The sequence below is a fragment of the Strongylocentrotus purpuratus genome, unplaced genomic scaffold (genome assembly GCF_000002235.5).
Source record: "Strongylocentrotus purpuratus isolate Spur 01 unplaced genomic scaffold, Spur_5.0 spur5_scaffold_3, whole genome shotgun sequence".
Classification (NCBI taxonomy): Eukaryota; Metazoa; Echinodermata; class Echinoidea; order Camarodonta; family Strongylocentrotidae; genus Strongylocentrotus; species Strongylocentrotus purpuratus.
Window position 1 is genome coordinate 11,109,090 of NW_022145609.1, and position 108,808 is coordinate 11,217,897.

Consider the following 108,808-nt stretch of genomic DNA (forward strand, 5'->3'; position numbering starts at 1 on the left):
CCAGCAAGATCATTGATCATAAAAAAAAAAAAGATTATTAAAAAAAAAGTTTTTTGATTTGCTTTCCTGGCAATGAAAGATTTTATTTACGTCAAGAAAAGTGAAATTAGAGCTTAGAATGAGACTGATAAATTGCTATGTCTGTCTGTTGTATGGAGCAGAGACAATGAAATATTGCACGTGGCATAGCTTATACAAAATATCGCTATAGGAATAGTTCAAGAAAAAAGAAAGGCGAAATAGTTTGTTCATATTAAAAGACAACAGAGTCTCTCGAAATATTTATTAGAAAGAAAATTGGAAGGTGCGAGAGGGAAGCTGAGAAGTTGAGAACCAACTGGGAGGCATTTGCATATCATGTTGGTGGTACTGTAAATGCAGACCTGCCAACCTCTGGAGTTCAAAAACTGTATTCTTTCATCCCAAAAGTTGTGTTTTACTGACAAAAGTTGTATTCTTAAAAATAAACACGGACTGTACGCGGATCAATGCCTCTTGCAGTTCCTACATATAGGAATAATTTTTTTATGGATAATTGGTTGAATATGCATGATTTCGCCACGACTGGTGTGTTCGATGAACCATTAAAAATCCCCAAATTGCCAATGTGAAATGCTTCAAGGATACTTTACAGGACAGAATGGGCATTTTGCCATTGAAAATGAATTAATTAATGAATAAATTTAAATTAAAAAAATTAATATAATATTTTTTTTTATCGTATTTTATTGAGGAAAATCGTACTGTCGTATTTGCTTCTAAAAATTGTACGAAATAAATGTGCCTGCAAGAAGAAGTTGTTCAGGCACATTTACAGTACCAGCAACATGATATGCCAAGCATACCTTACCCCATACCTTGTGAGTACAGTGACTTATCCACTAGACCACAACAAAAGACAACACAAATCTCTGAATCTTCAAGAAATACATGAAACAAAATTATCTAAGCATTCAGTGACAGACACAATATAAATGTCCTTTGAATGTGATCCCATTCCCACTCAGTTCATTCACATCTTTCGTTTACGGATGATTGTCAACGAAATGGTGTCAAGTCTTTTGTCAACTCTCGTTTGTTGCTACGGCAGGCACCCAGTGAAAAAAAATTCGTTTGATAAAATTATGGAAATGCAAGCACGGCTTTAAACAAACAGAACTTTGTCATTCCTAGTCATTTTTCCTGATCGAGGTGTCATATGAAAGGGCAGAACCTCAACTTTCTAGAAATGTAATTTTCTTTTGAAATTCAGATACCGTCTGCCAAATGACTTTTTGGTTTCCTCTCTTCAAATTCATTTTAATCACTCATGCGTGAAATATGCATCATATGAGTTTCATCAAAGAAAGAGGAGGATCTAAGCTTTCCAAATATGTGTCTTTTAGTAATTACAAATGTGACTAAGTTATGATAAAACATTGATAATTCTCGGTTTCGTTTTTTCTGGGACGCACTGTATAATCACAGGGATTCTCAATAAGGCCAAGGGTCTGTCACATCATCTGTTCTGAGCCAGAAGGGCATTAATTTGGTGTTAAAGAATATGAGTTACTGCCCTTCTGGCTCCCACCACATTTTAAGAAAACTAACATATTTCCTTAAGAACAACACTTTGAATGCAGTATTTCAAGTAGTGAATACCATTTAATATCTCCATTTACATTATATATTACAATATACAAACATTATAATGTGCACATACATGCATTTATATATCATCAACTGACTTACACACATCTAAGGCAGGAATATCATTTTAAAGCTTTTCTTTAACTATCAAAAAGAACACAAATGATTGAGGCATGAAATATCATGTTTTAAAATGAATAAAATCAAATGCATGACTGGACACATTTAAACTAAAATGGTGATAACGCATGTACAGTAGATACCTGTTTATGAATATAACACTTCACAAAACATCTCCTATGAAAAATCTGAATTAAAGATGAAATTTATATTATATAAATATCAGCACTATAATCAAACTTCAAGGCAAATTTCATTAAAAGTATAACTTACCATGCAACCTCTTTTACAATGAAACGAAAAGATAACAGAATCTACTTCTTCGTTAACAGCTTTTATCGGATTGAAAGGAATGTAAGACATTGGAATATCAAGACAGGAGAGAATAAAATCTTATTAGCTATTAATTTGCTATGAGCAAATTCATTTCATCACATTTTTCTCTGTGTGTTTGATGATCAAAGATACTCGCCTAAAAAATACTCCACCACAAACAGCATTTTATAATGAGATCATCATAACTAATTATCAACCTTCATTTGTTATACTTAAATTCTAAGTACAAGTATCAATAATGACAACTAAGAAACATTTATAAATAATTAACCGTTTTACTCAAGAAAATTACAGTAATTGAGAATGGGGTGAGCTTGCAGATACAGTGAAACCTGTTTATAAAGACCACTCAAGGTAGACAAGAAAGGTGGTCTTTATAGGCAGGTGGCATTCATGAACAGGTTCTTGTAGTACATATTTCAATGAGAAACCATCTTAGATAGAAACCAAAAGGTGGTTTTTATAGAGAGGTGGTTTTTCTATACAGGTGATCACTAAAGCAGGTTTGCCTCTATAAGTTCTAGCCCTTTATATAAAATCCCTGTATTCATCCTCTTCTATTAAAATAGTTGAAAATCTGCTTATTCTTAAAATGTTTAGCAATGTTTTGCCACTCATTTTAGAACACACCTTCACTATATCACCCATGCGATACTATCAAATGTATTCAACTTGCTGATCTCTATCAAAAGTGTGCCACTCATTTGTTTGTTTTTTATTGTTTCACAGAAAGGTTCTAAGGGAAACAAAGATGGTGATGAATGAATGCTCAGATCAGGACTGAAACAGAATAAATGACCCTCATTACCAAATGGATTTAACATGCTAATCTCTATCAAAAGTGTGCCACCCTTTGGAAAATTGTTTCTCATTGTTTCATAGAATAACTCTGACGGGAACAAAAATGGAGATAAATGAATGCTCATATCTTGACTGAAACAGGATAAATGAGCCTCGTTACCGTAACAAAACCAGATCAGTCAATATCTGAGAGCAATTTCCTCTCCAGCTTTCTGTCAATTCTGTCAAGAGATCCAAAGGCTGAGCATGATTTATCAAAAATACATTTATTATCGGCCCTTTGTCTTGCATTTAAAAAGAAATATTAGAGCTACCTTTGGGAACCATTATCATAAACACGCATATGGATTACCTCAGATTTCTTGGATATTTGTTTTCATCCACATTTCCTTGTTTTTTTTCCCTCATTTTTTTTGATGAGAGATTCAAAGCATGACAGGTACCTAAAGTACCCCAAAGCATTTTTATTTTCTAGCTGATGAGACCAAAATCTTTCTTCACACCCTAAAAGCTTGTTCAAATGTGATGCAGCAAAACCACAGCGGTTTTTAATCTTTAAAAAAAATGATGCTGTAAAGTGTGATTTGCTTCACATTTCAATAAATACGCGCAAGTCCTTTGTGTGCTCAGATGCGGCATTCATTTACATCAACAACAAAAAAACTTAATTTAATAATTCTGACCTTTTTCCTGTACAATAGGACTGAGACCCTCAAAGAATTTATAGGGAGAAATTAAAGCCCCACTGCACTAGTTTGGCAAGGAGGGATTAGACCCCCCCCCCCCCCTCCCCTGCATGGTCAATGACAGGTGGTTATCTCATCAAATAAGCTTTTAATTAACATAAGAAAAGGGGGATCATGGGGGACCAATGGTCACCGATTAGGCATTGTTTGCTATATAGAGGGTGCAAGTAGCTATAAGTAGTGCAGTGGGGTTTTAAGGGAAGGAAACCTAAAATGCAGACTAAGTTAACAATTTAGACCTCTGGAAGTGGCTCTTCTTCCTCCACGATGAGACCGAGATCTTCAAGGAACTTCTTCTCATCATCCTTGAAGTCCAGGAATTCAATCCTCTGTTTGTTTTCTACCTCCTCGGTGCTAGGCTCTTGAGGCGGCGCCATCTGTTTATGTAAACATACAAACAAATAAACAATCAATCAATCGATCAAACAAATAAATCAATACTGCATGTGAGAGCAAAAATTGCTTGAAATTAATATAGGGACCACATCCATAAACTGTCTTATAACGAAATCTACCTGTGTAAGTACATTGCTTAAACCTATATTGCCTTGGATTGCTCAAGAAAGATAATGATACGTTTAATGTATTGTATTGTTTTTAATCAATTGTTATTATTACTATTGTGAATCTTAACATATTTTTAAAACGTAAATAATACATAGTGATTGATTTTAAATAGCTACACATGAGTAATGTTAAGTATTACCAATGCTGTTTGAACGATTGTAACAAATGAAATATGATTTTATGTAATGGAGCTCATGTATATGTAAACATGTACAATTCAGCATTTTGGCTACAAGGGTTTTTAATAAAAGCATTATTGAATTTTTATTGAATTGAATTTATATTGAATGGCACATACAAACAGGCCAAGTTGGGTCACACGACCGATGAAGGTTATACTTAACTGAATATTTTAGAGCTAAATACTATTGCATTGATATCAAAAGTTTAACTCTCAAACAAACATATATATATATATATATATAGATATATGCTTTAAAGCCCCACTTTACTACTTGTAGCTACTTGCTCCCTCTATATAGAAAACAATGCCTAATCGGTGACCATTAGTCCCCCAAGAGCTGAGTTGATGAGATAGCCACCTGTCAGTGACCATCCTGGGTGGTCTAATCTCTTCTAGCAAAACTAGTACAGATGGCCTTTAATAGTTGAAGGCAAATCTGGAACTTACCTTCTTCTGAGCTTCCTCCTGATCCAATTTCCTCTTGTTGTCCACATGGAAGTTCGTCCTGCTTTCCTGGAACTCCAATCTCTGAACCTCTCTGTCCAGGTAGTAGGTGAAGCTCGACAGCTGAAATGAAAATAAAAGAATGTACAGTGTGGGCAAATGAGGCCATGCAATCCAGCAACCCCAAGGTGTATAAACACACATTGGTGATTTAGCGAAAGTCTCCATCTCATGTTTAAGTAGTCCTGGGGGAGCGTTTCACAAAGACTAAGATCAACTTTAAGTAGGACTTAACTATGGCAGACCGTTTTGCCACTGTTTGCTCTATATCAATATAATATTTTTCCTTCAATAATGAATTATCAAAAAATGTATATTCTGTAGAAAGTGCACATGAGCATGTAGATCAGAACACCACTTAACAGACTGGAGCTCTATCTAGGGTAAATTGTCATCCCTTCAATGAGAATACACAATGTCAATCATATAAGTTTGTGCAATGATCAGGTGCCTCGATCACCAGGCAAATCAAATCCTGATGCAGCAATGAAGTATTTACCTCATTAGGAGTTGGGTTTCTGAGGGTCCAGGGAACCTCCAGGATGTGCAGTGTCCCAATCTTATCAGTCACTGCAAGAAGCTGTTGCTTGCCTGTAATCAAACAACAAGAAGCGTATACAGGTGACGTTACTCATGAATTTCCATACATATCTTAACTACATTGAAACATCTTTTGTTACAGGAATTGGCAGGTATTTAGCCAAGGATTAACATTCTTTATAAACTGCAAAACAAACTTAACAATTTTCATTTATCATTTTATAAAATTATAACTTGACCAGCATTCAACACACCTAATATTTTGGAATGGTAATACTTGTTACACACAACTCTAAACGGAAAACAACAAAACAGAAATCATATGTCAAAATGTTGAGGTTTGGGTTAAGATTAGGTAAAGTGTTGGGTCTTAATTTCAAACTGATTTTTTTTTTTAAATAGTGTATGAAATTAATCACACAGCAATTGTTGCTAGGGCAACTATTACTAAGCATCTTAGAACTGACAGGATATATCCTAATATTTGACCAATCTTACCTGACACCACCCACGGGTAGATGTTGGTGATCCCCGCGGCCGAGATGTTCTGAGAGAGGGACGGTTCATGAGTCTTGTCCAGGAGATCCCAGACGTCCACATTGCCTTCTGCCGTGCCGATGTAGAAAACAGCAGGTCTGGTGGGTGACCAGTAAGCAGCGGTCAGGGGCTTGGCCGCGGCGCTGGAGGTCAGCAGAGGACCAAACTAAAATGGAAAAATAAATTACTATATCTTAAAGCTTAATTCAAGGCCATGGTAATAAATTTCTTTAAACAATATTTAAAAACTTCTTCTGATATGAAGGGGTATAAATCCTTATGGTTTTTTTAAATAAAAAAAATGATGTGTAACATACTTTATAATATATCTTAATCTTGTAACACAGAGTTTAGTGAATACAAGTAGGACCTTCGTTGCGTGAAGCTGCCATTCATGTAAAAAAATAAAAATGAAAAATAAATCTTATCACTTCATATCAAACTTCAAAGAACATTACATACCTCTTTGCCTTCCTTCCATAGTGAGAATGTCCAGCCTCCGACCAGGAGTAAAACATCCTTGAAGAAGGGTGATCTCTGGAGGGCTTCAATGCCCTTGTCGTGGACCTGGGTGGCAAACAGGGGTTTGGGAGCTTGGAGTCGTCCAGAGTCGGTGTCCTTCTCTAGCTTCCAATCAGCATACACCAATTCTCCTTCCTACGATGGTAATTAAGATTCACAATAAGAGGGGGTAGTTTTATAGATGGATACCTAGTTACAGGTACAGATAATTTTATTTGCCATCTTCCTCCCAGGGCCATCGTCATCACTGTCATTACTACTACCATCATCATCACTATCATTACCACTACCATCATCATTATAATGATTGTCTCCCACACCAACATAATCCTCATCATCATTATTATCCCTCCCACCACCTTAAAATACCTATTGAGATAACAATCAAAATGACAATCATCATCACAAAACCACAATCATGAATTCCCATCATTGCTATTACCAAAAACACCACTTTTTCACCATCATTTCCGAGGGCAAAATGCAAATCTAACATCTCTCTCCCTCTCTCCTTCTCTATCTCTCTCTGTCTGTCTGTCTGTCTCTCTCTCTCTCCCTCCCTCCCTCCATCCCTCCCTCCCTCCCTCCCTCTCTCTCTCCCTCTCTGGATCTCTGAGTATGCCTGTTATTTTTACCTGTGTACCAACATAGAATTTAGTTGTAGCTCCTTCCAGGGGTCTCTTTTCCTTGGCTGAACCCCCTCTCAAAGATATCCCTAGGCCACCCATACTACTATCCTTCTTCTCTAATTCACTCTTAGGCTGCTTCTCCACTGCAATCAAAGAGAATGGGATAAGGGTTACTTATTTACCAGTGACTATATATTTACTCTGGTTACAATTGCCCTGGGCATTGTGTGTTAACGTGCCCCTCCCCTTGTTTCATAGAGGCAGGCTATGTTAAGTGGAAAACACTCCATCCCTTGGATAGGATGTAAAATGGAGGCCCCATGTAGAGGAGAGTCACCACCTTTGCATGTTAAGAACCCACTGCGCTCTTTGAATAAGAGTAGGGGGAAACCATGGTGTAGTGGTCCACCTGCATACCCTTAGTATACACAGATGGACCTTGTGGAAGATTAGCCCTGTGCTAAACATAAAGTCTACTACTATTTAGGCTTTATTTTGCCAAATATTGGGTAAGGATTATGGATGCAAATGGTTTTAAGGTTGGGTTTAATAAGGATTAATATTATGTATACTGTTTGTTCTAGGGTTTGAGTTTAGAATTTGGTTAATGAACAAAATTGTCAAAGGGGTAACTTCAACCTTAGCATATTGTGCCCTAGAGTATGATATTCAGTATGATGAGAATTGAACTTTAAATTGAATTTCAATGAATACATGTGATCTGTATGCTTTCTCACATTTTGAAATGGCTGTTTGATTATGAGTACATTGATAATATATTTGATATTTTGGCTCTAATACTGTTATAATGTGATCCGTGGCAGAAGTATCAGAAAAACATGCAGGTTCTTAGAAAAAGTTCCTTGCCATATTACTAGTATTGGAATTGTTTTGAAAATCTGACACTTCAGCATCAAACCACACCACATGCATTTATTTTCCTTCACTGGAAGAATACACTTCTCTAGAAATATACTCCCTATATGAAAATATACAATTATTTGTGATACTTCATTCTCTACAACCATGCTGTGCAGTGTTTTCCTATCAAAAAAAATGTTCATATATATTAAACCAAATGCAAATTATATCTGTTACTCCCCTCCCCACCTTTCCTGTTGTGTACTATATGTTCTTGCATTAATAAATGTACATATCTTTTTCATTTTTTTAGAATCAGAAAATATTTATCATTACAAAATTCTCTTATTGGAATGACACTCATAAACGTTTCACTGACAAATGAAGAAATGTAGGTTAGAGTTAAATCGATGATATGACATCAGCTAATAAATTATGTTAAGTTGAATACACGTGAACCCTTTTCTTAATAGCCTTGATGATGTACAGAGCCTATGTGCTGAACATCTATTCTAACAGGAACCCGCAAAATGAAAACCAATCGTGATAAGTTTTTAAATGCATGGCAAAAAAAAAAATGTGTTATGAAATTTATATACATACTTTGTGCATATTTGCAATCATGGCATTAAACATACAGGTTAAAGTACTATTCTATGATAATCCATATGTGGGTGGTTTAAACACTGCTCATGTTATATATCAATCATATTTTTAGAAAAAGAATTGAAACATGTAGCATTTCTTGTGGTTAAAGGAATAATGAGTACTCTTTGTACCATGATTGATTTGGTTATCATATTCAGATAAATTGGTTTTGTTTTTCACTTTCACTTCATGCAGAGCAAGCAAACATATTCAGATATCAGTTAGGGAAGCATTCATGTACGAACAAAATCTTTGACAGGAGAATATACATGCAATCATCTTCATTGAATAATTTTGTATAAAAAATAATAGGTTTAAAAAAGAAAGAGAAAATATTAATCTATTTTTTTCTTGTGCGTTTTTAAAATTGTATATAACTTAACATTGTCTGCTTATAATTTCATTTGATGATTTACTTCATAAGAGATTTTGAGATTCCTTAAAGAGAACTGACAGTGAAAGAATCACCCTCCCCAGAGTCGTATTGTACTGATAGTTGTAGTGAAAAGAGCTTTTGAACAATTATGATGTTGTTGTTGTTGTGTTTTAGCTTATTGGCGATTAGTCAGTAATTTGACTATTGTCGCCAAAATACTTTACGTCACGTGTTATATCTCTCATTTTTGTATTATTATTATTATTATTTTTTTTTAAATAAATAAATATTTTCAATAGTATCGAAAAATAAAATTGTAAGCAAAACATTCATGGGCTTTCTTCACAGTACGTGCAAACTAAGATGGTATCCTTCATAGCAAAATGAAAAAATAAAAAGGAGAAGGAAATTAAGACCTAGTCCTTTTCATCAAAACAATAGACTAGCTTTGTTTGCCTCTTCCAAGATGGGATCTCATGAATGTTTAAAAAGGATGTCTTATGTTTATGCTATATTCCATTATTATGATTTTAAAAAATACATTTGTTCAGGTTCTGGAGAAAAAAACAACACTATCTGCATTTGGGCTGCAAATTTTGTTTGTTCCAATAAACCGTAATGATGCAATTTCATTCAATTCAGTTGTAAAAAATATAAAAAATCATAACAATTGCATAGTACGGAAGCAGAAGAGAGTTGCAAGACCTTGTTTAAGCACAAAAAGACATGTAACCTTGCAAAAAAATTAAACGATCTTGAAATTTGACAAGAAGCAGTTTTGAGTGGATATTGTTCTTTGGAAAATACACGATAGCCCCAGTTATAGATTGAAGTGGATAGTTTTTGTATCAGTTTAGAGGTTTCACAGCACAATACTTTTTTTCTGGCAGCACGAAACTTAACCCACACATCACATGTCTTGTGTGACAGTGTCATTGTCATCGCATCAAAATATTTCTTTGTCCACAAATTACATGGCTTGTGTCATTGTTATTGCATCAAAGTATTTCTTGGACCGCAAATTACATGGCTTGTGTCATTATCATTGCATCAAAATAGTTCTTTATCCAAGTAAGAGCAGATATATAAGCTCAATTAAAAAAAGAAACATTGACAAGCTGTACAATCATATTGTACTGTTTCTTAATGCCCTAACTGTTTCATTGTGTGGCTCTATATATTAATGTATGGGGTTTTAGGAACAATTCATTAAAGAGGCTTTCAAAAGCTCTTTTGAAGGTGTATACACAATTGATCACTCATAAAGTTTGCGACACATGACAATTTCTTGGCATGGGTTCATTCATATTTTTTCTATCAAATGTTATCCATATTTTGAGACAAAGTTCATGAGATTGGGCATACCCTAGTATTAAATAATAACATATTAAAAAATCAGTTAAAGACTAGTGCATAAATCGTACAGAATATATGTTTTTGTCTTTTATTTTTTATTTTTTCTTCATTTTATTCCATAAAAAAATAGAAGAAAAATTGTATAGTTTTCTAGGAAATACCATAAAAATTTGGAGAATATACCAAAATTACCCATTTTTTACATGTACAAAATAAGGAGGGTAATCACATATCCTATCACAACATTACATGAACCCAAAAACTCATAAAACATTTTATTTTGATGAAAATGAAAGCAACAGTTTGTATGAGAGGTCTTAAGAGTTCTTAAGGTTTACTAAAAACATTTTGCACAAAAAGTAATCCCCTAAAATGTCTGAATTTGTGTGCAAACGTGTGCCAAAGTTAATTATGATTGGGACTGAGATCAAGGGTGGGGGTAGGAAGCCTACTAGGTGGTAGCAAAAGTTTCTAAAAATCATCTTACATTTCAATGGCCTTCTTTTTTTAAAGGAAATGAAAGCTTTGAGGTCTATATATATTGTAGATTCAATAACGGATCATTGTGTTTTCACTTTCATATATATTCAGTTCTATATACTCACACACGCTTCTATCCCCTTGCCTCTCCTGTAGGCTCACTCTGGTCGGACAGTAGTCTCCGCTGCCTTCCATGCGGTTTATGGGTATCTGTAGAGGCAGACAAACAAAGAACACACCCTTGAAACGGAAAGCTCATATTTCATCCAGATGGTTTAATTGTTACCATGCTGACAATAATCTCATAAATCATTATTGGCCATTTCTAAAAGTGTGAAACTCAATCCTTTTGAGCTGTTAATATTACAAGTGCTGGTATTTCCCATTTTCACTTCAGAGTTATTAATGATTCTCATTTCTTAAAGGAACCTATCACCAAAATATTGAAAGACATAAAATCATTCACTAAAACTTTACAATGAATATAAAAAAGGGAGAGACAGAGAGAGAGATATTGGAGGAGGGGGAGGGACTGAGAGAAAGAGAGAGGCAGAGAGAGAGAGAGAGGAGGGGGGAGGAGAGACGATCCTGCCTGCTGTGAACAGACTAGGTGAGTGAAATCCCATCAGGTTCAGCAATTATAGACATTAAATTTGAGTTCACTGCTGTGAGCACTTAATTCTTCAGAATACATTTACTAGTCTACTTGAAAGTCCTTTTTTTTCTTTACCCTTTTTAAAATTTGAAGTGTATTTATGGGATTCAAACTTGCAATATATCTTTTGAGATATAATATCAAAGCTGTTATTATGAGGCAAAAAGAATTTGGTGATCAGTCTCATTGAACGAAAATACTTATTGTCCAGTAAATAGGAGCAAAAGGCATGTCAGACTGAAAACAAATGATGAATCAATCAACAAATTAAAAAGAAAATTCTAGGAACCCAACTTTTTAAAAGTAAAATTAGTAAAAGGAGCACAAAATGAAAGCCCAATATGATAAAGTGAAGTTCAGTGAAAGTTCAATTCTTTTTTTTTTAATGGCCAATTTGTATATCTTTTTAAATCACTGATCACAAGCACAACTGTACATGATAGTATAAGAAGAGAATTTAAAACAATACAGCTCTCATAAAAACTACCTGGATAATAAAGTACCTACGTGTACATCACCTTTAATTTTCCTTAAAAGGTAACACTAAAAAGTGTTACCTTTTAAGGAAAATTACTGAAACACAATTCAAGTTGTGATTGATGGTATTCTTCAAGTTGAGACCTGAATAATTTCTTGGAATCCTTGACGGGTATATTCCATTAATTAGAATTGGCATGATTGGAATGTCAACATCTAACCTACTTTTTCACTTTCCAAGTCTTTAGCAACTAAACCAGGCCGCTATTAAAGCCCTCTACATTACAAACTTCATCATGATGGTTCCAGAAAGCTAACGCTATATTGGAATGAATGGGTGTATACATATTGCCTGTTGATTAATTTTATTCAAATTTAATTCATGTTCATTTATTTCTTCATGTTTGTACAGGGTCCCTTCAAAGCACCTTTGCTTTCTTAGGGATCCTCCCAATGTACTTTGTGTATGTATTCATTATGTAACTATTGTGTTTTTAATGAAATATAAGATTAAATTGAATTAAATTGAATTGAATAATTTATAGTCAAAGAGACTGACAAGAAAGCTTAAGGGCTGTCAATCCCATGGGTTGTTCAGAGTTATTGATTGGGAGAGTTTGGTCAACTCGGTTGGAGTTGGGCAGAATACTGCTCTGTTGGGGAAGCACAAACAAAAGAATATACAATAACTGAAACCGAATTGACCAAACTCTGTCGAAAGATGGCTCTGGGACAGCTAGCCTTGTGAGTTGTGTAGCCAAAGGAAAACCAGTGAACTGTAAAATGGAGGTGATTTGGTAAATGGCAAACCAAATTTATTTGTCTGTCCTATATTCACCCCATTTTATGCCAAATGCCACACAGTACAAGGAAATTGCATTAAAATACTTGCATATTATTGGATGCACTATAGGAAAAAAAAGTAAAATAATCATTAATATATCCTCCATCAAAAATGTATTGGTTTTTGATTAGTTGAGAGCTTGTAACATGGCCAAAAATATTTCAACTATTTTAAGGTTGCTCTGAAAAATTACTATATGAGAGTACCCGGTTCTATTTGGGAGTTATTTGGGAGTTGAAAAAAAAATTATTTAAAGAAGAAAAAAAAGAAAAAAAAAAAATAGACATTTCTTTAAATTCTAAATTTCCTTTTTGTTCCCCAAAAATGGTAATTTTTTAATCTTTTTTTTTTCTTTAAATTTATTTTTGATGCAACGTTTAAAACAAAAATACCATGCCTTCTTTTTGAGGTACTGGTTAAAACTATGGGCCTCGGTGACTCCAAAAGTACCATTTGCTTTGGGGCTGTGCCCCTCAGCAAATAGTACCATTGGAGTCTCCTCTTGCGCATAGTTTTAACCAGAATTAACCTCTCAAGACAGTGTATATTTGTATACTATTATCATTATGTAATGAAATACTATAAACTGACCTTGATGACAGGTTTCCATGTAAGATCCAGATGTTTGAATGTCGTTGCTACACCCAGTGGGTTATCATGCTTGGCGTTATCAATGGTTGGGGTTTGACCCTTGGGAGGCCGGGTATCCCAAATAGCAACGTACCTGAATTATCAACAGAGTAAAAGAACAATATTAGTACATAATCTGAGCCAATGGGAGTGTTTTACAAACACTAAGATCAACTTTAAGTTGGACTTGACTATGGCAGGCCGTTTGTGCAACTATTTCCTCTCACCATTAACTGGCGTTGGTCTATAAGGAACATACAAATCATGGTCTCAAATCTACAGAATTTTTGTTGTTGTTAATAATGCATTATTGAAGGAAAAAATATTATCTAAAGATCATAATGTTGAGAGCGACCAGTGGCATGAATGGCCTGCCATAGCTAAGTCCAACTTAAAGTCGATCTTAGTCTTTGTGAAACACCCCCCGGTGCATAAAATCTTCATCAACATTTTCTACCATTTTTTTTCTACACTGTCAGGCTGGACGGTTCATTTTCTCAAAGGTCCGGCCCTCTCCAAGTCTTCTGGCCTTCAGCATCCACCTGAATGAGGTCAGATGCTCTCATATCTTCTTCTTGTGTCTCTTTAGTTTTGTAAGGGAAATTCATTGCTTTCTGTATCCAAGGCTAAATTTCCTCTATTCTTTTAAAATCTCATATTATGTTTCTTCCATCTCAATCTACCCATCCTTATCTTGTGGGAGAGATATTAGTCTGGAGATCCCCATGACCCCAAACAGCATTGCGGATTTTGCGAGAATATAATGTATCAAATTCGGTACCTACCCATCGGAAGAACCAGTTAAAATCTGGTGACATTGTTGCTGCTTATTTTCACAAACGACACCCATCCGAGTAATCTGAAGGAAAAAATAGGAATTTAAAAAAGCGTTAGAACTGAAACAGAAATATATTTACATCATCCATCAATGTTTTTAGGTGTCAGTTTAATAATAGGGAATAATTCATTTTTGAACACCTGGTAGAATTTACAGTAGGTTGCATGCAATTACATAAAATATGAAAATATAATAATGCAATGCAAATGCAATAAAAAAAAATGTGTACCATTCATTCTTCTCTATCTTTCACAGCTTACTCTCACTGATCCTGAATAATGTTAGTATTCATCTATTAATGCTCCTATCTCCTTTTCTCTTGCTTGCCATTATTATCACATTCCCCACTTTTAACATGATGGTTTAGCTTTGCGCTATCTTCTTTATCTTTATCTTTGATTTTACTTCTTCTTAATCATTTATTTATCATACTTTTCATTTTATGAACTTAAAAATAATCCATCTCTTCCTTTGATTTATTTTATCAAATTGTTTACGGTGAACTGTAACCCCATTCACCTTCCTGTTCCCCTACTATTTCTCTTGCTACCGGATTCTCCGCCGCATTCTTCTTAATCCTCATTCCTTCATCTCCTATGCCATCGCTCCTTCTCTCTCTTATCTTCTGATGTGATCCCAATGGATGCTTACCTCTATATAGTCCAGATTCTGTCTGTATTTTATATATTCATTGTTCTTCAATCATCTATGTTCTCTTCTCTTACCCACAGCCCACATCGATACAGCAACATACCCCCACCCCACAAAAAAATACACCCGTTTGCAAGGATACATAGAATAAAAGGCAAGGACTGTCTTTGTTTTAGCGTTGAGGGTGTGTTATATTTTCTTAACCGATTGGGCGAGGGACACGGAAACAGTCCAGGCATTGGGCTTAATTACCTCCATATGGTCTGGTACCCACTGAACATCAGAGATAGCTGACTTGTGGCTGTGCTCTATGGCAGACACGGCGCAGTATCTCACCACAGGAGTCTTATCCGCATTCTCATCTTCAAATCCAGGCTAGTGAAAAGAGAATGAGAAGAAACTGGTGATGATTCGTAAATCAATTAAAACTTCATGCAAAACGGTAGAGCCCAAGGGGTAAGCTAACCTTGATTGCTGGGAGACATTGTACATACCGGATCTTCAAGCATATGAAATTACAACTCGCTTGTGTTATTCATACAAAATTTCCTTTAATCCATGTTACGTTATCCAAACAATGATTGGCATTCTATCACCAAAACACACATGGATCACCATGGCATAAGGTTGGTAACTGTATTCTATACAGTAATATATGCAAGCTAGTATATCATACAAAGAAAATAAATAAAAGCATGCATGGTTTACACACATGCAATATAACTTTAAAATATAATATAACTATAAAATATGATATTTGTTAGCCAGTATCGATCCTCTTGGCTAAAAAAGCATCACATGATACTCAACAATTTTCAATCAACTCAACAAATGTTCACGAGCGTGCAATATAACAACGTTTTTGGTCTAATTTTTAAAACAAATATTTCATAAATTTGTTGTTCAATATAACATATATTCATATCAAAATTGAGAATTTTTCATTGTACCATTTAACTGCAGCCAGCCAACATTCAATCTTAGCCTGCAGCCTCAGTGATATATAGCATCACTCAGGTATCATTAATTTGTTTTTGAATATATTTTGTTCTACTGAATGCCAGAGCATGCAATATTTCTATAATATAATGCCCAAAGTCTAGGATAACAATCTCTTGACTAGCATCCACACAACTACAATCCCTATGAAAGCTACACCCTCTACTGCACTACAATCCTGTCCTATGAAGGGGCTATTGAAGTATTCCCATCGGGACACTACTTTCAGATAATTCCCACACCCCCCCACACACAAAAACAACAACAACAACATCAAAAACAATAAACTATTACATTAAACAAAAATAATAATAATAATTTGCATCGATATGAGGATCAAAATGTTTATGGAGAGAATAAATCAAATAAATATGAAGTGTAGTGACATCATCATATTGGACACAATTTTCAATATCCAGCTGAAAAACGTGAACCATTTTCATTCTATAAAAAAAAAACATTGATCAGTATGTACATCATGCGTATATATTTTGGGAACATGGTTACAAAAAATAAACAAGGGAGACCATATAATAATTTCACATCCAACCGATGACAGACAAATGAAGTTAATATCAAAATGAAGTTAAAACACATTACACCATAATAACAAGTAAAATTCTTTGTTTTTCCTTCTTGTAGGTACTAATTTATTATCAATTTTTATTTATTTGAATATTGCTTTTCTATTAAATAGGTCATTAAAATATGTCTACTTTGCTATATTTTCACTTTCCAGTTCATCTATTTCATAGCCCTTATCAGGATTTAAATGGTTCAATTTCTAATGTAAAGCATGTTTTAAATTAATAACACTGTGAAAAATAAGTGTAAAATGAAAACCAGTCTGTGTGTATTTATAACTCATAACTCAATTAATGCCACTAATCAAAAGTAAAAATCAATCAGTTTTAGGTGGGGCTAGTTTAGTGAAGGAGAAAAGGCTCTCTTAAAATTATTGCACAAACTAACGATAGTCCACTCACAGGAAATACATATCCATAGAGATTTGTACTTGGTGTAAACAAAATTCCTTCCACAAACCATCATCGTGATCCCAATCATTGGCACAGTAAACACTAACAACCAAAACCAGAACCAAACAAGAAATTACATCAATCAGCCAAATTAGATGTGTACCTTTAATATCAATTCCTAAACATATTAGGAAACATGTGTTTCGTATTACTGAGATTACGTGTGCACCTAAATCCCAGTGATGAACTCCAATAGGAGCAAAAACATATAGAGACAAATACAAACAAATAAAAACAAAAATACTTTTTTTCAAACCAAAAATTAGATTTTAGTGTATACAGGTGTAGAAAGAAAACAAAAAACAACATTAATGTGATAAAAAGAAATGTGCAAAACACTGATATTGGATTATCAATTTCATGCAGTTCCAGAATATACTTGTATCATAGCTGTTTTAGTCGAGTATGCATACATGTACAATCAGGTGTAACTTTTGTGACTGACAAGATCAAAAGCAAGGACAAAGAATCTCATCCACCTCAAGAGTATCAGTAATAAAATTGTGGTCTGAGAAAGGTTTCTCAACAACAGAAACTGATAAAGGTGTTGGTTAATTTAGAAACAACCTTTTGCATCATTCACTTTCGTTGGTATTGTATCACAGTTTGCCTTCTGTAATTCAGAGTGGAGATCCTGTTTTTGAGTGTGCAATTACAAACATATTGTCTCCTGAAAGCAGGGAGGATGTTAATGTAAGTAGGACTTAACATATTAGCGCCCTTCTTCCTCTTAGCAAACAACTGAATGACCCTGTTTTTGTATGCTAAAAAATGTAAGATTCTCTTCTGGCATCCAGAAGGGTGTTTATTCATTTAACCCTTTCAGGTCCCTTTCAGAAATTGCTGCCCTTTGTAGTCATGCATCTGGTATATTTTGTTATTGCTCTGAATCAAAAGTTATTATCAAACCACATGTGGAGTGATTGTCGCGAAAGGGTTATTTAACACATAATACTAACGCCACTTAGAAGCTAACACAATGTGCACAGAGCTACGAGACATAAGAGAAACTGTGCTCTATATTACACACAAAAATCTAGTAATTACAAGTTGCTCATATATCAACAAAGGCAGAATAACTTATACCTGGTTTAATTTACTACACTGATTTATGGAGAGCCAAGTGATAAGCTTTTTATTCTGTACAAATTACTGCAACTCTGTAACAAAATATGATAATCAGATTTAATCTAGTCCTGAAAAGACAATGAGAAAATAATATCATAAAGAAATAATCTTCATTATCTCTCAGTTACAGAACCACGTTATGTTGACATTTGGCATTCCATAAATCAATTAGATCGGGGTTAAAACCTGGATTAAAGTTAATATGGCTTTCAAGAATATATGGGCTAATAAGTAGTATTAGTGGTGGGTTAGTGAACAAATTTGAACAATATATCAGATTTAGAATGATCGTATGGCATGCTGTTTGTTACCTTGTCTCTCCCTCTACCATACCGCTAAAGCATGCAATGAAGAGAAGTATATGGGTAAGAAGAAATAGAAGCATTTCACACAAAAACAAACACGCACTACTGAAGTTAACCTTGAGAAAGAATCTGACTGGATTATTCTCAGAAAAGAAAAACAAAAGATATGATTCATTTTAATGTCAATATGATACATGCATGTAAAAGAAAGAGAAGATCTAAATTAATTTTTATTGCATCAAAGGGGTTTTAAAACAGGCAACACCGCAAATCTTTTTAATATTAAATTATGAGGTACATGTCCATGAAGCTTCTTTGTTTCATGTCAAGACTAGTCACACACTGCTTGGAGATCAAATTTCTTGATCGATCATAATTTTTAGGCAGTGGGATGAAATTACTGGTTGTTTTAAACTCAACAAGTCATATGTATACCAGCTTTATATCTCAGGGTATAGTTATTTTGAGACATATTTCCACCAGTGCACTTTTGGGTAATGCAATCCAGTTCTATATTTTTAACTATTTTAACTATATTATTTCATAAAGATGGCTACTGTTTCAAGTTAAGCTCACACCACACATATGAAGAGATGTTAATTCATGACTAGACTTTGTCTTACCAGATTCATCATACTGTTCTTCTTGGACTGTTTGCCTCGTTGGTTACTACGGAGACGATCAACATGTTTGCTGATGTCCCACATGACCACCTGACCGTTGATGCAGCCAGCCGTGATGATGTTGGGATCAGAAGGGTTAAACTTGAAGCAGAATATGTCATCTGGAGCTTCTAGTAGCACCTGGTAAAACAAAAACAAAAAAGAGAAAAAGATGGATCCCAATAACATAATTCCCCAATCTGAATAAATGCAATTAATAAACTTGAAACATCGGAGGGTTTATCTGGGTAATTACATATTTCACACACTGCGGAATTTTGTCAACTGAGCATCTATTGTAATTATTGAAACTTCAACCTAATTTATGTAACTGAGCAAGCAGTTTTGGTTCTACAAACTAAAGATTTCTTGAGATTTACTTTGATGAGCATAAGTAAAAAAGTTTCATTACATATTTCTTATACATGTGTGTCCATCCTTTTTGTATGTGAAAGTAAAAAGTCATGAAAGGAAAATTTTATATCTGCTGCGGTTTCGGAGTAGTCGCGAAATTTCTACAGGGGGGGGGGGTCAAATTGACCCCCCCCCCCCAGTTAACATAGGGATAAGACGCGCCTTAAAGTTGTCAACAGTATCACAGATGAGTAATTGGGTGGGGTGGGGGGGGGGGTATGGCTCCCTATGGCGATGCAAATACCTGTGGATGGATGGGGTCGGTGAAACTCCAGAGGAGTATGAGGGAGGGGTTCATGATGATCTTGGAGGAGTGTTCTACCCGGTCATCAAAGGTCATCCTCTCGGCACAGGACACAGCGATGACCCCTTTGATGGTCGGATGCCACTCCACGGCGGTCAGCACCTTGTCCTTGCTAAATTGAAGGTCGGTGAAAGACTGGTACTCCTGTGATTGACAAATGAAGATGTGAAGAGAGGTGATGGTAATTACACTGAGAGAGAATCATCTCACATTAACACAGGGCTACTGGATCTTTTATTGTCCTCCTGTTAACTCTAACCAGGGCCCGTTGCATAAAACTTACCATTGATGGTAACTTTGCGATCAATGGCAACTACCATGGTAACAGGGCTCGACAGCCAATCAAAATCAAGGTTTCCATGGTAGTTACCATTGATGGCAAAGTTACCATCAATGGTAAGTTTTGAGCAATGGGCCCTGGTAAACTGTACAATTTTACAAGCCACAGGTTGCAAAAACGTTTTTTCTTCAACAAAAAAATCTGCAATGTATACAATTTGATGAAGTATACATGGAGAGTCAGTGAGAACTTCGCAGAGAGAGAAATCTATGCTACAACCACCAGCAGAGCAAGCTACGGGACCATACTGCTACAGCTGACCTGTGCATCATGATGATACCAGGAGGGAGTTTGCGGTAGTGCTTCTAGTACAGTATGGCTTTAAGAAGCAGTTTAAACACTAAAATGCTCTCTTGAATTAGAGGAGCACTAACCTTGAGGTAATTGTCTGACTTGCTTCCAAATGTACTGTCCTCACTGGCTAATTCCTGCCAATCATCCAAGAACACGTCCATGATTTCATTCTGCTGCAGGGCCAGGTCAAATCTACAAACAAACCATATGAGATCAGTTAAATGCTGGAAGATACAAAATATGTATTCAGCATAAAAAATGTATATACATATTTCAGCAATTTTTTTGTTTAAATCACTTGAAATCAGGCTGAGAAGCTGCAAAACAACAGATTTGTGTACAATTTCACAATCTGTGTTCATTTAGGTATTCAAACTAGCTAATCAAGTAAGTTTAACATCTCAAGACTATACTCTTGGAGAAGCAAGTAAAGTTAAAGAGTATTATGAAACAAGTTATAAGGTGGGAAATGTATGTATTCATCAATTTTTGGTTTAAATCACAGGAAAAAAGGCTGAAAGGCTCAAAACACCAGATTATTTTACAAGTTTTTGCTGCATGTAGGGATTAAAACTTTCCCATCAAGTATTATCTCAAGGCTTCCTCAAGCAGAAAACGTAAGACTGTTTGGAGAAGAAGTCATTTTGGCCTTTGAATATTACTATAAGTAAAAGACAAAACAATTTGCAAGAGTATACTAGCCCAGATGGAAATGCTCTTAAAATCATACTGCATCTGCATTAAATTTGTCTTTTTTTGTTATATTTATAGAAAAACAGTTTTAAAATACAAATCCTGAAATTAATCACCTTGGCTCCACTTTCTCGACAAATTCCTGAAGTTCTTTGGAAGCTAGTATCTTGGCACATTCCTCTTCACTGAACACACGGGGGGCATACTGGGTTACGTTGTGACACGGATGCTTCCTGCAGAGAGAGAAAGAGAGGGGGGATGGAAAAAAATATTTAAAGCATATACTGAAGAAAAAAATTGACTTGAATATCTTAAAATGCTAATTTGAAATCCAGAAGTATTCAACATTATACACAACTATTTCTGTGTAAAATTCAAAAGTATACACTAAAATCACGAGTACCGTCTAGAAGCATACATGTACATATTACGAAAAAATTAGTCTTGCAAAATTGAATAGAATGGGATTCCTTCTTATATATATATGCCATAATCAAAAAAATGTTCATTAAATAACAAATGCAAAATAAAACTGAGAAATATTTCATCACAATAGGGTACCTAAATGAAATGTCATAACAGTTTAAGACTTGATTTCTGAAAGAAGTTATTGAAGGATGCATCTTTTACAGGCAGGTAGATATCATCAACACTATATTGTTCTCCTGACCTCCAGGGTTACAAATAAAGGCGAAAACATGAAAATAACAGTAATTTTAAAGCCTGTGTGCACTAGTTTGGCCAGGGGATTAGACCTCCCTGCAAGGTCACTGACAGGTGGTTATCTCATCAAATCAGCTCTCAATTAGCATAAGAAAAAGGGGATCGTGGGGGACCAACAGGCACCGATTAGGCATTGTTTGCTATAGAGGGCACAAGTAGCTATATTAGTAGTGCAGTGGGGCTTTAAGGTAACATGGGTAAAATAACAATAAGGTTTAGTGAAAGGGCACTTACCAGTCTGTTTGTGTACCGTTGTCAATGTAAGTCGGTATGGCTTGCACAGATATGTCTAGTTCCACCTTCTTCAGGTTGTAGCTCTTGTCTTCGAATGATGTGCACTCAATGTACCCATCCTTGACATCGTCAGGTCCACGATCAGAGAACTTTGTGGGGGCGCCAAAGTCGCGCCTTACACGCTGGACGGTGAAGGAGAGCTGCGTGGGAAAGAGAATCGACTTTAAAGGCTGTCTGTACTAGTTTGGCTAGGAGGGATTAGACCACCCAGGGAGGTCATGGACAGGTGGCTATCTCATCAACTCGGCTCTCAATTAACATAAGAAAACGAGGATCATGGGGGACCAATGGTCACTGATTAGGCATTGTTTTCTATATAGAGGGAACAAGTAGCTACAAGTAGTACAGTGTGGCTTATGAACTGTAGATGAAAGTATTATATGCTCCATTTGTACGCATTTAGAAACATTGGTATTCTGCAATTAGCCAAATGGAACTGAACTAAAGACAAATTAGCTTACTTCTTGGCCACATCATAAGACTTAATTATCATACATTCCATTCAAAATATTCACTTCAAACTATTTTCATTTTTGTACAATTATTTTCAACAAACATATGCTCAAGCCATTCAAGCTAATACTATTCAATAGGGTAGTAAACAAATCCATAATCTCTTGATTCCTGTGGCAGGAAAATTAGGTATTGGGCAAGGGTTACCGGTTGATATAGTGTTTGGTTCATAATTATTTAAAAATATATATATTTTTTGTTAAACGGTGCTTATAAAGCGCTTACCACCAAAGTTTCTAAGTGTTATGGATGCAAATAAGAATTGGTAAGTGTAAGATACAAACTGGGGGGCACATGTCGCTGGATCATTTGACATGTAAACTTTCTCTCACCTTATCTCTAGTCTCCACCACAGCCTCCTCTTCGATCTCCTTCTCACTGCCGAGAGAAATCCACTCCTTAGCCTCGGGAGGAATGTAGCGATAGACTGTCGTATCTTCTTCTTCTATTACTCCTCCTTCTCCACCTTCTCCTTCCTCCCCTCCTTCTTCTCCTTCCTCTACTGCTGCAGGCTATCAAATACAAATCATAAGATCTTATCTTATCTTAACATTGATCATGAAAGTATAGTATATACTAGTCTCTATCAAAAAATGAACACATAAAAACAAAAACAAAAACAATCAAACAAATGATGATAACACAAACACACATAAAACAAGAGATGATTTGCATTGTCTTTCAAAAAACAAACAAAAAACATTTTGGAACATTAAAGATGTTGCTTCTTTTTTAATATGTCTAAAACATGAAAGTAGGATTTAGATTTATGGACAAATATCTTCAAAATGATCTAAACTTACATTCACTTTTATTAGCAAATGTTTTATTTCAGATTATCATGTGCACACCAATGGCATTGCAATCTGATGTCATCATAGGATGAGCTTAGATAACACATGTTTATTAATGATGCCTATATGGCAACACCTTCAGTGGATGAGGCATAATAATTTTTCCATCGATTTAATTTAATTGTACATTTGAAGAAGAAAAAAATAATACATTTATAATTTAACAGGGTTTTGAATCATTCTTCATATTATTGTATTTCATTAAAGGAAAAGACTTGATTATACCAATCTAATTGACATAAATATAGGTATTAAATTGTATTAAAACATAATATATTATTATATTTGCCATGAATCCATCATACTTACATTGAACTTTCTGTTAAGTTTTTCCTTTGCTTCCTCTGTCAGCGCAATGATGAAGTTCTCACCATATTTGAATTCTGCATCGAACACTACCATAATCTCTTCTCCATCATAATTCTGTTAAACAGATCATATCAGGTCATAATCGAAGAGATAATAAACATTAACTTTCTACATATTATATGTACATGGATCATAGGTAATATCTCACACATTGATAGGTACACATTGATAGGTACACGTTGTATAATTTTATCGAATTTTGAAACTCCTGATTCCATAAGTTTTGTTGTACTTATTGGTTACAAACTACTTTGTACATTTTTTAAAATAACTTTTACTAACTGCATGCGCCTACATAACCCACTTTCTAGTGTAGTAGAAAAGTGTCCATAGGCATTTTTAAATAACTTTTACTAACTGCATGCGCCTACATAACCCACTTTCTAGTGTAGTAGAAAAGTGTCCATAGGCAACCTTAAAGAGATGTTTATCTTAATTTCTCTATTGTAAAAAATTAAATGTTTCAAACCATATATTCTAGGGTGCGAGAATATGATTCTCATGTTTTTGAAGAAACACATTTTTTGTCATGATTGACAATTAAGCCAAAACACCTGTGCGCAACATGTTGCCATTTAGCAGTCAATTATAGCTGTTATATTATACAAATGATGCACAGGTTTGTGTGCACATGGTACCTTTGAATGGTTTTAGACTGCAAACTATGAAAAATAATTAAAAGACAGTACAAAAAGCAAGGGATATCATGTATCCATTCCTGAATAGCATACTGTATATCGTGTTGATATCGCGTGCAGCCAGTAAAAAAATCTACATGGTATTTGACATGGTAATCAGATCGCAGGGATTCTTTTACCAATTTTATAAACCTTTCTTTCACATGCAACTATTAAATTGAGAGTGTAATCCCAGCTTAATATAGATAGGGCTGTTCAGCTGACATGAATAGAACCACTTTACACCTTTCCTCATCCAAAATGGGTGTATTGGGAACAAATAGAATTCTTTCTTTTGTCCATGGAAAATACAAAGAAACCGGGCCTAATTAACTTGCTTAAGCAGTTAAAGAAGTCAATTATATAATGATGCAAACTTTCCTTTTGCACCAAACTGAATGGGTAATTTGGGGTATTCTAAAGAAGCTACAAACCCATAAAGTAGAAATGGTAGGTGCATTGTTAGCTTGAATGGAAGCGTTTTACACCTCACATAATCCCAAACAGGTGCTCTTTACACAGAATCTACTGAATGCCATCATGATCCACAAAGCAGAGTAGACCCCTTTGTTCATATACACAATGATCGAGCCCCTCAACATCCTTGTGTGTAATTGAAAACTGATTGATCACACTAACATTTTTGTCTAAGTTGATGAAGAGTAAAAAGCAGTAGCATTGCTTGTTGTTGGGCATACAGGTTATAAATGCAAATATTACTTAAAAATAAATGATCCACAATGGAAACACAAGGTTTACCTGTATGCAATATATGTGTAGTCACAATTTGTGAAGTGCAGTATACCATGTCATAATATTTATTTCTTTGCATGTTGGCCGGGCATGCAAAGGCCAATCTAAATAATTTCTTAACAAATTGAAATTTATTTTAAAAAAGAGAGAAAGACAAGAGGGTGAAAGAGAGAAAGAAAATAGGGTGAAAGAGAGAAATAGAGAAACAGAGAGAGAGAGAGAGTGAGAGAGAGAAGGAGAGAAAGAGAGAGCAAGGAAGGATACTTATCTAACATTTTCAAGTACTTTAAACATGTCATTTTGCTATTAATAAAGAGAGAGAGAAACAGTCAATATTGAACATGAAATATTTTACCAAAATGGCTTGTTTCAATGGAGAGAAATCGGAGACAGCTGCCCTGGTCTTCATGTCTTGAATAATATCCTCCTTACTGATTAGCTTGATGGGGTTCTCATCTGTAACATCTTCACCGCAAACACACTTGAACAGTTCTTGGGTCTTGCCAGCCATGAACAAGGGCACCACCTTGGGTGGCAGTTCTGTTCCTAGAGGTTAATTAGGAAAATAATGTGCATAATTATTGTATCACATTCGTAACTTGACAATAAAAAGAAACTCACAATTTAATTGCATGTTAAAGATAGATAGATAGAATGCATGATTATTGAAAGCAAGAATTGGAGATTTTTTTGTACACATTGAAATCAATAAAAATACATAATTTGGATACATAGATAATGACATATACCCTTAGATATTTCTTTGACTGCTTTTGAGAAGACGATAATCAGAAAGGACTGACTCTATGTGGTATTGAACAAAATTAATGTTCCATAAAAAGATGTCTAATCTGTATGAAAGAGTTAAGATTTTAAACAAACCATCTCCACCGCCTTCGGGCTCTGGTGTTTTCTGTGCCTCTTCTGCCTTAGGTTTAGCTGCCCCTGTTTAAAAAAGACAGAAGGAAAATCAGGAAAAATTTAATTTTTGAAAGATTTAAGATTAGATAATTACAATTTAATTGGATACTACTTAAAACCTGGGAATAAAGTGAACTAATATCATATTTAAATACATGGGGTGCATACAGTCTTTGATATAGTAAAAAATATAATAATATTGTAAAACTAATATTGTAAAAAGCAATAAGAAGAGGAAATGAAAAAACGCTTTTCCTCACAAATTCGCATCAAATATCGATGAACAGGATTTTTCTACTTGATACTGTCACCTCAAAATATTGTTATGAGTGAATGAAACGAGGATAATAAATTCAAATGATGCTGTGTAACAATTATTTTTCTTTTTAAGACAAAATCAAGCAATTGATAGTCACAGCAAAAACTTTGACAAGTTTGAGCAAGCTCAAAAAAAATGTATGAACAAACAACCTTTTCCACCCTTCTTGGCTGGCTTGGATGATGAAGTCTTCTCCCTTTTCGCTTTGGCTGGAGTGCCTGACTTCTCAGGCGTCTTTGCAGCTTTATCTTCTGCTTTAGTATCAACCTCCTTCTCATCTGCTTTGGCATTCTCTGCTTCCTTTTGGGTCACATCAGCCTCTAGGTCGGCCATGTTGGTCTCTTAATTATGTATCGATCTGGTAATCAAAGGCCTAGATCTGGGCAAAACAAAATGAAATGTATGACTTTTCACATTATTTGATTCAAATCCAACCTGGAAAAGCATGGAGATCTATTATAAGCCTAGACCTCTAGATCTAGTAGTAGGGTCTAGACTAAAGTAAAATATGAAATGTTTCCTTGCTTTTGCATTGTCTGAAGCTCCAACATAGGCGCAATCCTCAGTACATGATACAAACATTAATCCTGCTGCAGAGGGGCATAAAAGTAATTATACTTGAAGCCCAATCAAGGTAAATCAAATCAAGGTCAATTTTAACTTCTTGCAAGTTGGCAAGTGGCAATACAGCATGTAGGGTAGCGCGCCCAGTATTCGGTCAATTCCCAGTATTCGGTCAGACAGCCGTTTCAACAGCTGTAACAATTAAAAAAATAATTTATGAGCCACGAACTTGCACAAATCAGGCAGCTGAACAATTGTTCTTAACTTTCAAAATTAAATCAGATTTAGGGCCCCGGAAAGATCTCCAACTTAGCTCGAAATTGGTCAGTGTCGCACAACTTTCCGCACTTCCGCGTTCTCTTAGCACATGCGTTTACATGCATAGCCATATGCATGTTACATTTAGTATGTGTGTGAAGAGAATCACAGCGAATTTGCAAATGACGCACTTGCCGATGTGCAAGAGGTATTTATACGATACCCTTGCCATGCGGTATCGCTCGGCCAGTATTCGGTCAACGCATTGACATTCAGTGCTTTATCGCGCAATTGTGTGAAAATAGTGCGCAAATACGCTACGCTCCTTTGCAACGGAGATACCACGCACAAATTGCGTGACCGAATTCTAATCGGCGCGACCGAATTCTGGGCAGAAAAATGCTCCGTCTTCTTTCGGAAGTATTTTGCTTATCATTATTCTATATTTTAAGTGACTATAAAATCCTGTTAGAGGAATAAATTTCTTTTCTTTTGATGGGTAGATTGCCAAACAAAAGAGGTAAGAATACAAAATATTAGTGATTTCCCCTTAGGGTCTAAGTGACCGAATACTGGGCACTCTACTTAGTGTCTGTCAAACGCCCAGAGGCCAAAGGAAACATGTGCAGAATAATATTGCACTTTTTTCAATAATAATATCAAATGGACCCTGTCACCCTGGGCACCCCAAAACACGAACAGTAAACATCAGTTTACATCAGTACTAGATCTAGAACTAGGATCTTTTCTTCTTCTAAGTTCGAGAGCTGAGCGGAGAGTCGAGTGAGACTGTCCGTTGCATTGGTGGGACGACTTCTTTCACTTCAGTCCCACATGAGGCATATTGTGTCTTCCTGAAACAAGAATTATTTTTTTGCCCACTAGCTAGGCTCAATAAAATAAACCAAATATTTGCTAATTCAAACTTCACAACCGATATAACCTTTCTGTATTTTCGTTATATGAGTGTACATAAACAAGTGGTACTTGAATATTTTATAAATTAAGGTTACTTTCAGACTCACCAAAAATTATTTGCACGGACTATAATCCGCTGTTGTCAAGCAACGCTCCTTGAACCTAGCATTCAAACAAAACGTATCATAGTGTCTTCAAGTAGACAAACGTAAAAAGGAAAAAAACGAGTATACATTTTTTCTTATAGTTATTTGGTCAAAAACAAAGGCACATGCAGAGGGGAGAAACATTAACTTGAGCTAAGGTCTAATTCACATACCGGTAGTTAATTTGGCAATATCTCATTAGTTTTGAACATTTTATTTACATATAGGTAGGCCTATAATTATAGACAAGCAATAGCTAGAAAATACCTCCAAAGCCCTTCAACTGAGGTGAATAGTTCAATATTCAAATGAAATGTGATTTTCAAGATGACCCTTTTCATTCTTAATATTTTTCAAGCTTGCCTTAACGAATTCTCAAAGAAACAATTTTGGCTGGCACATACTAGAATATAAACATTCGCTGTGTGCCTGCATGGAAATATGAATATACATGTAGGCCTATGGGGAGAGATTCTTCAAAGTAGGACTTATGCAAAGCATCTAAAAATCTATGTGATTCCAAAAAAGCACTATAGCACCATATATCCTCGGCGGATTCGACAGGCCTCTTATAGGCATAATGATCTATATCATTTGAAAATAATAATAACAATAATAATAGGAATGTACATGAATATATAGCGCTAAATACGAAATACCATCTCTATAAGCGGGCTATAAGCGCTTTACAGATATTTCCCTCGTCATCAGATTCATTCACGCACAATGTGCACCATCTCTACTCCCTATGTAGTATTCCTACTATATTATGGTCACCTTGAGAATATGACAATCACTAACAGAAAGGCTTCCGTCATCTTGGGTATGGAGTGGGTAATGCAGATTAATGCCAGTTAAGAGGATTAGTGCTGTGTCTGGGATCGAACCCACTACATTTGCATTTTATGTCAACTACACTCTGACGATGTCAATACACTAGGACATACAACCTGAACACCGTGTCCGTATTTTAAAGTGACTTAATTATCTTCAGTACTTTTTTTATCCTTTATAATTTCAAAACTTATAGAAAGATAATATAAATCATAACAAATATACAAACCAAATATAGTATGCAGCATTTGTTATCTCATTGGGTGACATATAGCTGTTCATCATACATTCAATTTTTGATAATCATCAGGGTTATCAGAAAGTTGTGAAGCTGAAGTTGTGAATTAAAGAGGGTATAATTTTTTACCAGGGACGTCACTTCTGATAATAGCGTATACAGCATTTACAATCGATCTATAGTCTATCACAGTGCTGGGAGTGGGAGTTTGAAAAGAAGGTATGCTGAGAACAAAGCAACGTCGGACCAATATAAGTCAACTTCCGGCTTAAGATAGGCCTATATGACATCATCCTGCAATCTCTATTAGACCATTTTCTTAAGCTGAACTGTATATAATAGATGAAAAAGACGAAAATGTTCATTCAGTCGTTAGCTTTCAAAGACTTGACATCACTAGCTCTTGACTGATAAATCCAGCAATCTTTTAGTTCATAACTGACGACTCTTTCTTGGATTTCACTTTATATACTCTTGTGCTATTTTACAAGTCGCTTCTTGCAGTGTTAAAAGTTATCTCTTTCCACCTTTGCTCTATTAAAGTGCCAACCTATACTAATCGTCATTTTCCCTATTACAGGAGTGTCTTGTTTCTATTTTCGTTTCGCAAAATTTGCAGGTGACGACCTATGGCTACCAGATGGGCACCGAGATCGAGAGGCGGGAAACGCAACAGTTCGTCAGCCTTTGGAGAGTGGGATTATGCAGGGCGTGGCACGGGAAAACGGTGTAAGGCTGAGTTTTGGAGCAAGGGAGTCAGCGGGAAGCAGAACAAGACTTTTGTCGATGGTTCCACTCGAGATCGTTCGGTAATATAATATTCGCCATTTTTACAGGGAAGGGTTTGAAGAAGAAAAAAAAACGAAAACATCATCGTTTATCTTGTAATGCTTGACTTAATTTTGCACACGTACGGTTATGTACCTCAGATATATATATTTTAGTAAAAATATGGCGATTGTAAATTATGAAATACGTCAACTTGTCACTAGTCAGTTACCAGAGTGTAAACTTCAAATTTATTATTCATTAACAAATTCAGTTTTTTTTTTTACATGTTCAAAAGATTTCAATAAGTTGAATAACCATACCCATGGTTGACATACGTTGACTTTCTTTATAATTATATTATTTATTTTGATATGGATGTAGAGTTTACTTGATTGATCATTTGTAATATGATATATACCTGAATGATTTGTAATGTTCTTTGTATTAATGATCTACATGTATTTATATTTATAATTTATCAATTTCTTTGTACTCAATTTAATAATGTTCATAATCATGTTGAAAATGTATGTATTATCAATCCAACCCTCTGGTTGCTCTGAATAAATAAACGAATAAAAAATAACTTAAACCAGAATTTCTCGAAATAAATCAGGCTCAATTTAATGATTTAAATGTCTTATTGATGATAACCCTTTTTTCTTCTTCTTCGAAATCCAGGTCGCCTACATCTTCGCAGACAGTCAGCTGAGACCTGTGGTGCAAGGCGATGTAGAGCTGCCGCAAGGCCCGATCCAAATGATCATCAACAGCACACCAGGGGGCACTTGCCATCATGTTGAGAAGGAGCTCCTGGACTTCAGTTGGAGGCGGAAACCTGACATCGTGGTGGTTGCCGCAGGGACCAACAATATCGGCTTTGGCTTGGAATCCCTTGACGTTGCTTGCAAGCAGATCCGAAGTCTTCTAAGATCCGCTCTTTGTATGACACCACAGGTATATAATTCACCGCTATGCTATTGATAACATTAACATTTTAATATTATTTTTGTTATAATTGACGGTATATTTCACCTTGCTGCATGCACTATTCATAAATAGCAGTTTTTTTAACACAATGTCAGAAGGGCGGGGGGGGGGGCGAAATGTTTGACATTATGAATCAACATTATATCGATCCGATGATTTTTTTTTATTTTATTTTTTATTTTTTTTTTATCTCTTAGGCAAATTATGTGTCTAAAGATATTTTTATTGGTCACCTTGCCGACAATGTCATCCATAATGTATATTGGCTTATGAAATAATCAATTGAGTTATCCATACTATATTTCATTAAATTTGAAAGCATATAGTGTTTATATGATTTATTCTATTAGACATGAACCGACAGTCCCTAAAGCCGATTCTGTTTCGTTTTTCAAATCACTTTCTCGTCACCATCTAGGTTCTTGCCACCAGCATCGCTCCCCGTCTCGACAAGAAGGGACGCCTCGTCCAAGAGTACAACTACTGCTTCTCCATGATCTGTCAGGAGGAAGGGGTCTCCTGGTTAGACATCTCCGACTCCTTCCCAACGGATGACACGAAGCTATGGGCTCGTGACGGACTCCACATCAGCGAGTGCACCGGTCTACCTCGGCTCCTCAGGGTATTGCATCGGAGGATGGTGTCTATCATGTGGCCTGATGATTTGTCGTCAACTTCAGTTCAGGGGCAGAAGAAGTAGAGCAATTCGTGCTCGAGATGTTCGCCGCTATATCTGTCGACTGAGACGTGTTCACTGGAAAGAGAAGTATCTCGTTTATTTATTCATTTAATTAATTTTTTCTTTACATCAATCATTGTCCATTGAAATTATAACGATATTCTCATGTTATTTTTGTCTAATCCATGTTCAGGAAAATGCATGCATGTCACCCAAAAATGTGTCTGAATCATTCAATTATAGCTGATGCATATACTTATTTAGATAATGAATAATTCATCGCCCTTTTACTATCAAAATAGTTTTTCATAGCAGTGAAATAAATGTATTTTTTCTTTCACATTGCAGAAAAGAACCAGACAGTGTCAATTGATATCAGGGCCTCATTGGAGGAATATTGAGAACCTTATATTATTTATAAGATGTCTTCTTTTCTGTTATCTTCTTTTCGCTCTGCCCTAATTCTTTACTCTTGTTCTTTACGTCTCGTTGTTTAGTGTTGTCCGTCTTCAACTCTTGGTCTCCTGTTTGTTTTATTTTGTTGGCGGTATGGCGGGGTTTTGAATGGCATGACTCAAATCATTAGACGTGATTTTTGTCGCCTCTCTTCTTCCTCCGCAAGTCAAGTCCCTGGCTCCTCGTGCCACCGCTGGTTTCGACAGAAGGGACCTCTGGCTCGGGGTATTTAAAAATACTCTAGATTATAGGTTAAAAAGGCGATTTTGATTATCCAAAGGGGGGGGGGGCACCAACTAGAAGGGCACTTTCTGGGGAAAAGAGCACCTTCAAAGGAAAATATCAAAGCGAGAATATACAATTTTTTAGACATTGGTATATACCCCTATATTGTAATTACTTTATTAGGGATGATTTTAATATTTGTCTCTCTTCACATAATATAAAGGAAAACATTTAAGATTTGTAAAGTCGCAGAGAGAAAAATTATATCATTCAAACAAAAAACCCAATCCTGGCACTCACCAGGGATGAAAAACGCACTTATGAGAATGGGAAATGGGCATTTGTTGACGGAAAAGAGGCACGCATCAGATTTTGAAAGAGGGAAAAAGGAATTATGATCCTTATTAGAAAAAAGGGGGCGCGTATCATTGTTAAAAGGGTTATTTTCAGAGGTGAAAAGGGGCACTGACCATATATGAAAGGAGGCACTAATGCAAATGAAAAAAGGGGCACTATAAAGGAAAAAATGCATTTGTTAAAAGAAAAGAGACACCGATCAGATTTTAATTGGGTCATTTAACGGAGGTGAAAGGGGGCTTTTATGAGAAGGGGATGTGGCTCGCATCATTAAAAAGAAAAGGGGGCACATGTTTATATAAATGGGACACTTAATTAGCAGATGTGAAAAGGGGTAATTATGAGAAGGGGACGGGACACTCATAAGAAGGAAAAGGGGCATTTATTAGAGATGGAAAAAGCACTTATCAGGAGGGTTAGGGGCACTTGTCAAAGTAAAAAGACTATCTATCAGAATTGAATAGCGTCATTTACAAGAGATGAAAAGGGGCTCTGACCATACATGAAAATAGGCACTAAAGAGAATGAAAAAGGGGCACTATAAAGGGAAATATGCCTTTGTTAAAAGAAAAGGCACAACGTCCAGATTTTAATTGTGGAATTTATCGGAGGTAAAAGGGAGCTTTTATGAGGAGGAGGGTGTGGCTCTTACTAAAAAGAAAAAGAGGCACATGTTAAAATAAACGGGGCACTTAACAGAGGTGAAAAGGGTAATTATGAGAAGGGGAATGAAAAGGGGGACGTGTCAAAATAAAAGGGGCACTTAACAGAGGTGAAAAAGGTAATTATGAGAAGGGGAAGGGGCACTCATAAGGAGGAAAAGGGGGACGAGTCAAAATAAAAGGGGCATTTATTAGTGATGGAGAAAAATAGCACTTATCAGGAGGGGAAGGGGCACTTGTCAAAGTAAAAAGACAATCTACCAGAATTGAATAGCATCATTTACAAGAGATGAAAAGGGGCTCTTATGAGAATGAAAAGGGGCACTGACCACATATGAAAAAAGGCACTAATGAGAATGAAAAATGGGCACTATAAATGGAAATGTGCCTTTGTTAAAAGAAAAGGCAAACCAATCAGATTTTAATTGTGAAATTTATCAGAGGTGAAAAGGGGCTTCGGCTCTTATTAAAAAGAAAAAGAGGCACATGTTAAAATAAACAGGCCACTTAACAGATGTGAAAAAAGGGTAATTATGAGAAGGGGAAGGGGCACTTATAAGGAGGAAAAGGGGGAATTAAAAAAAGGGTCTTTATTAGAGATGAAAAGAGCAACTATCAGGAGGGGAAGGGGCACTTGTTAAAGTAAAAGAATATATCTCAGAATTGAAAAGGGTCATTTAAAAGAGATAAAAAGGAACTACTTTCATAGGTGAAAAGGGGCATTTATGAGAAGGGGAAGGGGCTCTTTTTTAAATGGGGCACTTTCATAAGGAAAAGGGGCACTTATTAGGAAGGAAAGGGGGCATCTGTGATAATATAAGGTGCGCTTATCCGAGTTAAAAGGGGTAGTTATTAAAAGGGGAAGGGGCACCTGTCAGATTTGAATAGGGCAACTATTAGAGGTGAAAAGGGTGCTTAACAAACGTGAAAAGGGTCACTAATAGTGATTTAAAAAAGGGCATTTACAAAGTGCTGGGTTAAATTGAATACTTACGGGTGCGTTGCCCTAGGAACTGATGGAATAAAAACAAAAGTTTATCGACATGCATAAGTTAAAAGCTTACAGATTTGAAATTAGATGGCTTGAGGGAATGTTTGATATTCATAAGATCATTAACAAAAAATACATGCATGTAGTCTTAGTAATTAAAAAAGTGTTAATTTTTGTCCTTTTTTAAAACCTTCATGTTTATCATGCTAGGTCGTTTCCGAATATGGAAGCGAAGCAAACGCGTAGGTTCCGAAACTAAAAGACATATAACAGCGCCATCTGTAATTCTTATACACCATGTTAGTATCGAAGGATAATTCTATACGTAAGGAATTTTGTATTAACGACTAGGATGGAGATTTATGTTTTCTCATTTTATTGAAGACACTACTTTTTCAGAACTTCTTTTTGGCAACCATAGCACTATACCAACAAACAATGTTTTAATGCCATGGTGGAATTTGTAGTCTTTTTATTATACTGCACAGACAACTCGAAATGTCTGAATACAATGTTACAAAATTTAATACACAGCACTTACGGGAGACGAACTGCATGCATGGGAGGAGAATGACTCAATAAAATGGAAGAATCGCGGAGAGAGAGAGAGAGAGAGAGAACGAAATAGAGAGAGAGAGAGTGAGAGAACGAAAGAGAGAGAGAGAGAGAGAAGGAAAGATCATACAAATATATATATATAGAGAGAGAGAGAGAGAGAGAGAGAGAGAGAGGAGGAGAAAGGAGAGTGAGAGGGTTTGTTTATTTGTGTTGTGGTTAAAGCCATTATGGTGGATCATATTGATCGGTATACCTCGAGGCTATTGTAGCCATCAAATTAGTCGATAACCAGTCTCTGTATTGGACTCATTTTGCTATAATGAATTGAAGAAAAAAAAAGGGAGAGGGGGGGGGGGGGGTTGAAGGAAATATTGAAGTGTCCCCTACCTATAGAATAAAAATTAAAATGTATGGGGTCTAGCTTTTATTCTGAAGATCGACAATATGGCAATCATTTATGATTCGCTGTTAATTGTAATAGGCCTGTTAGTTATTCATTATGTTGTAATGATTTTCTAAGGTGAATTGGAATAGGGTCAAAAATAAAAATTAGTGATTCAAATTAAAATAAACCAAAGTCCATACAAAGAAATAATAGATTTTAAAAAATATATTTATTTTGGGCGCGTGCCGACCGTGGTGTATTCCCACAAAGCCTCCCACCCCGACCGTCAGTCAGCTATTACTACATAATGTCAGGGACTGTCCTACGGTGCCGGGGATGGAGAGGAGGGGGGGGGGGGGGGGGGGGGGGTACGGCAGGCGCGGATTCAGGATTTCTCAGGGGGAGGCCCGAATTTGAAATTTAGTGGGGGGGGGGGGGTAGTGAGCACTAATTTGTTTTGGCCCTATTTGAAAAATCGCACCCCCCCCCCCCCCTTGAGCGTCAGGGGGGGGGGGGGATCTAAAAAAAAAAGAGGTAAAATTAAAGTGTTTTTACACGTTTTTTTTCTAGGGGGCCCAGGCTCCCCTGGGTTCGCCACTGGGGTACGGATCACTGTGGCGTTAGCCCCCATCCCGGCTCATCTAGGATATAATTATGACTTTGATTTAATTACAATTATTAATTAAAAAATCAGAAGTGAACGCAAATCTTGGCTTTATCCGCCTATAGGTAGTCAAGTCATTTTGAAATATCTTTGAAAACAATGTATAATTGTAATTGTTTACAGTCGCTAACCTGCTATCAATGTGGTGACACGACATTTGCTCCTGCGACAATTGCTCAGGGCTTTATTTCGCCTAAGATGTAGGGTTAGGGTTAGGGTTTCAATAGGGTTTTATGTTAGGTTTAGGGTAGGGTATAGTGTTGAATCCAGGGTTGAAGTTAGCCATTCGATTAGTGTATGAAATTTACAGCGGAGCAATTGTCGCCGGAGCAAATGTCATGGAATCATTAATGTTCCATTTTTGTCGATAAATAGGCCTACTGCAAAACTTTTGAAAAATTACCAAATGAATCATGGCATTTCAGATTCCAAGCATATGATCACCTTCAGACATTTTCTTTACAATGATTGAAAGGTCTTTTGTGATTGAAAACTTGAAAGTGGGACAAATTGACCCTCTTTATGATCCCGAAGTTAAATCGGTACGATAATTTGGTTTCAATTTGGATCCACTTGCCCACCACAGGTACTCGTCACCAAAGTCACTCTTTTTGAAAACGTAGCACTTGATTTTGTTGAAATTGCTATCAAGCAAGTTAAGTACGTTGAGCAGGTCAACCAAAATAGCGATGCAAAAAGGCGGAAACTGAAATAAAATATTCTTAAAATAGTCAAATTTAATGAATTTGTCTACATAATGATAGTTATTATTTATTTCATTACCTTTATCAGGACAGTTTTGGTCGTCAATATCTGTGAGATATTAACAAAATCAGTAATTAAGAGAAAATTTAAATTGGCAACGTCAAATTATGCCTCGACATCGATGATTAGAAATACGTATAAAGTCTGGGTGCTAGCTTTATACGTACATCAGCTGGGCCTGCAAATGGGGACTTGCTTGGAAACTAAGGAGTGATTCTATAGCTAATATTATCCCAAAAATCACATTAAACAGGATGGATCAAATTACTTGGTGAGACTGAATACTCTTAAAGCTTATCTCCCCTTTGTATGGATGCACTAACGGTTGACATCACATTAGTTCACCGTATTATATCATTATTTACATCGCTTTGTTCCTTCGTCTTGTCTCCTTGGTGACTATGAATGGTTTCGGCTTGTGTAGGCAGCAACGTGTAAAAGCAATCTGGGGGCCATGTCAACCTGTCTCGCCAACTGAACAGTGCGAGCAAGTGCCACTAGCTGCAGCAGCAGTAATCTCCCGTATTATATTATCAGTGTGTGAAGACCTACGACTTCGTAGCCGCAGCGCTGTGTAGAGGACATTGGGCCTTTTTGGAATGTCTGACAGGATTACTATCGTACTCTATCTCCTTTAAGTTGAACTTGACCTTCCATCAAATAAAGCGAATCTTTGTGTTAATTTGTTTGATGTGATGCTTGATGGTCATTTTTCTATTGCACTCCAAGTCCAAAATGATCTTGCTGTGACTGTGATAAGGATGCTATCAATCTGTTCAGAATCAGAGTGACAGTGAGTACTGTTTGATGTTGACATGTTAGTTACTGTTTGTTTTTTTGTTTTGTAATTTGTAGATAGATCTAGACCCTATGTTAATTTTTAGCCGGGGACCAAGTTCAAGTGGAACAATGTGGAATTATATTGGATTATAGATGAGTAGAGACAGACTAGAGTCTAGATCTAGAACTAGATCTATGTCCTTGTTTCTTGAATTATTTTTCGACACTCTGAATACATTAGAATTTAATTTGTAATTGTACTTTGTAGTGCCAAAAATCACGGGACCTTGATTCAGTCTTCTCAAATTGTGTTAAAATTTGATTTGGGGTTTGCAGCAATTGCAACACATTTTTGGGGTCAATTTTGCACAAATTTGAGGAGATCTTTTACTTTTTATATTTACTGATTGATAAAATCATGCCCTGCCCCTAGTCTAGACTGACATGTAGGGATCATGTCTAGACTAACGTATGTCTGCAAATTTGTACATTGTACAATGTAATCTGCTAACTGCGACAAACATACACTTTAACCTCTAATAGTAATACTATCTCAGAACATGTTGATGCAAAATTAATAATATAAAGTGAGAAATATGGAATCCATGTGCAATGATAGAACAACCTTTTTACTTACCTTTATAGCATTTTTTGGCAAAAAAGATGATTTTTGTGGCACATTTCCTTAGATTAAGAATAGAGGTCTATACATTTTTTTTCTTCAAGTCACGTATCTGGATCAAGGGTTGCAATAAATTAATTGTAATTTTATTAAATGAATAAAAAAAGAAAGTAGAAAGAAAATACAAAAGCATTGGGAATTCAATACATGAAAGTAGAAAAAGTTTTATGAATCATTCTAGGAAGAAGTTTTTAATGCATTTTTTTTGGTCAATTTGAGAAAATACAGTAGATGTTGTATGATTATAATTAATTGTAGGGTCTAGTTCATTTCTTTTCATCCACTAATCCTTTACTTTCCATACGATAATGATACATTTCATCGACTTCAACAAAAGTTTGCAAACAAAGAAGAAAAAAATCTTTTTAGGAAATATTGAGTAAGTAACGAGCACAATCGCGAAGTAGTAATTTGTGTCACTCAGTCACAGTAATACTATTTCTGCTTAATTTTTCAGAGTATGGAGTCTGCAACAGCAGAACGTCCCTAGTCTGCCCATTATAAAAAAAAAACCAACGACAAGCAATCATGTCGGAATCCGTTCACAGCAGTCCCAGGAAATCAGATGGCGGCTCAAGCATCCGTACGCACAGGACTAGCGGGGAACAGTCCATGTCCAATTCTGAACCGGCCCTTACTAACAACACACCCGTTCGGAGATTAACTGCCTATGAGAAGTACATGGAAGAAATGAACAATGACCCCAGGGCTCTGAAAGAGGTCACATTGGGAAAGAGGATAGCATTTTATAAGATCAGGAACGAGCTTGGAAGTGGTAACTTTTCCCAGGTCAAGATGGGACTTCACGCTCTCACGAAAGGTAAGTGCTAAAGAAATTTAGGAAAACAAAGTCCTCCAGTCACCCATACCTTCCCTCCATCGTTATACCCAAAGACGCGGGCCGATGCTCAATTCAATACTAATGATGATAAAAATATGAGTATTTTACTAACTTTTCGGCTTAGATAAAATACAAAGCCAACTGTGGTATTTACATGTAGTTGATGCTTTTGGATTAGTATTTTACCTGACAGCTCCTGAGCAGACTTAATTGTCAGCCAATCTTTTTGGAGGTCTTGATTGGTAGGCATATGGTTGTCATGCGCAGTTTAATGTGACATGTTTATTGCGCATTAATTTTGATTGACCATGTGACGTCAATACGTACATGTACATAATATTTTGCCTTAAAGTCTACTTAAGTAAAATGATAAGATATGATTTGAATACAAGTTAAGCGCACATGTACTTAAATAGCCAAGTATAATTCTAAGTAAGATACTTAAACTTAATCAGGGTACTGAATTGAATACGGCCCCTGTATTTGTGAAAGTGGCCTATTGTAAGTTTCAGTTCAAGTTCCGTTCAATATGTATTCATTCTTCAGCATAAAAATAATTGTAATATACATTAAAAAAACGGCAAATATACATAATATACAAAAACCATAAACTAAACAAATGTTTATAAAAAACTTGTACAGAGTAGTTCCCAGTAAATGGAAAAATACATGGTATAAATTAAAAATTCATTTATATTCTTTCATATTATATACATACAATTTATATGCAGTCGGTGAAGTCTTTCCTTGTGGTTAACAAAATGAATGAGATAAAACTATAATGTCCAGTTTATGCATTGCTAACAGATATTTCAAGGGAGAACTCTGCTTCAATACATTTACAATACTAGTATACTGTAAGTCTATGCTTTACATTAACTTTACTAAGAAGTCTGGTAATCCAAATTGTAACTAACCTGCTGTCTTAAATACATGTACAGTATGTTCAGCTATTCTACTGTACCTTGGGAAGAACAACGCACAAAGAATAATCTTTATTACCCAGGGAAGCATCATCAGCTTTCATGATTTTAATGATGATAATATTCTGGGTTTTCTTGTATACACTGTACATGTACAGTACATGTATGTAGTGCTTACTACATCAACATTGTCTCTTAGAAGTGCAACATGCTTTACAGATATAGTGTTCTTCTTGTGGGCCCTGCATTTATTGAAACCCATTGGTACCCAATACACCTGGGTGAAGAGGGACAAATGTGGGTAAAACAACTTGTCCAAGGGTGTAAAAACCATAAGCATTGGATTCCCGGGACCTCCTTGGTGAGAGTCAAGAGCCTTCACCCATACACCACAGTGACCCTGGGATGTGTCCTTTATTGATTGTCTTGGGAATCCAATCCATAATGAATGCGCTCCCCTCTTTAAATGTATGAATAAAGAGTGGCCTGCTTGGGATACTGACTAAACACTGTGTTGTATACAAACATTTCAAGGCTCCGACTCACAGGCCCAGGTTTACAGTCTTTATAAACCAGCTCGCTGATTTTACATTCTTATTCATATTGTCCAGAAACCTTGCGAGTCTTCTCATTCTGTAATATATCCCAAGTTGGCCAACCAATATCCAAATGTGCATCTTCATTTTTTATCTTCATATTGAAATCCAGCTACCACATACATCTGTGAATCTTGATGTACACCCCCTCTTTCTTTTTTCCCCTTTTTCCCCTTTTTTCTCTTTTTCTCTCTCCCCTTTTTCCCCCTTTTTTTTCTCTCTCTCTCTTGTTCCCCTTTTACCAATATTTTTTTCATCCATATTTGTATTATTACATGTATCCATTGATGGTAGTCATGCTATCAAGTTTTGCTTACTTTGTCAACCCTCCTGTTTAATGTTTTTGATTAGTTACAGCCAGCCTTACTTTATTCTATATAATATACTCTTTTGTCATGAAAACAATTTGCAATGATTTGTTTGTTTCATGTACATGTACATGTACATGTACTGTATATACTGGTATTTGTAAAACTGCAAAAGAAAAAGAAAATCAAACAGAAATAAATAAATTAAATCAAATCATATCTATTGATTGGCACCATCTACATGTAAGCTTGCCCAATGATGAAAGCATTGACAAGGATTGGACCTAGGGTCTCTTGTATGAGCATCAAGAGCTTTCACCAATAAACCACAACAGGGATGGATCCTGGATTTTGTAAAAGATTCAAGGATTTTATAATTGCTAATTTGCAAAAGCAAAAGCAAAAAAGTCATCAGAATTTTTTGGTCGATTCGTAAATAGATTTCTAACAAGCAAAAGAAGAAGAAAAAAACACAGACATCATCTCAAAGGGGAAAATGGAATGGGGGAAAATTTCAGACTTGTGTACTGAAGTTATGTCACTTGGATTTCAAGAGGTGGTTTTTTTTTTGGGGGGGGGGGATCACAGGCTGACTGTACCCCCACCATCCATCATCCACTTTATTAAGTGAACCATGATGCCTGTCGTGTGTGTCCCTGTAATGTGCCATAAATCATATGAAAATGTTCCGTTGATCCATTATGAACTACTCTATATTGATTGGCACTGTCTAAACTCACCCAAAGCCAATCGATGAATCTGTGCCAAAGTGTCATGGTGATCAATAAACAAACATGATGTAGACAAACTGATGTACATGTACATTTGATCATGTGCTTGCATGCAAAACATGGGGGGTGCAGAGTCCATTACAATTGATTAAGTTTCTTGTAATTGTATGCAAGATGGAAACAAATACATGCATTTAATCTTCGCTCAGTTTATGAAGCTTACCAGTAATTAATATTTAATGTGTAATCCATTATTTTTCATACGTGTACACATGTGTATGGATGATATCTTTGAGGGTATTTCATGTGCACACATTGTACAATGTTCATAGTAGTTGAGGGAATTATCAATTGCAAATATAATTGTAGCATTGATGAAAACTAAACTTGTGGGCTGATGCTCCAAACTCCGCATTTGTTTTTGTTTTTGTTTTGTTAGTAAAATTGTAGCATTAAAAATGTAGTGCTTGGGCACAAGTCCACAGAGCCTTTGACAAGCAAAGAAATATAAAGAGTTATGGTACTCTCATTTTTAATCTAGAAATGACTGCTGTAGGCTCCTTAGAACACTGTCCATGTTTAATAGTTAAAATTTCTAAATTCCTTTTTGGCCTATACTGTATACACTGTACATGTGTTTAGTCTTCCTATATGAAGAAACTCAATGGGATGTGCCCAAGTATACTGAGCTGTGTGCAGTAGCTTTCAAGTCAAGGTGTTTTCTGGGCGATGAGGATGGACAGGTCCTCATGTTTCGTCCCCGTAGTTGCTTAGGTATTCGGCTCGCTCTCCCTGCCAGTTTAAAAGGTTTTAGATAATGCATCAGAGAGATAATGTAATATGCAGGGTAGACTGAGTGGAATTGCTTTCTAATGACCCTCTTCTTTCACAAGAGGCCTTCCTGAGAGACGGAAGGTGGCCGACGACGACTGCATGCGTCTCACCGTCTCCATCCAAAACCATCCAACCCCAGTTCAGACTACTAAAATTCATGGTATAGCTATGTGATAATTTTTCTTGTCTGAACTCTGAAGGTCTTATGATGAAATATTGTATGATAAAATCTCAAGTCACAAAATGTATTTCTTAGCGATTTGTGCATCCTTTCAAATAATAATAATTGATTCTTATTGAGCGCTACTGCAGACACACTGATCTATTACAACAGAAAAGAAACATACAAATCATATTATTTAAGATATTATGAACGAAAAGAAATTTATACTCAAATAAAAGGCAAATGAAAGGCAATGAACTTCAAGTACATCAACATCATATCATATGAAAATCATGAGTTTACATTGAGGAATGGCCGACTGTCATATCAACCGACCTCTTCATGTATAAACTGTAGTTTCTTTACACTATTTTTCCATACATAATGCCTTGTATGTTACATCCGCCCTTCTGTTACACCATGATTCTTTAACAAGGTTTGTACCGTATACATTTCCTTTTGCCTGAATAGTCTTTAAGATCCATCAGGCCTCGCTCGGCCTCCTGATGCATAATGCAACTTGAGACTGACCTGAAATGTGATTACCTGTTCTATTTTGGGCCGGTTCCTATACTTTTCTGGCATACCCGTTTCTGAAGTAATTACCAAAGGAATTTGTGATGTGTCATTTTTTGTAAATGTAAATGTGCATGTACAATACATGCTGAGTTCAAAAGAAAGGAAATTGTCATTTTTAATGTGTTCTTGTAAACTCATTTGGGCCATTCCATGAGAAGAAGGACATGACATCAAAAAAAGAAATGTACCTCTTATGTTAATTCTTTGATTTATCACTAACCTTATGCCATGGATGTTCATAAAACATTAGGGCCTTTCAAATTCAATACAATTTTTTTTCATTTTTGTTGATTTCCTAAGATCTCAAACTATCATCAAAAACGTACATGTGGGACTGTAGCTGAAAAAAAACAATTTATTGCAGATTACACAGGATTCTTGTAATATTTTTTCCTGAAAATTTCGCTAAATGGAAAAAGATGAATATATTTCCATATTCTAAGGGGTCCTGTGATATTTAATCTATTACATAGGGGTGAAAATGGCCTCCGGACAAAATGTAACGCGAGTTACCGTAACGTGAGTTACCGACATATTTGCTTCCTGCATTTTACTAGTCCACTGTTTCTTATCTTTAATATTGTGATCTTATACTAGTAAGTCACAACCTACTATCAAATTAAAATAGGAAAGATTTTGTCAAGATTGTCTAGTATGAGGAGAAAAGAGGGTCTCGTAGAATTGACCATGTCCTTTTTTTGTAACGCGAGTTACCGAAATTCAATAATCCAAGAATCTAAAAATGTTTGTTCTTCAATTTTCTTTTTTGTTTCATTCAGTTGTTCTATATCTACCCTGTCCATGTTTGAAAAAAGTATCTTGTAGATCCTAGCAGTTCTAAAGATATAGGCACATTATCGTGTCAATGTACCCATTAAGTGTAACGCGAGTTACCATGGAATGGCCCATTTTGACATTTTGACAAGAGTGATTTAATTCAATAATACAGTTCATACGATCGAGGACTTGGAGGTAAATTAAGTATGGCTTTTGATTTATGGGAGCTTATTTTATTGATTTTACGCTAGCTTTCTTTAGATGGGTATTTATTAATTTTTAAACGAGTAAATTAATACAAATTACAAGTGTATAGTTCATGGAGGTACACATGGAAGTAGTACATGTACACTGTACATGTATGTGTATATGGCTTTAAAAATACAGAATCTTATTCAATTGATTTTTTCCATAACTCTCGTTTTCTTTCAGGAGTTGATTGCTCAACGCTTTTGTTTTCTTTCACGGAGGCCTACTACTGTACAAACAGGGTTGGATGGTAATTACCAGGGTGGGAAATACCCCAAAAAGCAATCTCAGTTCTCATAAACCCATGAACTTATTTATTTAAAAAAAAGTGAAAAACATTAAGTCTAATTGATGGACTTGAATTGATAGATCTATTGAAATGTTTATTATAAATGTCTTACTATACAATTTAATTGTACATGTATAAGTATTTCCCAATATTTTTCCAGGAAATTGTCAACCATACTGTCTATTAGGTATTCGTTAACCTTTTTGCTCATGTTACAGACCTTCATTTAAGAAATAATGAGCTTAAAGGTGCATTGTCCATTTGAAGGATGGGTTTTACTTGTTGTTTCTCCCAATGCCCTCTGCACATTAGAATGCAGATGTTACGTGCATGTGTACAGATCTACAGCAGTAAAGTTATAATCTGCTGAAAAATAACAAAACTGTTATTCTGCATTTATGATGACATGAATTCTTGAATATTGCATTAACAGCAAATTTTGTATTAGCCATAAATATAGAAATCTGAATATAAATAAGAAATGAAACAAAATCAGTAATTGAAGAAGAAAAAAAAGATTACAACAAAGTCATGGCTTGATCTATCTGGGATCAAACTATCACAAGTTGGCAACTCTGTGATTCTTACAAGGTTCCCTTTCCTCCCTGTACAGTACATTTTCAATCATACATATGTACACCCTAAATATAATTAATGTAAAGGTGTTCTACTGTTCTTACACAACCCCTGTATGAAACAAATCTATTCCATCATCAATAAATAAGATAATTTCATTTGATCACCAAGGACTTACAATGAATTGCAAAATACAAAGCAACATGAATCTATTTACTTTCAATAATACTTTCAATAACATGTTCTCAAGCATGACCATGAATTATTGATAGCCACAATGACGTTGGAGTGGGGACCCTATAGAAAGACCACATCCCGGGCCCCAGTGGGTGTCTTTAAATTCTCATTAAAAAAGGAGTGAATTTGAGAGGGCCTCTCAAAGATACGTGACAGTGTTGCCAATTTGTGTTTCACTGATGACCACTTTAAAAGTTCATAACTCTTTCCTACTTTTAATTAAATTTTGCTCAAACCTTCACTAATTTGTTTCTCTTAATTTTCTGCTTTTATTTATTGATACATTCTTTTCAGGATGGACTTCACCTTTAACACTAGTACACTACAATAGGTGGTCTTAATTTCACGGGGTCACAAAGGAGTTATAATGAATTGCTTTACAAAGCATTATGAATCTATTTAATTTCAATAACATGTTTTCAAACATGGCCATGAATTATTGATACCCCAATGACGCCGAAGTGGGTATCCTATAAAAAGGCTACATGTACATCCCCAGTGGATGGCTTTAAATTTTCATTATTTGGTGGTTTGAATTGCTTAGCAAATCAACTCAAATCTATTATCCATATTTAATAACATATATTCTCAAAACTGATAATGCATTATTGACACTTCACAATATTTGTTTTTGGTAACACACTCTTATAATATTCTAGTCTTCATAGTGCAGGATTTCCCACGGATGACTCTGAAATTGACTTTGAAATTCATGAATGTTGATAGGGAAGGACATTACATATACATGTGGTGTTTCATTTTGGAATGATTAAAGAGTGTGTGGTGAATGTGTGGGAGGATTCAGAGAAATAGGGGTAGGATTCAGAGAAATAGGGGGAAAAGTAGCAAGACATGTCTAGACCATGTGCTGAATAGTAAATCCATGTCTAGACCAACATCTGTATAGTATCATGTGAAATGTTTTTTCTAGCCCATATTGATTGTTGAGCAAAGAGCAGAGCATGCTATATACATGTATGTGATGATGTGCATATATTACTGTACATACATGTACACTGTACATGTACATGTACACCTGTACATGGACATAGTAATGATAATAGATTGACACACTTGCACCATCTACATGTACATTGTATCTAGTAAAACTACTCCAAGGTAAAAACAAAAAACAAAAAACAAACAAAAAAGAAGAAGATTGATAATGATATGGATCATTGTAAAATGTGGAAAAAATGTACACTACTGTACATTTAGTACTTTATAATGAAGCAAAAATGATGTCAGTTTGAGAGAGTTGTACACTTGTAAATGGGCTTCTTTTGTCAACATACACTGTCCCTTTAATAACAAAGTCATGTATGAAGGAATTAGTAACACCTTTTCCTTTCTACATCTTGTTATCCAAGGCCTGTATATAAAAGTGAAGACATGCACTGATTTCCATTCACCTGTATTATATACATGTATCATATGTACATCAACCTGAACGGTGCATACAGCGCCCGAGTGTAAGTATTCACCAAGAGCCACTCGAAGCACACATCCTCTTTCCCTCCCATTACTTGGCAAGGAGCAAGCGCTCAGATGCATTTGGCGAGTGCTTTATATTCTGCCCTGTGGCCGGCATGCCATATCACTTACATTTATTAAGGATAGTCGCTAGTACTTAGCCACCGTTGTGTACGCCAAAGCTTCCTCAGCTCAGCGCCCGGTTTATGTGTCCAGTTTTATTGCCAAACGATCCTCAAGTGTACGATTCATCAGTGGACAGCTAGCGGACCTGGCCGTGAATACCCTAGATTTTGGTTTGACCAGATTTGATCGATCGTACATGAAGCGTATAATGGTCCACCATGCAGACAATGTCACTCACCCCAATTTAATTGAAGTACTACAAACAGGAAAGGGTGCTAATCCATTTAATACTATTTAATGGCTAATAAATGGGATTTACTTGAGGTGTTCATGACACTCTTTAAATAGTACATCATTGTACATTAAACTTATGTACATGTGACATGTCCATATTTCAAAACAGGAATTATGTGTGACACGTACTGTACATATAAAGTACACATGGCTTTTCCTCAATTCAGGAAAGTCATGTGAAAAATGACTGTCAGGTTTAGATATGAACATACTGTACTGCAGTAACTATCAATAAGCCATCAAGAGGCCTGCCAGTACGTGTGTACATTATTAAGTATGTCTTTGAATTGCATGCATGCATGTATTTGATATTCTTTTCCAGTATCAAGTGTATCATAAAATACAAGTGCTGTTATCCATTTACTAATCGGATATTTTACTTACATGTACATGTACATATATTGAGATAAAGGTTGAGTGTACAATGTGTGTAGCATTAGGCACTCTATACAATAGGTCTTGATCGAGAGCATGCATGACTTCATGAAAAATGCATTGAGTCATGAATTTGCCCTGAATATCATATTTAGTTGAATTTATATACTTTACAGTACCGGTATACATTGTTTGTATTAATGCACAGTTTTTGTGCTTTTCACTATCTAATTCAAGTAAGCTTTAGTGTATAGGCTCTTTATATACACCCTCTTGTTCAGTAAGCATCCATGTTGGTGCTCTTCCTCTGCCTCTGGTACGTAAGAATGCCTTTGATGTCATTCAATACCTCAAGGTCGTTAATAAGTACATATTTGTATGTACATTATGCAATGGAGCAAGAGCTGAGCGCAAAGGAAATGCTGGCAGCACCGGGAATCTAATCATACACTGTTACATGCCGCATGCACATCTTGCAAAAGCACATGAGAAACTGCGAGGGAATTCATAGACAAACGGTTCGATCTACATTGTATGTACATGTACATGTAGGTGTACTTCTCTGCATGTTTCAAATGTCATTCCACTTTATGCATACTACATGTATAGGTGGTTTAATGAATGTATTGTTATTCAAAACGACAGATCTTACTCTGAAATACTTGTAGGCCTACATGTTGAAATTCAGAATTGTGCTGTTCTAAAACAGCTTTTTTTTATCTGTTCACTTTCCTGATTAGCTGAAATCTTGACCTAAAAAGCACTTCAAGATAATACTTCAGTGTATCATCACCGTGACAGGAATTAGAGGTGCAATATAATTTTTTGTTTTATAAATTCAACCAAAATTAGCAAAGTTATGTTCATGGGAAGGATTTACAGTATACAGTCATTTGAAAAAGTAAAGCAAAGAGAAAGAGCTAAAAAGATTCTCATATACAGTCGAGCATTAAAAACAGACTCAGAACAGAAAACATCCTCGTTATACTGCAGTCATGTTGAGATAACAATTTTAGGAAACAACATCAGATGCAAAGTTGGAAAAAAAAATTCTCCATGGACCTTGCAACTAAGAAAACCTACACCAACTAGCCTACATGTATGTAGCTGGATAGCAATGTGATTGAGTCAAGTCACCTCCATCGGCCATGTAAAGTAATAGCGTGTTTGTGTTGTTGGCATCATCAGCCGATGAAGGAAGGTTTTAGACTGGCTGCATTCTCGGATTTGTTTTTCACTCATGGGGAATTTGACCCTTGCTTGCGAGACCAAGCCAACGTGTTAAACAAAAACTGTACATGTATGTGTTGAGCGAACCTGGTCTGTAGGTCGAGTCTGTACGGTGTGTCCTGTACGACATACATGTACATACATGTACATGTATGTCATTTATCAATTTACTTCATCCCAAAACAATTAAATATATTGTTATGACCATTCATCAATGGTTCTTCCCAGTATCGCTATTTAAACATTCAATGGTCGTTGGGAAGGATAGTTAATTTTTAGACAAAATAGATGAAAAGAAAGAAGAAAACATGCATGTTTTATGAGACACATTGTATGTTACATGTGTGTAATATATTTGAAGATAAGTACATTTAGGACTTTGTAGGTCGTTAAAGTAATTTATTAATACCAGGTACTTTACATTATTGTGGGAGTAGTTAAATTGTTTACAAATTTTTTCTGAGAATGTCAGAAAAGATAGTCTAGGATCCGTGGAAGTACATTTATCTGAACATGTTCATGTAGATTAATCATTCTATTATTTGTACTGGAAATTTGAGAAAAGGTATTTCTGAAAGGTTTTTAAAAAAAATTAATTGACTTCTAGAAATGAAAACACAAATGCTAGAAATCACCCTGACATTTTGAGATAAATGCTTTTACATTTCGGAAAAGAGAATATTGACAACATACATGTATATTTTCGATATAAATAACAGTTTTTAAGTATTTGTATCACACAACTCTAACATGTATGCAGATATTAATCGCCATAATGTACAGTATATTACTGTTTGAGAATTGCGCATGGTGTGACATAAATTGCTTATTTTTTCCATCTGCTACTAATTAGCTGCTAATTTGATTTGAAACCTCTAGGGACAGTGTCTCTCATGGTTTCATCAGTATAAATGATGACTTCATAATAAGTTGGAAACTTCATAATCTGTCTCTCTGATTGTGTTGATATGATTGAGGAAAGAAATATTACCAAATGTACGAACATTCATAGACAAGGACTAGAAATCTCTCTTCTTTACTATACTATGTGCAATACTATTGCATGCATACTTGCATAGTATTGAAAATATAGTAGATGTTAGAAACTCTTTCTCATAGGCTCTAGACACATTTGTCTATCAGGTTAATTGATTTTATGGAAAATTAGCAATAACATACAATATCATTTAAATATTTTTTTAATTTTTATTATTATCATTGTTTTTTGGCCCCCCCCCCCACACACATACATGTATCTACATGTACACATACAGTCTAACTAGGTCATATTCATTTTCAAAATTACAGGCATTTCATGTACAGTGTAAATACATCTAAACATAGTACAGACCACATACTCTTAAGTCAAGCCCTAAAGAAAATATGTGAGCGAATCATGCAATCATTTAATCTTTTTGGTTCCAAAGCCAAGTTGTAGAAATCTTACGTTACATACTGTATGTTAATTCTTCCTAATGAATAAACAAAAACAAATAACATGAATTGTCGTTGTAATGAAATCCTAGTTTCCACTGACCGACTTTTGGGTGCCTTGAGCAAGATGCTTATGATATATTGACGTAATTCTGGCTGACCCAGATCTCTGTCCTTTATATAGCCGAATCTAAGGACACCAATCTCCAATTACACCCTCCCCCCCCCCCCCCCCCCCCACCACCACCTTCCCCTTCCCCTCCCCCACTAAATAATAGCCAGAGATGATGCACGTGGTAGTGAGCTTGTAAATTTCATTAAACCCAGCGAGCATGTTTACATGCGTTGGTACAGGGTACTACCTGCTCGTTTGTTTGCTGTTCACCCATTTCAAATAATTTGTACATTTGTGGAGAGAAAGGGGCCGTCTGATGACGTTCATCCCTCCTCTGACATTTTCAGCGATGCCTTTATCGAATTGAAAGCCACTCACAGTTCAGCAAATAATTGCGTGCCCCTGTCTTCTTTTCCCGATATATACAACTGTATGCAACAACTCCAGTTGCCATGCCGACCATTGAGAGTAAGCTTGGCTGCATAAAGGCCTCCTCAATACATGCCATGAACATCACTCTGACTGAAAAATACACACTATGATTGCGTTTATTCAATGAATTGTAAATTTTCCTCTTATTATGAAACAAATCTCCAGGTAAACTACATGTACATAGAAGTCATGTTGTTAGATTTGTTGAGTTTATTGATTGCAATGTGCACTTGAATTGTTTAATAAGAATAAGACCATGCTTTTTGATGGAAAATATGAAGACAAAAATTTACTTCATGACTGTGTTTATTCTATGAATTGCAAATTCTCATCATATATGATGATCTACATCTTACAGTAAAGTAGGGGCTTATACACAATTTAAAGTCCTTCCACTTGATTGATTGATTGGGTGTGTATGTGTATTTGTATTTGAATAATTGAATTATGATAGTGTTTTTGAATTTATGTTCTCATCTTATTTTATGAAAACAATTCTACTAAACTACACTGTAGGAGCTTTTTTGTTGTTTGTTGCATAAGACTGTGTATGCATGTTGTACACAATTTTTTTGGTGGAAAAATAAATTGCAATATCTTATGTTATAATATACAAATGTTCTATGTATGGACATACACACTGTACTTGTAGTAGTGTACATATACAATTGTTCAGGTTTGTTGATTGCATGTCTATTTGAATGACTTAAGAAGACCTCCATTTGTGACTGCAAAATTTGGTTTTATGGGGTTAAAGATTTTCACAGTATTTTCATCATTTCATGAATTGTCAATGCTCATCTTGTTGTAAAACAAATCTTCTTGCAAACTAAAATTCCGGGCTTCACAAAATGTAAGGTTTGTTGACTGCATGTCTGTTTGAATAATTCAATGAGTTTGTTATTTTGGGATGGCAAAAATATAACACATTAAGCTTGTTTGAAGTAATTTCTCTTTTTTAACTGGATTGTAACATTTTCATCTTATTGTGAAACACATCCCCTTGTATAGAGGGATTCAGAGCTGTACGAATTGTAAGGGTTGTTGATACATGTGTGTATACATGTACTTGAATAATTAAATGAGGAGACCCTCGTGTATTTGAAGAAAAAAAAGTATGAAGAGGAGTTGATGAATGCACTGTACCCTCTTAGCAAATTGCTTTTTACATATTATCTAATGACATTTTCAGGAGATACGTACGGTATGTAATTTTGTCTCCTCAAATTTATTGTTGGCATACTGTAATCATTTGTGCTGGATAGCATTGTGAAGTACATGTATTAAGGCCTTAAAGTCTTATAACATTTGGTTATGAAGTACAGTGTGTATAGAATATGAGCATGCATGCAATTATGGTTAAGAATGATGAGATGAATTGGAAAAAGCAAGTTTTCTTGCGTGCATGAACACGAACACGAACATGAACGTTGAAATGAACTCTTGAAGAATTTGTGTTAATTGAAATAGAGAAGATGATTGGAAATTATTCTTCTGCTTAATTGCACACATGAAGTTGATTTGTGTTCTATAATGCACAATCCATTTAATAATGAACATTGTGTATAAAAACTGTATTGAGAGGGTTGAAAAACTTGAAATTAATGTATTGGTATATTGCTCTGTAATACACTTCATGGATTACTGATTAGTGCATATTTTCCACCATAACAAATTAAGAATGACATTCAGTGACAGTCTCCATGTTTGCTCTTGGCCATAAAGTTGGAATAAATTTGTTTTACCCGTTTTTCATGAAATAATTGTGAAAATATAATGTACAAGGTATCTTTAAAGTACATTTACAATTACATGTATCTTCTCACAACTTTATTGATCAAACTTTATTGATCAGTTAAGTTCTGAGAAGATATAAATTGTATCTATCAAGAATAAATTACATTGTCATATTCTATCATATTGTTAGTGATAACAAGTTTTATGAGGGCAAATGATGGAAAGTATCACCTCTGGAAAAAAATGTTGATTATGTTTTTAAAAAAAAAAGGATAATTGATTTTGTGATACAGTATAATTCATGTGTTTTTCTTTGTAATCAATATAATTATGTGTTTCTCATGTATGTATTATTCAATTAATAAATGATGGGGAAAAAAAGAAAAAAGTTTTATGAAATATGACCCAGATTTTTGGTTGTAAACATGACATTCACTCTTTCCTCTTTTTTTCCATCCTACCACTTGCAGAAAAAGTAGCAATAAAGATCCTGGACAAGACCAAGCTCGACCAGAAGACCCAGCGGCTTCTGTCCCGGGAGATCAGCTGTATGGAGAGGCTCCACCATCCCAACATCATCCGTCTCTATGAGGTGGTGGAGACGCTGGCCAAGCTTCACCTGGTCATGGAGTACGCTCCGGGTGGGGAACTCTTCACCAAGATCTCTAACGAAGGCAAGATTGCCGAGGCAGAATGCAAGCCCATCTTTGCTCAGGTTACCTCGGCTGTCTACCATATGGTAAGGAGATTTAATAGGAGAAAAGTACAGTATAATTCTTCCAGTTCAAAGAACTTCATTTTTAAAGCTGTTGCATCCAATGGGAACATCCCCATAATGGCTTAAAGGTATAGACCAGTTCTGGTCATGCGATTGCATTGTGAAAGAAACGTTGTGGAATCGATCAGAAAAGGTTGATCATCTAGCATATAAGTATTGGTGTGTACTGCAAGGTTCTGGAATCATGAAAATGATAAGAAATTTGATCCAATCTTGGTAAAGTTACAAGCACTGTACACGGAAAGATGTATATAGGACTAAGCGATATCTATCCAGTCCGGATAGATATAATAATTTACCAAATATATCAATTAGTAGGCGGTTTCCTGGCAAAATTTGTATCATCACATATTAGTCAAAACATATTCTTTCACATGATTGGTAATAAGAGCTTCCATTTCATTTTTTGAAAGGAGGGCATTTCCAAAACTGGTCTTTACCTTTAGAGCTGTTGCATCCAATGGGAACATCCCCATAATGGCTTAAAGGTACTATCTATTAAGTGCTTCCCTTGTCAGCTGTTAATGCAAAGTCCATCCATAATAATGACAGCAGGGAAAAACAGAAGAATTGCGCCATATTTGTAACTACTTTCTTTGATTTTTCATTTTGTCCCCTTTACATATTAATCCCACAATTTTTTCAGTATGCCTTTACCAAAAAGATGCAGAAAGCAAAGAAAGAAAAAAAAAGGGCAATTCAATCATTTTTGATTGAAATATAATTGATTGAATCTTTTATCAGGTATAGAAAGAGAATGTTTCCAGTATAATTAGAGTGTAGTGCATTGTACCTTTGATATTGTTTCTATAAAGCACTTTACAATATATACACACATGTATTTGTATTTACAATCCATGCCTGATCTTACAGAATGTTACATCAGAGCTTTGTGATAAGGCTGATGAATTACATTTATGGCAAATTACAATATACTGTACCTGTAGGCCAGTTTTAGATCTCTTCATATTTTTTAGCAGAGCTCTCTCTGAATTTATTTGAGCTCATTTTGACCTTTTTAAAGCTAAATTACTCCCATTTATGATTTTTTAGCTTGAGGCTTTCATGAAATTGAAGTTTGTTTTAAATGAAAGAGTTGCTTAAAACTGACATTGTTGAGCAAAACTCCCTGCATTTAGACTTTGACTATCGGATGTTCATTACTCTTAATTAGGTCACCTTGCTCGTTTAAAACAGGCTCAGCGGAGGACAATTTGAGGCAATGAAAACACATTTACTCTAAAGTGTTCATTAGGGTGTCCCTCAATTGCCTGGAACGTCTGGCCAAATTATATTATGGTTATACATCCCATGCATTCATCCCCCTCTGGTTTTCATTTCATTAGTTTAATGAGATGTTGTATAAAGTGTTTGCTGGTTTTAATATGATGTCGATCAGACATGCTTTTTGTTGTTGTTTCCTCACAGGCTATTTGCTCCGAATGTTGACATTGGGGGGAAAGAGGCATAGATCAAAGTAGATTGTTTGATTAATTTCTCTTCTCTCCTCCCCTCCTTTTCTCTCCTCTCTTCTCCTCCTTTTCTCTCCTCTCTGTCTTTCTTTTCTGTCTCTCTCAAATGTTGCTCTGTCCTCACTCGCTTTTTCTTTCTCTTTATCTCTCTCTCCTGTTTCTCCTGTGTGTCACTTCTCTCTCTCTCCCCATCTTTCTCTCACTTTCTCCTTTATTTTCTCTTTTTCTTTTCTCTTTTTCTTTCAACCTGTAGCACTCGAAGAATATAATTCATCGGGACCTGAAAGCTGAGAATGTTTTCTATGCAGCCAATGGATATGTCAAAGTGGGAGACTTTGGCTTTAGTACTTATTGCAAGATGAGTGACACGCTCAATACGTTTTGTGGATCACCACCGTATGCGGCTCCAGAACTCTTCAAAGATGAGAACTACATTGGTCCGCCCGTGGATACCTGGGCTTTAGGAATCATGCTTTACTTCATGATGACGGGTGTGATGCCTTTCCGCGCCGACACTGTTGCGAAACTCAAAAAGTGCATCCTGGATGGGCAATTTACCATTCCATCGTATGTATCTAGCAACGGCCAACTACTGATTCGGGGCGTACTGAAGCAGCCTCCGCCGGATAGGTACACGATTGATCAGATCAAGAGCTCCCAGTGGTTACAAGGTCAAGAGTATCCTCCACCTCATCCCTCCTATCACCTCACACCATGCTTCAGGAGAGAGTCGGCAAGCAACGAAGAAATCAATGTCTTGGACCAGCTCAAGGCTCTGGGCATCAAGGACGATCAGCTGGAGAGCACGCGAGATCAGGACTCGCGCAATAGCATTACGGGTACCTACCGCATCGCGCTGCACAGGCTGCAACGGAAGCGCCTCGAACCGCCCGTTCAACCGCCCCCACAACAGACTAAAGGCAAGACCTCGCGCCCAAGCAGTAAAAAGAAAAGCAAAGACAGCAACAAGAATAACAAACCCTCAAAGCTCTGTACTATATTATAGCATTATTTTAGAAGTGTTTTTTATTTTCTTCACGATATAGATATATTTATAGAAGTCTGGATGTACATACTCAAGAATATGACTCTATCTACACAATCAGGTTGTGATATTGGTACAGATTTTATAAATAATAAAACATTTATTATGCAATATATTTACATTCAGAGGAATGCATGCAGCTAAAGTTGGAGTTGTAATGTACATGTCAGACAGACAAGGAAGTCATGTCAAGCTCTCTGTCACATGTTGCTTGCTTTAGTACGTCATAGATTGATCGCTCGCGAGTTAATTGGCTCTCATATTTGCCATAAGTAGTCAGTACTTCCCCCCACAGTACCATTGCATGTCTCCCCAGTATTGTACCCTTCATCAGTGTCTAATATCACATTTATATTGGCTAATTATCGGGAGGTTCATCGTGATAATTGGAAATGAGTGATGTTGGTATTTAAACCAAACAGGTGAACACTTCCAATTGATATTGCTTGTTATACCATACTACCTAATCTGCAACATCCATACATAAAAATGCATGTGTACATGTGAGTGTTGCAGTTTATCAATACCAAGGTTTACCGTACCTGTTTGCTCGCTGCATTATTTGCCAAGAATAATTTTTGTATCATCATGCAAACTTCATTTTGAACAGGACTTACATGTATATCAAATCAGCATCTACACATACATGAACATGTACCTGTAGGTGTAAACCAGCTCAAAAGGAATGTAGAATTTTGCAGCATGGTGTTATCTAATTGTTTCTCAATCATGGTTATTAGTATTATAATTGGTAATTGATATTGATAGAAACACAAGAAATGAAGGGAAGATAATAAAGTCACCCAGAAGGTCTAGAGGTAATATACAGATGGTATTTTTTCATTGGAATAGAAGTTGTTACAGAATTGGCATATTTCCGACTTATGCCTATATGAATGAAGGTCAAGGGATTATTTGAGTGAATGATTAAGAATTATTGGGGTCAGCAGAGAGAGAGAGAGAGAGAGACACACACACATATATATATATAGAGAGAGAGAGAGAGAGAGAGAGAGAGAGAGAGAGAGAGAGAGAGAGAGAGAGGAGGGGGAGAGAGAGAGAGATGAGAGAGAGAGAGAGAGAGAGAGAAGGAGGGGGAGAGAGAGAGATGAGATAAAGAGAGAGAGAGAGGGAGAGAGAGAGAGATGAGATAAAGAGAGAGAGAGAGAGATGAGAGGTAGAGAGAGAGGGGTAGAGAGAGAGAGAGAGAGAGAAGGGGGGGGGGGGGAGAATGAAGGGTAAAACAAGTCAGCAAAACAAGTTGGAGGGATAGAAAATTATATAAAGACAAGTGCATGATAAAAAGAGACAAGAGAGTGGGAGAGAGAGAGAGAGAGAGAGAGAGATTGATGGATGGGGGAATAATGAATAGAGTTCAGGTAAGAGACATGAAAGGATGTAAAAGCAAACCAATAATATCAAAATAGTACACTATTTCTATTCAACTATTTAATTGAAATTACATGCAAGTGTGTACCTACATTGTTGGTCTCAAAAATTCTAATCATGGTAGTGAAGTTTCATCGTCCAGTAATATCTTCTATTGGGCATTAAAGTAATCTAAAAGAAACAGCAGATTTTAACATTTCATACAAAAATATTTATGTTTTACATATGTCATGGTCATGGTCCCTCTCGAGCTAAAACCCAGATGTTTTTTTTAAAATTGGAGCAAAATATTTTACTGTACTACTCCTGTTATCAAATCATACCGCTTGCTAACTTAGTGAAAGGATAGATCAAGAAATGCAGTAAGATTCTTGCATCACCCTTAACATTTGCAAGTATGAATACTTCTACTTGTAAGATTATTAAACAATAAAAAAGAAATTGAAATCAGACATGATTTTACCAATTACCCTTTAACCTGATGTGTCTATTTGCAACTTTTCTTAATCATTGACAATCAATATGAAAAATGAAAGCATATTCAGCGATTTTCCTACAAGAAGTGAAGCGAGTGATGATGGTATGATCTTTCAAGAGTCTAAAGGTACAAGTCTTTATGAGCTAACACCCTTCTGGCTCTCAGCAGACAATATGCAGTGAAAAAAATACACGGGGGCTCAGGGCGAAATAGCCCCCAAAAGTCCCAAAAGAGCCCCCTTAAATTTGCATAGAGTTCCATGCAAAACAAATTTTAGAATGTTATTTTCATGCAGGCAATGTTGTAGCCCCCGAAATTTTAGATATTAATGTTTTCCCTGACAATATGTTGCCTTCTTTTTAACATCTGGCCCTATGAAATGCAGTTACATTTTGTAAAAACAGTTTAATGATATCATTGTCAATTATGACTTGTGAAGGATTAGTGTCTGTTGAGAGCCAGAGGGAGGTTTGTATCATTTTCAATAAAATGTAATACCTTTCTGGCTCTTACTAGAGATATAAGAGAATGCAGATACAGGATAGAATTTGAAACTACAAATTATGATCTGCCCCTTGAGATTTGGACGTGCATTATTAATTGGATATGAATAATGAATTAGAATGAAATCGATGCACGTATTCATATCAAAAAATGCAAATGGTAAAGAAGAAAGAAATGGTAATGTTTGGCCCTGAACTAAGAGGCAATAACAAATGATGGATGTATTCACCCCACTCCGCGATCGTGATCGAAGGTATACCATATAAAGGGGTACTTTTCACGCACCAAAGTCCGGCTCGTAGTACACAAAAATCTGGCGCGTATTGACGTTACACACCCGACTTATGGGGGGTGTTTTCAAAAGGAGGGAACATGCATATGCGTACCCTAAATAATACTGAGGGGGGGGGGGGCGGGATTGTAGGTAATAGAATAGAATATGACGAATGATTGTGGAGAAAAGGCTTTTATACCAGCAGCTCTATTTGTAGAGAATGCTCTTCCACTGAGCAGAACCCCTAAGGACATTTAAACAAGTCTATATAGTTATCATGTTCTCATCATATTTTTTGTTAAACATGCATCCCCCTCTCCCTCTCTCGTCCATTTTATTCATGTAAATCATTCTCGATATCCCTCTGCGTGTACTTGATCAATGGCGCAATTTAATATCTGTATTAATTATCATTAATAATGATCCAACCCTTAATGGCCCGAATTCACAAAGGAGGTTTGTCGACAAACCTTGGTTTTCGTGCATCATATGACGCGTTTTGACGTGTTTTTACCCAAAAAACGCGTCATTTGACGTACGAAAACGATGTTGACAAACCTCCTTTGTGAATTCGGGCCATAATGTTTAAAGATGAATAATGGGCTCCGAGAGCAAAATAGAGCTGTAAATTGCATCATTTTGAGAAGATGGACCTTTATATCGTTCTTATATTCAGTATGCTGCCAAAACACTGTGTGAATAAACCCTTTCATTGAAATTAATGCAAATGATACTTTTTTTTATAGAAATGATGCTGTTTTTATTTTCAAGCGCTGGTGTGAAGTAAATTATGTACCTTGTGAATATGTAAACTGAATTGAAAGCCTACATCTATCCATTCTATTGAGTTTGAAACCAAATAAAATATACAAAATCTGATATGTTGTTGTCCTTTCTCGTTTTCTGCCCTTCTTTTGTCTATGTAAATTGATTGAATGTGAATAATAATAAATCATTTGTTTAGTATTATATATTGAAAGAAAAAAGACAGAAAAGGGGGAATGGACATGTACCTGTAAAAAAAGGTAGGCCGACATTACTTGTGTAGGTTTGAAAATAGTATGGAATTGAATAAATCTATACCATAATAGTGGGGCACATTAAGATGATTTTCGTCATTGTAATACCGATGAAAAGGCTAAATTAGTAAAGAAAATTTCATGATGCTGATGTTTAAATCAAACCATATGTATTTGCCACTGTTAATTGCCTCTTTTTACTTCAATTCAATTTAATTCATTTTATTCATTTTAATTTTCAATAATAACAATACAAAGGTATATACATGTACAATGATAAGCATTTGCAATATATAAGAAAATGAAAATAGGGAATTAAAAAATAAGGCCAAATGGCCTTGTGGAGGCATAGTTCCCCGAACGGTAGTTAAGAGATATACATTATATGCAAACAAAACTAAAAAAGAAACATACATGACAAAACATGACAGGGACATCGTTCATGGCAGGTAATACAAATGGAAATAATCATTACAAAATCATAGGTTCGAAAAGAGTTTTAGGTAGTACTGTATGATATGAATATGGGTTCAAGAATTACTGCTATTTAGATATAAGATGCTGCTTCAATTTTCGTTCAAATAATGTTAAAGACTTGCATGAGGATATTTCAGGAGGAATAGAGTACCAAATAACAGGAAAATTGGATTACGCATCGTAATTCAACCGCAGGAGTTTGAGGTAAAGGAAAGTGGAGCTGGATGGGAGAAAATTCGACAATTTTAAATTAACATAATTATGATAGCTCGGTGATTATTGTGACATGTAAGAAGACGTATTTTATCATTATATTAACATAAATAAAAGTAGATGCACTTTAAATAAAGAAGATTTTTTTTTAAGGAAACGCGATAGATATGCGATATAAATAAACATGAAAATAGGCCTAAATGTCACAGACTGTTGAGAAATCAATCTTAATTCTAATTGTCCTGTCTGACACATTTTGTGATGTGAGGACTCCATCTCAATGACGATTATGTTTGTTTATTATAAGGGGTTAGGACAACGTTCAACTGGTTGAATTATTGACAGGCCGATTAAATGTGCTTTATTTATTTATTTATTTATTTATTTATTTATTTATTCTCCGCTCATGGGATGGATTGCCCTTGTTAGCTATAAGCTGTTTTTCAATGCCCGTTGTATTTTAATGTCAATATTATGCAATGTGTTTTGTTTTGCTATCTGTTTGTACGGCAATAAGTCGATTAGTTATTCTTATCGTGTGTATCAGTCTCACAGCCCCCCCCCCCTTCCCGTTCTATCAGCTGAACGACAAAAAGAGTGACACAATTCGTCACACCTAGTAAATATCCCCCCCCCCCCTCATTTCTACCATCTAAAATGTGTTTGGGGAAACGTGTGCAAAAATGATACATTTTTTGCAAAGCATTTAAACTCCATAAGGTGCATTAATGATAAAGTCTTTAGTTTTCACATGAACCTGTTATCAAAAACAAAACAAATAGATTATTTCAATATAGTGACGTCAACCAGCTTCTTCTACCGTCTTTGAAAGAATCTTTGTTTAACTCTCTTTAATGGAGATGATTGGGAATCCACTTTTCGGGAGTGTCATTTGACCACTCCCTCTAGAGTTGAATCCATTCCAAACAACAGAGAAATCCACTCTGAAGTAGTGATTGAAAGACTCATTTAAGATGGGATTTCATTATTTCAAGCCTGTATTTCCATTCCAAATGATATAATCCGTAATATGACTCCCCCCAAAATGAATTTCCACTCCTGAACAATTAGGGAGTACCTTAAAGGTTTGTTGATCGTTTCAAGCGCCTGCTTGAAAGGAAAAGCAATTTATGCACCGGTATTTTCCCCAGGACCCTTTTCTCCATTCCACGGACAAAAACATCATCGAGGCAATGCCATTTTGAAGAGGAAATTGAACGAAATTGGACAACCATGTTCCCTGCATATACATGTACACAACTGTAACATGCAGATCTGTGTACGATCAGTCTAAATTAGATATCAACATAGCAAGCAATTACTATACTGACATGTACGTCATGGGGGTTTAATGTTCCGGGGAGTCGCACGTATTTACAGTGGGCACTTTAAAGATGAAATGCAGGTTGGACAAGGTAATGGATTCAGTTAACTTTAACTTTTAAATGACTCTGTATTTTAATTCAAATCTTACGGGGTCAAACTGTGTTATTATATTTTAAATGTTTGGTTAAAAAAGCCTACATATTATGTAAATATATATATTATAGAGCGGATTAAGAAAGAAAGATTTTTTTTTTTTGGGGGGGGGGGGGGCTGGCAGGTGTGCCGTAGAAATGGGATGGAATCTTAAATAATCACCTTTCTTCTTTTGTGCACGTGCAAATTTGCCAAAATAATGTGACCAAGTAAAATTGAATATTCCAAAGTAATATTTCACACAAAGTAAACACAGTACCGGCACGAAATTGATCGAACATTACATTATTATAATTATATAGCCCTAATCTGCGGTCATGTACAGGGCGTAACTACGATGAAGAAAGTTGATTGATTTAGTCAAAGATCGAACCTTGGAACATGACGTCAGCAAAACGAAGAGTACTTCTGTTGCAGCATATTTTGGTGAACACCAATCAGATGATACATTCTGAAACTAAGAGAGAAAACGGAAGGGAAAGGGTCTGAAAGAATATTCAGTGAAGAGAAGAATGATATACGATAATCGGAGAATATTGGAATGATTGACAGTTTATGAAGATTAAAAATTAATCATTGACTGATTAACATCAGGTGGAGAAAGTTAATGAAGGGTAATAAAAAAAAAAGATATCTTCGGTGTTAGTGCAAGTCAGTGGTGTCGCTGACGAATGGCGAAGACAAAAAGTAACGCAGAAAGAGAGGATTTAAGAGAAAAAGAAATGGAGAAGGGTTAACATGAAAAGGACTAAAAAAGAATACACTCCCCCTAATCAGTGACCCTTCAAATTCGCATTTCACTTTTCGAGTAAGACCGCCCCCCCGCCCCCCTCATGCCAGTGCCCCTTCAATGGCCGGACTAACGCTACGTCACTGCTGCAAATCCTTTTAAAAACAAGAACAAATATTTGGTATAAGGAATAATACACTTTTGATAAAACTTCATTGTCGTCAGGTGCAATAAAGCTTCTTAATTAAAAAAAAAAAGAGGCGTATTCTACCTTTAACCGTGTTACTGTTCATCTTCTATTGGTGAACTAGTTCAGTACAAATCTACTCAGAGCATTTGTTATTCATGTTCACCATTGTTACAAAAAAGTAATGTTCTTCGCGACCGGCTTTAGAATACGAAAGGATATCCGAACTATACTAAAGAAGCTGATCGAATACACAGATAGGGAATGGCGAATAAGTATAGCATTACTAACTGACATTATATTACATGTGAGTTGATTTCTTGAAAGTCTTTGAGATATTTTGTTGTTCAATTAAATTGTTGCATTTTGGACTCCGCTTATGGCGTTTCCCCACACAAAGTGACACCACCGATGTTGTTTTGTAGGATTCATGCGGTACGGAGTGAAGTTTTTTTCCCCCGAGATTGATGCGTATGCACGTTCACTTTGACCACAAGCTTTGTGGTGAGAGGGAGTTGAGCGGTTGTTGGGGGGGGGGGGGGGGGGGTCTTAATCTTGCAGGTATTGAAATCCCAAATTTTGAGGAGAGATAGTAGAATTTACTTCCTTTGAACTTGAATCCACTCCTAATTATAGTGGAATCCACTCTAAAGTAATCGTTGAACGCTTTTGAGAATGAATTCAATATTATGAGCGTACGTGGATAGACACTCCAAACTAATATGACTACCCCAAGGTCGACTTTCACTCCTGTGCATTTAAAGAAATATTTCTTGGTGGCATTTAAAAAATATTAATTGGCAAGGTCTAACATTTAGTATCCGCTTGGTGTCATGTAGGTAGGATAACTTGTCTGCATGTAATTATATATTTCAAAAAAAGTATTACAGATAGAAATATAAGGGTAAAATAAAACCATGTATTACGTTAATGTTTACTTTGATAGACCATGAGACAAGATTATGCTTATCATTTATCATTGGAGAAATTACACACACCTATGATGCTATCAACGGTCAGAGGACATTATGATGTGTGTTATCGTGCTCCTAACAATATCCTGTTATGTAAAGCAATGTAGTGGAAAACACTCTGTCCGTCGGATAGGACGTTAAATGAAGTCCGTGTGAAGGAGAGTCACCTTCTTTGCACTTAAGTTTAATAATCCCACCACACTCTTCGTAATAGAGTAGGCCTATAGGGGGTAACCCTTGTGCAGTGGCCCAACTGCACATTCCAGAAGCCTTTTTTTTTTTAGTAAAACCGTATAGTCGATCCTGGTGCAGTTTCCCCTTACAGAAATTTAAACCAATAGATGAATTCAAAATGTATTAACAATTATACATGTTTGCCTAAATTAGTTGTTACTAGGTTGGACAAAAATCATCGCTTAATTATCCTTTCTACTCAAAACAGATAATGTATAAGCATTCTGAATGTTGAAATACAATATTCCGTAACAGGTGAGTGAAATAATTCGTAACAAAAATGCATTAAATTTAATTTACGAAAATGGCCTAATATTAATGGATATGTTTAGGCCTATATACATCCGATGTACCGATGCAATGTGAGAACACAGCGTTAACAAAATGAACCGACTTGATTAATTATATTCCTCAGTAGCATTATCATATTATATGATAACAACTTGTCATTTTGTTCATAACTAAACAAATATATCAGATGACCGTCGTGACGTAGGCGGAATTAAAGCGGGAAGTAATATACATGTACGTAGTCCACCTTGCAACATCTAATACACTGAACCTTTATTATGTTTACCTCAGTTTATTTAGCCTGACTAGATTCACCCGGACACTATTACACTTGAGAGCCGGCGAGGGTCGTAATGTCGAAACTGCATGCATCATTTCGTCCCGAATGATTCGCCTCATCGATTCGTGTCTTTCCTTAGAACATTATTGTGGATCTAAATTGACAAATATTAAAGGTAATGCTTCAGCACGATACAGGAATGCACGGTGCATTCCTTAAAATTGTACGCAAAAAAGAGTCCATATTAGGCCTTTGAATGAATAAAAGATTCGTATTACCACAATATGAATACAGCACATGTTGAAGATATAAGTTAAATCGTGTAGGGCGTGGCAACTTTGTTAAACAAAGTACAAAGAGACACTTACATTAACGATTAATTTCATACTTTAAAACTATTACCGTAATTCAAAACTGAGTACTTGATTATCGTGCTTATACATGATATGGCATTAGCACTGAATGACTGGATTTACTAGCTGGACAAATAGCAAAGTATTTTGATATCTTTGTAAGTTATTTTCAAACTTCAGATACTGAAGTCATGATTATCAGCATCACAGGCCAATGTCAACTTTTGGTTGCATGTCATGTTATGTCCCATGATACAATAAAAACTGAAAAGCACTCACATTTTGTATAAACAAATATAAAAAAGATGAAAACACTTTTGATGACTGAACAAAAGTGAGATGCATTAAATGCCTTATGACAAAACAAGTCGTCACATTTTACAACGAAATCAAACCTGATTTGTGCACATATTGCTCCCTTTCGAAGCGCCACAAAATGGCGCTACGTTTTCATCATTTTATACTTCCATTTTACTTTGTTCTCCGTTCCATTTGCCCAATCAGTCTAGATTTGTTGAATCGAACCGCTTTTATTTTTAGTTCACGATTTTTCTTTACCAGGAGATGCATGTCGTTTCCTATTTGGGTCTTGATGCACTTTTCATACTTTGAAAGCATACAAATTGGAGACAAAAGGGAAAAGGGGGATTTGTATTTCACTCATTTTGAGAGAAGAAGGAATGCTATAGGTGGTGCCTGGAAGCTCTTGATGGATGTAAAATTACTTGTCGGCTGTGAGATAGAGAGATCGCTCAGGGGTGTCCATCTCGGAATCCCCTTCTATATTTCCTTTTCCGCGAATCAACTCTCTTCGCATTTTACCGAAAAATCGGCTTCCTCTCCAGGCCCTCAATCTGGAGTGTTTTATCATTGCGCCAATGTTTCTGTTTAACGCATTTTCATATCATTAATGCATCTAATACTCATTTTCTTTTCGTGTTTTGTAGGTTTACTCATTTATATTACTTGCCCTTCTCTTTCTCTCTCTCTTTCCCCCTCTCTCTCTCTCCCCCTCTCTCTCTCTCTTTCTCTTTCTCTTTTCCTCCTTTCTTGCTCTATCTGACTTTCTCACACACTCTCTCTCTCTCTCTCTCTCTCTCTCTCTCTCTCTCTCTCTCCTCCCACCATTTCTTTCTTACTCTATCACTCGTTCAATTCCCACGTTCTCTTTTGTTGTGTTTTTGTTGCGACGCTGTCTCTCTTCTTGCGCGCACTCGGTTCTGTATGTTGTTCGATTGCCAAATCTTTATTATTAGGCATTCTAATTGAAAATATGATTTGTTTTCCTCGAAAATATTCACTATATACAAAAATACTCTACGTCCCTAATTCTCTCACCATGTACAGTGAAACCTGTCTATAAAGACCATGCAAGGGAGACAAGAAAAGTGGTCTTTATAGGCAGGTGGCTTTATGTACAGGTGCCTATAAGAAACCATTTTCAAGGGAAACAAAAAATTTGGTCTTTGTATACAGGTGGTATTAGTAGACAGCTGGTCACTAAAGCAGGTTTGGCTGTATTTTCCCCATTCGTACATCCCCTCCTCTCCCTCGGCTCCCTTCCCAATGCCCCCCCCCCCCTCCCCTCGACTCCCTACCCGTATTCTCTCTCTCCCAACTTATGCAAGGGTCTCCTTCTGCTTAGTTGGTTCTGCATGTTTTCTCCACATTTCCACTTCAATTTTTCTTGCTTATGGAAATTGATTTTCATAATCTTATCTCGGAATCTTACATAATTCATGATGCCCCATCCCTGTTCTTATCCATTTCATCTTCACTGCTTCACTCCATGCTCTCGAAATCCCAATGCATGAAATTGCTTTGTGCACTTCATGACTAATGGCCTTCGAAATGAAACGAGATTCTTGATGGAGAGAGAGAGAGAGAGAGAGGCGTTAGAGGGGGGGGGGGGGGGGGGGGGGGGGGGGGTAGAGGGATAAATCGACCATTATAAAAGTCAAATTTTTTCAACCTATTTCCTTTTCTCGATTATCTTCCCTTTTTATGCATTTTTCAAAGGTTTACCGTCTCAAGTTGGCAATAAAGACTGTCAGTTTAACGATCATATGCGACACCGTTGGAAAAAAAACATATGGAAGAAACTTGAGATGTGAAAATATAATAAATTGCATCTATTACCCTATATACTTAACCAAGTAAAGCATGATACAATCATTATTGACGCCAGAGCAAGTTGATGTTAATTTCGTTTCACATTGAATTTGTGTCGGGAGTAATACCTCACTCTTTTTAAAATCGGATTTAAACAAATTATTGGAAAAAATGGAAAGAATAAAATTGTCTTCTGTAGCCACTTTTAAATTTGAACTATTGATCGTTGCTATGCTCACCAGTGACTATTTTTCTGCGATTGATGCATATCACAGACCTAATGAATATGATTGGGAATTATCTTGTTGTAAATCTTTTGAATAGAAACTATAATATACTACCAGTATTAATTCATCAATTTATTTCACAGACAAAGCTAGTGACTATGTTATGCAATACTAGAATAGGATCACTGATCTACTTTACGAGAGATATAAGAGAGAGAGAGAGAGAGAGAGAGAGAGAGAGAGAGAGAGAGAGAGAGAGAGAGAGAATGAGGAACAAATCAAATTAATCTCATTCTGAGTCTGCGTTTGCTGTTTTATTTAAGAAATTACGGAGTGAAAAATCTCGGTTTGTCCAGAAACGCAGCGTGAGATCTAACACCAGATTTGAATCCGAGAGCGATTTACCAAGAAATCAAGGTCAATTAAAAACTCTTCGTAGGAACAAACTATTGCTATCTAACTATAATCAAATATACCAGTATCAGTGTCAATACACTTGTAGTGCACTATGTTTGTCAGCCCACCAAAATTAATCCCTTGTTTTGGGGATAGAGGAGCTCATATCGAATGTAATGCCTTTCATGAATTTGGATAATGCAGCCATGTTTGTTACACTATCGATTTTAATCCACATCCTCAAACATTGATACCGCGGGATACAGAATCGATCGCTTCCAGCTGTTTATCGTTGAAATATGATTAGTGACAACAAAGAAAAACAAACAAAAAAGCCAGGCAGCGTGCATGCTGTATACTATTGAAATGTGATTATTGGCAAAGCGAGAAGTGAGGCAGCATGAATGCCCGCTCGGAGTATAGCATGATGCTGGTGTATTTTGACTTTTAATACATATGACGAGGGAATTGTAATATTAGATCATGTTTTGGACTCCTCACATTTGGTCGGGAAATTGACTTTGTCATTCTTTATATTTCTATCATGAAAAAAATGTAATCCAATCTCATATCATATATGAAAGGATGTAGAATGGAATGTGTACAGATTCCTTTTTAAGTAGCCTATACATGAACGTATATAGCTTGGACAAGCATCAAGTAAAACAAAAAAACAAACAGAAAATGTTCACCACATGGTAATAACATAATAACATAATCGTCCTATACAGTGTGTCAAGAAAATTACATCGAACTTAAAGCTAGTAGAACTGATATAATTATTTAGCTGTTTACTTCTAGTTGTAGTAGTTGTATTTGGTGTTGTTATTGTTGCTACTGTTGGTGTTGCTGCTATAACTGACATGTGCAGTGAGTGATTCGCAGGTGGAATTTAATCAGTTCGAATTCTGCCCACCACAATTTGATTTGCTGTAAAAAGACAAATACCATTTCGTTTCGACTTCGAAATTTTCTCCCAATATTTTTTTCTATTTTCCAGTTACTGATGCCAGTACAACGCACACAATACTGGACGTATTATAAAAGTAAATTTTAATCAAGTTGAACCTTAATTTACGTAACATCATACCTACACTGTGGAGTAGCTGCTGGAGCAAGGGTTTCGGGCTCCCTAATCAATATGGCGAACAGCAGAAGATGATGAAGAAGAAGAAGAATAAGAAGAAGAAGGGGAAAAGAAGAAGAAGGAGGAAGAAAAAAAAAAAAGAAGAAGAAGAAGAAGAAGAAGAAGAAGAAGAAGAAAAAAAAAAATAATAACAACCGATGTAAATGTAATTAGAACTTCGAAACGTAATCTAATATGCTCTTTGTAAATGCAATATTTACAAGGATAATCGAAACATCAATAATACAAAGTAGTGAACCCAAACTAATATCTATTTACAACATATAATAAATGGTTCTTTTCATCAAATGATATTATCTGGAATTAGATTTGTTTTATAACAAGGTTTCTTTATACAGCTTGTTACGCGGGCAAGAAACGTACCCCCCCCCCCCCCTTCCGTGAAAAAAAACTATGCGCATATGCCTAACAAGGGGCATGGGCAACTGGGGGTACTGGACTTTTGATATTCAGCCAAGAAAAGTGAGCACCACTCCCACTCCACCCCCCCCCCCTCCCGAAGAAACTATGCGCATATGCATAAACATATGCATTGGGCTTCATCACATTATATTTTGCTTGGGCAGACTGTAGTATATATATATAGTGCTGAAAGAAGATGCTCGGAGCAGCATGAAATTGAGTTGGAATTGCTCGTAATCATGCAGTAAATCAATGGATAAAACAGACGAACTCTCGCACTCTAATGTCAACGGTATAGGTCGAGGAGAAAGAATGCTGAACAATTTCCGCTCCATGCATTGCGAAGGGAAGGCTCTGAGGTACATTAAGAAAACCTCATTTAAACATAAGTCCATCAACGTGAAAAATGTAATGCAATATCAAAGCTTAATGGTTAGTGTATCCATGGAGTTACTTAATTTAAATGTAAAGTTGCTATAATCATGGACCAACTTGCTATGAGTAACATAAATTAAGGGTCCATGGATGATGGGTGTGACAAGTATACACGAAAATTGCTTTCTTTAATTTGTATTAATTACTAGTGTAATGCTATTACAGCTCTACCGTTCTATTGTTACATAAACGTTTACAAACTACTTAACCGACCAACTAACTATTTATCTAACTAACAAACTAACAGGACTAACTAAACTATTGATCAGCTTACTAAATCACTTACTAACTAACTAATTTACAAACTAACTAATCGACGGACTGACTAATGAATGAACCAACACTAAGAAATACATTAACTGTATAACTTGTTAACTAACCAACTAACTAATTAACTAAAAGTACTACAACTTTACAACTAGGACGACGACTACTACTACTTCTAACTCCTACGACTACCACCACCACCAGCACCAACACCACCACCCCACTACTACTACTTCTACTACTACTACTACTACTACTACTACTACTACTACTACTACTACTACTACTACTACTACTACAACTACTACTACTACTAATACTATACTACTTTTACTTCTGCAACTATTAACCAAGTCATACTATTGTCTTGTTGGGGGGGGGGGGGTGCAGACAGAGGTGACACACAAAATCACCCTGGATAGCTATCAAGGAAGCTTTTGGGGTGCAACTTATTCAGGATCTTAGATAACAGAGCTTCTCCAAACGCATGGGCTAGGAGTATAGGGTTAAGGTCTTGACGTCTAAGTCCTGTGGATGACTTTTTTTTTTTGGATGAACAGGGTGCGGGGGCCATTTTCACTTTTGGCCCCTGGCTACGCCTATGTTACAAACTATGCCTGATATTTCTTCCAATCTTCATGTGTTTTGATTAGTAAAATAATGCCTCATATTAGGTTGTATGGACGCGGAACAGCCGTGAACAAACTTGTTCATACAATATATTGCTGTAAAAGAAGACTTCTTCAAGAAGACTGTATATGCCATTTAACAGAAACCCTCTCCCTGTAAATATGATATGTGTATTATGATTTATTTCAAGTTATTTTCCCATCGTTGAAGGTACTCGTTTGCGCCGGAGCTGGTGTGTTAATGGTTAATTCCATCGGAGACCAAGGGCACTCCGCGAGCTGACATATTTAAATAAATAAGCGATCTTGTCAATTATTGAATAGGCTGGTAGCATGGATGTGAGAGGAAAGATAACCAGATTTAGCACCTGCTAAATACACCGCAGTAACGCGCCGTGCAATGTTGAATACCACAGCGGTCCGATTAATGGTTTCAAAAAGACGTTACTGTATGCGATCTGCTTGGGAATGCATGTGCATTCTGATAGGCTAGTGAATATTACATCATTCGATTTACTTCTCGATAAGATTTTATCCCCACTTTGGGATTATGTGTACATATATTAAAATGGGCACTCATGCACTCATGTCGTCGTGGGGGCGGGGGCGGGCACTGGTCATACTAATACAGGTGGATCACTGAGTAAAATGCAAGAGTAAATAGACATGGAGGGGGGGGGGTTCTCTTCTTGTCATCTTGCATTTACCTTCTCACTCTCTCCCAATCTTCTCACCCTTAAAGATAAACTCCAGTACTGGTAAAAAAAAAAAAAAAAAATTCTCCCAGAATCAAACGAAACTTACACTGAATGTTCAAGATTACAAATAAATGACATGTGCCAAACAATTTTGGAAGAAAATGTATACTGGCTGAGTAATGAGCATAGAAAGACAAGGAAATCAAGGTAGTACTAGCCCCGACACCATGTGTGTTGTCCCATATATAGCTTTCTATGTGAGTGCTTGTTACTTTACCAAGACTCGGTCAAATTTATTATGATTTTGATGACTCCATAACCTTGCAGTGCACACCAATACTTACATGCTACATGATCAACTGTTTCTGATCCTTTCACACGTTTTCTTTCACAATGCAATCGCATTACCAGTACTAAAGTTTATCTTTAATGTTCTTCGCCTATTTTGCCACATATTTATTCACACATTGAAATCATCTGCTATTGAATATCCTAAACATACACTATTAATAACTCATAAGATTGTATGTTTTCCATTATGAATTAGAATTATTGTTATTTCACTTATCATAACTTTTATAAGGTACACTTATTATTTTTGTTTATAGAAAGATCGTGGTATTACTGTTCATTTAAGGCCATACAACAACTATTTAACACTAATTAGATGTCGTGACCAATCAAATAAAACTGCTTCGATCTTCACAAATATTGTAATAATTATATATTATACATTCTCTCTCTCTCTCTCTCCCCTCTCTCTCTCTCTCTCTCTCTCTCTCTTTATAATGTGTGTGTGTGTGCATAGGCCTATATATACATACAGATATATAAAAAAGTTTAGATTTCTTGTACTTTTGTATATGCATAGTAACATAAATATAAATGTGTGTGCGTGTGTGTGTGTGTGTGTATGCGGATGCGGTTGTGTATATGTGATTATATGTATTTGTGACACGGAAAGCATCATTAATACCTTTGTATGTATTCAAAACAGGCGCAGCAGTTTTTTTTTCTTTTTAAACATCGAATGATATTTAAAAAATATATTATATTGATGACTTTAAGTGTCTCCATGTGTGTTCGGAGTAGAATAATCAGATAATGTTGAGGGTTTGAGCAAAAGCAGAAAAAAAAACATATAGACGTAACTTTCCCGTCCCATCAAGCTGTATAGTGGTAATAATAATTAAAAAAAACGTATGATGTGAGATTGGATTTGGAATTCAAGCAATGTTTAATACTGGTGGCGTGCGTGTCTATGGCCGGTGGATGCACGTCGAAGATTATTGACAGTTCTAATTCTGGCATCAGCTTAAGGTGATGCAAGGAGGTATTAAGAAGATGAGCGAGTGACATCAACACCTTCTAAGTGAGATGGTTGAAGATGAAGCCCTATATCCATTTTCTGAATGTATATAATCAAAGCGAGGATATTAGATCACTTCTATCTGTTTGTGGCTTCGTCATAAATCTGGGATCGGTCGTCAAACATTCTCTGCGGTTTTTTGTATTTGTGGTTCTAGGAAAGTTGCGCATGGAGACAAAATTCGAATGAATCTGGAGAATAATGATTGGAGGATGAAACCGTGTGTTATGAGAAAACCTAAGCTTAGAGCAATGGATCAATATGAGGTTTTCCTTTCTGTATTGCTTACAGCTCTTACTGTTTGTGTGTGCGCGTTTGTGTATGTGTGTGTGTGTCTGAGAAAGAGAGAGAGAGGGAGAGAGAGGGAGATAGATAGATAGATAGAGAGAGAGAGAGAGATAGAAAGAGAGAGGGAGTGAGAGAGAGGGAGGGAGAGAGAGTGTGTGTGTGTGTGCGTATGTGTGCGTGTGTGTGTGTGTTGGTGAGAGAGGGAGAGGGGAGAGAGAGAGAGAAGTGGTAGGGGTGAGGAGATGAGGGACGTGAGAGGTGAAGAGAGCCAGGAGTTGATGCGGATGGGGTGGGGACGGGGAAGTAAGGAACGGAAAGTTGTTGGAAGAATAAGGATGGGAGAAAGAAAAGACGATGTAATATATTCAAGTCATCATACCCCGCTGCGGAGGGGGCAGGATGGTGAAAAAGCCAGGAAAATTATCCGTACTGACAATGATTAATCCTACTCCCTGAAATATAAAGAAGGAAGTAAGAAGGGGTGGAAAGTGAGAAAGAATGGGGGGGGGGGGGGGAGATGATAATGCGAGAAAGAGCTCAATGTGACCAAGGCTTAAACACTTCAACTTTTAGCCTTGTCGGGCTTCCCAGCAAAAGTTAATATTACATAGCACGTGCAAAGAACAAGGGAACCGTATGATTCTTGATGGATTCAGACACTTGTATTTTATTATCGTTTGTTTTCAATGCACTTGATAATAACAAATTAATTTACGTTCAGCTGGGGAACACTTCGGTCTTGAACATACATTATGAATATCAGAGTCATATTCACCGCATAGTGTAGGAAACAAATATTTTTAGATAGTATATGAACTATTTTATTGAAGTTTGGTAGCAAATTAGCATTAGTTTATTGTCATATTTGAACAAACTATTAAAATCTGATATACTAAACTGAAATGCATTAACTGATTCAGAAAATGGCAGAGTCACTACATTAACCATGGTAACTATATTTGACCGAAATGTAAACACATATTATATTTGGACACATAGTGCCGTTTGTGGCAATGGGGTCTTTCAAAGTTCGGGTGCACCAACCCCAAAATGGACTTTCTGGAAGAAAAAAAAGGGGGGCACCTACAAAGAGTATAGCTCAAAGCAAAACATACAGACAAACAAACTAACAAACATCAAGCAAGATTTAGACATTGGTATTTATCCCTACATTAAGGATGAATGATGTTCAACATTTTCTCATTACTTGATCCATACGTGATCCATACGTGCTGCACACTTTGCAGTTGTGTGTGATTGTCTAAAGATTAATTTGCGAGCGAGCAAACACTTTGAGATTTGTTACCTCGCATTACGACCTATTATATATTTTCATAGATGAGATCACCAAATCCTGATGGAGTTTTAAGCACATTTTAATTTCATGATGAAAGAATAAATAAGACTTTTAAAAATCGTGATTAATGAGATATGAATACTATATACGAGCGAGCGTAGCAAGCAAGTTTCGAAGGAAATTCGAGAATAATATGCTCTAAGTCGCTTTAAATATTATTAGTGGCACATGGCACATGTTAAGGAGGCTATAAGACAGATCTGTCGTTTCGGGGGAGATGAAGGGTGATAAAACACCTTGTCAAGGCACGTATGGTAATTATGTTTAAGTCTTTTTAATATGAAAGATAATTGGTAATGTAAATGCAGTTGCCAGCAGCTTGAAAGCCGTTTCATCGTTTGAATCTTTATATTCTTGAACGAAGGGCAATTGATTAGCTTTGTTTTTATATAAAACAAAGCTAATCAATTGCCCTTCGTATATTATATGAAATTCAGAAGGGAATTGATTTAAAAGATAAGAAGATTGCAAGCATCTTAAAGCAGTTAAGTAGAATATGTCACGGAAGTTTAAAGGTAATATAAAGTTTTGGGAATTGGATGGTGGTGATTCCTTTCAATTTTGATATATTTGGATGCCCCTGTGGATGTAATATAAGCACTAGAAAATTTAGCCCCTAAAACACTTCTGCTTTCGAGAAAAATTGAATTTAAACATTTACCGGTGCTCCCGGTAAATTCTAATAAATTTCAAATAGCGCCGTACGGCCATACAACGGTAGCTGCGACCATGAAAATTTCAGAATATGTAGTTGTGATATGTAATTTCCAAACGGAAATAGCTAATCGGTCGATTTTAGTCAAGAAACATTGTTTTTATAGCTTAATTGATATTTTGACCTTGAGAAGGAGCTATACAACATAAAGAGTTTATTATTTATAATTTCATAACTTTAGAATCGATTTCAACTGCGACAACGATCACTGAATATTGTAGAGTCGCATATGCTTCCAATATGTTAATTTGAACCAAATTCATGACCCCATACCAAAACTTTGTATTACCTTTAAAGGGGCCAACGTTGGTGTGAAAACGGCACACTACTTAAACATGACTCATATAAAGAAGAGACATATTTTGATAGCGTTGAGGACGAACACGATTAAATTCTTAAAAGGCACAGCTCGTTCTTTTGAAATTTGGGGACTTTTTTTTGTGGGGGGGGGGGCAGTCTGCCCCTCAGCTACTGCCTTTTATCGTGGGGTAGAAATAGGGTACCTGTAACTAGACAAAATCTTTCAGATTTGAACAGGGGCTTTGGGGTATAGGCTCCCTCCCCCCATTAGCGCCTTCCTGACTAGAGTTCCTAAACAGTCTTTTTTTATAGAGTGCATGGACTATTAAATACCCCTGTCACACCAACGAGACCGACACAAGACCGACAACACACACACACACACACACATATATACGCACGCACATTCACGCACGCACACGCGCACACACCACACGCGCCCGCGCGCACACACAATGTGTTTCCTGGAATAGAAGAGATTCTGCCGTTCTGGAATCGGCGCTGAGTCGGTTTGCAGCGTGACTGGGATATGAGAGAGACGTGGTATGTGGAAGAAATGGAGTTTATTGCCTTTTGCAGTGTACAATCAGATTGTTGTCCTTAGTTAATATGTGCCAAGCAATAACAGGACGTCTCCTTTATTGACTTCCATCAAGGAGTTAGTGTAGTAACTCCTTGCTTCCATATCTGATGTTCAACGTCTCTTGGTCGAGGTAAAGATAGAAATCAGCTCAATGTAACTCGAGGACACCAGCGGATCTAGTGAGGTTGGCCGTGCCCCGTGCCCCATGCCCCCTTTGAAACCAAAGTGGCATACCTTAAGTACAAACTTAGGTACTCTAATATCGTGCCCCTGTTTCATTGCCGGGGAATTTTGGGTAGGAGGCACAAAAAAACACATACTCACTTTTTTGATTAATTTTACTTGTCAGGAAATTAAAAAAAAATAAAATCCACGGCCCTGTTTTACAATACCCTGGATCCACCCCTGTTGGGGAATACATAGCGCGCATGCAGTGACAATACCTCCATGTATCAGGTTTTACAGATCAAGTGATAACAAAATGGCGACGCTGTAAATCCATGTCGTAAAGCTCCGGCTGGTCATGTTACAACATTGCAGAATCCGTTGGCAGAGCTAGGATTATATGACAATGATGACCGGAGGGGCGAGGGCGAGTGGAAGGATTGCATTCTACAGGTTCAAACCCCGGTTCAAACCACAGGAGTTCCTGACTTGAAAAAAATATGATGTACTCAAATTTGACCGAGCGCACATGCGCAACATTAGTAATAACAAATTCTAATAGTATTAGTATTTGGCTTTTAAATCGTTACGTATGTCTTTTTACCCCCCCCCCCTCCCCCCCCCCCCCCCCCCATGCGTGCATATTACCAAAATGCCCGGTAAAGGGGTACTTTTCACCCACCAATGTCCGGCTCGTAGTACACAAAAATCCGGCCCGTATTGACTCAAAAGGAGGGAACATGCATATGCGTACCCTAAATAACACTGAGGGGGGGGGGGGGGGCTTTTTTATCTCTAGGAATTGTACACTATATGAATACATCATATTGAATAAGATTTTATTTCATTACATTCAATTAATATTACATCACATAACAGTATATTAGGATATTTTACATTAATCGTCTGTAATGCCAGAAGGGTATTTTTAATGCTAGAGTATTATGAGTAAACGCCTTTTCAGCTCCAAACAAACAGTGTTTGTACGAGTATATGTTGCGGTACATCAGATGTTGGCTGTGAAACGTGCCCCCCACCCCATCCGATCCGCCATGTTTGTCATCAGCAATCGGGTATGGAACAAAATACGAGTATTGCGTGTCGATGAACATCTGGGGGCGTTTCATGAAACAATTAGTCGGTGGTTTTCTCTGACTAATTTCATATTCACCGACAATTCTTTTGTCACCGACTATTTTCCAGGCCTGTGATTTGTCAAATTTAGTCAGCGCTGACTAAATTGTTGGTGAACATGATATTAGTCGGTGAAAACCACCGACTAATTGTTTCATGAAACGCCCCCCAGGTTTTTATTTATGATTTTTCGCTTATTAGCATTACAGTTTAGCCCAAATATGATGTGAACTGTGTAATCTTCAGTAGATATCAAACTATCAAATCTCTAGAGGTCAAAGTAGAGATCACGTTAGATTGAACTTGCATGGGGCTGAGTCTTGCATAATTATATAATTTTTAATTGCCAGAATTGACTAATGGAAACGAATAACTTAATATCTATATAGATTGAAAGATATCAGATCGTAAGTTAATAATTTGTTTAGAAAATATCTATCCGTCCGATAGTTTATAACTCTCTCCCCTTTTTGGAGTAGAATTTAAAAGAAATTTCAAAGTATATTTTTCTTTGAATACAGATTCCCCCCTCAGTATTTGAGATAATAATGTTCAAACTGGAAAGTGGAAATGCAATTTTCAAATTTAGATTATTATTTTATTATTCAGTACTGTAATGGTGATATTTATACAATCCGGTTACTTATATTGTTGGTTTAGTCAGTGTTAATGGCGCTTATATGTCAATTCTTGATTAGTCAATCACCTCACGTCAATCAATTATTCTTACTAGGTATACGAGCATTTAGTACTGATATTCACTAATCAGTGTACTGGCTTTGAAATGTATGAACATTAATGGAACTAATCGGAGTTGATCCCTAATATAAGAGGCGAGAGAACAGTCTGCAGCCACAGACCCTATTTTGAATTTTAACATAATTTCATGAAGCATTGATTCTAGCTTAACTACCATGTTGCCCATAACGTTTAAATAAATTTGTCTCACCTTTTATATTGAATGAATTTATTCTTGGCATGTTTGATGAATAAAATTAAATACCTTCTCAGCACTTTACATATCAATAATGATTGATAAGTATATACAGAGATGTATATTGGGAATATAAAGTAAATCTTTCAAATATATGGGAAATAGTGTATAGCTAGTCAAGATCAGCAGCTATAGCAAAGGGCATAAGGATTGAGGTAAATATCGCAGTCTGCACAGTTTTCCCGTTCAAAAACTCTGTTACGCATTGTTTTGCGACTGACAAGGGTTTGTGCCTGCAAACTTTGTTTGTGTAGCCTTGAGGGACACCACACCTGATCGGTAAAAGACTAGAGTCATCACCATCAAATGAAACATATTGTCGTCTGTTCGACAAGAAAGTAGTCTTTAAACCAGGATAGAGTTTACCCTCGAATTCCATATGTATTAAGTTTTTGAATCAATATAGCATGACTGAGCGTATCAAATGCTTTACTTATTCAATTCAATTCAATTCAATTTAATTCATTTATTTTTAAATAAAAAAATATTCCTTTTATGTGTTTCCTATTTGCCATTGCAGTATTGATTTTGTCGTATATTATTTTGTATAAAAGCTATTTTTGTCGAGTGGTTTTTCCTAAACCCGTATTGGATTACACGCAGGGACAGACATAATTTTTATTTTGCATTATGAGGCTACAAGGCAGCAACCGAATTGTAGTACTCTAAAACTGATTTATTCTTCTCTCTATTTATGTTCGATAGGGATGAGGAGGCTGGGATGGGAGGGGGTGGTGTCACCCGGCGGTACGTCACTGGATGTTAAATATTAATAATGAAGCTTGGATAGAATTCCATTCTTTTCATTTCATTAAATCCTACTCCCTTTATCATGCTTATTCTATCCACAATAGAGAAAAATAATGAATACCCCGCCAAATACTTGAGTACTTATCTATGCTACATGATGAACATTTTCACTCAGCTATATTAGGTTCAAAATAATTATTGATTCCACTTTAAAAAAATCAATCCATTACCGGAGGTATATTTGGCATTCACCCAATTTTTGAAGGATCAAATATAGGTAAAAGGGAATGAATTCGGATGATTTAATATTTTAAGCATAGAGTGAAGCATATATGCTTTTAAAGTTATTTGATAGACTTTCGTTATTGTGATTCATGAAGTGGAATCAACAGCCAAACTTTTTAAATCCACATTGAAAAAGCTTCTTCATAATGGCTCTGTAATCTGGAATAGCAGCGATATGCATTTCTTATATTCATTACATTTCATGAATTTACATTATAAGGGGCAAAGTAGACTTGTTGTATACAATAGAATCGCAAAGACTTCCGAGGTAAGGTAAGACAATACCAATAGCCTAGTGGTGGAAAAAAAATGAGATTTAGATCAATAACGGGATAGAGAGAGGAGAGAGAGAGAGAGAGAGAGAGAGAGAGAGAGAGAGAGCAAGGGGAGCGAAAGCGAAAGACACAAAGAGAGATGAGAGAAATATAGCGGTAGTATTAATGACAAAAGAGTGGGGGAGGGGGAAAGACCCCTATAATATAATTGTTTTGAATGTAATAGAGCAATAATTAATACATCAATAATTGATTAATCAATCGAATGTCCAATCAATCAATCGAACAATCAATCAACTTTTTAATAGGTCAAATAGTCAACTGAATTCATATCTTTACGACCGCATTGAAATACACGAACATTTCAATGGCGTGGAACCTATTCTGAACATGATATTTAAAGGTTATACAATAGGCTATTAAAATTGCCCCTGTGTTGATTTATGTGAAGGCTTTGTGATCATGTTAAAGATTTATACATGTAATGTCAAAAAACAAAAAAATAAAAACGTTTGATACAGCACTTGGGGGGGGGGGGGGGTGGGCATGGATCGCTTTTCAGAATTGGGGTCGGAAGGATGGGGCTAAATAGGAAGGGTATATACTACACAAATTTGGGAATGGAGATGGTGTGTAAAGTACCCCCACACCCCCACTCCGTGTATGATCGACGCCCGTGGACTGTCTGTCTGACCCGTTCAAATGCCTACTTATCTCTTTTCCCCTCTCTCTCTCCCTCTCTTTCTCTGTCTCTCTCTCTCTCTCTCTCTCCCTGTCTCTCTCTGTCTCTCCCTTTTTTTCTCTTCCCCCCCTCTCTCTGTCTCTCTGTCTCTCTCTCTCTCTCTCTCTCTCTCTCTCTCTCTATCTATCTCACTCTCTCCAGAGCCAGAAGGGCGTTAAAGGTAATACAAAGTTTTGGGAAATTTTGAAAAATTGGCGGATAGTGATTCTTTACAATTTTGATATATTTGGATGCCCCTGTGGATGTATTATAAGCACTAGAAAATGTAGCCCCTAAAACACTTCTGCTTTCGAGAAAAATTGAATATAAAAATTTACCGGTACTCCCGATAAATTTTGATAAATTTCAAATGTCGCCTACGGGAGTACAATGGTATAGCTGCGACCCTGAAAATCTCAGAATATGTAGTTGTGATATATGGTAACTATAACTGGAATAGCTAATTGGTCGATTTTAGTCAAGAAACATTGTTTTATAGCTTAATTAATATCTTGACCTTGAGTGGGAGCTATACATCATAACGAGTTTATTATTTACAATTTCATAATATTTTAGACTCGATTTCGACCGTGACAACTATCACTGAATATTGTAGGATCGCATATGCTTCCAATATGTTCATTTGAACCAAATTCATGACCCCATACCAAAACTTTGTATTACCTTTAATATTGTTTGTAAAGTATCTCAGTTAACGACGATATATCTCTTCAGTCGTCGTTTTTTTCTCTCGTTGCATTTACTCGTGGACATTCCGTGGCTCTCAAAATAGATGAGTGACCGAACGATGTGGTTTTCATTTACAACTTCATTGCATGTACCTTGCACTCTAATTCACATCCGCCATCCGTTACAGACTGCTCAGCTTTCACCAATGCGTTATATGATTTCATTAAAGGGATACGGTAACTTTGTTTCAGATTCTGAAACAAAGTTCTGGATTTAGTTCATGCTGCAATGATAATTATAAACCTTTAGGTCAGTCAGGAAGCCAATTACTTTTACAAGCCCATCGCCTGTCTGATTATCAATATATTTATTATTTAAATTAAAAAATTTGAAAACCCTTTGCTAAACGGTTTTCATAACACTACAGTCTATTGAGGAAAACGATTATAGTAAAAACCGGTCACTCAAAGATTTTTACTTTTTTGAGGCACTTCTTGATCATTTTGAAACACAATTTTTAGGGCTTCAATATTACACCATATCACAGACACTGATAACACGTAGGACCGTGTATCTCAGATTGAACATTGTTAAACGTTCCCTTTAAAGCATGTGAAAGACGAACCGATGCAGAGTCTGTCAGAGCATTCATGAAAGGGTTCCTTCAAGATGCCACGTCTTCTTTAACTATTACAGATGTTACATTTTACAATATATCGCGTTTAAATTTCTTCTGCTCTCGTTGATTGTGCAAAGATTCATTATTACATGAATTTGTTCTTAAATGTTGCAATTAGGCCTATTCCAAATTTGATTAAAAAAATTGTTCAGCGTGCCAAAGAGGGATATTTAATAGCTTCTTGATATTTTTTCTTACAAGCATTTTAAACTTGTTAATACTTTATGACACGACAAGTAGACTCTACAAAATGTCATTTTCTGGTAAAAATAGTCCAGTCTGCATTTTTTTCCATTGTCATAATTCTTAAGAACTGTGGACTAATTCTGTTTCTTAACATTTGAGATATTGGAGAGCTGCATTTAAAAGGAAAAAACTTAATAACTAGGTGTCTTACACTAACTTCCAAAATTTGTTTCGAACAGATACAGGTACAGGACGTGGAATTACACCTAGTTTTTCAAACCCATACAAAGCCATTGGAACGAGTCCTCCAGAGAGACATTGCCGACATGTTTATCAAATCTCTTTAAAATAAGAGAAAGGATGTCCTGCAGTACTTAAAGGGTGAGAAATTGTTATCAATCCATTTAAATTCCTTAAATGTAAAATATTGGGTTCCACCATAATATTAAATTGTCGGTGCAATTTCAGAAAATACTTAGTTACTCTGAAGGAAATTCTTGCTGATGTCAAAGCACTTTGAAAATAAATTGAAAATGAAATAAAATGATGAGTTCCTGTTAATCACTAATACAGATTTAAAAAATACACTTAGTTTCTTTTTTTGACAATATCTATCAAATAGAAAGAAAAGTTAAGGAATGAATGATCATTCTAAACAAGGCATAGTCTGTAGTTAGATGTTGCATCATCTTACCCTTACATATAACTGCGGAGCATTGTAGCTAAAGAGCTAAATCAAGCATGGTGTATTATATTGTTCCACAAAAAAATAAGACAATGAAGAATTTACAAATCCGAGGAATCGCTCAAAAAATAAATAAGAACCCCTTTTCCTTCTTCTCGCTGGGAACTCCTCCTTTGACCGCCATGGCTTTATTTAACATTGTGTAGACATAGTACGACAGATCGCATACCGCATACTGAATGACCATTGCCTGGCGAGAGCACCGCGTCACTCGCTTTGTCAAGCTGACATTTTGCCAAAAGCGTACTTGGTGGCACTTAAGATATTTGGAAGGTGATAGAGGATGTCATATTGTTAAGTGCTGATGTCGCCTGGTTGGGATATGTCAAAAGTGACGATGACCTCGTGACCTTTCCATATTCTCCTCTTTTTCCGTTTATTTAGATTGATTTCCGCAGATCTCATGTAGAAAAAAAATGCGATTTTAATATTGGTACAAGGTAAAATATTTAAAGAACACAAAATATTGTCTGCTCTCTCTCTCTCTCTCTCTCTCTCTCTCTAGCTATATATATATCTTTCTTCTCTTTCTCTGCCTCTGTATGTCTGTCTGTCTGTCTGTCTCTTTCTCTTTTCTCTCTCTCTCTCTCTCTCTCCTCTCTCTCTCTCTCTATGTATATAGCTGCAGATGTGGGACGTATGTAAAGGTCGGCTGTACCCAATTTGTGAATTACGATTTACCATCTATATCTTACGACGAAGACAGTCTTCAGTTTACTAATCTAATGTTATGTAATCTAATCTAATGTTATGCCGCAAGTATTAACTTTACGACTTCATAAAATTGTTGATAGTGTTCACAATATAAAAAGGATTGTCAGTACGTGTTATATATCGTTTTTATTAAATTATGTTTACTTTGGGAACTACGCCTCACGCGTATTTATTTCCACTGATTTGTAGTCTCTTTTTTCTTAATCATAATTATGTACATTTGTATACTGATACTTTATACACAATTTTTATTGTGTTTTTATGATTAAAAAGCACTGATCTGCTTAACCATGATATCAAACAACAAATATGAAGAAAAAAAACTTAACGTTGTCTAAAATTATATCAACAATTCTTTCATGATATTCGTCAGCGAAGTAAAAGAAAACGATAAATCATTCACAAAAGCTCTAATTAAAAGGACAACTGCTTATATATGCTAATTTTTTTAAATAAATGTTTGTAATTTCACTGTCTGCTTCCGTAATATTACTATCACAGTAAATTACACAACTACATTCTGACGTTGATTATTCCCCAGACATGGTGTAATAATCGTGATTTCCTGACAGCCAGGTCTTCATTTACTACCTCCTTTGGTCCAATACAATGAATGTTTGATGGGCAAGCACGTGCGTGGCAGGTCTTCGCCGTCAAATAGACACATTTCGTTGGGGATGTTGAAAAGGGCACGTGTTCTTCGGCTTTCGAGGATAATTTCGGTCGTTGACTGTGTGATTAACCTTCATCATTATTCCGTCAGGTTTGGGATGGTATGGCCGAAGCAGTGAGAGATTGGGGTGGGGGGGGGGGGGGGGTGGTGGGGGAGAGGGGGAGGGGAGGGGGAGAGGTGGAGGTGGAGGTCTTGATGATAAGGGGGTAATGGTGAGAATGACAAGTCAGTGTGTGTGTGTGTGTGTGTGGGTGTGGCGGGGAAAGGGGGAGTTGAGTGAGAAAAAGTTAGAATTCGAGAAGATAAGGGGCAGATAATTATAACAGAGAAAAGAGAGAGAGAGAGAGAGAGAGAGAGAGAAAGAGAGAGAGAGAGAGAGAGAGAGAGAATGAGAGAGAGAGCAAAGACAAAGAAAGATAAAGACACACAGAGAGATGAGAGAATATAGCGGTAGCATTAATGATAAAGGAGTGGGGGAAGCGGAAAGGCCCCAAATAGAAATGTTTTAAATGTACTTAATCCATCAATTGAAAATTTAGTCGAATATCCAATCAATCCATCGTACAATCAATCAACCATTTAATCGATCAAATTGTCAACTAAATTAAAAAACTTAACGACGACAATCCATCCTACTATGTCCCATTTCCAGACCAAAAATGAAAAGTTGAATTCCAATGGCATTTGAAATACTAAGTTAGAACTTCCTTCAAAAAAGAAAGGACTTGAAATGTCTTGTTATGGGAAAATAATGACCATTACGACTTACGATTAGTTGTCGAATCGACTTTAGTGACTGCAATCACTTTAGTAAATAGTCTGATTTTCCCACCCTTGTACCGAATGGTCGTATGTTTTGTGCTGCGCAAAGATTCAATCAGTTTAATTTGGCTATTACAAGAAATGGGTTATTGATGGAAACAAAATAATAATGCTCATGTACCTTTACAACTCATTTTATATTATTTTCTGGCATTACAGGTATGCACTCTATCGGCAGCAGTTGTTGCCTGCTCTCTTCATGACAGCCGTTATAGCGACACTTTAAGATGATTGCCTGCCGATCAGACAGACTGCCAGTCCCGCTCTGTAAATAATCGCCTTAATATTCTCACGCTAAGGATCATCAAGCAATGAATGGTGTGTAAACACTCACCCATAGCTTCGAGGTCGTAGGAAAGTAAAACCAGGGTGGTAAAACGGAGTTCAGTCTTATCATACCAGCAGATAATTCGCCATTGATGATGAGTAGTTTGCAGGCACAAAGCCTTGCCCTTCGCTGTGCGTAACAGTGTCTGCAGTTTGAGACTAGGCGGACAACAGGCTCTTTACTTTAGCTGCTCCCACCAAGCCATAGACTGACAGAACTAGGCTCTGCTCAAGGCTTTAGGAATTGTTGTAAAGTATTAGAGTCTGTATCTGCAGCTTTCATAATGTAAAAGAGGGTGTCATTTGAGACACATTTCTGGGAACATTTTCTTCAAAACAAAAGTGTTTGAAGTCAAATATGTATTACGTATTCTTTAATCAATATTTGTCAAACACATTTTTTTTTTCGGGGGGGGGGGGGGGAGGGAGGGGGAATCTTCGCACAAGTGTGTCTTAAATGACATCCTCTTTCACATTATGCCATCAAATTTTCGGCGTATTAGGGGCTCCCAACACTTTAGAGGGGCTATAAAGCAAGATTGTGTCAAGTTATTGCCACTTTGATCATTTCAAATCATCCAAGTGTACATCAATAAAATATTGTTGTGTACTACATAATGAATCTTTCCCAGTTGTCTCCAGACAGTTCCTTTTACAATGTAATCACGTAACCAGTACCCAACTAATATCCATGAGAGGAATGTGATATGCCCAGTTCAAAACGGAATACAAGAAAAGGATTATAAAGTCATGTGTAATTTGTCTGGGAGACTGCTCTCTTGATATTGGATCTGGTTGAGATGTGAACTTAGCAAACAGACATAATGCAAGCTGTTGAAACAAGTTTCGTTTATCTTCAGTGGGATAAATATTGATGTTGAATAGGCCCCACTGAGGCGCTTGCATGCTTGAACCGATGAATAGCGAAATGATTACTCTGTCTTTCTCTGTTTCTCCAGGGTCCCGACCCCCCCCCCCCCCACCTCTCTCTCTATATTTCTTCCCCACTCTCCCTCTCCCCTCTCTCCTTTCCTCTCCATCCACGTCTTTTCCCTGCACGTCCCTCACTATTCCTCTGTGTATTTCTGTCTAATCTATATTTCTCTTATCATATACATACCCCCTTTCTCTTCTCTCATCATCTTTTTTTTCTATCTCACCTTCTCTCCCCTTGTCACTAATCTTCAGCGTCCATGCATTTCTCTCTCCCCCCCCCCTCTCTCTCTCTACCCCCTCTCCCTCTCTATTCTCTCTCTCTCTCTTTCTCTCTGTCTCTCTCTCTCTGACTCTCTCTTTCTCTCTCTCTCTGGCTCTCTCTTTCTCTCTCTCTCGCTCTCTCTCTCCCTCTTTCTCTTCCCCCCTCTCCCCCTCTCTCTCGTTCCATCTCTAAGCAAACATTTCTTCCCTTCTTCCCCCTTTCGTTTTTCTCTTACCTTTTTTTGCCATCTCCAGACGAGGGGCACAGTTATTCCCACCTCCTTTTCCCTTGCCTCTTCTCCTCCATTCCAAATTTCCTTCTTATTTAATTGAAGTCCCTCTATCCTGTACATTGTGAACTTCTCTTCATCTTCTAATAGACCTACTTCATTATTTGCACGCGTGGATAAAAGCTATAATAATCACTCTTCATTATAATGATATTGAAATCTATCTGTCTTTTATCTTACATTGTGCATTTTATTCATCTCTAAACACACTTCTTCTAAATATTATAGTGATATAATCACGTTTTAGTCTCATTATATTAAAATCCCTCTGTCTTTTAACATACATTGATCAAACAGTGTTTTATCTTTTTTTAAATACTTAACTTGCTCATATAAATAATAGTGGTATTATCACTATTATTTGTCATCATATTGAAATGCACCTTCCTGTTAACATACCTCGTGCGCTGCTTGTTGCATCCCTTTTTTAAACAATTTATTTGCGCATAATAATAGCGTTATGATGGTGGTGTACCCCACGAGACCAAAATGACTGATGGAAGACCTCCTTCATAAATCCTCTCCGGAACGAAATGGGTCATTAGAGCTCTACGAGGTCACGTGGTTAATAGTAAGAATACATAATTACCATCATACGTTAGTCCTCCCAGGCTTTCCTCATTTCAATTTCTTAGATTGGCTCGCTATAAGACGAGACAATTTTGATTACTTTCTTACAGTGAGATCTTGTTTTAACTGGAGCTTGAAATTATATAAATGGCCCATATCGTTACATTATCAATTTTTTTTAAAGGCACTTACTTCAATTCATTTGTCTCATGCAGATCAGATGGTTCACCTTTAAACATTTATAAATACGGATATCACTTGTACCTTGAGTAGGTTTTTAAAGCGTTTTTATATTTTCACAATAATTTCTGTTTTGTGAAAGAATACAGAATGAGCGCTTGTGGTGTGTATGGAAAACTTGAGAACGTAAAATTCCCCAAATCTCTTATTTTTAAAGATGATTATAACAGATTATATTAAAGATGATGACGTGGATCCTAAATAAGTGATTGATTGAGAGCGTACACGTGACCATGCATTTATTTTGCCTAACACTTTGATAATGACCTGTCATTATCAAATGCTGATGACCGGTCACTAGTAAAATCATGTTATAAAACATCATTTTATACAACAAATAAAACATAATCTAATAACACAAATAATACACATCATTTTGTTCGGGCATTAGTAAAATTACCCACACTCAGTACCTTCAAAACAGTCCAAACACCCTCGGCTATCGCCTCGCGCGTGTTAGACTGTTCCAAAGGTACCTTGTGTGGGTAATTACTAATGCCCTCACTGCTGTGTATTATTTGTATACTAAACTATTATCATGCTTATACTCTTGCCAAAAGCATCTACATGTTTTCACCGTCATCACCTCGTCTGTCGCCAATTATTTAAGCGAGCGAAGCAGACGAAAGGAATTTGAGAAGATCTATTCGACCTATATAGTCTGTTCATTCACATTATTATTACCCCTCCATGCACGCCCAAAGTTTTGTAAGAAGGTGCCTCAGATTTGCATAATGAGTTGTAGTCTGCCTTTTTTAAATATTTTGCTTTGACATTTTACACATCATGACATTTATATTACCGAGGAAACATGGATTCCAATTTCCCTACTTTTTAAACCATTTCCAAGTCCCCTCGAAAGCTAACATGCATTTCGAGAACAGCAGGTATTGCAATTTGCATGTTGATATCTACCCCAACACAAGAATGAAGGACATATATATTATTTTATTTTAAGAACACTCTGACTGTGTTTAGCGCTCTCTAAAATAGTATCAGATTTGTTTGTATTACTTTGAAGGAAAATTGAGCCAATTACTCCCTTCAAACGTGCTAATAAAAAAACTGCACCTACGCACATACATTCATTCTCCTACGTGTACGTAAACAAAAGCGCAAAATAACCTTTTAATTCTACCCAATTAGAACAGAAAGTCGTGACGTACATTGAAATGCATCATTCTAAATGCTTGATTTTTAAAAATCTTTTCTATTTGCCTTATAAAGTCAGGAATGATTTTCAATTTTCAGACTGTATGCATCAACACGTTTTCACAGTGCGTTGACGTAATTCCACTTCTAACACTCCCTAAATACCACTCATGCTAAATCATCCACAAAATTACTTTCAAACATAAAGAAAATATCTCTTTCCTTTTCACTCCCTAAATAACCACTCATGCTAAATCATCCACAAAATTACTTTCAAACATAAATAAAATATCTCTTTCTTTTTCACTCCCTTCCCCTGCCATTTTATCTTTAGATATAATCCTCTCACACACTGTATACTATTAATTGTTAAAAATCAACATTTTGTTGAGAGCCAGAGAGGTGTTACCTATGTGTAATGGTAAAGATGACGTCCTTCTCTGTGTATGTGTATTGGATTTTTACAGACGTGTATCAATCAGATATGATTATTTACGTCTGGGGACCGACCTTTAAACGTAACCATCCGAAAGACATGACTCAGTTTTGAACCTGCGTCCTCAGCTGAATCAATTTGTAACTTCCATTTGTTAGCTGGATTACAGGCGCACAGACGTCCTTCTGGCTCTCGGCAAACAATAATATTTAAAGGTTTACAAATAACAGCGCTTTCACTATTCTTGCCAATAAACCAACCCTAATCGCAACGAACATTATGCATCAATGAAAATGATTGATACAAGCTTGTTCACCAACTCATTGAGATGGACGAATAATTGATAAAAACAAGTCGCAAAACAATAATTAGCCGATCCAATCAAACTGTGTTTTCATTACCTATTCCTATTCAATCAACAGAGTTCTTGGTATAGCGACTTTTTCTCTCTTTGTTGACCAGAGTCAGTAATATCCTAGACAATAAACCTAATTTACTACAAAATACAGTTTCCTTGATTACAAAGTCCATGTCAGGAGACACGACAATTATTATGCCATAAATATGCAAACGATATAAAAATTTAAACATTAAACAAAATAACAATGTATATCTGATATTCATTCTCAATGTGTAGATAGGAATATGAAAGAACAAATAGAAAACTAACCGAGTGTTGAGATAGATGACCATTATCGTTTATCAATTGCTTGCTGATATTGCTCTGCTGCTGAATAAGAAAATGAAGAAGAAGAAAGAAGAGAGAAAGAAGAAGAAGAAGAAGAAGAAGAAGAAGAAGAAGAAGAAGAAGAAGAAGAAGAAGAAGAAGAAGAAGAATACAGAAGAAGAAGAAGAAGAAGAAGAAGAAGAAGTAGAAGAAGAAGAAGAAGAAGAAGAAGAAGAAGAAGAAGAAGAAGAAGAAAAAAAAAGGAGAAAAAAGAAGAAGAAAGAAGAAGAAGAAAGAAAGAAGAAGAAGAAAGAAGAGAGAAATAATAAGAAGAAGAATACAGAAGAAGAAGAAGAAGAAAAAGAAAGAATAGAGGAAGTAGAAAAAGGAGAAGAAGAAATAGAAGAAGAGTTTATTGTCCACGGGTGGTATCTTAAAACTAGATTGAAATCGAAATTAATTCTATATAGTAAAACTTGACCTGGGCTTCATCTGAGCGGAAGCACGTTTCCACTTCTCCGATCTCTTTTCATGCTTTTGTCCTTTAATATATAGTGTGAACAGACACTCGAATGAGACGAGGTTTAATCGAGTTTGGGTGCTAGAATTCACAGACAGGCAGATACTGACGAGCAAAATACAGTCTACTGCCTTAGGTAAACAAGTCATATAATATTCATACTGCTATTCCCAGGCATATTCCCTCATTCTTCTTCCAAAGTCATTTGTTTCTTCAGCCTCATGGCAATGATAATATTTTTGCTTTCTTAAGTTTAATTATAGGCACTCATCTATGTACATTACTTCCAATTAATACGAATACAAAACAATATTGGATACTAATAGTGCTCATAGTCATCACGCAAGGCGCCCCGGTTCGAGTTCGGCTACCAACTCCGTGCTCATAGCATTCAAAGAATCCATAATTGTGTTTTTACTACGTACCCATTCAACACCTAGAGGGCGAATGGCAAGTGGAAATTAATTGTTTGCCAAAGGACAAAAATACCGCGCAGGGACTCGAACCAATGACCTCCTCATTTTCTTCTTGTCATTTTTTTTATTCTCCTTTTTCTTTGCTCACTGTTCTTTTTATTTACTTTTCATTTTTTGTCACCACACGATGGGGGGGGGGGGGGGGGGGGGGGGCACATGCCTCGCCCTCCATAGCTATACACCATGGTCGTTTTTAAAGAATACAGAATATCTAGTTTACTCCAAAATCTTGCTTACTCCAAAATAACTCCTCTTTTTTTTGTAGCTCCTCCGAGCATGAAGCTAGATCATTATAACTAACATGTCTGTTAACCGCTTTTTAACCCCAAACTAGCACAAGCACAACATGATAGGTTATATTTCATTTGAAACATAACGTTTCTGTTTGTCATACGCTCACACTTATCACTATTTAGTTATGCCACTTATGACATGATAACGGTCTATTCGTGTTTGTCATTACGCACCACAACAGGCTAGTCCAAAAAGGAGGGCTGGATTGTGAAAGTGTTTTCTATTAAGGTGACAGAAGATCAGATCTACATGGATAGGCGTATGAGGCAGTTTGAGGGTGGGGGCTATGGTGGGGGCTGCAGCCATGAACATTTTAAAATAACTATTGTTCGGGAGGCTCTTACTTCATATTCGTGTATCAGTCACCTTATCATTCGTGCAAATTAAGTGATCTATTGATATTGGGATTTGTGCATCTTGTTTAGTTCGGCCTATTGACAAAATTATATTTCGAGTTTTAATACGTTTCATAATTTTTCATCGCTTTCAATATTAATGGAATTGCAAACGTGATATTCAGCCCAGGAATGTCACCTCTTACGCCCACAGAAAAGATCATCGACACAATTTTTAAATAAATAATAAAAAGGATATTTTCATTCTACTTGCGGGTTTCGTTTATCCTTATGATACGAAATCGCTTTCTTCACAATACATTGACTGAGTGCCTGCGAAATAATCAGTTTAGAATGGACCCAAAATTCTGACATTATATTTGATGAAATATCATAATGCATTGAAATACAATATAATATGTAGTAAACGCATGTATGGTGTAGTATACGAATCCCAGTTGTTCGGCACAATACAAAAAAACAAAGACAAACAAGCAAACACATATATTACGGTGAGTTAATGAATAGTTAAACGGTGATTATTAATAAAGAAAATCTGAATTCATTTGCCTTAGTCGAAATTGACATAATATCTGCTACATAATGATACAAATTTTTACTTCAGTCTTATCCCCTTTTCATCTCCTCTTATTTTATTTTTATTATGCGCTCTAGATCTACGTTTTTTATCTTCATTATTTTATGCGCTTCCGCCGTCTGAATATTATCTCATTTTGATCGATCCCTCTTTGCAATTTGTTGGTTCTCGTTTCCCCAGTTGGAATAAAATCACCTAAAAATAGTTTCCTCATGCTGAACTGTAGAAGCACAAAATCCACTTCTATCCCGCGATGTATTTATGTGACAAAATATTTTCAAAATCCTGTATATTTCAAGTAAAGTGGTCCATCAATACATGAGATATTTTGTGGCTTAGGACTGTCGTGTGTGAAACATGGCTCACAGTACAATGGCATTGGAATTTGTGTAGTACCAATAGAAATAGCGATTGAAAGAGGAGAAAAATGACATTTCCATATGTTTTGTACACAAATCACGAAAATGAGCGATTTTCGGGCTGACATGCAAAGACAAAAGGTCGCGTTACCTTGTAAATTACTGTAGGTTCAATTTTCATTTTGTTTAAAAATGCACAAGACTCGAAAGAAAAAAGTCAGCGAGTCGCGGGGTGCCATCCATATACGTTCCCAAACAATCAGAAAAATCGTGGAGGGAACATAATGCCCCCCCGGCCTTATTAGGGTTAAAGATACAAATAACGTTGTATGACTCATGTTCAAATATATATTTTTTTCATTCTAGTGTTGTATGCTTTCAAAACATCCTCTGGAGATGATCCCATTAACAACCATTTTCAAACACTTCCCGGGTATCCATTAATACCCCTGGGTATCGAAAGGGGAAGAACTTTACTGCCCATTACACATTGGTCTTAACACTTTTAAAAGCTTTTCAACTTGATTAATAAATCAAGAAAAGATATAGAAAGTATTACATCCATTGTTTTTTATCCGTTAATTTTACTGGCGCTATACGTCATGTTTTGGGGTTAAAAGTTGCACCCTTCTTTTGTGCCCCCAAGAAATCGAATCTAATTTGTGTGTGACCCCTGGGCGTGATTAGTTACATCAAGATTAAATAAGCATTGTCAGAATGAAAGTGGGCATATTATTATGGCATGGATTGAAACAAATGATACGGATAGGAAAGGAGGCAGAGCGTAGGAGAGAGAGAGAGAGAGAGAGAGAGAGAGAGAGAGAGAGAGAGAGAGAGAGAGAGAGATGTGTATGTGTGTGGGAAGGGGGGGGGGGGGGGGGGGGAGGAAAGCTATTTGCCACACTTGACCCCAAGTGAAGAGAGTGGGTACCTAGTAGGATTCATTCCTTGAATGCACTGAGCGCTATACGGTTTCCGAAGCTAAAGCCGGGGTAATAATATCCAAAGTCCTTTGCAAGCGCGTAGAGACGTTAGATCGTAATTATGCGCTATAAAAGAACGGTAATTGTTATTATTAGTATTCTTTACCATAATTATGAACGCTCTTTAATTTGATTATCATTATCTCTGTCATTGTCTGTCACTAATGGCGTAGTATATTGTACAACGTGATCAGTTTAATGGGTCGGAAACGCCGGGGAAAAGTGATTAACTTTTCCCCTCTACCGACCGATACATTTGCGCTTCGTCACTGATGCAATGTAAATATCGTTCGCGCTTCAATGGACCCGTACCACCTCAAGGGGGAGTCGCATTGGACTATAATGACATGTATTCCTTTGCGGAACGAATGGATGCACTGCCCGGCCGTGTCTCTTGGGCATCGCTTCAAGAACGTAAAAAGGTAATAGAGCCGCCAAATCGAATCGATATTCATCTGGCCGAGGCCTTGGCTTTCTACTACTTTCCTGCGAAGGAATGATATTTCAGAAGCTCTTGCGTTAAGGATGTGTCGGAGAGGAAGTATTGCATCTCATCGCGCCACCTATATTCTTGGAAAAGTGTAGGATAAGAGAGAGAGAGAAAGAGAGAGACAGACAGACAGACAGAAAGAGAGAGAGATAGATAGAAAGAGAGAGAGCCAGAAAGAAAGAGAGAGAGAGAGACAGAAAGAGAAAGAGAGAAAGGGGGATAAGAGAGAGAGAGAGAGAGAGAAAGAGAAAGAGAAAGGAGAGAAGAGAATTTCTATTTATTTTAATGAGACCAAAGTATTATTTTTCTTTCATTACCCTGCTTTTTAAACACATGAATGAAAACAAGAGAGAAAGAGAGACAGAGAGAGAGAGATAGTGATGAGGGGAAGAATAGTAAGGGAGAAAATCCGTTTCGTGGTTACAGAAAATAATGAACTCGCTGTCCTGTCAAAAAGCACGTTAATTCACACTATGCATGAGATTTGAATTGAAAAGAAAGTCAATATGCAACGAAATTTCAAGTCCTTGTTATCTTACTAACTTCACATCTATAGAAGATAGTAATGACACGATTTGTTTTCCTTCGTCTTCTTAGGTACTGTTGGTGTTCATATCAACGTGTTTATTAAAGAAAAGTGGAGTTCTAATAATTCAATCACATTGAGAAAATAAACAAGAAACAATATAATCGGGAAAGTTGGTTAGCCCATGAAGCACTGCATGTAGTGCATGGCAGTTATTGTTAATAATAATAGTTCGTTCTTATATAGCGCATTTCAGGACCGCATGTAGGCGGTTCCTTAAGCACACCCTATTTCTCATGTATGCATTCAGTGTGAGTTCAATGCCCTGTGATAAATGGGCACTAAAAAGGCATCAGTTGCAATGTGCAGAAGTTATAATGGGTAGAGAGTGAATTCACGAAACGTTAGTTCAGCATCATTCGAAAAGCAATTTTGATTTCGTATTCAAAGTGGCGTATCAAGACATTGGTAAACAGGGGGCGTATAGTCCTCTCCAGGAAGGAGGGTATAGGGGCAATTAAGCTCCTCTTTAGACAGACGGGGAGGTGGAGTGTACCTGTGCTAGCGAATGAAGTGCTATGTGCACCAGATCAACTTCAAGATGTACATGTATATTTTAATTTATGGGATCTCAAATGGAAGGGGGTGGTCGCATTTCCAGCCTTTGCTGGAGACTCCAAGCTACAAGTCCTCGCTCCTCTTCTCTTCATCATGCTTCCCCGAATTCCCTATGGCGATAAATTCGAAGTAAAATATGTTACCTTCAAAACATTATTAATAGCAGTAATATGTGTGATAAATATTTATAATGGCATTGCCATGTAATGGTTAATACACATAGCCCTTCGTAACCTCCACCCTCCCTTTTCCCATCTTTTTCTCTCTTTCTCTCTCTCTCTCTCTCTCTCTCTTTATCTTTATCTCTCCCTCTCTCTCTCTCTCTCTTTTTCTCGTTCTCTCGGTGCAATGCAATATACGCCATTTATGCCTCAGCGTTCAATGCCCTTATAAGTGAATGTCGTTGACATGCAAAAAACAATCATTTGAAAATCAAAATGCATTTCCATCACTCCACTGATGGGGGCCACTTTAGGGGCACCGGCTACGGATATTAAACTTGAAACTGTGGGACATGGATAGTTGACTTGCGGTGTCGCCAAGGTGACATACATCATGATTTCATGAGACAACTTTTTTAACCGTACTGCAAGAAGAAAGGCACACTTTCTCATTTATTATTCTCCTGCACTAAAATCAGCCCATCCCCTTATCTTTTAAACACCCTTATAAATCCTATCTTTTAAATTTGTTTTCATAATGTGAAATGTTGTATATTACGTGTTTGTTTCCTCATATTATTAATTTGCCTGTTTGTTTGTTAGTTGTTATATTATAATTTGAAATTTGCAACATCAAAACTATAGCATTGTATAAGTTATTTTATTCATAATCTGTGAAAATAAAAACAACACAAAAGGAATTACCATAATTATAACGACAATTGAGAAAATCTCCTTTTTATATTCTTTATATCTACCAGATACATAATCCAGTGCCCTTGAGTTAACAGTTCATAAGCAGGTCACAAAAGTGCCCGATTTTACCGACAAAAAATACTGTCGGGTTTATTTAGTTTCGATAGGAGCTGGGAATGTTGCGTGCATTGATTATATTAGAAAGGGGCATGACAACCCGACTATTTTCGTCAATGATCAACGCAATCGCTAGTACCTAGCAACAACGAAACAACATGACTAACAAAATGTATGCAGGTGATATTATGCCTAGTGCCTGAAAGTGAAATCAAATGTTTGCTTTGGAAAAGGTGTCAGGATGGGATTTGATACAGAAAAGTTCGTTTGTTGATCGCCGCGGTGTATCCATGGATACGACAATTTAGACACTGTACATGCGGTATAGGCTAACCTTGCCTAATTCTTGAATTTCACTATTATTATTAACATTAAGGCAATTAAATAGAGGGTGTATAGAGGTATCGAAATTAAGAGGGTGGGACTTGTGGGAGGATAAAGCTAATGTCAGTTGCATAATTATGTTGTGTTTTTTTTAATAAAAAAAAATTAAAAGGGAGAAAGAGGACCAAAGAGGAGGGAACAGAGGAAAAGGAAAAAGAAAGAAGAGAAAAGGAACGATAAACAAGGGCGGGATCGTCAGCAGACCGCGAGGGGGCTGGGGGAGGGGTATAGGGGGGAGGTGGGTTGTAATTCAATGATTTGTGCAGGTCCGCGTATATTTATACCAATTTCTCTGTCTGTGCCTCCAAACGGTTCGGGTAGCAGGGGCAGCTTTAAATCTATGCTGGATACGCCTCCGAGCGTTTCCACGCTTTGAAAAACTTCACGCACATAGCGAGCACAACTGTTATAGGTGGGTGCATAAACACTGTAAGCTTGGCGGCTGTGTCAATATCTACTCGGTTTCTAACGAGATTTGGGCGACGTAGTACAAACACGCTGGGATGCTTATTATGTCATAATTACAAGCCGATGTGGAGAGGTATCGACTTCAAACTGAGAAAGATACACCGATTGGAAATATTACGATGATACTGGAGCTTTGATGGGAATAGAGCTCATTTTTCTCTACCGATTTGAGAAGAAGGCACGGGCGAGAACAGGGTGGAGGAGTGGGGGTGTCTTAAGACTTTGCTAAATAAACAACATCGATATATAACGAGGATGCAGGTGCGATCTAGGAATAGGGTTCGTTTATCTGCCTATTTGAGGAGAAGGGGTCGGTTGCGGCGTTGGAGGACGGGGGGGGGGGGGGGGGGGGGGGGTAAGGGCCTTAAGGATTTGCTAAAGATAAAACAACGGGAGATACATGTACTAGGATACATGATGTGATGTAAGGGTAGAGTTCAGTGTCTTAGGGGAGAAATTAGGATGATATTTAGATCTAGATTTTAAAAAAGGGTTCATTGTTATGCCGATTTTGAGGAGAAGGGGAAGGAGCGAGGTCGTCTTAAGGCTACTAAATATAAAATATCGGGAGATATTGCGAGGAGAGGATACGAGATCTGTAATTAGAATAGGGTTCACTGTTTTGGTGATTTAAAAAAGGGGTAGGGCGAGGGACGAGGGGTGGTGGTGTCTAAAGACTTTGCTAAATAGACATCAAGAGATATCAAGGGGATACAGGATCTGATATAATAATAGAATTTGAGGAAGAATGGAGAGGGGGCGGGGGCGGGGGCGGGGGCGGGGGCGAGGGGACTCAATACTTTGCTATAGAATTATTACGAGGATAAGAGAATGATTCAGTTTCTGTCGATGTGGGTAAAATGGGGGGGGGGGGGGGGGGGGAGGGGCGGACCTCTTTGTAGACTACAGTTCTCTTGATTAAATGTCACGTATAACGAAGTTAAATCAACCCTTTACAACTCTTTATTGGAGTAATTGAGATAGTCCTTGAAATAATAATGAAGGGCTCATAATATTAAACATGCAACTGGTTTAACTAATAAAAGAGGAAGATATCAAAGAAAGCGAGAGAGACGAAGAGAGAGAGAGAGAGAGAGAGAGAGAGAGAGAGTTGGGGGTGTGAGTGGGTCTGTGTATTATTGTGTGCGCGTCTGTGTGTGTGGGAAAGAGATAGAGAAAAAGAGTGAGAGAGAGAGAGAGAGAGAGAGATAGACAGAGAGAGTCTATATGAGACCAGTAAATCATTACATCCATACGAGTCTGATAATTATGCTCCTGAATTTTTCATTTTAATGGTGCCCATGGGTGCTCCCCCCCCCCCAAACTGTGGCCTCGATATGAAATCATCCTTGAGAGTCGTATCGACACATCTAACTCATTTTGCTTCATCCCAGCCTGGGAGGTTATTATGGCAGCCATTTAACACAATTTGTGTCCAGCCAATGGTATACTTAGGCACTGCGGGAGAAAGAAATGCATTCATACTAAATTTTGGTTTTGCATTACAGCATTGGGCATTAATCACATTACACCCCCTCCCCTTCTACTCACCCACACACACTCGTACTTTTCCAATCTTGTGAGAACGGGATGACCCGATATATGCTGTGTTTACATTTGCTCCAGGCTTTATTGGTCCAGGGGGTGTTTCACAAAGACTAAGATTGCCTTTAAATTGGACTTAACTATGGCAGGCTGTTCATAATTATGCCACTGTTTGCTCTCACCATTTACTGGCATCGGTCTCTCAAGGGACGTACAAATCATGGCCACAAAATCTACAGAATTGACATTTTTTCATAATTCATTATTGAAGGAAAAACAATATCTAAAGATCATAATGATGAGAGCAAACTGTGGCATGAATGGCCTGCCATAGTTAAGTCCAACTTAGTCGATTTTAGTCTTTGTGAAACACCCCCAGGATATAAGGTTATAGGATAAGGGTTGCAGTTGGGTTTTTACGAAAGGTTTAGGGTTAGGGTTAGGCATAGTTCTACGTCCATTGTCCAATCAGGAATTCTGTTAAAGATAAACTTGAGTTCTGGTTTAAAACAAAAATGAATTCTCACAGAATCGAACAAGTCTTTAACTGAATGTTCAAGATTACAAATAAATGTCATTTGCCAAACAATTTGGTAGAAAAATGTATACTGGCTGAGTAATGAGCATAGAAACATAAGGAAATCAAGGTAAGTAGGCTCGACACCATTTGTGTAGTCCCATATACATCTTTCTGTGTTACAGTGCATGTTACTTTACCAAGACTGGGCGAAATTTATTATGATTTTTATATCATCAAACCTTGCAGTAGGCCTACAAACCAGGCACGTAGCCACGGGGGGGGGGGGGGGCACATACATGTAATCGATCGAGGTAAAAAAGGGGTCTAAAAAAGTTCAACCGAGCTTGGAATTTTTTGGGGGGTACGTGCCCCCCCCCCCGTAGCTACGTGCCTGCTACATAATTATCAATGTTTACATGCTACATGATCAACTTTTTCTGATCAATTCAACACCGGAACATATTAATGTCTTTAGTAGATATGAACATAATGATCATACCTTTATGTTTATAATTAGTTAGACTTTACAATATTGTATTCATATTTCTTCTTATTTTATTCATCTTTGTTTTCATAACCTTTGTTTCTTGTGTTATTTATTGAACAGCAGTTTGTTAACATTACTGGAGAGGCTACCCTGCTTAAATAATTTTTAAATGAATAAATAAATAAACAAATAGTCGATGCATCAACTCTCCGTGACAAAGATCTGATGAGAAAATGCCTGAATGTTTCAATACAATTACGATAATGACACGTGTACGGCTAAGCGAGTTGGATAATAATATTGTCATTATCATTTTTGAAGGATTCCAAAAAGTGCATTGTGATTTCCATGCACCCTGGAAATGTACATACGTTTTGGTGACAGTTCATATCGCTCCAAGAATGTTGAAAGCGTAAAATTAATCAAATTAATTTCACCATCACTCATGTTCTGTTCACCTTTCCAGTCTCTCTCTCTCTCTCTCTCTCTCTGTCTCTCTGTCTCTCTGTCTCTCTTTCATTTTTGTTAAATCCCACTTTATATATATATATATATATATCTGTCTCTCTCCCTATCTCTTTCTCTCTCTCTTCCTCCATTTATTCTCCTCTCTCTCTCTCTCTCTTGCTCTTTATGAGCCCACGATTTACCCCTGACATATTCCTGCTGCTCCTTCGAAGCATGATCAGCCTGCATAACCTCTACCTTCAATATTCAAAGAAAAAAAAAAACGTTAACTACGGTGGACAAAAATCTACTATTGTACGCCTCGGGGATACATGCAGGCGCGTAGCCACGGGGGGGGGGGGGGGGGGGCACGGGGGGGCACGTGCCCCCCTAAAATTTCCAGGATCGGTTGAAATTTTGTAGACCCTTTTTTTGACCTCGATCGATTACATGTATGTGCCCCCCCAAACATCAAACTCTGGCTACGCGCCTGGATACATGACCTGTTATCAATATTCATATAGATTAGGATCTATACAGCCCAACTCCTTTGTGTTTGTGAATAATAATAGCATATTCTAACAACGGCCTATACTCACTACGACATTTACGACACGATGATATGATTATGGAAGCTGGGGCGGGGAGATTCTTCTGGCCTCGAGACAGGGGGGAGCTGTGGAGCAAGAGAGAGAGAGAGAGAGAGAGAGAGAGGGAGGGAGAGAGAGAGAGAGAGAGAGAGAGAAGAGACGGAAAGGGGAGGGACAGAAAGAGGAAGAGAGAGAGAGAGAGAGAGAGAGAGAGAGGGAGAGTGGGTGAGCGTGTGGGTGTGGGTGTATTGTGTTTATATTTGAGGAAAGGGAGAGAGAGAGAGAGAGTGGGGGGGGGGGGGGGGGGGAGGAGGTCTCCAAATGGCACTCGGAGGGTTTTCTTTATCACGTTTACCGGGTAAATTCCTTCTTTTTTTTAAAATACGGCCTTTTTTTGGATGGATTACGTTGAATTGGGACTATTTTTTTAAAAATATCAGTTACAATACTTGCTACATAATAGGAAAGGGGTGATGAGTTAACACCGACAGTTTTGCATCATGATCGTGATCTTCCATCCCTCCACACGTTTAGTGTTTATTTCTTCTTCTTTGTATAACTTGCTTGGAGTATGGGTTGACATCAATATTTCCCATAGTGAATCGTTACCCCCCCCCCCCTCCTGTTCAGTGTTACGGTGTGACAAGGGGGTGCTGAAATCTCTTAGATATTTTCAAATTACAAGCGAACAACGAAGGACATAAATAGTTCAATTCCTACTATTCATTCTGGCTTTTACAGTCTTCCAATAAGGACCCCTTCAACTACCCCCTCCCTTCTCCCTCTCTCTCTCCCCCCCCCCCCCTCTCTCTCTCCCTCCCACTCTCTTTCTCTCTTTCTCTCCCTCCCACTCTCTTTCTCTCTTTCTTTCTCTCCCTCTCTCTCACTCTCTCTCTCCCTCTCTCTCTTCCTCTTTCTACCTCTTCTCTCTCTCTCACCTTCACTCTTCTCTCTTCCGCTGTCACCAAATTCAAACTAATCAAAACCAAGCACATGCACAGTTCCGAGTGGCTCAAATTGGATAGCGATTATTTATCCAATTTCTCTCTAGTTTATGTCTGATTTCAGCACGGGCCAAATTTGGCGTTCTGAAATTCAATATCGGTACAGCGTCATACGGGAGGCTAGCCGAAGATTGAATCAAAAGGGATGCTGGTAAAAATAGAAGCAAGCAAACGAATTCCATGGTAGCATTGCCAATCTATTGGATTTGCCTAAATCTTCTATTATTCAAGTTGTTGATTTGAAGTAGATTTTCTCTTATTCCAGGTTATTACAGCGCAGTATACATATTATCTCAAGTAAATCAAAACCATCATTGGAAGTTATTGCAATCTCTTGGAGGCATTGACAAGATCCACATTCTATTCATGCTTGTTAGTGTATTCTAGATCTAGTTCTTGTTCATCAGTAAAATATTATCCTAAAATACAGTTAATGATGGTTTATTGTTTTCTTGAAATCAGAAATTCAGAGACTCATTGAGGAAATGGAGAGCCAAAATAATGTCAACTTGTTTGATAGCGGATTCAATGCGCATGAAATGAGGCATTTTAAATTGTACCGTCGGATTATACAATCCGTACTTTTGAACAGGGAGGAATTTTAAAAGGTAAAACATATCTGGCTGAAAGATTCTGTATTGGAGAGGGGTCGTGGTCGAGTGGATTCATCACCAGACTGTGGAGCACAAGGTCCACAGTTCGAGTCTCTTCCGGGTTCGAGTCCCAGCTATATTGGCTAAACTAGTGTCCTCTGGTATGATGCTAATATTTTGCCATTCTCCACCCAGGTGCAGCAAATATATAAAAGTACTCTTTTTAAAAAAAAAGAGTGAATTTTTCAGTGAATTGATCACTGTCTTGTTTAGGAGTGAAAATCGATTGATTTTAGAGTGCTCTCTAAGAAGCAAAGAGTGAATGTTCACTCTATTTTTACTACATTTTCACTCTCCAGAGGAGTGACGTCGACTCCGTGATCACTCGATTTTTTTAGAGAGTATATAGAACAAAGGTATAGAAGAATGGAATAGAATGGAATAGGGTTTTAAGGTGTGTTTATACGAAGTAATTATTGAACGAAACAAAAACGGGTATGGATGCTCTCCTATATGAGAAAGTAAGAGCAGCATCAATAAAGAAAATAAAATTAGATAAAAAAAATATTCTACAAACAAACTTAGCTGCTCATTGTATTTAACTCCGAAGGAGTGTAGATTAAGAGCCAAGTGCAAAGTTAAAAGTGACGGAAAACACTATACAAAGTACATTCTGATCATTAATGGGAGATGTGGAGAGAACTTCATCTTATTATTCAACCCGTCTGAAAAATTTAACTGAATTCAAATATATCAATACAATGAAACCCAAACTGAATTTCTTATCGTCGTTTTGTTCTCTTTCTTTGGGGGGGGGGGGGGGTTGTGGATGGTAATTATTATGAATTGCTGCTGCAGCACGCCCGCTGACGAAAAACCATGTTCGTTTTACTATCAACTATAGAGCTTAAACATATTCTGCTATTTTAATTTATTTATTTATTTATTTATTTCTAATCTTTTGACAGGGTAGCCCATTCACCAACAAGACAGTAGTGGTCTTCCATGGGGCCCTGAATGAACATATTTACATCGTTTATAATATTTATACAGAACAGTTACAAAAATAATACTCGTTTGCAAAATAAACATATATCATTAACATGCACGTAGTGTATGTTCGGCTGAGCCATTCACAAATTACAACTTTGTTTAAACAATCTCTTAAATGAATTGACAGAGGAAGCCGTTCTCAACGAATTATCTAGCTTATTCCATTCAAATATGGAAGAAACAATTGGGCTACACTTATAACAATCAGTGTGAAATCTAGGCACACGTAAACATCCACTGTCTATTTGCCTTGTATGATGCTCATTGCACATCATTAGGATTGATTAAGCCTACCTGAAGGTAAGAAGGTGCTAAGTTATGAACGCATTTATATATCATCATAACGCGACTTAACTCAAACCGCTTGTCTAGTGTCATCCATTTCAGACTTGTGAACAAATCAGCCGACGGTGTGTCATATGTCTTGTTCAATATTATTCTTGCGGCCCTCTTTTGAATTTTTTGCAGCTTAGTTGTATGAGATTGAAATCTGTTCGACCATACAACAGAGCAGTAATCTAATCGTGGCAACACTAGACTGTTATAAAGTAACTTTAAGGATTTTTGAGGCAAAAAACTCTTTGCTCTCTTTATCATGCTAATGTTTTTCTGAGTAAGTTTACTTACGTTTTCGATTTGTTTAGACCATTTCAATTCTTCATCTATCAAAAGTCCTAAATATTTGGTGAAATGAACTCTTTTGATCAAATTGCCGTTTAAAGGTAGGCGTTACTACTGCAGCTAGAAGGGATTAGACCCCACAGCGAGCCAACAAGGTCACTGTGACCGGTGGCTATCTCATTAACTCAGCTCTCATTTAACATAAGAAAAAGAGGATCATGGGGGACCAACAGGCACCAATTTGGGAAGTTTTCTATATAGAGGGAGCAAGTAGCTACAAGTAGGACAGTGTGCCTTTAATGAAATGGTGAAAGATTCAATTTTCTTGAGATTAGCAGGAGAGCCTATTAACATGACACAAGTTTTTTCAGTGTTAAGAACAAGACGATTTTCCTTAATCCATGCCATGACTCTGTTTAAAGCAACAGTTAATTTTTCTTCCACAACAGTTGCATTATTTGCACTGACGGTAAGTGTCGTATCGTCAGCATACATATCTATGATACCTTCAGGAGTACATTCAGGTAGACTATTAACATATATTGAAAATAAAAGAAATGCAATGATATAATCTAAGAGTTTTAGAAGTAAATTATGAAGGAGACAGCCGCAAGCGCCAGTCGTAAACACATGGAATAAGTGAGGTAGGTATGTGGAGTGGAAGGAGAGGATGGGGGAGGAGCAAGGACAGAAGGAGACAAAGGAGGGGGTAAGGACGAGGCAGAGGAGGAAGAGAGGAGGAGTAGGAAACGAGGAGGGGGGGGGGTAAGGGCGAGGGAAAGGAGGAGGGGGTGAGGAGTACAGAGAAGGATAAGGAGAGGGATAACGGTACTGCACCCGGGGGGGGGGGGATAATAATAATAATATACCGTACTTATATAGCACATATCACAATATTAATATGTCTCTATACGGAAGTGTACCGCTCTAATGGGTCACTTATCACACACAAAATCCCTAAACATGGGTCTTACTTTTGACAAAAATACCATTAACAATAGGTCCGTTTTTTCAAAATGTCCAAAATTTGCAAACACTCGAAAAACACCCATATTTTTTTTATCGAGAAAAATGAGCGGCATACCCCATCCAAACCAAATCTGTGTACCCCCCCCGGGTCCTGCAAATCATTCAGATGAAGATTATTAGGGAGAAGTGGGGGGTAATGTGCTTATTATAAATAATAATAAATTTATATAGCGCAGCTTTTATACAAAATATATTCAGCTGCGCTGGTTAAGAGCTCCTTTTTACTATATTGTACAAAATAAGATAAAACGGATCAATTGTGATCATGTCACTCTAGAATGATCTGTTTTATTATGTTTTATCAAAATAACGCAACAAAATGTTGCATGTCTAGCACCAGAACCTTTTGCTATAATATATATTGTAACCTTTTCTTTAAAATTATTTAGCTTCTTCGCTGAAGCTCTACCCAAATCTTATCTCCCTTCCCCTCGCTTCGTGCCGATCATTGACCGAAAGGAATAAGCCCCATGCTTGTGAACCAGTTTGCTTTGGCTAAAAGAAAACGATCGATTCCTCATCCAAATTATATCTTGGATCATTCTAACGTCACTATTGATTGACCTTTTGATCAATCCACTAGGTACACACACGTTCCCCAGCAGCCGGATGTCACCTCTTTAACGTCCCCTCAGTGATGCCTTCTTCTTCTTCTTCTCTCTCTCCCTCTCTGTGTGCATGTATGTCTCTCTCTGTCTCTGTGTCTCTCTTTATATATCTCGCTCTTCATTTCGCCCTCTCTCTCTCTCTCTCTCTCTCTCTCTCTCTCTCTCTCTCTATCTCTCTCTTTCTCTTTTTCTCGCTTGCTCTCTCTGTCTTTTTATTTGCCTCTCTATAATCTCTCTTCTCCTGCTTATCCTATTTTTCGCCCTTCCACACACACACACACACACACGTTCTTATCCCGATACGTCCCAATAGCTTGTTATACGTCCTAGGTTATCTCTCTCTCATGTTAAATAAATAATAAACTTGTCATGCATTGCTATTTATAATTTTATGTTTGTTTGTACTCTCATACCCCGAGAGGGGATAGATTCACAATTAGTGTTCTAATTAAACTTGGAAAATTGAAAATCAACGATTACGTGTGAGCAAATAAAGGAACTATTTCAGAATATCTATTGAACGTGGATGAAATGAAAGTATTTTACCGAATATTACCAGCGTACAATACATGGATTAATTTCCATACACATTGATTTTTCTGCTTTTCATAATATAATAACAATAATTGCTCATAGCGCCTGAATGTTCAAGCAGTTTAACCAATAAATTCCTGCCAGGTACCCATTTACCTTGCCTGGGTCGAGTGTGGCAAATGTAGAATAATAACTTCCTAAAAGACGTTAGTGATGCGACGGGGATTCGAACCTGTACCTTGTGGTAATTCACAGTCCAGAGACTAAACTAGACCACAACATTTATACCTTTTGTTGTGAAGTCGTTACAAATCATCACGCTATATACAAAGAGAACAGGGAGTTTTTCACGATGATCTTAAGTTGAACTTATCTCTAATTTGACTTAACAATTATGGAAAGCCGTTAGCATCTTTGAAAATATTTTGTAAACATTATTTCAAAAGGCATAAAATATTGATTCAAACCATTCATATTTTCTATTATCAAGGAGATTTCATTTTCTTGGTGTCGAATTGATGAAAAGTCTAAAATACTTGAGTTTTTGCTTTTGAATATATTTTATTTTGAGGCTACAAATGGCTCTCCATAATGTTTAAGTCAAACTTAGAGTTAAAGTATCTTTGTGAAACGGGGCGAGAGCGGCTTTGATGACGTCACAGTTTGATTTGACATGGAACGTATGCTTGGTGATGAAACACATGTAATATCCTTTTTATTTACAAAGGCAACATGTACGCGCTATTCTGGGACATGACAGGTCATGAGGTCCTTGATCTATAAAATAAGTGTATGGTGCAAACGGTTTAGTCTGTTCGCTTTTTGTGTTATGTTATACGATGTTTGCCTCCATTTCCCTTCTCTTTCTTAATCATTAAGCAAGTCTTAAGTAAACCTGTACTATTTGCTATGAATTATGTTTTCTTACCTTTTCACTGACCTCTATTCTTTATCAATACTCCTTCATTTGAATTTTTCCTTTGTTCTCTCCTCATTTTTATTATTATAATTCTTTCCCACTGACCCATCAAAACGATTGTATATGCCTACCCAGTTCTCCTCTTTCTCTATTTACGGTAGAAACGACAGCCCGCCCTCAAAAGCAAACAAACAACACTAACAACATTTTGCAAACTTTATTGCAAAATGTTACGTATAAATTACTTTCTAATTTTTTCTTCATCTTGGTGCTGATCTTGTTTCCTGTAAAAAGGACCGCATCCTTGGAATATGGAACATAGACGAAAAATTTCATGCATGGCTGATTGTCAATGAAACGGAGTTAAGTCTTTTGTCATTTCTGCTTGTTGCTACGGCAGGCAGCCAGTGAAAACGAACTTTTTAAATCAAATTATGGAAATGCAAGCATCACTTTAAACAAAAAGAACTTTGTTATTCCTTGCTCATTTTTCCTGATTGAGGTGTATTATGAAAGGGCAGAAACTGAACTTTCTAGAAATGTGATTTTTTTTTTCTCGGAATTCAGATACCGCCCGCCAAAACCAAAAAGACATTTAATGTCTTTTTGGTTTCCTTCCTTCCAATTGCTTTTAATCACTCATGCGTGAAATATGCATCATATGAGAATATGAGAATATGGGAATCATTCTTGTCTCCCCTCTTTCCAAAAACTCTATGGCATCCTTCTTAAATGTGGTTTAGAGACGGAGGCAAAAGGATGCTTCAACACGATTGCAAAGACTTTCGAGAAATCAACCCAAGGGCAATTTGAATACCCTGTATATTAACCTATTAGAAATCCTTCCTGGAGTTTGTAATATCTTATTCTACTATCCGCATCTTTTACACAAAAGTGAAATAGAAATGGAATTGCGTTAGGGTGATTTTTTTATTCTTCGAAGTCTTTAGCACTTCATGAGTTTTATTATTTTCATCTGCTCTTTATCATTATTTCATCAGCATAATGGTATCTGTAGGCCTGTTTGATAACCTTCCTATTACCGGGCTGAAAGAAATGTCCCAAATCTTAGGAAATCATAATGCAATGAAACAGGGGGGCCCATCGGTAATACTTTGTTCTCGTAGAAATGGATACTTAAAATTCGAGGAAGTTGAATCACAAACATTGAAAATATTTAGTATTATTAAAAAGGGCATGCTTTTTTGAAAGAGCAATACATTTCAGGATAAAACGGTTATGTTTTCACGATGTTGCCAAACGTACCTGTGAATGTGTGTGTACTTATCTCGCTAAATAAATGCAAGTAGGGTACTTTTTGCGTACTTGGTATAAGCAAAGGATATGGTATTTGTTCCTGTTTTTGTTTTACTGAAAAGGGGGTCTTTTGGGGGGATCATTTTTGACTTCGCCATGCAAAGCGATGGCGCCTTTGAATATTATATGAAGTGACACCACTGCAAGGGTACAGGCGGTCTTGTGAATTGCGTCGGCATGCAGACCTTCCTCTGGCGATAGAGACCCAAGTCGAACATCCAGAACCTGAACCAATAGAAGCTTTGTTTTCACACCAGACAGTGTCAACATTGCCGTGATTGTACGCACCTGAGAGGTGGATATAACCCGCCTTTTTTTTTTTTACACAACTTGGTCGTCTGTTTAACAGGTAATATTGACGGGATTCCATCATAATGTGAAGCAGAGAGAGAAAGAGAGAAAGAGAGGGGAGAGAGGGAGAGAGGGAGGGAGGGAGAGAGAGAGAGAGAGAGAGAGAGAAAGAGAGAAAGAGAGGGGAGAGAGGGAGAGAGGGAGGGAGGGGAGAGAGAGAGAGAGAGAGAGAGAGAGAGAGAGAGAGAGGAAGGGGTGGGGGCCGGGGAGTGACGGAAGAACATAATAACGAAATGGTGTATTCGCGTTTGAATAATGTTTGCATTTCTAAACAGCAGGTCGATTGAAGAAGCAGTTTTTATTCTTATCTTATTATTATTATTATTTTTTGTGTGTTTCTCATGAAAATTACTATTGACACTTTTCTCACGTATTACATTATATTGAGTCCTTTTATTAGAAACGTTTTTTTTCTTTTGGTGAGCACCCATGATCGCCAATTTCTTTTTAATTAAGCCCTGTTATGAATATGCAAATTATTGGATTGGAATATGTTAATTTTAGAACATGACGTGTTGTTAATGTTTTTTTGTTGTTGGAAGTTGTAGTAGGGGATCTTTTAATTGCCCCGACCCCAAA

The 108,808-nt window shown here is 36.7% G+C and overlaps 3 protein-coding genes across 6 annotated transcripts; 2 read left to right on the top strand and 1 right to left on the bottom strand.

Moving 5' to 3' along the window:
- Positions 1 to 3,723: 3,723 nt before the first annotated feature.
- Positions 3,724 to 28,466, bottom strand: LOC575315 (WD repeat-containing protein 63). Of its 2 annotated transcripts, XM_030996012.1 has the most exons (22): positions 28,378 to 28,466; positions 26,683 to 26,909; positions 26,173 to 26,235; positions 25,646 to 25,836; positions 23,801 to 23,914; positions 22,970 to 23,149; positions 22,065 to 22,264; positions 21,224 to 21,340; positions 20,495 to 20,606; positions 19,721 to 19,924; positions 19,024 to 19,203; positions 18,407 to 18,430; positions 15,184 to 15,306; positions 14,228 to 14,301; positions 13,404 to 13,536; positions 10,962 to 11,046; positions 7,122 to 7,258; positions 6,427 to 6,621; positions 5,926 to 6,130; positions 5,387 to 5,478; positions 4,831 to 4,950; positions 3,724 to 4,009 (listed from the first exon to the last, which is right to left on the bottom strand). In XM_030996012.1, the coding sequence occupies exons 2-22, from the start codon at positions 26,861 to 26,863 to the stop codon at positions 3,866 to 3,868; spliced, it is 2,874 nt and encodes a 957-aa protein (XP_030851872.1). In that variant the 5' UTR covers positions 26,864 to 26,909; positions 28,378 to 28,466; the 3' UTR covers positions 3,724 to 3,865. The 2 variants fall into 2 exon arrangements, with proteins under 2 accessions (XP_030851872.1, XP_030851873.1); XM_030996013.1 differs by lacking the exon at positions 18,407 to 18,430.
- A 1,400-nt stretch (positions 28,467 to 29,866) lies between these two features.
- Positions 29,867 to 31,243, top strand: LOC100892486. Its single transcript, XM_030995712.1, has 2 exons — positions 29,867 to 30,297; positions 30,941 to 31,243. The coding sequence occupies exons 1-2, from the start codon at positions 30,118 to 30,120 to the stop codon at positions 31,241 to 31,243; spliced, it is 483 nt and encodes a 160-aa protein (XP_030851572.1). The 5' UTR covers positions 29,867 to 30,117.
- Positions 31,244 to 37,045: 5,802 nt separating this feature from the next.
- Positions 37,046 to 56,893, top strand: LOC578141 (serine/threonine-protein kinase NIM1). 3 transcript variants are annotated; one of them, XM_011664138.2, is made up of 4 exons: positions 37,046 to 37,262; positions 38,911 to 39,273; positions 53,243 to 53,511; positions 55,276 to 56,893. In XM_011664138.2, exons 2-4 carry the CDS (start codon positions 38,982 to 38,984, stop codon positions 56,026 to 56,028), a joined length of 1,314 nt encoding a protein of 437 aa, XP_011662440.1. In that variant the 5' UTR covers positions 37,046 to 37,262; positions 38,911 to 38,981; the 3' UTR covers positions 56,029 to 56,893. The 3 variants fall into 3 exon arrangements, with proteins under 3 accessions (XP_011662440.1, XP_030852009.1, XP_783422.2); XM_030996149.1 differs by lacking the exon at positions 37,046 to 37,262 and adding an exon at positions 37,269 to 37,808; XM_778329.5 differs by lacking the exon at positions 37,046 to 37,262 and adding an exon at positions 37,269 to 37,784.
- Positions 56,894 to 108,808: the final 51,915 nt, after the last annotated feature.

Bases quoted from the DNA above. Each gene is read 5' to 3' on its own strand.
- LOC100892486 (XM_030995712.1), top strand. From the start codon at position 30,118: ATGGCTACCAGATGGGCACCGAGATCGAGAGGCGGGAAACGCAACAGT. The intron at 30,298-30,940 runs GTAATATAATAT...TTCGAAATCCAG, and splicing joins GTTCCACTCGAGATCGTTCG to GTCGCCTACATCTTCGCAGA.
- LOC578141 (XM_011664138.2), top strand. From the start codon at position 38,982: ATGTCGGAATCCGTTCACAGCAGTCCCAGGAAATCAGATGGCGGCTCA. The intron at 39,274-53,242 runs GTAAGTGCTAAA...TACCACTTGCAG, and splicing joins ACTTCACGCTCTCACGAAAG to AAAAAGTAGCAATAAAGATC. The intron at 53,512-55,275 runs GTAAGGAGATTT...TTCAACCTGTAG, and splicing joins CCTCGGCTGTCTACCATATG to CACTCGAAGAATATAATTCA.
- LOC575315 (XM_030996012.1), bottom strand. From the start codon at position 26,863: ATGGCCGACCTAGAGGCTGATGTGACCCAAAAGGAAGCAGAGAATGCC. The intron at 23,915-25,645 runs GTAAAATATTTC...TCTGTTTAACAG, and splicing joins CATTGAAACAAGCCATTTTG to AATTATGATGGAGAAGAGAT. The intron at 6,131-6,426 runs GTATGTAATGTT...TTTCCATTTTAG, and splicing joins TATGGAAGGAAGGCAAAGAG to TTTGGTCCTCTGCTGACCTC.